General features: G+C 44.1%; 1 protein-coding gene across 1 annotated transcript; it reads left to right on the plus strand.

Moving 5' to 3' along the window:
- The first annotated feature begins 10,216 nt into the window (after nucleotides 1–10,216).
- On the plus strand, nucleotides 10,217–73,264 carry LOC147438154 (putative DEAD-box ATP-dependent RNA helicase 29). The gene is made up of 11 exons (XM_086487488.1): nucleotides 10,217–10,749; nucleotides 11,260–12,421; nucleotides 12,529–12,586; nucleotides 50,128–50,259; nucleotides 50,359–50,422; nucleotides 64,870–64,946; nucleotides 65,020–65,072; nucleotides 65,390–65,471; nucleotides 65,579–65,635; nucleotides 72,102–72,231; nucleotides 72,668–73,264. The coding sequence occupies exons 1-11, from the start codon at nucleotides 10,302–10,304 to the stop codon at nucleotides 72,895–72,897; spliced, it is 2,493 nt and encodes an 830-aa protein (XP_086343614.1). The 5' UTR covers nucleotides 10,217–10,301; the 3' UTR covers nucleotides 72,898–73,264.
- The last annotated feature ends 70,915 nt before the right edge of the window (nucleotides 73,265–144,179 follow it).

Here is a 144,179-nt window from a genome sequence, read left to right on the forward strand (position 1 = left end):
GGAGTTACAGGATCCATGGATTCCGCCAAGTCATCGGCAACAAAGAGAAAAAGACCGACAATCAAAGATGCTCTTGCAGAAGCGGAACCCTTTGACATTCCAGCAGAAACCCTCAAGCCAACCAAAACTTGGGTGGAGGAAGCAGTATTGGAGAAAGAGGGAATAAAGATCTACCAGGGGACTTTCAGAGATCCTCAAGGGCAAGCGGTGGATGTACCGATGATCCCACAGGAATTGGTAGATTATAGCAGGTCAGAAGACATCAGCAGGTACCTGGAAAGGGCAGACTTGCACAGTTTCTTCACCTCGAGACCATCAGGTGTGGATACAAGAAGAGTGTATGAGTTGGCAACATCCATTCAGAAGGATGGAAAAGCCACATTGACAGCCATGGATGGAGAGAAGGTAGAAGTACAGATCACTCCACAGCTAATTGCAGACGCATTGAAGCTGCACAACAAAGGGAGCTCGGTCAAGGAAAGAAGGGAGGCCATAGAGGTCTATGGGACCAAGAAACAGAATGCAACCTATGGAGATATGGCGGACCCAAGAGCGGCAACCCTTTGCCGACTGTACAACCAATTTCTTCATGTTTGCAGTAAAAGACCGCAAAAGTATACAACACCACCCCATGCCATTGCGACCACCATCACATGGGCATTAAAGAGCAATATGCCAAAAGAGGTGAATTACGCTCAACACATCCACGAGCAAGTGATTTCCATGCACAATGAGAAGCCAAGGTACATAGGAGGAGCGGAAATTCTGACAAGAATAGCTTATGAAGCTATTGGAGCTAGAGATCAGTGGCCAAAGGTTCCCTCCCAAAATGAGTGGCTTAGAGAAGCCGACGAGGAGGAAGAACAGCCCGAAGTATCCAAGAGAGCATCCACAAGAGCACGCCGGAAACTAGAAGTAGTTTCAGAACCTGCAGAGGATGTGGACGAGCCGCTTAAGAAGAAAGTAAAAAAGAAGGTTGCTCCCAAGCAAACCAAAAGTCAGAAAGCGGCAAGAATGGAAAGATTAGTGGAGCAGTTTAGAGCGGAAAGAGCTCTAAAGGGTGACTTTGAAGAAAAGTGGGTGCCAGACCCCACTAAAGTCGGAACTAGCTCAGCCAGGCCACATAGTGATCAATACGATCAATATATTAAAGCTTATGAGGAGTCAGAGGCTATTCTGGAGCAGCAACCTGTCGAGCCATACACGGAAGAGGAGGTACAAGAATTGAAAGCTGAGCTGAAAAAAGACGACAAGGGGAAAAGGAAAGTAGATGAGTCTACTAAGCCTCAAGAGAAAGATGGGCAAGCCGACAAAGGGAAAGCCAAAGAAGCTGAGGACAGATATCCCTCTATGACTGATGTACCAAGCCCTAAGAAGACGGAAAAAATTGTGGAGGAGACCACAATAGAGGTGGACACAGATGATTTGGAAAAGCCAGAGGCCGAGACCAAAGAAAATAAGATAGATCCAATTCAGCAAAAGAGAAATGATTATGAGGATCTGGTAGAGATAGGATACACCGAAGAAGAGGCCCTTGAGGCAGTTTATGGGATCACCCTACAAAAACAAGATGAACGGAGAGGAACGGAGGAAAAAACAAAGAGTAAAAAAGAAAGTGAAGAGAAACTGGACGAACCGAAAGTACTAGAAGAGCCAAAGCCAGTGGAGGTGGTGGCAGAAAGAGCTTTAGAGTTGACAGATGATGATGAAAAAGACATGCACATGGTGCATGAACTGCTTAGCAAGATAAAAGAAAGATCCAAGGCAAAGGAAGTAGAGATTGAGACAGCCAAACAAAGGAAAGCAGAGTTGCAGAGAAAATTAGAGAATGCTATGACTGAATCTGAAAGTCATAAAGCATCACTCTATGACGCGGAAAACGAGAGAGACGGCTTGATACTCCAGCTAGCCGAGGCTTCAAGAGAAGTGACAAGTGCACAGGAAGCAAGGGAGCGGCTAGAGGATGAATTGGAGGCGGCCAAGGATGAGCTCATTGAGCTAAGGGAGAGAGTCGAGCTCCAAGAAAGAACAATCACTAGACTCAGGACTACCCCTAGAGCTAGCAGAGCAGGAACCAAACAAGAGGGAGCTATCATACCAGCTTTGGAAGACCAGGTCCGAAGCTTACAAAGAGAGCTAAGATTAGAGCAAGTGCAAAGGTTGCACATTGCGGAGGGATCATTGGCCGCAGAGGAGAGGCTCACATTAGAAAATCAAACACTACGGACAGAGAATGAGGCCCTCCGCAAACAGCTCCAAGATCTACAAGAGCAACAAAGAAGAGAGACAGAGACACCACACGAAGAATCAGGTGGAGCAGCCATAGAGCTACCAGAAACTGGAGAGGCAACCACAATTGAAGATCCAGTCCCAGCTCAAGAGGTGGCCTCGACTTCAAGAATCTCTGAAGAAGAAGAACAAAGGCTCCATGACCAAATAGAAAAGTCAGCAGAGGAGAGTGCCAAGGCGGAAATGGAATGGGAGAGGAGACTCCTAATCTCCATTAGACTTCAGGGACTTGACACAAAAGTGCTCCATAAACAGTGGATGCAACCCAGCCTGCCTTTCCCTTTGATGAAATTTGAAGTGCTAAAGACGAAAAAGAGAATAGAGGAGGAGCAGTATGTCGCTCTTTACGAAGGCGACATCACAAAGGAGGAACAATCAAAGAAGATAGTAGATTCACAACCTAAATGGAGGAAAGGTTGGCTGAACAAATACCCAGCCTACCTCATCTACTTGGTGGAGGCACCAAAGGAGATCTGGGAGGATGCAACCTTCTGCCCGGTGCCAAGAGTCAGAAACTGGAAAGAGCATGGCAGGATTGCAGAAAAGAAGCCAAATTGGCTTAATTATCCCAGGATGCCAGGACCAAAGACAGGAGAGAGAATAGGTAAAGCCTACATGGTGAAAACCCTAACGGGCACCATCAAGCTCTTTACTGGCTCTCTTGACCTTTCATGTCAGATGCTCAAGAAAATCTGCAGGACTCTCTTAGCTTGCATTGAAGTGTTTGCGCCAGATAAAGCCACGACCTCGAGTCTACTATCGATGGCCGACACGGTGACTGATATGATGTACGATCTTTCATTGCAGCCTTCTCCAAAAGTGTTACACCTCCTATACCAAAGGATTATGTTTTTGCCTAGCTTCCACATGCAAACATTCGAAGAAGCTTTCTACACCGGCTTTTTCACCCACGAAAGCAAAATATTCGGCCCAACCTTGACCATCGGCAACCTACGATACGAATCACATTTGCAGATGCTCAAGACGACAGGACTTTATTGACCAAGCATAAAAGTCATGTCAGGGACGACATGAACGCGGAGGGGGGGAGTGTTGAGCCAGCAGAGGATCACACCCACATTTTTTCTCACACTCATCATTTTGTAGCCATTGATTGTAATAAATGTCTTTCCGACATTAATTTTGATTTGAGCCATTCATTAAGTAACGGGACTCAATTGAGTTTCCAGCTTGTAATCCCGAAGTAATTTCACTTGCTGATGTAATTAGTTAGAGATGTTCTCACCTCCAAGGCTGAGGTATATAAGCCAAAGTTTTTGTAACCTAAGGGATTCAGATTATTAATCAAAGTGAGTTTTTGAGCGCCGTGACTGTGTCTGAGAGAGAGAGTGAGAGAGAGAGAGAGTCTTATCTACTTGCTACGTGAGCTATGGAGCCGCCATTTGAGAAGCGACACCGCCATTGTGTTAGCAACGGCGAGAGCTACGCACAGATACCAAGAGTGCGCGCTATCGGCTTCTATGTGTGGTAAGTTCCTACGAGCTTCGGTGTGAGTTTTCTTCCAACTCGTGTGTCGGAATTGAGCGTGCAACATATCTATAGAACCACAACGAGTAGAGCTACGCATTAGTACCATCGGGGTCAAGTTTCGGTCACCTGTATTTTTCGGCCTGTCTTCATACGCGTTTACCGCACGGAGTGATTATAGGTTGATTTTGCAGTTCAAATCTTTAGGGTGTTGTTCTTACCTCGTGTATAGACTTCCCCTTGAGTTTGAGATCGATTCAATGATTCTAGATCCTGTTTCGTATAGCATTCGTTCGTAGTACGGATTTCAGTCACTTGCGTATTTTAGAACTTAGATTTGATTTCCTTAGTAGTGATTGTCATTAGAAGGTCGAGTAGGTGATTTGACACCCACCTAGTTGTTTCCATGCGCCTACGGGTCAAGCTTCGTCCTCGTCTGACAAATTCTGTTGTTGGTTGAGTTCTCGCTATTTAGCTTCCGCTAGCGGCGTAACCGCCTTAACAATGCATTTACCGGACTTACCATCTAGCATAGCACGCAACTCCTTGGGTACATGTGCATAAGCTTCACAGCCAAATGTGTGGAGTTTTTCATAAGACAATTTATGTCCTGACCATAACTCCAAAGGTACACGAAATTGTAACGAAGCATGTGGTGATCTATTAATCAAGTACACGGCTGTGTATAATGGTTCAGCCCAAAATGCTTACGGTAAATTAGCATGTGATAGCATAGACATAATCCGCTCTTGGATGGTCATATTCATTCGTTTCGCAACACCATTTTGTGCAGGGGTATAAGGAGCAGTAAACTCACGCTTAATTCCCCTACATGAAGAGAAGTCTGTAAACTCTTGGAGACATATTCTCCACCATTGTTTGAGTGCAAAGCTTTCAACTTATGTTTAGACTGAGTTTCAACACTAGACAAGAACTTCTTGAAGCAAGAAAAGGTCTCATCTTTAGAATTCATGGCATAGACCCAAACATGCTGTCTTGCATTGTCAATGAATGTAACATAATTGGATGCACCACCGTGGGATTTAGAAGGCATAGGCCCACATAAATCACTATGCACAAGCTCTAAGGTTTTCTTTATTTTTCAAAAGAATGTGTACGATGTGTCCGTGTTTGCTTTCCATATTGACAGTGCTCACAAAAGGGAAAATCAGAAAATACAAAGGCGGTAAGAAAGCGAGCAAGCTAGTGGGCATAGGTTGAGAGAGTCTCTCATCTATTTTGTTGTGCATACTAGTAGTTTAGCGAGTGGCACCCACTTATTAGCACGCTTTCCTTTAAGAGGGAGGTTCTTGGGGTAAAGGCGGTGTGCCTTACCATGGGCCAGACATTGTGTCCAACGGCCCATTCTTATCCTTATTGATCATACATTTACAAAATAATAAGGAGCTCCTCACTTAAGGCCTCCTCCACCCACACACAGTCTATCATGGTTCTCCCCTTCGCCGCACACATACATGCATCCACACACACACACACCTTACATGCATGATATTACGTTTGAGTGCATAGAAAAATCTTGGCATACACAATTACCTAGGAAAGCTTTGTGTTGTTTGTGTTGTTGTATTAAACTTATACTTATACACAAGCAAACATAAAAGTTCAAAAGACAACTAGCTTTAGACAAAGGACAAAGATTAGCACAAAAATGACTTGATCTCATATTCATTCTTCAGCGCCAAGCCAAAAAGCTCCTAAGTAAAGATAGAATTCTCACTTGTATCCATATAAACAAGACAACATATTCATCAGCTTTGAATATGTATTACAACTGTCAATGAACCTATCAATTGTTATCCATGTCCTACTTATAAATTTTTTTAAACTTAAACCTGCTATCTTTTTTTAAAGCATCAAATGGTGCAAAGTATTTAAGAGACTAATATCCTTTCCAAAAGTAAGTAGTAAACCAAAAGACATGTATTTTCACATGTTTTTATTATAATAAAAAGGCCAACACCCCTTATGATCCAAGTGTCAAAAGATCCCTCTAATATTTCATTTATATATTTTTTGTAATGTATTCTAAATAAGATATAACTTTTTTAATGTTACCAGAAGGCCATTACCCCATCTCAATACAAGTGAGATCTACCTTGAAAAGTTAACTATTACATGCAATCTGTATATTAAATCCGGTAGTTAAAAGCAATATCAATATTATACTATAATTTATTAAGCAAAAAGATAACTATAAGTGCTATTTTACTTTAAATATGCACTCTACTAAGAACTTGTCTAATCCTATACTTAGTCAGATTTGAGAGCTAGGACTTCCGCACAGAATTCAATTAACACCAATAACCACCTGAGAGGGTGAACCTTGCTAGCTAGTAGGTTTCAACAAATCATACCAAGGCCAAGCACAAACCAAGATCAGTAGCATAGTCAGCATGATGTATATTTCAAGCATATATCCAAGCAATACAATAAACAAGAGCTGCAAAAGTTTTTGGAGCAAAATGTTTTTACATTTATCAAAGTAACTAGGATCTAGATATAGCCTCCCCAATTATGGCAACCAATTATTAGCAGGATGACCATCATCAGCAAGACAAACAAAAGTAAGGTGACACCCGATCTTCTAACTCAGCTTAGGAATTATCCCAATCAAACCATAGCCAGAGAAGAGCAATCTTCTAGAGTCCACCCAAATATAGTAAGCAGGTAGAAGGCCAACATATATTAGGCCATGGCAAACCCATTAGTACAAGTATTAGTATTAGTGCAGTTCTCATTAGATTTTCATTAAAAACACACTATTCCCCAAGTAATGCACACATTTAGCAGCTATCAATGCTAGCAATAAGCAATGTCAGTAGAACAAACACCATTCATCTTGCAATCCAACACTCGAAAGGGTCAGCAAAAAGTCGATTTAGTATCTGTGTTCTAAGGCAAGAACCAAGCCCTAGCATAATCTAAGTCTCCAACATAACGAGTAAAGTTAAATAGAACTGGTTCCTAGAAAAGATAAACAATGTAATGCCATAGTAGCCAAGTAACCATAACAACATATAAGATTCGATCAGTATTAAATATAACCATCTACTTTTAAATTCATTAATTTGATCAAACCAAAGTACATGCATCAGAGACATGGTTATGACCCAAATATGAATCAAGTTTTAAGCTAGTAATAATGTAGAGGACCAACACTAGCGAGAGAAAATAAGTTCCATAGCAATCGGCCATAGTAAGTAATGAAATTGCTCAACAACTATAACCTCCATATTCTCACCTAAGTACGTACCACACAAAACATATACCACGACAATGATTCTTTCCATATTTAAAAGTGCACCTGCTGTCCATCGGTTACATTTGCTTCAATGCAGCAAAATAATCTTCAATTACATTTATAGTTTACCATATCCTATTAGGAATAACATCCATCCAAGTACCCAATATGCAGAGTTCATACGGGTTTAAGGCCCCTTACAAAAGAAAGAAAAAAATGTTAGCAAGAGAGTGTCATCGTTGATCTAGAAAAGTGGCATATCATTAATTGAATCAATTCATCATCATAAAATGTTATTAGTCTTGATTATTGCCAGTAAATACACAGCGGTAGTAAATATGAATGTTTCAAAGCAACAGTAGCAAAGCACTTGAGGAGACATAGACATGAAGTCCATGATGCATAATACAGATCGAGATCAACAAGTGAAAATACCACGGCCCTCACACAGTTTCAAATACACACGCACATCATCCACTCTATGGCATGTGCTAACTACATTAAAATCTACGTACATACTTCAAACAATGCATAACCATAACGTGTAGCCATATTGAATACGCTTTCTGAAATTTTTGGATCCATGTAGTTCAAATGGCATAGACAATGCATAGCATTGGTGCTCCATACAATAAATGAGAACCTTCTTTGAACTAAAAGAAAGAATCCATATCCCATTGTAACTCTCTCCCTCTCCACATGGCTCTCCGATTTGCATGTTGGATGCCTTTTTGGCTAGTATTACAGGTGCAAAAACGGGCATTTATATATTGCTCAAATTCCTAGCAGAAGCACAATCAAGTGGTAGATGCACTTTCTTATAGACCCAAGGTTAATATTTTTATATATCACAATGATGTTTCCAAGATGATTGTTCGATATGCTACAATTTCATACTATATTGATGGTATGTCGTCATTGACCAATGAGAAAACGCTAATTTCATATATAGGAAAAGATGGATTAAATAGGTTTAGCAAACATGTACATTTTATACTTATTAAAAAGACTATCAAGCCTCATCATATGGCTAATCTTTTTGTCTCTAAGACCTTCAAATATAATGGCTTGCCAAAGTCTTTTTTTTCTCTATAAAGTCCCATGTATAGCAAGTCTCGGATAGGATTATTTGAAAATCTAGGTAGAAAGCTATACTTTTCTATGCTTATCACCCACACACAGATTGGTAGAGTTAGATTGTTAACTTCATTATGCTAGATCTACTTAAGTAATTATTTCCATGAAGAAGACCAACAAAATCATTGGAAGAAGTACATACCACTTGCAAAATATGAATATAATGACAAAGTGCATACTTCTACTAGAGACAAGTCTCCATCCAAGACTAATAAAGAAGATCTAAGACTCCTCCTATCTTGAGAACCCATAGCATGATCTTCTTTATTGACGAGTCTAAGCATGATTTCAAGAGTATATTTCAAAAGGTTAAAAATGTCATAAGTTTCTCTAGCATAAACAAAGTCTAGCTACGGATAAGCAACACCATGCTCTCACATTCAATGATGATGATTGGTTTTTGCTCAAGTGTCCAAAGATTGAATTGCAACACATGACTGGAAATAATTGTAACGGCTCAACAACACACAACAAACAAGGATTGACAAGGTGAGAAAATCAGACATCGTAAATTTTACACCTTACTATATACCATGCCAAATTCATGAAAAGATTCATTAGCTTTATAAGCTCAAGCTTCCATGCCACTCAAAGATGCATAACACTTTTCATGTTGATTTAGTAAAGCCATATAAAGGGCAGAGCCAATTCACAAAGATCCTCATGTCTTTGATGAGGGAGATGACTTATTCCAACTAGAAGTCATTTTGTGACATGAGGATAACCACCTCTACAACGGTAAGGTTTTGCATAAGTATTTAGTCAAGCTTGAGACTAACTCTTTTTATGATGTAAAATGGTTGATGGAACCTCAAATTAAAAACTCTCTCTCCTTAATTAAGGATTACAACCATAGACATGGGTTGGGTGTTAAACAAGACAATAATGTTTGAATTATTTAATGAAGTCAAATTTTTATCTCTTTTTCTTTGTTTGTTGTCTTCAATTTTTACAATTATTTGGCTTATGCATACAATGTTTTCACGTGAGCACCAAATAGGGTAGCATTCTATCGTGGAACGATTTATTCCTATTTGTTTTAATAATACACTCATAACAAACATGTACTCTAAGCATTAAAAAGTCTAAGCAACTACTTTGGAATGTCATTCATCGTAATAAGTGGATCTAATGCAGTACATAACTTTTCTCCTTTCATACATTCATAGTTGAGAATAACCATGATGTAAGGGTAAGGTAATGTCACCATAATTGATTATTGGTAAGTCTAAAGTGCTATGAAAGTAATAGAAAGTCATTTTGATTACTTAAAATCGACAATAAAAAACTAAGGCTATGAGTAATTTTCTCTCTATAGCTTTGAGAGAGAAAATATATGTATATAACCTAACATGGACTACGAAATAAGAGGTAATGAAAAGACTCAGACTAAAGTATGAAAAGAGCCTTAGAACATTCACAAGCTGCTAAGATTTGGTCTATGGGTTTTGAAGATTTTTTTTTGGGAACAAATTGACTAAAATATGATCCAAGGACATCACTTTTGTTGTTCGAGAAGCGGCCATGAAATGGGGAATGGGCATAAAGGTGTTAAAAACTCACTGAATATCCATTATTACATGGAAAATAATTTAAGAAATAGACATAATTTTTTCGGAGAGCAACACAAAAAATGTATAGAACAACAATCTATGACAAGGACCTTATGATAAGTGTATAGGTTGTATATGATCTATAAATCTTATACATAACTTAGAAACGGGAGGCTGACCCATTAAGGAGCTGCGTAGTCCTTCCTTTGAGACGCGATTGTCCCAAATGGAACTTTTGCATCGAGAATAGTGTTTTGCGACAAAAAACCTGCATGTGTTGCCAGAATGAACAACGCCAAGTTTGCTTGGAACGACATGATGCAGCGCAGCTTTAGCGTCTACCCGAGTTGAAATTAAAGAAGAATGGCCCCAACAGGGCAAGGCACTTAAGTTGGGGCCTTTACCCTAAAATGAGTATTTGATTTTACGCTTAACAACTACAATGTGATGCAAATGTGTTATTTCATGTATTTCCACGTGGATGCCTGCTCAGTGTGAATTTCGTAGGTAAAGCTTCCTCTCCCCCCCCGAGCCCCCTCTCTCTCTCTCTCTCTCGCCAAGCCTGCTCAGTTATGCGTGAAATGGAAGCAGCTGAGGTGGAAGAAGACGAAGAATTCGCAGCAGAAGAAGCGGAGGAATGGATGAAGGCGTTTCCAGTGACAGAGGGCGCCACATCCTTGCAAAAGAGTCAGCCTTTGAGGAAGGGGAAGAAGAAGGGTAAGTCAGGCGGATTTGAGTCGCTTGGGTTGAGCCCACCCATTTTTCGTGGTATAAGAAGAACAGGGTATCAGGTACCAACTCCCATCCAGCGCAAGACTTTACCCTTGGTGATGGCTGGTTATGATGTCGTAGCAATGGCTCGCACTGGCTCAGGAAAAACAGCTGCTTTCCTCATACCAATGCTCGAGCGATTGAAAATGCATTTGTCGAAAGGTGGTGCTCGTGCTATCATTCTCTCGCCTACAAGAGAGCTTGCCCTGCAAACTTTCAAGTTTTGCAATCAGCTAGGTCGTTATACTGGTAGGATGATTCACATGCTGCTCGTATGCAGAATTTCTCCTTCTTTTTGACATTCTAGAGATTGGGTTATTTTATGATTGAAGGATTCGTGGGTTGAATTCTTTTGTAGAATTGCACATTCTATGTATATAATGGAACTTGTTTGGTCGGAAGCCTTTGCACTTAATCTCTTTGCATTTAATCATATTCCCGAGACGGGTCTTCCTTTGTTTAGATGTCGAATGGAAGGGATAGCTTGAAAGGCATTTTGAAAGTATGAATCTTTCCTCAAGTTTGACAAGGCTGCTAATTTTGTGAAATGGGTGGGTTTTGAAACAATATGCATCATCTATCAAGGGTTTTTGATGGGATCCTCCATATAGAGCAGATGAGAGGCTTTAGTTATTGGCAATGAATCCACGTATTCCACAAAAGGTGTTTTGTGCTCCCTATTTATGTCTGTTGTGTCAATGCATTGTAATTTCAGTCCTATTTTACTTATGTGCTTACTTGGACCTTGGTGTTTTGAAGATCTTCGAGTTGCTGTCCTAGTTGGCGGTGACAACATGGAGTCACAATTTGAGGATCTTGCAAACAACCCGGATGTGATTGTGGCAACTCCTGGTCGCCTGATGCACCACCTTTCGGAAGTGGAAGGAATGTCTTTGCGCTCTGTAGAGTATGTCGTATTTGATGAAGCAGATCGCTTGTTTGAGATGGGTTTTGCAGAGCAGTTGAGGCAAATACTTTCTCACCTTGCTGAGACCAGGCAAACACTACTTTTCAGTGCAACGATGCCTCGCCTGCTTGCAGATTTTGCCAAAGCTGGCCTTCGTGATCCTCACATTGTCCGCTTGGATGTTGATACAAAGATAAGTCCTGATCTGAAACTGGCCTTTTTTACTTTACGGCATGATGAGAAGCCTGCAGCTTTGATATATATGGTTAGAGAACATATCAAGTCAGATCAGCAAACCTTGATTTTTGTTTCAACAAAGCATCACGTTGAGTTTTTGCAAGAGCTTATGCGTAGGGAGGGTCTTGAGTTGTCAGTGGTGTATGGGGCAATGGATCAAACAGCCAGGAAGATACATCTTGCGAAGTTTCGAGCAAGAAAAACAATGCTTTTACTTGTTACTGATGTAGCTGCACGAGGAATTGATATTCCCTTGCTTGATAATGTTGTCAATTATGATTTTCCTTCGAAGCCTAAACTCTTTGTACACAGAGTAGGGCGGGCAGCTAGAGCTGGCAGAGTGGGATCAGCATTCTCTTTTGTTACCTCAGACGAGCTTCCTTACCTCTTGGATCTGCATCTTTTTCTTTCAAAGCCAGTTCATCCAGCACTCACAGAAGAGGATCTAGCTGGGAATAGCAAGGAACTTTTGAAAAGGATGAAGGAAGTGACAGAAGGGGGTAGTACTGTGTATGGTCGACTGCCTCAATCAATTTTGGACAGCACAAGTGAGAAGCTTAGGAGTCTTGTGGAGGGGAACATGGAGCTCTTGGCATTGCAAAAGTCTTGCAACAAGGCATTTGATCTCTATTCTAGATCCAAGCCATCTCCATCTTTAGAATCAGCAAGAAGAGCAAAGAGCTTACCTAAAGAAGGTCTGCATCCGCTGTTCAGGGAGGAGATTGCAAACGAGGAAGCAGCTGCGCTTGCCTTTACGGAAAGTTTGAAGAAGTTCAGGTGCATTCCCCAGTACTGCATGCTTGTGACTGTTATCAGGATGACTCACTTATCTGCATTTGCATTCTGTAAGTCTCAGCTTTTGTGTTGTGCCTAGGGGATTGCAGGCCCAAACAGACTGTCTTGGAGAGTGAAGGCGAGGCTGCTCGATCCAAAAACTTGCAGGTACTTCTAAGACAGTATTTATAGAGGCAAGGCCATGCACACACACACACCTACACAGACATACGTGCATAAAGTCCAAATTTACCTGTAAAGAAAAGTGCAAGTAGTATACTCTTTCGAGTCATCCATTGTAACAAGAAACGCCGTTTCTTCCTTGAAGAAACAAATCAGCTGATTCCGAGAGTTCCATTTCAGGAGAAATGGTGCTTTTAATTATTTTTTTGGGAGTAACAAATCTGTGTCACTTTTTATTCTGAATCAATTATCTTTTAGCATGAGTATCATTTTTGTACACTTGCCTTTGCTTTGCAAGCAGACTTTGCACTATGTGTGTACCACTCTCTCTCTCTCTCTCTCTCTCTCTCTCTCTCTCTCAGCAAGGTTTAATGGGCGCTTGAGAGTGACTCTTGTGGCTGCTTTACACTCTTATTGTGTCTTGCGGGCATTTTGGGTGGCTCTGTGTATGTTTTGAGTCCTATAATAATTTGTACACTAAGTTAATTTCTTAATTGAAGGAAACATGGTTTCTTGGCTGTTTTGACCTCGATCGAAATTTTAAAACTCTGGTTTTTCCATTTCTTTTTCTCCATTTCCATTTCTTTGTGGTGACTATGAAGTCATCTTGAAGATAATATAACTATTAGCACATCATGCATAGCATTAGCTAAATACTATTAACACCTCCATCAATGTCAGAAGTGCTGGTAGGGAGTGTAGAACTAGGTATCTGTATATACTCCATATACACATGCATGAACATAGAATGAATACAAAGGTCTACATATTGAATTGTGCTCGCGGCTCTAGAGATACAAGTAAAACTCAGCTATAATGAAGCCTATCACAAAGTAAAGCATCAGGCGATACATCTTATTGACAATTGAAAGAATTAATAGGATATCATCTTCTTGCAAAGACTGTGAATTTCGTACCTCTTTTCATACTACTATATAGTATATACCTAGACAAATTTCAAGAAAGGCTCATAGTCACCTTTAAAGGAAAGCGCAAGATCTCTATCAATGCCCAATAATACTTGTATATGTACGATTAAATTTTGTGTATGAACTCTTAGAAAAGAATTTTGTTCGACCTAGTACTTCTCCATACTGTCACGAGTTTTGCTTGTTCAAAAGAAAGATGACACTCTTCGAATGTGCATTGATTATCGTTCTTTAATCAAGATTACAATAAAGAACATATTTCCAATTCCTAGAATTGTTTGATATTTTAGATAAGCTACAAGGAGCACGAATTTTAGCCGCATAGATCTCAAGAGTGGCTATCATCAGATTTGTATTGCTCCTGAAGATATACATAAGAGGCTGATTATATGAGTTTTTAGTAACGCCTTTTGGCCTTACTAATTCTCCGATGACTTTCAATTGAATGATAGACCGAATCTTCCTTTCTCATCGACAATTTACAGGAATCTTTTTTGACGATATCTTGGTCTTCTCTCGGAACAACATAAGTGATATTCACAAATTGTCTTTGAAGAATTTCCGAAGCATAAACGAACTCTCATTGTACCTGATGTGCCGAAAACCATTTGAAGTACAGTGTGATTGTCACGAAGTGATGATGTTGCATGCCCAACTGGAAGACAAATGGCCGAATGGACAAGAGAGACTGAATCTAGAAGAACTCTGAAGAAGTTGGGACTGAGGGGCCTAGAAAAAAGGGGTGAGAATTTTTTAAACCTAACCCACCAACCTACCCAACCTATGGAGCACTGGGGGAGGGGCCTAAAACCGTAAAAATCAAAAGCTTGATCTCTGGCTCAGCTGTCTGTAAATCACGTTGATGAAAGGTTGTATGGATTTTTGGATTTTTTGTTGTAGGTGTGCTGATGTGGCAGGCTGTATGGAATTCTATGTTTTGCACTACTGGCTGTTGGGCAGTTTTGTGTAAGCTTTTGGAGAGCAGGTGCTTTTGGACCAAGTGCTTTTGGGGCTCTGGTCTAAGGCATCCCTTGTACGGTTTATAAGTGCCCTTGGGGTCACTCTTCTGTGAGCATCGTCTCGGAGAGAGTTGGACCCTCGGGAGTTGTACTTGTGAGCACAATAAGAAAGAAATATCCGAAGGGGCGCCAGTCTTTGGGGGCAGTGGGTTTTGGCTCAGAACTTGCCATCTTTGCTCGAAACTCCCCCTGGCGTGTCGACTCTCTCTCTCTCTCTCTCTCTCTCTCTCTTAAAGTTCAGCAATTTTGCAATTTCTATTTGTGTGTTGCTATTGATTTCTCGTTTGGAGTGTCCAAGCCTATAATAGTGGTATCAGAGCTCACAATGATTCTTCTTCTACAAAAGATCCGATCCTTTTTGGAACACACATGGATTCTCACAAAGAATTTGACAGAAACAATACCCCTTTGTGGGGAGATGAAGAAAAGTTGAAACCAAGCATAGAAACCAATGGAGATTTAGGCAAATTTTCGATGAGGAATTTTGCCAAAGCGGAGTACAACGTCAATTGCAGGTTGACACGTGTGAAAAGATTGATAAAGTACTCCCAAAATCCGAAATATGTGAAGCATCTGAGGAATTACCCGATTGATGAGATTCACTTGAGATGGCAAGAGGTCGTCGATTTTCCTCTCAAGGCGGTAAGAAAGTTGAAGGGAAAGGCGAGTGCAGATAATTGGAAAATGCACTCGTAGAAAGAGTTGGACATAGCTCTTGAAAAGAAGACAAACCAGTTAAGAAAAGGCCTAAAGCACGAAAGAAGAGGAAATCGGTGGATTTCCCCGGCTATTTGGGCCGGAAATTGACTTTCGAGGTGGCAAGCAGATCCAAGAAGCATGCTCGTTTCGAGGATGACCCAGATTTTTCTTCATCTTCAGAGAGTTTTGACAGTACGTCCTCCTCTCGTTCCATAGAGGATGAGAAAAGGTGGAAGAAGCGGAGAAAAGCAAGAAAAGTAGATGTTTGAAAAAGTCTAGAAGGCATACGATGCCATCTAGCATCTCAGAGGAGGAGAGCTCGTTCTCTCACGACGGTGAGAAAGAGAACAACAAGACCAAGGAGCTCAAGGATGGGGTTCAGGAAGCCAGATTTGACACGTTTTCAGGCTACTAGGTCGCTCATTGAGCCCTTGAGTTCATACAACAGTTTTACATCGCCTTCTCTGTAGATCGGTTCTCGGAACACTTCAAGGTGCAAAAAGCGGCATCTTACTTGAAAGGAAATGCACAACATGGTGGTCTACTCTTTTGTTACGTAGAGAAGCACCTACGAAGTGGGTAAAATTCAAGAGGATTTTGACTTCAACGTGGATAACAGAAGAATATGAAGAAGATGTCATCATGGCTTAGCATCAATTAAGAATGACTAAGAAAGATACATTGGATAACTACTACCAGAGGTTTTGGGATACCTATTTGCCAGTATCCTCGTTTTGGAGGATCAATTTGAGGGAGCAGCTTGAGCAATTTTGATGTGATTTGCCAAAAGAGATCCGACAATATTGTTTGCAACAGAAGTTTGATTCTATTCAGAGACTTATGGAACATGCCAAGCAAGGTTTTGGAATGCATGCTGGCTCATTGACCTATCCTACGGACAAGCCAGTGTCCACCTCAACTGGGCAAGAGTCTTCTTGTGAAGAGAATGAAACAGGGGAACCGGATGAAAGTTCATAAAAGAATTCTGAAGGAGGAAGGGAATTAAATGATAGTGCATCCGAGGGTTGCGACAAACCAAGGAAACCAAATGCAAGTTCATGAGAGGATTGGAGAAGAAAGGGAATTAGATGATAGTGCATTTGAGGGTCCGACAATGTAGGGGAATCAATTGATGGTTCCTCATAGAATTCAAACTATTTAGATTGAGGTGCCAGTGGATAGGGGAGGCTATCGGGGCTACGAAGATGTCACAAGGCATAAGAAAAGAAGAGAAAGGTAAGCTAGGTCGCAAAAGAAGACTGACGACCCAAATAACCGAAGAGTTGGGTGACTCGTCTTTCGACAATGTCGTGAGTTCATCTTCGGTGAACATCCGTGGAACAAGAGCTTTCTTTAGAGTTGACTTAAAGAGTGAATCTATGGCCGTACGCCATCGGGAATGCATCTCATCAATCGGGTGCCAGGTCAAAAATTTTGCATATTGGGGATCCTTCTTATCCTTCCGCACAAGCATCAACTTGGTGTTGACGTTGCATCTCCATTCGTTCATACTCCGTAGGTTGTGGTGGCCTTTACTCTTTGTCTGGTCGTCCATTAGAATTTTCGTGTTTCTACCCGATTCAGAGTTGTCTGGTGGGTTCGTCTAATTCTTGCGAAATTTGTCACCTGAATCAATGTGTATCGTGGTAAAAGAGATCGGATTTTCCCGGTGGGAGGAAAAATCGACTGAGCTCTGATACCACTATAACAGACTCGGACACCCCAAGTCAGAAATCTGGCTCGACACATGAGTGAATCACTTAAAAACACCTCACAACTTTTCACAAATCAAGAGTCGACACGGCACGGCGTAGTTCCGTGCCAGAGGTATTGGCCCCAAAGTCTAGCGCCCCTTTCGGTATTTATTTTTATATTAACGCTTGAGCAAAGTTACAAAGTCTGAGGGTCCTCTCTGCTCAGCTGCTCGTCAGCAAACTGAGTGGAAGAGTGGCCCTGGGTTCATATTTGAAGGCCCATGGCCTCTCAAAAGCAGTACATGAAAAGCTTCAAACTCAAAAGCATCTTGGCCCAAAATGTCACGTGCACATCTAACCCTATGTGTACGTGGACAAGCTACTTTATGACATGGGTTCAATTCAGTTCAGTTTAGTTAGCTTAGGAAGTGTTCTGGCACTTTTGTGAGTCTGTTCGTAGACCATGCATGTCTAGACACTTAGGGTAGATGCATATCCTCTGGTTGCACACAGCATGATCACCATCAGAACCCATCAGGAGCATTTTTACAGTGCATAGACCTATTTTCTCTATTTTTGACATTTTTCACTTATTATTTTTAAGTGACTTTTGTTGGGAACTAGGTAGGGCAAATTTGATAAGCTTGTATATATAGAAACCTAGCACTAGCACTTATGGGCAGAAGAGGCAGCAGGAACTCGGTTCAACAGGCACCTTCTCAGCAAGACCCCCAGCAGGCCTAGCGTTTTTTCATCAGAAGCAAGGACCTAGTGTTTTCATCACACAGACCAGCCTTGGCGTTTTTGCACAGCAAATCAGCCGTGGCGACAGCAACACAGCAGGTTCCCTAGCGTTAGCAGATTCCCACCGCAGTATACCATTTTCAGCCCTAGCGTTTTTGCATCAGCATAACACTTCAGCGTTTTGCAGATTCACTGCGACGGAATCCCAAGAAGCACCAGCGTTTTCAGTTTTCAGCACTTAAGACACAACAGAACAAGTCTCGAACCTCGCAGATCTCACCTTCTCGCAGCAGATACTCGCCGCACGATCAGATCCAACGTAGTTTGCAGATTCAGCCCGGAAAATGCAGATTTCAGCATTTGCGTTTTCAGCGCGTCGTCGTCGCATCGTCGCCATCGACATCGTCACTGACATAGAGTTAGAATTCAGCAGATAAAGATTTGCAAATTTCAGCCCTTAGCGTTTTCAGATTTGAGCCAGTCTCATCGTTGTCCTCATCGTCGTCGACATCGTCGGCAAGTCCAAGCATTGTAGAGATTTGTGCAATCATAAGTAGACCGCTTTCGCCATAGAGAGTGGGGCCTTCGGAGGAGGGTTTGACAACATTCTGGTGTCGTATTTCTTCTCTCTCTATCTCTCAGTCTCAACACTTTCATTCACAATGTCTTCCACTTTGTTTGTGATCATTTGCACTCTCTCACTAAAGGAACGGAAGGCTCTCCCTTCTGTAAGTAAATGGAACCTTGAGCAAAGTTCAGAGCACTCATCTTGAGTAAAGTTCAACATTCACTTCTAAGTTCTGCTGCACCTTACATTGGTATTAGAGCTTTGGCAGTGTTTTGTGTCACTCAAGGAAAGAACCACAATTTTTTTTTTGCTTGTTGCGGTCGCATGTAACCCAAGTCCTCTTGGGCGTGTCGACTACTAATCGTGTTTTTGAAGAGTGACAGGAAACCCAAGAAAGAAGGGCTTGTCCAGCCTCCTCTTGCTCTCTTCTCACTCGTTGCGAGTGAACCGTGCACTTAGCGGCTGGCCAGTCAACGTGAGGTGGGAAAAAGCAACCTTGGTGTGAGCGCATGGTCGCCAAGGGGTGCGCCCGTAGGGAAGAGTATTGCTCGGGTGAAGAGATCATCCATCTCTAACACAGCTTGCAAGCTAAAGAAGAACCTCAAGACCCTCAAGAACTCAAGAACCTCAACAACCCAAGAACCCAAGACCCACAAGAACCCAAGTTTTTTGTGAACTTAAGAACCAAAGATCTCAGTGTATGGTCATCACCCGAAGCGGAATGGATACTTTGCATGAAGGTGATGAGCATGAAGACGGAGTAGAAGAACTTTCCCCACCAGGAGGTTTTTTTGACCCTCCCTCTTCCCCATCTACACTCGGTTTGCACCAAATCCTATGGAGGCTTTGGTCAAGTCGATGATGGACATGATGGCACGACAAGAAGCGACTCGCGTTGCCTTGGAACACGAGCGCAATGAACGAAAAGCAGAAAGAAAGGCAGCTATTGGGCGTGAGCGTGAGCAAGCGCGCTTGGTGGCCGAAGACAGACGAGCGGCCTTGGAGGCAGAGCGTGAGGTGCAGAGAGACCTATGCATGCAAGAGTTGGTCGATAGGCTCTCACCTTGAAATCCGAGCCGACCAAAGATGTTTGTTGGTAGTTCCGCAAGTGGTGCAGGCCGAGATTTAAACTCCAACAACCCCGTCACAAAGAAGATCCAATTCAGTAAGTATGATGGTTGGATGCTACGATTATTCAATTTTGGTTGCATCAATTTAATGCTTATTTTGCGGCAACTAAGAAGACAGGAAATAGCAAGGTTTTGACGATAGCTATGTACCTTGCCGGTGATGCCATTAATTGGTACCACGCATGGCAAGAAGCGCAGTTGACCGTGCACCTAGAGGAAGCCGAGGATGGCATGCCCCTTCTTTCAATTGGGCAGACTTTCAAGACATGCTCAAGGTGCGGTTTATGCCACCACAGTACCTAGCACCGTTGAAAGACGATTGGCGCAGTCTCAAGCAAAATGGTATGCCAGTTATGTCTTTCTCTAATCGTGTTTTTGCAGCTCGACACTCAATTACGCAAATTGGATACAGAGCGCAAAGAGGCATTCCTTTATGGATTGGACGAGTATATCAAGTTTGATGTGGAGGTACTTGATCCAATCGATCTCAACAAGCGGGTAGCGATTGCTTTTGTGCAAGAGATGAAGCACAACAAGGGAAAGCCTAAGGAAAACAAGACTTCGACAAGTACCTCTCAGACTTCTCACACTCCTTAGAACGGTAAGACTGGTAAGAACGGTAACTCTTCTAACCAATCTTCCAATAGAATAGTCTCAGAAAAGAACTCTCCAAGTGAACCTAAGGGTAAAGCTAACACAATTGCTAAACCTAAGCTCACTCCAGATGAAAAGGTAGAACAAGGAATTTTAGGAGGATACATCACATCGGAAGAGCAAAGCACTTATTCTAAGGAAGGTCGTTGTTTTCATTGTCACATCAAGGGTCACATAAAAAGAACATGTCCTAAGCTTGAATCGAACGAATCTAAAGAACCCACAGAACCCACTTCCTCTGTCAATGCAATAAATGAGAACACGAGTGTGACCCAAGTCTCTCATGATCCTTCCATTGATGAGTCTCTCATTAAGTGTTATGGTCATGTGAATGGTCAGCGCTTTGTCATATTGTTTGACTCAGGCAGTATGCATGATTTGATTAGTGACTCTCTTGTCGAAAGAGCCTGCTTGGAGGTTCGCAAGACATCTCCTTTCGAGGTGTCTGGCTTCTCCCGGTATGGACTCTCTCATCACGCAAGAGTGCCTTGATGTTTTGTTCACTGTTCAACAAGTGTCCTTCCGCAGAAAATTTGTAGTCTCTCCTCTTTCAGGATGTGATATGCTCTTGGACATTCGATGGTTTCGTGAACATAACCCTCGTTGATTGGGCGGAAAATACGTTCACTTTCAATGCCAAAAGTGACTCTCCCCTTGTCATTCGTGGAGAGCAAGTTGTTCATTCTTCATCTCTCATTTCTAATGTGCATGCAAAGATTGAAAGAATTCAGGAGAAGGAGACTCTCTCAGTCTCGTCTTCTCCAAAGCATGACACACATGATTTGCATGATAATGACAAGCATGATGATAAGTATAATGATGAGCATGATGATTTGCACGATCAAGATGTGATTTCTCACAAGCATGATGATTTTGCAGGAAGATGATGTGATTGTTCACCAGGATGATGGTTTAGTTGATGCTTTTTCTAGCGAAGCTAACCTCGTTGCAGATTTGATCGATCACGAAGAACCGATCTTGGCTCTCGAGTCGAGGTCCAAAGAACCCCCCACAGGAAGTATTACGTGTTCGAATGAATTAGTCAGCACGCATTGTTCTAGTGTTTCATTCGTGATGCTTTCTTGTATTTTAGTCACCGTCCTTATGTGATCCCTTTTCATAGGCATGACATATTGTGCGATGAGCACGATTCACTCATGAATGAGCACGGATGTATACGATGATTCATGAAAAGATGAAATGTTTGCATTCAAGGAGTTTACATTCCATGTCTCTTTCTTGGCGTGACACATTTTTCAAAAGAGCAAAAGAAGGGTTGAGCATCAAGCATAGACATTTCCATTGTGTTTTGCCACAGTTGATCGATTTAGATCGTAAAGTCAAGTTTCGATCCCATTGTTTGCGTGTGTTTGATGAACGGTTTGGCACTCCGTCTCTATGTTCATATATTGCATGCACAATCTTTAAACAAGACTAGAAATTTTCCAGTCACTTTACATGGAATGGGTATGTTCATGTTTTTGTGTTGGAAGCGGTTTCATGAATTTTCAGCCTCAGAGATTCTTGAAGAAGGTGGACGCATGACTATAGACGAAGATGAAGCATTGAAGGAGCCACATATGACTGTGTCGCTTTCGGCGCGGCCCAGAGAAGCAAGCGTTGACCCACGCATCAGAGTGGGCCAGCGAAGAGTTCTTCACAGAATTCCAAACATTGTTGGCGATCTCCCTCGACGCCTTACAGTTCGGTACCAGTATCTCACTTTGAAAAGGAGGGGATGTCACGTGCACATCTAACCCTATGTGTACGTGGACAAGCTACTTCATGACATGGGTTCGGTTCAGTTCAGTTAGCTTAGGAAGTGTTCTGGCACTTTTGTGAGTGTTCGCAGACCGTGCATGTCCAGACACTTAGGGTAGATGCATATCCTCTGGTTGCACACATCCTGATCATCTGATTTCCATTAGAACGCATCAGGAGCATTTTTACAGTGCATAGACCTATTTTCCCTATTTTTGACATTTTTCACTTATTATTTTTAAGTGACTTTTGTTGAGAACTAGGTAGGGTAAATTTGATAAGCTTGTATATATAGAAGCACTAGCACTTATGGGCAGAAGAGGCAGTAGGAACTCGGTTCAACGGGCACTTTCTTAGCAGGAATACTTTCTTAGCAGGCTTATCCTAGATTCATCTAGGTATACTTTCTTAGCAGGAACCCCAGCAAGCCTAGCGTTTTTGCATCAGAAGCAAGGACCTTGTGTTTTCATCACACAGACCAGCCTTGGCATTTTTGCACAACAAATCAGCCGTGGCGACAACAACACAGCAGGTTCCCTAGCGTTAGCAGATTCCCACCGTAGTAGACGATTTTCAGCCCTAGTGTTTTTGCATCAGCATAACACTTCAGCGTTTTGCAGATTCATCGCGACGGAATCCCAAGAAGCACCAGCATTTTCAGTTTTCAGCACTTAGACACAGCAGAACAAGTCCCGAACCTCGTAGATCTCACCTTCCCGCAGCAGATCCTCGCCGCACGGTCAAATCCAGCGTAGTTTGCAGATTCAGCCCGGAAGACACAGATTTCAGCATCTGCGTTTTCAGCGCGTCATAATCGCATCGTCATCATCGACATCGTCACCGACATAGAGTCAGAATTCAGCAGATAATGATTTGCAGATTTCAGCCCTTAGCGTGTTTAGATTTGAGCCCATCTCATCGTTGTCGACATTGTCGGCAAGTCCAAGCATTGTAGAGATTTGTGCAATCATAAGTAGACCGCTCTCGCCATAGAGAGTGGGGCCTTCGGAGGAGGGTTTGACAACATTCTGGTGTCGTATTTCCTCTCTCTATCTCTCAGTCACAACACCTTCATTCACAGTGTCTTCCACTTTGTTTGTGATCATTTGCACTCTCTCACTAAAGGAACGGAAGGCTCTCCCTTCCGTAAGTAAAAGGAACCTTGAGCACAGTTCGGAGCACTCATCTTGAGCATTCACTTCCGTTGCACCTTACACAAAAGGTGGGGCATCAAGCCATCCATGCGATTTGCCACGTCATCAATCAACGCAAAATGCAGGGTTGTCTGTACGGCTTGCCACGTCAGCAGCCTTCATGCGATCTTTTTTTATATTATTCTTGTGAATTTCTTAGGGCCCCATCCGGCGAGACCCTATAAGTTGGAACAACTTATAATCTTTGAATCTTGTCAGTTTTCAGGCGAATCTGCCATGTCATCATTTAGATAGAGAGAGAGAGAGAGAGAGAGAGAGAGAGAGAGAGAGAGAGAGAGAGAGAGAGAGAGAGAGAGAGTGTGTCGACACCTTATTCCCTCTGACGCTCTCCTTCTCGGATACGCCTCTCCATTTTATCGACGAACATCTTCTCCAGATGATTGCTGCTCATTTTGGCACGGTAGTTCCAGGATCCTGCATCTTCTTATCTGGCCCACCTCGCATTCAGGTCTTGGTGTTTGGGGATACTTCATTACCAGATAGAGTTATTGTGGCTGTGCGCGATCGAGACTACTCTCTCCGTATGGTAGTCACTGGCCGCCCTGGACAGTGCTTACGCTGTCACGAGATGGGACACTTGGGGCGAGATTGTCCCACCCTGCCACGACATCGGCAGCAACAACAGCCGGCCCGCGGCAGTCATGCTAAGCCTTGTGGTCAGCGTCAACAGCCGGTTCGTCCTCCTTTCCCATCTACTACTCAAGCACCTCAGCAGCCTACAGGCGCTCCTCGAGCTACGGTCCTCCATGTTCCTCCCTCCGCTTCAGCTCCCACTGAGGCAGCATTGCAGACAGTGGGTCGTAATCATTCCTTCCGTCCTCGTCAGCAACCAACAACGCAGCCAGCTCCCAGTGTTACCTCTCTTGCTCCCTCTCACCACCCCCTTACCCCCTGCATCTCCTTGCCATTCTTCTTCTTTGCGACAAGATCACTTACCTCTGCTACCAGCTCCTCCTTCACCTGCAGTTCCCCCGCCCACTCCTTCCCCTCTTCCCGAGGTCCCTGTTCCCATGCAGATGGATCATTCACCGCTACTACCTCTCCCTTCTCCTCCTCTTCCTCTCGCCCTTACTCTCCCCCCTCCGCCTTCTGGTCCTCCCCCTCCCTCAGCAGCTCATACTTACGTCTCACGCAGTTTTCTCAGCTCTTGCCCTCTTTCCTGGGGCACTCATCGGGCTGAGATGTGCGGTGACTCAGAAGGGCCATTGCGGGTGCAACTCTTTCTTATGCATCACAAGACAGGTTGTGCTCCCTCTTTAATAGGCAGTCGCTCTCAGCCTACCCCTTCCCTTTTCCTTCCATTCCACGCTGCTCAGGAATGGTCTGAGGATCAGGTTCTACATTTTGTGCACGCACAGACTATGGCTCAGCTTCATTTATGGTTGTCTACTTCCGCTCCTGATGTTTTGTCCCCTCACTACCCTTCATGTATGGGTGCTATGGAGTGGAGTGATGTTTATGCTTGCTATTCATTGCCTATGGTCATTCATGTATCCTCAGATGTGGTGCTTCCTATGTCTATGCGCATTTGGGGTGTCAAAGCTGCAGCATCGGTAATGCAATGTGAACAAGCTGAGGTCCGCAGTTGTGCAATGAGACACCATATCTTAGAGAGGGCTTGCGAGTAGCTTTCCTATCGCCTCAAGCTCACCCCTTGGATGGCCCAGCTGCCTCCAAGAAGATGCGCAGTTAGTCAGATGCTATTCAAACTCGTTCATGCAGTCTAAGGATTTACATGTAGTTTCTTGAAATGCTAATGGTTTACAGACTTCTCAGGTAAAAGGTTCCTGTAAGCTTTTACTTCGCAGAGATTTACACGCTTATGTAGTGGACAGTGTGGATATATTGCTAGTACAGGAGCATAAGATTGCCACTCCCTTTGGCAATCTCATGCCCTCGGGTGCCCGCACTTTTTGGGAGCTTGCTCTGGGCCTTCATGGACAGAGTTGCGGTGTATGCATCTCAGTGGGACCATGTTACTTGGCCTCAGTTCAGCAGCATGGCACCCTTGTCACTGGCAGAGCAGTTTATGTTTCTATTCGGATTCGAGAATCTATCATTGGTTTTATGTCAGTCTATGCACCCACTACTACTCGGAGAGGGCTACATTTTGGTCCTCTTTGGCTGCTGTTCTACGTGCTGTAGACTCTTGGGTTGTTGGAGGTGACTTCAACAACGTTGAGAGCGACTCTGATTTTCAAGCCATCACACCTCCAATTCTATTATCCATCTCTCCCGATGAGCAGCTAGCTTGGGATCGATTTCTTCTAGCTATTCAAGGTGTTGACGCTTGGCACATACCCTCTTTTGGTCACCACCCTGCTACACTTCATTACTCTTGGGGGTTTCAGAGACAGCAGGGGAGATTATTAGAGCGACTTGATCGTTTTTACATTGGCCCTTGGGCAGCAGCTCTAGGCGGATCCACTACTATATGGAGAGGGACCAGCCTCTCAGATCATTTACCCATCTCATTGTTTATCTCCTTCACTAGATCCTCTGCACAGAGACAAGGCTGCCGCATCCCTAACAGTGTTCTCACCACTTCAGTATTGCAGCAGCAGATTCGTGACTTATGGTCCACGGATGCTTCTTATTGTGGACCCCCTGGAGAGTTTCTTGCTCATTGTATTACTGAGCCTAGTATTTCCTGCCGTGATCAGACCGCTATTATTCATCATCAGTTGAGAGTACGGGAGTCTGATCTTCACATCCCTCTTGGTTCCATTTAGCGCTTGCTTTAGGAGTGGCCTCAGGATGCATATCTCGCTGCTAGACAGACAAACAGCTCACAGAGGAGATTCGTCGCGTACAGGAGGCTAGGTCTGAGTTCACTCATCATGCTTCAATATCTCATTGGATAGCTAAAGCTAATCGAATGAATAAAGACTTCTTCGCTGCGCATAAAGAGCGCCCTCCTGGCACCACCCTTCGGACTTTGTGCGATGCTCAAGGGACACTACATATGCATCCTGATGTTATACTTGATATGTCTGCAGATTATTTTGAGACATTGTTCACTGTTGATGTATGCACTACTGAGGTTTTACTTGCCCGTGAGCATATCTGGCATCACACGCGACACCGTTGTACAGACACTATGGCAGAGATCTTGTTGGCACCCTTCACACTTGCAGAGCTCCATGCTGCTATAGAGAGTCTTGATCCATCCTCCTGTCTAGGAGAGGATGGCCTCACTAGAGCTTTCTTTTTGACATATTGGGATGTATTGCATATACCACTGCTTCGCGGTTGTCAGGACATCTTTGCATCAGGATAAATGCATCTGGATCTTTGTTCAGGTCTCATATCTCTTATTCCGAAGGGGGGTGACACCACTCAGCTCCGACAGTGGAGACCTATTACCCTACTCCCTTCGGTCTATAAGATATTAGCGTTAATGATCAGCCATTGCTTGCGGCCGTTCTTACCATATATTATTCATACTTCTCAGACAGGCTTTGTCATGGATCGATGCATCCTGGATAATATCTTCACTTTTTATGAGGCAGTAGAGTGGGCCAGATTATCTTCTGAGCCTCTCGCTTTTTTCATCCTTGACTTCGAGAAAGCATACGATCGTGTTGAGTGGGACTTTCTTGAAGGAACTTTAGCCAAGATGGGTTTCCCTTCGAGATGGATCTCAGGCATTTCCGCTCTCTTTAGGACTGCCAGCAGTGCTATTACTATTGGTGGCCGTGTCAGTCGCAGTTTTGAGCTTTCTCTATCTGTCCGTCAGGGATGTCCTCTAGCAGCATATCTGTATGTGTTTGTAGGAGAGAGTATATCCGACTTTCTTCGTGCTCAGAGTCATGCATTTTGTGGCTTGACCATGCCAGTACCTACGGCTCCATACCTTATCGATCAGGAGGTTGTTTCATGAGACACTTATGCTGGATGCTGATTTTGTGGCAGAACATTATGACATTGGTCGTGGGGTGACAGACAGACTGCTTGAGATTGATTCCGCCGTTCCTTCACAGTGGGATGCAGTCATGAGAGGCACGGTTCAGATGCCTCCCCATTGTGGTTGGGAAGGCCTCTTTGCTCAGAGCACTCTCTTATTAGTTCGTTTAGACACCATGCTATTCACAGTTGATACTGACCAGTCTCAGGGGATTCATGCTAGATTGACATATGATGCCACCTCTCCGTAGCTTGTCCTTCCCGAAGCTCGATGGGGGGCCATCAGAGTAGTTGGCTCCCGCGAGAAGCGTCGTTGTGTTGACCCCCGTTTCGCTTCCGTTGATGCTGCACTTTGGAGGCTTTGGGTGTGGGAGGGTCGTGCCCTATCTCAGCTTTATTGGGACCCAGGAGAGTGGCATTGGCCTCACTCTGACCCCACCGGTGCACCTGTATCCTTCTTTGAGTACACTGTCAGGATTGGACGGTTAGCATTGATGAGACAGCAGCCAGAGCAGCCCACTCGTATGCGTTTCTGGTTACATTCAAGCCTCTCCCATGCCTGTGTGCAGCAGTTTTGGTCCGCCATCTGGGATTTACATGAGGCTCGTCGTATTTCTTTTTTCATGTGGATGATTGCACATGCGGGACTTCCAGTTGGGACTTGGCTAGCTACTATGGGACATGATCCGTTATGTACTCGCTGTCCTTTGCGACTACTTGAGTCACCTGCACACTGTCTTTGGTCATGCTCAACTTCCCATGTAGTGTGGCTTGCAGTTAGCAGAGCAGGTGTTCAGCATGGATTTCTTACTTGGGGATCTGTCTCATGGTTGATGCCGTTGCCCTGCCCCCATCTTTTCTACGAGGGCTCAGACACAGATCCAGCCTTTATGCTTACCTCGGCTGGTTATCGGCGAAAGACTTTGGCTATGCTACCACAGATTGCTTGGCAGGGGGATTCTCAGACACGTGATGAAGTTTTTTTAGTCATCACTAGTATTACACTATGGAATGTTTAGAGAGCTCGTTGTCTCCACATTCTAAGTGCGGCTCCACAGCTCCTTCAGGATACCCTCATTGCCATTTGGCTGGACATCATTTACACCCTGATTTGGCAGTGGGATTCTTCCTCAGGTACATCTCGAGCAGCCGAGGCTCGCCGATTTGCCTTCCATCGGCGTGGGCACGACCCCCACTCTTCTTCACACTTACAGGTGGCCAGATTACGTGGCATTATGCCCCTCCTCGGTGGTTTCTCCTCCACTCGTCACACCGACCACCATGAGATTGTTCTAGTCGAGTTGTCACTATAGTGGCTCTCCTCCTTACATTCAGTTTGTACACCCCACGTGATAGGCTATTTTGGCATCCGCTGGGGATTATATTGTACTCAGTAATATACAGCCCTGACTTTTTCCAAAAGAGAGAGAGAGAGAGAGAGAGAGAGAGAGAGAGAGAGAGAGAGAGAGAGAGAGAGAGAGAGAGAGGGGCACGACACTATGGAGTTTCGTGTCGAAGCACTGGCCCCAAAGACTTGCGTCCCTCTCGGTATTTCTTTATTATTGCTCACAGCAAAGTACAACTCTCGAGGGACCTCTGCTCTCAGACTCTGTGTCCTAATCCCTTGCAGAGTGAGGCTGTGGGTTCTTTATAAATAGTATAAAGGATGCCCAAAAGTGGAGCCCGAAAACTATCAGGCTCAAAAGCATTCTGGCCCAAAAGCTAGTGCTAGGGCTGCTAGCGCGTTTTGCGGGAAATCTGTACAGGTGCCACGTCAGCACTGCAAATCGCAGAGGTCCGTACGGTTTGCCACGTTAGCAACGCAATTCGTGGGTTCCGTACAACTGCCATGTCATTAAGCCTTCTATGCTTCATTTAGCCTTTTGTCCCTTGGGCCCCATCGGACAGGACCCCATAGGTTGGTACAACTTAAAAAAATTGGTGTCCTTTTATTTTTGGCCTCTCCGATTGATTCTGCAAGTTGATATAACGTCTTCTGTATCTTTCACTAGGGCTTCGACCCCTCTCTATCTGGAGTCTGTTTTTAAGGTCATGCCACGTTATCACTTTGTGACATCAAGACATCCGTGAAAAGACTAGCGTGGTCTGGATGTGATTGTTAAATGGTTGGGAATGTCACAAAGTGATGAGTAGCTGTAACAGACTTGGACACTCCAAGTCAAGAATCTACCGCGACAACACCAATTAACCAGTCCAAAACAATTCATAGTTCACAATTTATTCGACATTGCCCTGACGGAGTTCCGTGCCTAGAGATATTGGCCCCAAAGATTGGCGTCTCGGTAATTTTTTTTTGTATTAATCTGTGTTCAAAGTACAAGAGTGCGAGTATGCGCTCACACTCAGACTGTGCGTCCAGATGCTCTGAGTTGTGGGTGGCCTACCCACATATTTAAAGAGTACAAGGGATGCAAAAAGCAGAGTCCCAAGAGCTGAAAATCAAAAGCCCAAATAAAGCAAAGGCTCTTTCTCTCTCTTGCTTGTAAAATAAAAGCAAGTCCCAAAAAGCTGTCCATAATTAGCTTTTTAAAAATAAAGCAGAAAAGCTCTCTCTTTCTCCCAACATGCGTAGCCAAAAAGCATGCCAAAATCTACCCTGCATCAACCCACAAAAAGCGCCGGGAATCACAGACGTTCGTACTGCTGCCACGTGGCAAGTCCTCCGCATTTTCCGAGACAATCAGACATGTCAGCATTTTGCTCTCCGGGGTTCCCACAGGGCAGCCACATCATCATAGCGCATGCCAAAGGGTGGCACTTGGCAGCCACGTCATCAGTTTGTGACATACCCCCCTCTTGAAAACATTGTAATCGCCCTCGATTACGCCTGCAAAACAGACAGAAGCCATAAACTGTCTTAGCAGACATTGACTGGTAGTACCTACGCACTAGGAACACACATCTAGCACATGTACCAATTGACAGTCACATCACAGGACATCACTAGACATCTCAGGATATCATATGACAAATCACATTCATTATTCATTCAGATCTTAGACCATGATTTATCTGCAATGCTGTTAGCAATCGCATCTAGATCCAGTCGGGACCTCATAGATGCCCGATTGACTAACCCCTATTGCAACCATGTCTATTCGAGATCATTTAGACCAAAATGCTGCAATCATTTCGTCTATCATTTCCTGCACTTAAAAAAACAAGTCAAGAACGAATCAATTTCATATTCCGGAATTCCATTTCATACAGTCATCCAGCAGAATACTGTCAGCTCTCAGTATCCCTGAAGCTCAAAGAGACATCATCCCTGAAGCTCAAAGAGACATCAATGACTCTAGTATTCAAAAATCGAGGCATCTGTTGACAAAGGAGCGGAGTAACTCCCGTCTTGTGCAAACCCACTGCACCAAATCTCCGGCCAAGCTGAATTCTGGGTTCCATTTGGAATAGACTATGCTAAACCAAAAGCTTCAAGGCAAAGATTCTCATTCCAAGGAATATCTGCTAGGTCTTCCTCCTCCATTCGCTTCGCATCCAATGTGAAGTACGTCTTGAATTAATCCAAAAACCGTTAGTTTGCTTTACCTTCTTTCTTTCTTTCTGTGCCAATGTCTGTTCTGGAACGAGTTTCTGCTCGTATTCGTCCATTTCGGGTTGTTCATCAACAGGCACATCGCCTTCAAAAGGCTTCAAGAGACTCACATGAAAAATATTGTGAATCCTTCAAGTATTGTGGCAGCTTCAGTCCAAAGGAGACATCATTTATCTTTTCAGAAAGTTTGGAAAGGTTCACACTATCTCATGCTAAGCTTTCAAAGAAGCCGCTCCTTTCCCTTTTTTGCTTTCTCGGGCGTGCCTTCCCATAATGTAAGGGCACCAAATCATTCTCCTTCAATTTTAAATCGCGATGATGGCAATCTGCTGCCTTTTTCTGTCTTTCGTGAGATTTTTGCAAAGCCTTTCGGACCAAGTCCCTCGTGAACTGGTCGACTTCAAAGAAAAATCTTATCTTTCGCGCTAAGGAAGGGTGGAACCTTCATAGCAAATTCAAGAATCTCAAATGGCACCTTCCCCATCAAAGAGTTAATCGTGTCTCAGTGAATTAGCAATCTCTGATTGCCCGTCAGTTTGCGGGTGGAACGATGACGAGAACTGCAACCGCGTGCCTATGTTCTCCCAAATAGCCGTCTAAAACTCGTGAACCTGGGGTCCCTGTAGGAGACAATTGTCCCAAGCATGCCATGTAATCTTGAAGACCTGGGCAATAAACAATCGTGCCCACACTGTGTTCTCGGGAGAAGAAATCCATTGTAATACTTTCCCAGGGGCGGGTGGGTATGGGCAAAGGCTGTAACAATCCCTGTGCTTTATGCCTGTCAAACTTGACCTTTTGGCATACCAAACAACTGCGCACAAACTCGTCCACATCCTTCTTGAGTCTTTGCCAAAAAAAAGTATCTCTCTACCTCTTTCAAGGTGGTAGCAATGCCGCGGTAACCTGTAAAAGGCGGACGGTGGATTTGGTTAGAACCTTTTCCCTCAATGGCTGTGTAACACACAACATGGTTTTCTTCATCAAGTAGCCATCCCAAATGGAATGGTCCGCTACTATCTCCCCTTTCTGTATTCAATTGAATACATGTGCAAAATCTGTTCTGTGGCGTACTGATCGACCATATCCTCGAAGTTTCTATAATGTATCGCGGAAATAGCTAGAACCAACGGCTTTCAGGACAAAGTATTTGGCACCAATTTCTTGTGTCCCTGCACATGGACAATCTGGAAGTAAACTGTGACAAGATGTTTGCCCACCGCATCTGCTTTTTCCGATAGCTACTTCCATGACAAGAAGTAGCGTAAACTCCCATCATCTGTGAAAAAACCGTAAAATCGGCTTCGAGTAGGTAATGTCGCCACTGAATAAGAGCTTGGATAGCCACCAAAAGCTCTTTCTCACATGTTTGTACCGTCAATTATTGGCCTTGAAAACAATCGGCTCTCATAGGCAATGACATTGGCCTTCTTGCTTTAAGACCGCATCCAGACTACGACCACAAGTATCACAATATACTTCAAACGACTTATGCAAATCCGACAAAGTTAAAAACTGGTCTTGTAGTCAAATTCTGTTTCAATTCTTGAAAGGCAGTCACTTTTGTCGGTCCCCACGAGAAAGGGACTCCTTTCTGTGTCAAGATATGCAAAGGGGAAGCGACCTCTGCAAACTTTCGAATGAACCGCCTATAGTACGAACAAAATCCAAGCTTCCAACTCTATGAACATTCTTCAAATCGGGCCAATCACGGATAGTCTCTATCTTGGCCGGATCCATTTGCGCTTCTGCTGTTGACACAGTGTGCCAAAAAGTGTATCTCTTGTAGGAAAAATTCACTTTTCTTCGCATTAATCACTAACTTGTGATCTCGTAATGCGTGAAAGTTGAAGCAGATATACTCTATGTTCTGCCTCATCCTTGGAGAAAACAATGATGTCGTCAAAGAAGGTGCCAACAAGTAGTCTATACTCTCGAAAAATCCAGTCCATCATCCGGTACAATGTCGCAGGAGCATTGGTTAAGCTAAAAGGCAGAACCAAAAACTCAAATAACCCAAAATTCATTCGAAAGGTTGTCTCGTAGACGTCTTCCGGCGCGATTCAAATCTGATGATATCCACTCTTCAAATCATTCCTGCTGAAACATGAGAATCCCTGTAACTGTCGAGTATATCATCGATCCTAGGAATCGGAAATCTGTTCTTGATGGTGATTTTGTTGAGAGCTCTATAATCGATGCACATTCTCCAAGATCCGTCTTTCTTCAAAACCAACAACAGTGGAGAGCAATACGGTGAAGTACTAGGTTGGACAAGACCCTTTTCCAAGAGGTCTTTCACTTGGTTCATAATCTCTTTGTTCTGGGCTCGGTTCACACGGTAAGGTGGCCAGTTCGGTGGTGTGCTTCCAGGTATCAGATCAATGGTATGATCTTCAGGACGAGTAGGTGGTAACTCGCCTGGCAGGCCCTCTGAAAAGCAATCGGCATGAGTGTGGAGAAAATCTTGGCGTTCTTGTGTTCAAGTCAAAACATATTCGACCTTCATCCATCATTCAGTTCTCTCCCAAAAAAGTGAGTAAAGAAACTGAAGTTCATCAAGTACAATCTCTGAGCCCTTCATTTGTCAAAGTCGCATTCTCGGCCCAGTAGTCAACCACGGCGTTGTTCTTGTGGTACCAAAGGATTTTGAGTAGAACGTCACAACCTTCCAAGGCAATTATGTAAAACTCCGCGTGTCCTGTCACTGCAAACGAAGTTTGCTAATGCTCGGTGTAATGGCAACATCCCGTTCGGGTGCCACTTGAACTACCTCTGCCTGTGGCCTCAGTCTGTCGGGCGTAATTCCAAATCGAGCCGCCAATTCAAGAAGTTGGCCTTGGCTCCTTCAAAAGAGCTTCCTTACCTTTCCCTTTACCCGGCAAAGTTTGTACTTCATTCATTAAATTCGGTTCAGGCCCCACGCAATGTGGTACCTATCTGCCTTTTCTGCCATGTCTCTCAGCTGCTTTAGAACTTTCTGGCCTTTCGTCATCTTGTTCATTCGGTGCCTTGTTAGGGCATTTCGTGGAGATATGCCCAGTTTCCCCGCATTCAAAGCATTTCCCCTCCTTTATGTAGAGAGCCCTCTCTTGAGGAGTAAGCTTGGGTCGTGCATGCTTTTCATTCTATTCTGGGTTGTTCTTTCTCTTTCTACTCTCATTTTTCGAAGTTTGTTCGGCTCTTTGCGTCATGATCTCACCTGTGGGGTAGGTCAGATTGTCAGAGTGAATGGAAAAACCCTTTCGCATGACTCATCAACTCTTGAATGGAAGTTGACTTTTGTTCTAAGCAGTGATCTTGGATCTCTGTAGGTAGACCCAAGGTAAACCGCTCAATCTGCTCCTTGAACGAGATCTTCTTAAATGAAGAGGCGGGTAGAAAAGAGCTCCAGAATCTCTCGCAATAAGCGTCCACTGTATCCTTCTCGGTCATCCGAAGACGGTTCCAAGCAGTTCGTAAATCACGTTCATACTCTCGAGTCCACCAAGAAGAAATAAAAAGCTTTTTCAATTTAAGCCATTTAACTCGCGCTGTCTTGTTCAATAGAAGTGTGGACCACCAAGTTCGAGCATTGCCCTTAAAGTAAGAGGCAGCTCTTCGAATCTTAGAGTTCTCTAAGTAACGCTTCCGCGAAAGCGATGTCAAAGTGCTGTACAAAAGACAAAGCCTTTGAAGCATCCCTATAACCAGAAAATGTGTCAAATTTAATGGACTGTCCACCTTCCTTAAACTCTCGGACTTTCTTGATTTGGTCTTCCTGAAAGTCATACTGGTTGGCTTTATAAAAATTCGTCTTCTTTGCATAAAAGGTGCTGTCATTAGAGTCTGAATTGTCTATAGACAAGTCCTCTGAAGAACTGTCACTAACGGGGTGAGATTTAGACTTCTTTGCCTTTTTCTTGCCCTTTCCGAAGCGTTGCTTTTTGCTTCGCTTTTTACCTTTTCTGGCTTCTTCGCTCGAGTCAAATGAGCTAAAAGAACTATCAGAAGAAGAAGAAGAAGAAGAATAACTGGGTACTCCTTCAAATCGAACACTCTTCTTCTGTTTCTTTGCCTTTTCAAATGTCGACTGACGACCCAAATAACCCCGGAAGTTAGTGCCTTTCTTCTGCTTTTTGTCGTGCTTTTTAGCTTTGTTCTGTGCGTCAAAAAGCTGAGCAACTTGTGCATGAACCACCTCTTCTAATTCTTTCTCTATCTACTTCTTGGGAGTAGGAGGTTTCTTGAGAGCGGGTTTTGGGGGTGGTTTTGTGGTTTTTTGCCACTGCGTATGCACCTCTTCGAGAGAAGTCTTGCTCATATATTTAGCCAATTTCGGGTCCTTGGCAAAATTAAGCATCATCTTTGTTGCATCGCCGATCAATTGTCGGCGCTCCATCTCTTGACGTTCCGCCGGAGTAGGGCGAGGCGGGCCATACTCCTTGCCGGAATCTTCGTTGTGATCCCTTCTCGCATCTCCGGATGCAGAGGTAGTCGACTGGTCCTTGTCTGAAGCCATAGGTGCCGTGGGAAAAAAATTAGTGATCGGATTTCCTGTAGAAGAGAAATCAGCCGCGCTCTAATACCACTGTAACAGACTTGGACACTCCAAGTCAAGAATCTACCGCGATAGCACCAAATAACCACTCCAAAACAATTCACAGTTCACAATTTATTCGATACTGGCCCGGCGGAGTTCCGTGCCTAGAGATATTGGCCCGAAAGACTGGTTCCCCTTTCGGTATTTCTTATTGTATTAATCTGTGTTCAAAGTACAAGAGTGCGGGTAGGCGCTCACACTCAGACTCTGTGTCCAGATGCTCTGAGTTGTGAGTGGCCTACCCACATATTTAAAGAGTACAAGGGATGCCAAAAGCAGAGCCCCAAAAGCTGAAAATAAAAAACCCAAATAAAGCAAAGGCTCTCTCTCTCTCTTGCTTGTAAAAATAAACAAGTCCCAAAAAGCTGTCCATAATTAGCTTTTTAAAAATAAAGCAGAAAAGCTCTCTCTTTCTCCCAACATGCGTAGCCAAAAAGCATGCCAAAATCTACCCTGCATCAACCCACAAAAAGCGCCGAGAATCACAGACGTCCGTACTGCTGCCACGTGGCAAGTCCTCCACATTTTCCGGGACAGTCAGACACGTCAGCATTTTGCTCTCCGGGGTTCCCACAGGGCAGCCACATCATCATAGCGCATGCCAAAGGGTGGCATTGGGCAGCCACGTCATCATTGTGTGACAGTAGCATGCCCAACTGGAAGAGAAATGGCGGAGTGTCACAAGACGGGGCACCACGTGCCAATAGAAAAGAATAGACTGAACAGACTTTTAGCACTTCAATAACAACACTGAGACTGAAAGAGAGAGAGAGAGACGACACGCGACACGGAGTGGTGGAATTCCACCCTAGAGAGGATTGGCCCCAAACCTTGGCGCCCCTTTCGGTGTTTCATCCTCTACACCTTCGTCTAGAAGCATGCCCGAGAATGAGCCCATGGCCTCATATTTGAAGGCCCTAGGTCCAAAAGCAGTTTACATGAAAAGCCTTCAAACTCAAAAGCATCTGATCCAAAAGCGATGCCCAAAAGCTGCCAGCGTAATTTACGAAAATCCATACAATTGCCACGTCAACATGTCAGCGCAATTTTCGGAGCGTCTGTACTGTTGCCACGTCATCAACTCCGTAAGTCTTTGTGTGTTGGTGTGGATCCTGCTTTATATTAATCCCTTTATGTCACTTGGGCCCCATCGAACGGGGTACCATAAGTTGGTAGGACTTCTTCTGGTGTTGCTTGTTCTTCTTAGGTTTTAGGCCCCTCCGCCGTGATCTGAAGGTTGGCTCTGCTCTTTAGTGACTTGACTCGTAGCAGTTTGTGACATTTAGTGGACAAGAGAGATTGAATTGACCAACTTAAAGAACTTCTGAGCATTGGCCGAGGGGCCTAACCCTAAAAATCCCAAAGCTTGAATGCTGAGCAGGATTTTTGTAAAATGTGCTGACATGCTGACATGGCAGTTCGTTCAGACAGTGATGTGGTAGGACAATACATAATTTTTGAGTTTTGCGTCGTTGGTGTCACGTGGCAGGCTCTATGATTTTCAACAAATCACGCTGGCTGCTTTTGGAAGATCCTAGCGCTAGCTTTTGAGAGCAGATGCTTTTTGGAAGAAGTGCTTTTGAACCGATTGCTTTTGAGAATTTGCTTTTAGGTAACTCTTGAACTGTTTATGAAGAATCAGAAAGATTCCTTGGGGCCTCACTCTGTAGAGCATCTGGACGGAGAGTCTAAGAGCAGAGGATCCTCCGGAGTTGTAGTTTGTCGTGAGCAATAATAAAGAAATACCGAAAGGGGCGTCAGTCTTTGGGGCGAGTGCATCTGGGCGCGGAACTCCCCTTTGTTGTGTCGACTCTCTCTCTCTCTCTCTCTGTCTCTCTCTCTCTCTCTCTCTCTCTCTCTCTCTCTCTCTCTCTAGTAAAGTCCAGTGATTTTGAAGTTTCTGTTCGCGTGTTGCTATTAATTTCTCGCTTGGAGTGTCGAAGCCTATAACAATGGTATCAGAGCTCAGAAAGATTCTTCTTCTACGGAGGATCCAATCTCTTGTGCAGCGCACAGGTTTTCGAGGAGAATCTGACAGAGTAGTGAAGGTTTTGTTCGTCGTCAAGGAATCTTCGTGTCTCTGCTGCAGACTTATTAGCCACTCCCACCCTTAGTCCATTGCGTATCGGGTGCTGTCTTCATTGCTTTGTCTTAAGGGGCATAAGCCATAAAGAACCCAAGACCACACCTGGGTTCTTGTGGAGAATCTAACAGAGATAATACCTTTGAGCGGGAAGGTGAAGAAATGTTGAAATCCGGCGCGGGAACTGAAGAAAAGAATGAAAAATTAGGCAAATTTTCGGTTGGGAAGCTTGCCAGAGTACAAACGTCAACTGCAGGTTTACAAGTGTGTGAAAAAATCAATGAAGTACTCCCATAACCCAAAATATGTGAAGTATTTGAAGACTTACCCGATGGATGAGATTCACGCGAGATGGCGAGAGGCCATTGATTTTCCTCTCATGTCAAGAAGAAAGCTGAAAGGACAGATGGGTGCAGAAAAGCGGAAACTGTACTCGCAGAAAGAGCTGGATAGAGCTCTTGTCAAGAAGATGAACCAGATAATGAAAGGCTTGAAGCACTCTTGGAAGAAGAGGAATGTCACGAAGTGATGACGTGGCATGCCCAACTGGAAGAGAAATGGCGGAGTGGACAAGAGAGACTGGACCAACCAACTTAAAGAATTTCTGACCTGCGATGGAGGGGCCTAAAATCCCAAAGCTTGAACTCTGAGGGTTTCTGTAAAATGCATTGACATGCTGACATGGCAATCCAAACGGATGATGATGTGGCAAGATAGTACGAAATTTTCGCGTTTTGCGTTGCTTGTGCCACGTGGCAGGCTATAAAGATTTCCACAAATTACGTTGTCTGCTTTTGGGAGATCCTAGCGATAGCTTTTGAGAGCAGATGCTTTTGGAAGACGTGCTTTTGAACTGATTGCTTTTGGGGCTCTGCCTCTAGGCCTTTAGGCATCTCATGTAAGTTTAAAAGAACTCTTGGGCCTCTCACTATGTAGAGCATCTGGACGTAGAGTTTGAGAGCAGAGGACCCTTGGGAGTTGTACTTTAGCGACTTGTAATAATAAAGAAGTATCGAAAGGGGCGCCAATCTTTGGGGCCAGTGTATATCTGGGTGCAGAACTCCGCCGTGCCGTGTTGACTCTCTCTCTCTCTCATGAAGTTCAGTGATTTTGCAATTTCTGTTCGTGTGTTGCAATTGATTTCTTGCTTGGAGTATCCAAGCTTGTAACACATGCCGGCTCATTGACTTATCCTACGAACAGGACAATATCCACCTCAACATGGCTAGAGTCTTCTAGTGCAGAGAGTGAATCAAGGGAACTAGAGACAACTCAACAGGATTTCCAGAGTTGAAAGGGAATCAGATGGTAACGCATTTGAGGGTTGCGACGAACGAAGGAAACCAGATGCAAGTTCATTAGAGGATTCACAAGGAAAGAAAGTGAAGGGAATGAGCAGGTAGATCAAAGAATTCCACTTATCGAGATTCAGGTGCCAAAGACAGAGAGGCCAACAATTACCAACAATTCGCATGGCAAAAGAACACAATAGAAAAGGTAAGCTAGGTCCACCGGATAATATAGTCAAGGGTACTTTTCGGTCCTCGATCCAAAGTGGATGGAGGAGGAATTGCAAATTGCCTTCAGAGAGTGCTGTACCTTTGAGCCTTTGGGTTGTTAGCAGTGTCTATGCCAAAAGTTACCGATGAATCAACAGGTTGAATCTGGTGCAGGGCAGATTGTACAAGAGAGGAGCCACTCCTCTCCTTTCTCACATATTGTCTAGATTGAATAAAGTCACTAATTTCTTTTTGAGATTTTAGGAAACTGAGAGGTTGACAACATTTTGCACAATGACTTTATGAACAAATGTGCAGTGAATTGTAAAATTTCTTAATTAAATTGAAAACATGTGCTCTTCATGTGTGTATTGTTAGAGACATGTAGAGAAAGATGCAATGTCTGTAACATTTTGTCTAATGAACTTAGTGCATCTAGACATCAATTAGAGATCAAAAAAATGTGGATGTGATGGCTAAGTGAACTCAATGTGAATTGAATGACATTCTAGTGCATCAAGATGTCTATCTGGATGAGATGACTAGATACTGTTGTGAGTGTGTTCTTTGATTGTTTTCTTTTCCATCCAAGAATCAGGTGAGTGTGTTCTTTGATTGTTTTCTTTTCCATCCAAGGATGGAAGTTTCAGTTCCGATGTTAGCTGACTCTTGTTCATCCAATATGAAGCAAACCATGTGCATGTTCCAGTGCATGTGTTAGAGTTGGCTTTGGCAGGAGAGGGGGATTCTTCTATCTCCAGTACCACTTCTTTCTTATCTGTCACCGATTGCTGACGTGTCAAGCCACTGAAGAATGGAGCCAACCTCTAGATCCCGGCCGAGGGGCCTAAGCCCTAAGTGAAGAAGCAATAGAAGAAGAAGAAGAAGCAGAAGAAGTCCCCACCAACTTATGGGACCCCACCCGATGGGGCCCAAGTGACCCAAAGACATTAAAGCAAAGCAAGCCCCTACACCCACACTCAATTGCGTGGCAAGTTGATGACGTGGCTGTTGTACGGACATATTTTTGGATTTCACGCTGGCTGTGATGATGTGGCATATGCATGTTACAAGACATAGAAACATAAAACCGTCGATGAACACTCCCCCCGCAAATAACCATCTTGGTCTGGGCCATGAGCTGTTCAACGACTCCCTCATCACTCCTCTCGTAAATAACATAAAAAGGTCCGGGCCATGAGATGTAGAGGCCTTTTACAACCAAACACCTCCCAGACCGCAGCTTGCATCGTTTGGAGGTGCTGAGAGTAACCACTGCTCAAGACTTCTTAATACTCCCTCGTAACTAACCATCTAGGTCCGGGCCATGAGTACAAACAACACTTTTCAAACATTCAATACTCCCCCCGTAAATAACCACAAGGGTCCGGGTCATGAGTAAAAACATCACTTTTCCAACATTCAATACTCCCCCTGCAAATAACCACAAGGGTCCGGGCCATGAGTATGAACAAGGAGCCCTATAAGGAGGCCAGCTTTGAACAAACACGTGGATACCTGCTGCAACTCAATAGGAGCACTATAGTGAATAGGAAGGAGGAGAGAATGCTGGCTTTTGCGAGAGTAGGTGGGCTCAAACTGGCGGATAGCTACATGCGCGGACACAGCATTTGCACGCTGTGCTCCCAGTTAGAGGGTCGTTCGCTTTTGCATTTGCTGATGAACTGTTCGGCGGTTGATGAATCTAGGGAGAGATGGCTGGACCGATTCAACTCCACCTTCAACATAATCGACCCTTCGTTGGACCCTGAAGAAAGGACCGTTATCCTCCTTGGTGGGGAGGCTCGCGGGAAGCGGATGCCCTTCTGGGTACACCGTGATTCACACTCGAGGGACGGAATCGCAGGGCACGTGCCTGTGGCGAAGTTCCTCGGTGAAGTTGTACCCCAATACTTGGGTGCTCTGCATAGGTGGATGGGGAGATAATGCTCCCCTTCCTATGCTGTTATTTTGAATCCGATCCCTTCCGGGGGAAATGACGTAATTCTCCCCAAGCGAAACCAGATGAGCTACAAGAGCGCCCAAGTGCCATTCCCCCAAGGGGGGTCAACTTCACCTAAAAGGGGTTGGGAGGTGCAAAACGGAGACACCACCAACCTCAGCGGACGCCAGCTGTGAGCCGATGCCCTCCCAAGCGGGTATGGCATTTCCTAGGGGAAAACCGTCGGGTTTCAAAACCGTCGGGTTTCAAAGGGAGTTTAGACTGTTTAGTGAGGTGAGCAATAAGTTACTTGGATGAGGCAACTCCAAAGGGAAGACCGAAGCAAGTCCCGCAGTACTTGGGCCTCTGAATAGAGGTACTTGGTCGCTATCACGCCCAAATCAAGTTGGCGAAATGGGTCTCTCAAGGGATTAGTCATGGCCCTAAGAGTGTAGATAATTCTGGCCTCTCGTAGTCCAGAGGAAACTAGTCACAAAAGCGTCTGCCTTCGGCTTTTGGGCGCAGAGTCGTGGTCGTTCTTCTTGTATACTTTTTTGGTGTATGAGGGGAGTCCTACCCGCTCCGAAAACAAAACAAAACAAAGTATGAACAAGGATTCTCAAACATCATTTCTCAGTACTCCACCCGGGAGTAAAATCACCAATCGTTGAAACTAGTATTAAAACCAAAATCAAACAATTCCAATTTGGCACCGAGACAGGTTCAAAACAGATACCATCCATTTCAAACAAATTCCAAACAGGATCACCAAACAAGTTCTCAAACAAAACTAAAACTTATAAAGCAATCTTGACATCAATCGAGCTCGAAAAGACAGCTGGCTTTCCATCCTGAAACCTGCACCAAGATTAGGGTTAGATTTCTTCCATAAGGTTGTAGCCGACCGCAGCATGGTCCATAAGCGCTTGGATAGTCAAAGCAGGCCTTGACAGACAATGTTCCTGTGGCAGTGTTGGTAGCCGCAAGATATATCAATCACACTGGACGTCCAAGGTTATCAGCTCGAGAAGAGAGTCCTGTTGAGAGACGTCGAGAATTTTAAAAGTTATAATTTGCTAGGGTTTCCGTGGCGTGCTTGTCTTAGAGTTGGATTCTTCCCTAGCGGACAAAATTTTACTTCTCGGACACAAGAGTAGCAGTTCCCCATCGAGATTTGCTGCACCCGAAACCCTTACATTATGGTTGCAGATGGGTCACTCCAACTCCTTGGGCCGTCTTCCTTTCCAAGAACCGAGAGGGGTGTTTAGAGTTTGGCATCTCTTTGGATTCACCCGGTTGGTCTTGATATCTCCTAGGAACAGGTGATAGGGAGTGAGGATTGTTTTGTGGTTTTGCCCAGCAAAAATTAGGTAGTTTTCTCATGTCAAGATTATTCTAGGTAGGTGTAGCCTTGGGTTTTGGCTCTTTCTATGGCCATTCAGTCTCCTGTTGGCTGGGAGTATTTTTCCCCAGCCTTGCAGATATTTCCCCGGATCCCTATGTGCCTCATTTGCCCTATCCCACTATTTTCCATATTTTTGCCCTATTTATCCATGTCATTGGGCTGGATGTGGCTCAGGCAGCCTCTGCTGGGGAGTAAATATGTGAGGCCGGGGGGGGGGGGGGGGGTGTTGTGCCCTTTTGGTATGTAGACTAGCCCTGCAGGGCACCCCATTGTGGGTAACCTATGGCCATGGGCAGCCAGCTCTGTAGGAGGGGCTGATTTGCGTTTTTGCATCAGCCCACCTTGCGTTTGTGGAGCAGCCTACCTGGTGTTTTCTGGGCAGTCGGCGTAGCCGCATGTGACTACACCCCTGGCGTTTATCCTCTTAGGGCAACAATAGCCTAACGATCCTAGATATAGAGGGCACTCACCCAACGGTGGTGGAGTCCATGGAGAGTAGAGACTTCATGACACATTGAGGGCAGCATCAGATGACGGCCTTGGTGTATTGTCTCTCTTCTCGATCAGTCTAGCTACCTGGAGGAGGTGCTTCTTGTTCTCTTAGTATGCGTGGGGTTGTTGCTGGTGGAGGCTGAGTCAGTGGTCTCATGTGCAGGAGCAAATGGAAATGGCAATAAAGTTGTGTGTACCAGGGGTCTATCCACTGAGGGACCACCCTTAGTCACTTGTATATGCAGCTTTTTATCAGCATGGAGAGCCTTCTGCAGATCTCTCTCTCATTCTCAGATGTCTGGTCTTTGTCTACCTCAGTGATCTCTCTTCTCCACAGTTGCGTTGTATATGTATGTGGCATTGCAGGCGTTCTCTAGTGTCAGAGGATTTTATTGGGCTCGAGCCAGATTGGAGTCGACGGATCGGCGGCCTGTCCGTGTCTTCATTGCATCTGCCACTGCCTATTCTGTCTATTCCACCTCAGTGATCACTCCTCTCCATAGTTGCCTTGTATATAATGTATATATGTGGCATTGCATGTGTTCTCTAGTGTCATAGGATTTTATTGGGCTCGAGCCAGATTGGAGTCGAGGCCACCGGATCGGCGGCTAGTCCGTGTCTTCATTGCATCTGCCGCTGCCTATTCAAACAATAAAAGGACCTCTAGGGGTCACTTTAGACACATTAAGTGATAGTGGACATGCTTGGACTTCTTTGCACACAAATTGAGCTGAAGACAAGTGTCAGACACAGCAGAGCTGAGCATTTGTAACAGACTTGGACACTCCAAGTCAAGAATCAACCGCGACAGCACCAAATAACCACTTCAAAACAATTCACAGATCACAATAGATTTGCACTGGCCCGATGGAGTTCCGTGCCTAGAGATATTGGCCCCAAAGACTGGCGCCCCTTTCGGTATTTCTTTTTATTAATCAGTTCAAAGTACAAGAGAGTGGGTCGGGATTCACTCTCAGACTCTGCGTCCAGATGCTCTGAGAAGTGAGGCCCTCATCACTAATTTAAAGGTTACAAGGGATGCCCAAAAGCAGAGCCCCAAAAGCTTGAAAGCAAAAGTCTCTCTCTCAATGAGAGTTAAAATAAAGCAATTCAACTCTCTCTCTCATCCAAAATCCTTGCGTAACAAAAAGCTAGGATTTGCGTCGCTCATCATTAATTTTTTATTTCTTGGGCCTCTGCGATTTTCGGAAATTAGGGTTTTTGGCAGAAATTAGGGTTTGCAGGAATTTTAGGGTTTCTGCTGTCCGCCACGTCATCACTTTGTGACATACCCCCTCTTGAAAGCATTGTAATCGACCGCGATTACGCCTGCAAAATCGACAAAAGCCATAAACTGTCTTAGCAGACACTGACTGTTAGTACCTACGTACTAGGAACCAACATCTAGCACATGTACAAAATCGACAGTCACATTACACGACATCACAGGACATCACCAGACATCACAAGACATCACATGACATTTAACATTCATTCGGATCTTAGACCATGATTTATCGGCAATGTTGCTAGCAATCACATCTAGGTCCAATCGGGACCTCATCGATGTCTGATTGACTAACCCCTATTGCAACCATGTCTATTGGAGATCAATCAGACCAAAATGCTGCAGTCATTTCGTCTATCAGTTCCTGCACTCAAAAGAAGTGAAGAAACAAATCAGTATCATTATCAGGAATTCCATTTCATAAAGTCATCCTGCAGAATACTGTCAGCTCTCAGTATCCTTGAAGCTCAAAGAGACATCAGTGACTTTAGTATCAAAATCAAGGCATCTGTTGACAAAGGAGCGGAGTAACTCCCCTCTTGTGCATCCCAGTGCACCAGATCTTCGGCCAAGCTGAATTTCTGGGTTCCGTTTGGAGTAGACTATGCTAAACCAAAACATCAAGGTAAAGTTTCACAATCCGAGGAGTATCTGCTAGGTCCTCCTCCTCCGACCACTTCGCATGAAATGCAGGAAAGTTCTTGAACTTAACCAAGAATCGCCTTCGGACTTTACCTTTCTTCGTATCGTTATGTGCCAAAATCTGTTCAAGAACAAGGATCTCTTCGTTTTCTTCCACTTCGGGTTGCTCATCAGGCTCCCCATCATCAGGCACATCACCCTTAACAGGTTTCAAGAGACTCACATGCAATGCATTGTGAATCCTCCAAGTATCTGGCAGTTTCAATCGGAAGGAGACATCATTTATCTTGTCATTGATCTGGAAAGGTCCGTAGTATCGCACACTAAGCTTTGGAAAAAGCCTCTCCCTTCCCTTTTTCTTTCGTAGGCGTGCCTTCTCAAAACGTAAGAGCACCCAATCATCCTCCAATTTCAAGGTGCGACAATGGCGATCCGTTGCCTTTTTCTGTCGTTCTTGAGACTCCTGCAAAGTCTCGCGAACCTTGGCAAAAGCCGTATCCAAATCTCGCGAATATTCATCCGCTTCAAATATCTAATCTTTCGTGCTCAGGAAGGATGGAACCTTCGGAGCACTTTCAGCAATCTCAAATGGCGTCTTCCCCGTCAAAGAGTGTATCGTGTTATTGTAGGCAAATTCCACCAAAGGTAAGTTCTTTTCCCATTGAGTCTTCTTATCCTAGATACAAGACTTCAATAAATCTAAAACCACTGAATTGGCAATCTCAGATTGCCCATCAGTCTGCAAGTGGATCGATGATGAGAACTGCAACCGCGTGCCAATGTTCTCCCAAATTGCCTTCCAAAACAAACTCATAAATCTGGGTCTCTGTCGGAGACAATCGTCTCAGACGTGCCGTGTAATCGGAAAATCATCGTGATCATTTTGTGTTCTCGGGAGGTCAAAAATGAAATCCATTTCAATATTTTCCCGGGGGCGGGTGGGTATGGGTAAGGGCTTTAACAATCTCTGTGCCTTATGCCTGTCAAAATTGACCTTCTGGCATACTAAGCAACTGCGCACAAACTCTTCCACATCCTTTTTGAGTCTCGGCCAAAAAGTATCTCTCTACCCCCTTCATGGTGGTAGCAATGCTGCGGTGACTTGTAAAAGGTGGACAGTGGCATTCAGTCATAACCTTTTCCCTCAATGGTTGTGTAACGCACAACATAGTCTTTTTCATCAAGTAGCCTTTCCAAAGGAAGTATCCAGCTACTGTCTGCCCATCCCGTATCCATGTGAAAATATCTGCAAAATCTGTATCTGTGGCATAGTGATCGACCATATCCTCGAAGCTCCTACGATGTATCGCGGAAATAGCCAGAACCAACGGCTTCCGAGACAAAGCATGTGCCATTACATTCTTCTGTACCTGCACATGGACAATCTGGAAGTGGAACTGTGACAAGATGTTCGCCCACCGCATCTGCTTTTCCGAAAGCTGCTTCTGTGACAAGAAGTAGCGCAAACTCTGATGGTCTGTAAAGACAGTAAAATCGGCTCCGAGTAGGTAATGCCGCCATTGAGTAAGAGCATGGATCACCACCAAAAGCTCTTTCTCATAAATCTGTGCTGTCATCTCCGGCCTAGAGAACAATCGGCTCTCGTAAGCAATGACATGGCCTTCTTGCATCAAGACCGCACCCCAGACTACGACCATAAGCATCACAAAATACTTCAAATGACTTCTGCAAGTCTGGCAAAGTCAAATCTGGTTCTGTAGTGAATTTCTCTTTCAATGTCTGAAAGGCAGTCACCTCTGTGGATCCCTACGAGAAAGGGACTCCTTTCTGTATCAAGATATGCAAAGGGGAAGCAACCTCTGCAAACTTTCGAATGAACCGTTTGTAGTACGAACACAGTCCCAAGAAGCTTTCACCTTCATGGACATTCTTCAAATCGGGCCAATCACAGATAGTGTCTATCTTGGCCGGATCCATTTGCACTCCTGTTGTTGAGACAAAGTGTCCCCAAAAAAAATGTATCTCTGAAGCATATGATCTCTGTGGTCTGCTTCATTCTTGGAGAAAACAATGATATCATCAAAGAAAGTGCCAACAAATAGCCCGTGCTCTTGAAAAATCCTGTCCATCATCCGGTTAAATGTCGCAGGAGCATTGGTTAAGCCAAAAGGCATCACCAAAAACTCAAATAACGCAAAAGTCGTCCGAAAGGCTGTCTTGTAGACGTCTCCCGGCGTGATTCGGATCTGATGATATCCACTCTTTAAGTCAATCCTGCTAAAGCACGAGGATCCCTGTAACCTGTCGAGCATATCATCGATCCTAGGAATCGGAAATCTGTTCTTGATGGTCATTTCGTTGAGAGCGCTATAATCGATACACTTTCTCCAAGATCCGTCTTTCTTCAAATCCAACAACAGTGGAGAGCAATACGGTGAAGTACTATGCTGGACAAGACCCTTTTTCCAAGAGGTCTTTCACTGGGTTCATAATCTTTTCATTCTGCACTCGGCTCACACGATAAGGTGGCGAGTTCGGTGGCGTGCTTCCAGGTATCAGATCAATGGTTTGATCTTCAGGCCCTGTGAAAAGCAATCGGCATAAGTGTGGAGAAAAATCTTGGCGTTCTTTTGATCAGGTGAAAACATATTCAACCTTTATCCATCGTTCAATTCTCTCCCAAAAGAATGAGTAAGAAACTTAAGTTCATCAAGTACAATCTCTTAGCCCTTCATTTATCAGTCGCTTTCTTGGCCCGATAGTCAACCACGGCGTAGTTCTTGTGGTACCAAGGGATCCTGAGTAAAAAGTCACTCGTGTGCCCTGAACACCCGTGTCATTGCAATTGAAGTTTGCCAATGCTCGGTGTAATGGCAACATCCCATCCGGGTGCCAGTCGAACTACCTCCGCCTGTGGCGTCAGTCTGTCGGGCGTAATTCCAAATCGAGCCGCCAATTCCAAGTGAAAAGAAGTTGGCCTTGGCTCCTTCAAAAGAGCTTCCTGATCCTTCACTATGCCCCAAAAGCGGCAAAGTTTGTACTTCCATTCATTAGATTCGGTGCAGGTCCCACGCCATGTGGTACCAGTTCTGCTTTTCTATCTGCCTCTTCTGCCACGTTCCTCAGCTGCTCTCGAACTCTCAGGCTTGTCGTCGTCTTTATCATTGTGTTCTTTCTGTGCCTTTTTAGGGCACTTCGCGGAGATATGTCCATGTTCCCCGCATCCAAAGCACTTCCCCTCTCTGATGAAGCGAGCTCTCTCCTCAGGAGTAAGCTTGGGTCGTGCATCCTTTTTCTCTGGGTTGCTCTTTTTCTTTCTACTTTCATTCCCAGAAGTCTGTTCGGCTCGTTGTGTCTTGGCCTCATCTGCGGGGTAGGTCAGATTGCCAGAGTGAATGGCAAAGCCCCGCTTCGCATGACTCATCAACTCCCGAATAGAAGCTGACTTCTGTTCCAAGCAGTGATCTCGGATCTCTGTAGGTAGACCCAAGGTAAACCGCTCAATCTGTTCTCTGAACGAGATCTTCTTGAATGAAGAGGCAGGTAGAAAAGAGCTCCTGAATCTTTCACGATAAGCATTGATTATATCTTGCTTGGTCATCCGAAGATGGTTCCAAGCAGCTCGTACATCTCGTTCATATTCTTGCGTCAACCAAAAAGAAATAAAAAGCTTCTTAAATTTCAGCTATTTAACTGGCGTAGTCTTGTTTAAAAGAAGCGTGGACCACCAAGTACGAGCATTCCCCTTGAAGTAAGAGGCAGCTCTCCGAATCTTGGAGTGCTTTGAATAGCGTCCTCCCGCGAAAGCGATGTTAAACTGCTGTATAAAAGACAAAGCCTTTGAAGCATCTGAGTATCATGAAAAAGTATCAGACTTGATCGAGTGGCCACCTTCTTTAAACTCTCTGACTTTCTTGCTTTTATCTTCGAGAAAGTCATACTGGTTAGCTTTGTAAAAATTCTTCTTGCTCGCATAAAAGTTTCTGTCATCGGAATCTGAGCTGTCTGTAGACGAGTCCTCAGTAGAACTGTCAGTCTCTAGGCGAGATGTGGCCTTCTTTGCCTTTTTCTTGCCCTTTCCGAAGCTTTGTTGCTTGCTTCGCTTTTTACCTTTTCTGTCTTCTTCGCTCGAATCTGAAGAGCTAGAAGAACTGTCAGATGAAGAAGAAGAAGAAGAAGAAGAAGAACTGGGTACTCCTTCAAATCGAACACGCTTCTTCCGTTTCTTTGCCTTGTCAAAAGTCGGCTGACGACCCAAATATCCTTGGAAGTCAGTGCTTTTCTTTTGCTTTTTGTCGTGCTTTTTGGCTTTCTTTTGCGCGTCAAAAAGCTGAGCAATCCGTGCATCAACCACCTCTTCTATTTTCTTCTCTGAATATTTCTTGTGAGCAGAAGGTTTCTTGAGAGTGGGTGTAGTGGTTTTCTGCCACTGCTCATGCACCTCTTGAAAAGAAGTCTCGCTCATATATTTTGCAAATTTCGGGTCCTTCGCAAAATTGAGCATCATCTTCGTTGCATCGCCGATCAACTAACGACGCTCCATCTCTCGCCGCTCCGCCTGAGTTGGCCGAGGCGGGCCATACTCTCTGTCAGAATCTTCGTTGTGATCCCTGCTCGCATCTCCAGATGCAGAGGGAGTTGACTGATCCATGCGTGAAGCCATAGGTGCCGCGGAAAAAATATTGGGGATCGGATTTCCCGTAGAAGAGAAATCGGCCGTGCTCTGATACCACTGTAACAGACTTGGACACTCCAAGTCAAGAATCAACCGCGACAGCACCAAATAACCACTTCAAAACAATTCACAGATCACAATAGATTTGCACTGGTCCGGCGGAGTTCCGTGCCTAGAGATATTGGCCCCAAAGACTGGCGCCCCTTTCGGTATTTCTTTTTATATTAATCGGTTCAAAGTACAAGAGAGTGGGTCGGGATTCACTCTCAGACTCTGCGTCCAGACGCTCTGAGAAGTGAGGCCCTCACCACTAATTTAAAGGTTACAAGGGATGCCGAAAAGCAGAGCCCCAAAAGCTTGAAAGCAAAAGTCTCTCTCTCAATGAGAGTTAAAATAAAGCAATTCAACTCTCTCTCTCATCCAAAATCCTTGCATAACAAAAAGCTAGGATTTGTGTCGCTCATCATTAATTTTTTTTTTCTTGGGCCTTCGTGATTTCCGGAAATTAGGGTTTTTGGTAGAAATTAGGGTTTGCAGGAATTTTAGGGTTTCTGCTGTCCGCCACGTCATCACTTTGTGACAGCATTGACTAGATCAAACCATCAAACAATTAAAAAGCTTTTTGTTACCTTACAAGACTGTAGGGAAATTTATGTTATTGATGGTTCCTTTGCGGTTATGGTAAATTCTTTCTGAGACTGAATGGACAGAGAGAGAGAGATGTGTGAATGGAGAGAGATCTGTTGATATGATTCAAGCTATGTGTGACAGCTTCCTGAGAAAAAGCATGAAACATTGAGTTACAGTAATGTAGGTGGAAAGTCTGAGTATGTATTCTACCATCATTTTCATGATATTCAAAAGTAACCAAAAGTCTATTTCATTATTTCAGTTTTGACCTTGTCAATTTTCTGGAGGAGACATCATCGATTGTGCAGCTATAAAAGTTCTTTTATTTCCAAAAAATCAACTTGAATTTGCTATGAGATCTTGCCTTTGTACAAGTATTGAAGCTTGGAACTTTTTGTGAAGGTATTGATTTATAATGAGTATTTACTATGACAGACACCGAATGCAAGTGGGGTTGAAGTAATGAAGAGAAAGCGAGCAATACATGAGAAAGTAATCGATGCGAAACAGAATCAGCAGCCGCAGCGTATGGGTTTAGATGTGCTTTATGACAATGCAAAAGAAAAGGTGCTCTTTGTTTGGTTGGTAGCATCATGTCCTTTTGACACATGCTTGCAGGCTTCATTTTGTATGATATGTTATTGCTGCTTTTGTTTCTATGTCTAGTTGGAATTGCCAGAGGAAGGTGGGGCAGGTCTGGGTACAAACAGGCACAAAAGGAGGAGAAAAGGTGGTGGTTTTTCTCTAAGATTTACAAGATGCACCTGCGCAGGGCTGTTTTAAAGCCTGTTGATTGCTTATTGATCTTTGTTTTTTCGTTTTCAAATAAAAGAGCTAGTCGAGTTATTTTATATGAACAATCCATTTTACTGCAATATTAGTGTCTTTTTGTTTGAATAATTTTAATGCCTGTCTGTCATACTTGAAAAGTTTTTTTCGAAGATGTAGGAAGTAGTTGACCAGATTGAAGAAAGAATTAAAATAAGGGAGAATTACCAAAATACCCCTCAAATTTGTGGAAATTCCCAAAATATTCTACAAAAACATAAACACGTATTTAGAAAGTTGTAGCCAAAAATAATCACCCACATACCCAAAAATGGTAGCATTTGTGTGTGTTAATATGGAGCTATTTTTCTCTTGAGTCCATAATACCATCAAGAATCCGCATTTTGACATGCTCAATTGTTTGAATAGACTGCTTTGTATAGAAACTTGTAAGAGATTACCATTTTTGCCATATTTTCTATTATCACGAGGGGTAGATTGGAATTTTGGAAAATTTTGAGGCTATATTGCGAATTTCAGTCCAAAGTTGAGGGGTTTTTTGGGAATTTTTCAAATTACAGGGGTATTTTGATAATTTTCCCTTAAAAATAATTTATGACTTTTCTGTGGTATGTATACTTCATTAAGGTAAGTTGTACTTGTGCAGGCTGTTCTAGAGGCTGTTGATTGCCTTTTGCTCCCTTTTTTTTTTTCCGAGGAAACGATCCTTCTATTAGTTAATGAAACTGCCCATAGGGTTACAACCACCTCTACAAGAGAGGGCTACAACAATCATGAGGGGGAGACTCTCCCAATGACAAAAACAGCATATGTACAGCCTCTCTACGCTCCCGCATGCGTTCGGAGCTGCCCTGGAGTCTCTCGAACTGTCCTCTGAGAGTATGGATCAGCTCTAGCCAAAGATCCTGAACTCTCTTTGCTGGTGGTAACAGGGCAAGCCTCGAAGATGCGGACGCAGCTGGCCCGTCAGATGAACCAGAGTGTCAGGCCGTAGATGAGCTCCCAACACTCCTCTCTCACTTCACCACTCCTGTGGAGTAAGCTTTGTAGCAGGCTGGAGTTTAGGTCGACCCCCCTGCATCACTATTATCCTGCTGGTGGATGATAGCTGAAACTGAAGTGCCGGGCCCGTGAGAGTGGACCAAGCAGCTGCCCCCCAAGTGTACTGCTGAGCTGGCATCAGCCGAAGAACGCGAAGCCAAACCTGCTGTGCCAAAGGACAGTCCCAAAGACTGTGGCGTTGACTCTCCACAAGATGGTCAAAAGCTGCGCATGCTGCCAAGAGATCACTATGTACTAGGCAACTCCCAACTGCTGTAGCTCGATGTGCAACCAGCCACTGAAACAAAGTGACTCGCCTCGGCTGTCTGGAGTCCCACAACCTCTCTCAAAAAGCTGACAAGAACTCAGCTGTGAGACCCTCCTCCTACCAATGAGGTGCTGCAGTAGGACGAGCCTCTTTCCGTGCTGCCAGTATGTGACGTCCCAGTCGAACAGTGTACTGAAAGAAAGGGACACGTGGATGGTCTGATGAAGAGAGAGGGTCCCTCCAAAACCACTTTCCAGGATCCCACTGCACTCGTGCCAGTGGACAACTCTCCCAAGCCCACAGCCTCCAGTGGCGAGTTTCAAGAGCTGCTGGGTTAGGATCTATGACACAAGTCCTCCCGCAGATGCCCACAACTCGGATCCTCTGGAAACAGCACTCTGCCACCTGTGGGGCTTCTACTGAAATTCGGTGTAAGCGTCCCTCGTCGTGTAGCTCGAAAAATAGGGAGGGTACAGTCTTTGAGCAAGCCCGAACTGAGATGAGAACCTCCAGTCGTGTGAAGGCCCCTATCCATCTGGGCGTTGCTGACTTGAGAGGTGTGAGCCACTTAGCTGGTAGTGCCTCTGAGGTGTCCTGACACATGCTCTGCACCCCTCTCATGCCCTGTAGTTGGATGCCCTAAAGCTCCTCTGACAAGCCTTAGAACTGTAGCCAGTCACCTAAAGTGCGTGCTGGACCCTCTGCCATGGGACTCCAGGAAACATGAGGCCTACTACCAACCAAGTGGCCTCTCTGAGTGCTAACCATGGGGTTCCAAACAAGGGGCTGTCTTAGGCGCTCCTGCGTGCAAGTAGGCTGACGTTGCTCTAGGCCTCTCCGCAGCTGCTCCTAGGATCCGAGTAGACTCACAGCGAAGCGGTCCTCCTCTCCTGCTCAGGCCAACTCTGCACATCTTTGTGAAAATCCATATGGTCGAAGGTCGCTAGGGGCCTCCAACCTGAGGCACTCTAGCACTAAGCCGCTAAAGCAAAAACTCCTTCCAGGGCTCCTCCCTTGGAAGAAGTCTCTGACGACAAAGCTCCCTAGAAGGGCTCTGCTTTGCTGTGCTGGGTCTATGATCCCCAACCCTCCCTGAGAACAAGGAAGAATGATGACCTGCCATGCCACTTGGCCCGGGCTATCTGAGTGTCACGCCCCGACCAAAGGAAGTTCGTGATCAGCCTCTCTACTTGAGTGATGTAAGAACTTGAAAAAATCCAACAAGAAGTGATGTACCACATAGTAGCCAACAACACTTGGTTGGCCACTACAACTCTGCTTGCCAGAGAAAGTCGTGCGGAGCTCCAATGTAACAAATTCCTCCTGATGGACAGGAGGAGGGGAGCAATCTGTTGCCCAGGAGACAAGTCCAAGCCAATGTGATAGCCTAAGTATCGAACTGTAGTCCTTGGGTGAATCCATCTGAAACCCTCACCTGGCAGCCAATCAAGCGTAGGAACACTACCAACCGAGAAAGCCACTGTCTTTCTCCAGTTGATTAGTGCGCCTGATGCACAACAAAAGGTTTCAAGAGCCGGCTCAAACCTCTGTAGGTTGGCCTCCTGGACATCCAAGTACAAGACTGAGTCGTCTGCAAACTCAGCATCCAGTAGCTCATCTCCCCGAATAGGGAGCGCTAAGCCACGTAAACCAGCCTGCTGTGAAACCAAAAACGTGCTAATCGCCTCAGCATAGAACAGAAAGAGGAAGGGGGCAAGAGAGCAACCCTCTCTGACCGAATGTGTGAGCATGAAACGATCACCTCTACCTCCTGACAAAAGTACTTGACTGTGTGCCCGTCTGTACAGAGCTGACACACCTCTGATCCAAGCATTTGAGAAGCCCATCCTGCGTAGAGTGCCCTCCTAGAAGTCCTAGTCAACTCTATCGTAGGCCTTGTCAAAATCGAGAAGAAGTATCATCAGATCCTCACCATGGAGACGTGCGAGGGTCGATGCCTCCCAAAAAGTAAAGATGTTGTCAAGGATACTACGTTCCTTGACAAAACCTGTCTGTGTCCCATGTATAATGCTCTCTAGAAGTGGCTGAATCCTGAAACTCAGAGCCTTGGCAAGAATTTTGTAGGATGAGTTGAGGATCGTGATGGGCCGCCACTGTCGAATCTCATCCAAGGAGCCACCCTCCTTGGGAATGAGGTAAATCAGGCCCTCACTCATGCTATCAGGCATCTCTCCTGTGTGCAGGATGTATTGAAAAGCGTTGCAGAGATAAGAGCCAAGCAATACCCCGTACTCCAAGAAAAAGCTGGGAGTAAAACCATCCTCACTTGGACAGCTACCACGGGGAAGTGCTGTAAGGGCCGCGTGTAGTTCCTCTAGCTGAAGAGGCAGCTCAAGCCTCTGGCGCATCTCCTCAGTCACAAGACAAGGCATCTCTGCCCACACCTACTCTCTGCATGCATCTTGACGCTCTGACTGCAGCTTTGCAGACAGTAGGTCCCGGTAAAAGTCAGTAGCAACTGCACGCATGTCCTCTGGCTCTGAAGCAATTGACCTGTCGGGCCTCCTCAACTGGTTGACCTTGGCATGCCTCAAAGAAAGCCCCTGTCACTCTATCACCCACTTGGGTCCACTGAGATGCGTGTCGATGGAAAGCAAACTCATGGCGCCTCTCCTCTGTGCTGACGAGCTCCTAGCGAGCCTTGCTGCAACTGCTTCTCCAACCAAGGCTTGTCTGGATGCTGCTCCTGCATCCTCTGCAAGGAAGCAACGCCCTGTCGGAGATGCTGCTGCTCCTCTCTCGCTGCAGCCAGGCGGGCCGAAGACTCCCCTGTCCCCATGCTCGCCATCGCCATCGCCCTCCCCCCCTTCCTTTCCTGTTCACTACCCGTCTCCCTGCCCGCTGTCTGCCCATTTGCTCGTTGCCCTGCTCTGCCCCTGTCCGCCTGCCCACTGCCCCTAGTCCATGTCCTCGTCCACTCCCAATCCTGCTTGAGTGGTCTTGACAGCACTTTCGACGTGCTCGGTCTTGCAGGAGGTCTTCGTTCGTCGACGCCTCTTCGCCTTTTTTTTTCACAGCAACACACAGATGGAGGCTCAAGCTCCGCCACAGAGAGACTCCAATGAAGTCCCCTCGCCCGACCCCACTGAGCCACCATTCGATTTGCTCATACACTGACAGAGCAAGCGAGCCTAGCCGCAGAGGTGGAACGCCTTCAGGCGACTTCCGTCATTTGCAAGATTCTCGGCACCAGACCCAACAGAGGAGAGCTGCATGATCTTCTCCAGACCCGCCTTCTAGCAGAGGTGGGCAAGATCTTGGATGTGCAGTTCCTCGGACGCGGCTACTATCAGATAGAGTTCGAGACTTCCGAGATGGCGGCCAAGGTCATCGCGATGAGCCTCTTGGCCATCCGAGCAGTTCGAGCCCACTTTCGACAGTGGAGGGGTTTTGATCCAGCTACAAATGTTTTGGTAGAGGAGGCAGACCTTCCCATCTCCGTCTGCTTTCCTGGTTTGAGGAGGGAGTACCTGCCACTCTTGTCCAGGATAGGCTTAGAGATTGAGACTGTCCTGGAGACACCTCGCACGACAGCCTCTATAGCTGCCAAGGCGGCCGGCATTCCCTCAATACGTGTTCTGCGGTGAGTATTCTGGCCTCCTAAATCAATGTTTCATTTGTCGACAGATGGGCCATCTTGCGAAGGCTTGTCCTCGGAGGATACTGTCACAAAGTGATGACGTGGCGGACAGCAGAAACCCTAAAAAACTGCCAAAAACCCTAATTCGCAGCAAACCCTAATTTCTGGAAACCCTAACTGCTGGCTGAAACCCTAATTTCTGGCGCCAGTGCCACGTGGCAGGGGTGTACGGATTTTCCGAAAATTGCGCCGCAATTTGCGCTGGCAGCTTTTGGGCGTTGCTTTTTGCATAAAAGAGAGAGAACTTGCTTTTTTTTAATTTAAAAAAAAAGACTCTCTCTCTCTAAGAGAGAGAATTGATGCTTTTGATTTTTAAAGCTTTTGGGGCTCTGCTTTTGGGCATCCCTTGTAACCTTTAAATTAGTGGTGAGGGCCTCACTTCTCAGAGCATCTGGACGCAGAGTTTGAGAGTGAAACCCTAACCGCTCTCTTGTACTTTGATGATTGATTAATACAAAAAGAAATACCGAAAGGGGCGCCAGTCTTTGGGGCCAATATCTCTAGGCACGGAACTCCGCCGGGCCAGTGCAAATCTATTGTGATCTGTGAATTGTTTTGAAGTGGTTATTTGGTGCTGTCGCGGTTGATTCTTGACTTGGAGTGTCCAAGTTTGTTACAGTGATATCAGAGCCCGGCCGATTTCTCTTCTACGGGAAATCCGATCCCCGAATTTTTTTTCCGCGGCACCTATGGCTTCAGGTAATGATCAGTCGACTCCCTCTGCATCTGGAGATGCGGGCTGGGATCACAACGAAGATTCAGACAAAGAGTATGGCCCGCCTTGGCCTACTCAGGCGGAGCAAAGAGAGATGGAGCGTCGTCAATTGATTGGCGATGCAACAAAGATGATGCTCAATTTTGCCAAGGACCCGAAGATGGCAAAATATATGAACCAGACCTCTTTGGAAGAGGTACAGATGGAGTGGCAGAGAACCACAACACCACTCCCGAAACCCGCTCTCAAGAAACCTTCTGCCTCCAAGAAAATATACGGAGCAGGAACTGGAGAACGTGGTTGATGCACGGATTGCTCAGCTTTTTGACACGCAAAAGAAAGCCAAAAAGCACGGCAAAAAGCAGAAGAAAGGCACTGACTTCCCGGGATATTTGGGTCGTCGGTCGACATTTGACAAGGCAAAGAAATTGAAGAAGCGCGTCAAGTTTGAAGACCTACCCAGTTCTTCTTCTTCTTCTTCTTCTGACAGTTCTTCTAGCTCCTCGGATTCGAGCAAAGAAGACAGAAAAGGTAAAAAAGCGAAGCAAGAAGCAACGCTTTGGAAAGGGCAAGAGAAAGGCAAAGAAGGCTAAATCTCGCCCAGAGACTGACAGTTCTACTGAGGACTCGTCTACAGACAGCTCAGATTCCGATGACGGAAAGTTTTATGCGAACAAGAAGAATTTTTACAAAGCCAACCAGTATGACTTTCTCGAAGATAAAAGCAAGAAAGTCCGAGAGTTTAAGGAAGGTGGCCACTCGATCAGGTTTGATACTTTTCAGGATACTCAGATGCTTCGAAGGCTTTGTCTTTTATACAGCAGTTTGACATCCATTTCGCGGGAGGACGCTATTCAGAGCACTCCAAGATTCGGAGAGCTGCCTCTTACTTTAAGGGGAATGCTCGTACTTGGTGGTCCACGCTTCTATTAAGCAAGACTGTGCCAGTTACATGGCTGAAATTCAAGAGGCTTTTTATTTCTTCTTGGTTGACTCAAGAGTTTGAGCGAGATATACGAGCTGCTTGGAACCATCTCCGGATGACCAAGAGCGATACAGTGAATTCTTACTGTGAAAGATTGTGGAGCTCTTTTCTACCCGCCTCTTCATTCAAGAAGATCTCGTTCAGAGAACAGATTGAGCGGTTTACCTTGGGTCTACCAACAGAGATCCGAAATCACTGCTTGGAACAGAAGTTAGCTTCTGATCAGGAGTTGATGAGTCATGCGAAGCGGGGCTTTGCCATTCACTCTGGCAGTCTGACCTACCCCACAGATGAGGCCATGACACAACGAGCCGAACAGACTTCTGGGAATGAAAGTAGAATGAAAAAGAGCAACCCAGAGAAAAAAAAGGATGCACGACCCAAGCTTACTCCTGAGGAGAGAGCTCGCTTCATCAGAGAGGGGAAGTGCTTTGGATGCGGGGAACATGGACATATTTCCGCAAAGTGCCCTGATAAGGCACAGAAAGAACAGAATGATAAAGACGACGACAGGTCTGAGAGTTCGAGAGCAGCTGAGGAATGTGGCAGAAAAGGCAGATAGAAAAGCAGAACTGGTACCACATGGCGTGGGACCTGCACCGAATCTAATGAATGAAAGTACAAACTTTGCCGCTTTCGGGGCAAAGTGAAGGATCAGGAAGCTCTTTTGAAGGAGCCAAGGCCAACTTCTTTTCACTTAGAATTGGCGGCTCGATTTGGAACTACGCTCGACAGACTGACGCCACAGGCGGAGGTAGTTCGATTGGCACCCGGATGGGATGTTGCCATTACACCGAGCATTGGCAAACTTTGTTTCCAATGACAGGGGTGTTCAGGGCACGCGAGTGACGTTCTACCCGGGATCCCTTGGTACCACAAGAACTACGCCGTGGTTGATTACCGGGCCGAGAAAGCGACTTTGATAAATGAAGGGCTTAGAGATTGTACTTCATGAACTTCAGTTTTCTTACTCATTCTTTTGGGAGAACTGAACGATGGATAAAAGTTGAATATGTTTTGACCTGAAGAAAAGAACGCCAAGATTTTTTTCTCCACGCTCATGCCGATTGCTTTTGAGAGGGCCTGAAGATCATACCATTGATCTGATATCTGGAAGGATGCCACCGAATCGGCCACCTTATCGTGTGAGCCGAGTACAGAATGAAAAGATTATGAACTCAGTGAAAGACCTCTTGGAAAAAGGGTCTTGTCCAACCTAGTACTTCACCGTATTGCTCTCCAGTTTTGTTGGTTTTGAAGAAAGACGGATCTTGGAGAATGTGCATCGATTATAGCACTCTCAACGAAATCACCATCAAGAACAGATTTTTGATTCCTAGGATCGATGATATACTCGACAAGTTACAGGGATCCTCGTGCTTCAGCAGGATTGACTTGAAGAGTGGATATCATCAGATCAGGATAGCGCCAGGAGATGTCTACAAGACTGCTTTTCGGATGACTTTTGGGTTATTTGAGTTTTTGGTGATGCCTTTTGGCTTAACCAATGCTCCTGCGACATTTAACCAGATGATGGATAGGATTTTTCGAGAGTACAGGCTATTTGTTGGCACTTTCTTTGACAACATCATTGTTTTCTCCAAGAATGAGGCAAAACACAGAGATCATCTGCTTCAAGTCTTTCAGGCATTACGAGATCACAGGCTAGTGATTAATGCAAAGAAAAGTGAATTTTTTCCTACCAGAGATACACTTTTTGGGACACATTGTGTCAGCAACAGGAGTGCAAATGGACCCGGCCAAGATAGAGACTATCCGTGATTGGCCCGATTTGAGGAATGTCCATGAAGTTAGAAGCTTCTTGGAACTGTGTTCGTACTACAGGCGGTTCATACGAAAGTTTGCAGAGGTTGCTTCCACTTTGCATACCTTGACACCGAAAGGAGTACCTTTTTCGTGGGGACCCACAGAGGTGACTGCCTTTCGGACATTGAAAGAGAAATTGACTACGGGACCTATTTTGACTTTGCCGGACTTGCAGAAGTCATTTGAAGTATATTGTGATGCTTGTGGTTGTAGTCTGGGTGCGGTCTTGATGCAAGAAGGCCATGTCATAGCTTACGAGAGCCGTTTGTTCTCTAGGCCGGAGATGACAACACAGATCTATGGGAAAGAGCTTTTGGTGGTTATCCATGCTCTTACTCAGTGGCGGCATTACCTACTCGGAGCGGATTTTACTGTCTTTACAGACCATCAGAGTTGGCTGTACTTCTTGTCATAGAAGCAGCTTTCGGAAAAGCAGATGCGGTGGACGAACATCTTGTCATAGTTCCACTTCCAGATTGTCCATGTGCAGGGACAGAAGAATGTGGTGGCAGATGCTTTGTCTCGGAAACTGTTGGTTCTGGCTATTTCCGCGATACATCATAGGAGCTTCGAGGATATGGTCGATCAGTATGCCACAGATACAGATTTTGCAGATATTTTCACACGGATACGGGATGGGGAGATAGTAGCTGGATACTCCCTTCGGGAAGGCTACTTGATGAAAAAGACTATGTTGTGCGTTACACAGCCGTTGAGGGAAAAGGTTATGACTGAATGCCATTGTCCACCTTTTACGGGTCACCGCGGCATTGCTACCACCATGAAAGGGGTAGAGAGATATTTCTTTTGGCCGAGACTCAAGAAAGATGTGGAAGAGTTTGTGCGCAGTTGCTTGGTATGCCAGAAGGTCAAGTTTAACAGGCATAAAGCACAGGGATTGTTACAGCCTTTACCCATACCCACCCGCCCCTGGGAAAGTATAGCAATGGATTTCATTTTTGATCTCCCGAGAACATAGAATGATCACGATGATTTTCCGATTACATGGCACGTCTGAGACGATTGTCTTCGACAGAGACCCCAGATTTATGAGTTTGTTTTGGAAGGCAATTTGGGAGAACATTGGCACGCGGTTGCAGTTCTCGTCATCGTTCCACTTGCAGACTGACGCGCAATTTGAGATTGCCAATTCAGTGATTTTAGATTTATTGAAGTCTTGTATCTCGGATAAGAAGACTCAATGGGAAAAGAACTTACCTTTGGTGGAATTTGCCTAAAATAACACGATACACTCTTCGACGGGGAAGACGCCATGTGAGATTGTTGAAACTGCTGCGAAGGTTCCATCCTTCCTGAGCACGAAAGATTAGAAATTTGAAGCGGATGAATATTTGCGAGATTTGGATACGGCTTTTGCCAAGGTTCGCGAGACTTTACAGAAGTCTCAAGAACGATAGAAAAAAGCAGCGGATCGCCATCGTCGCGACTGGAAACTGAAGGAGGATGATTGGGTGCTCTTACTTTTGAGAAGGCACGCCTAAGAAAGAAAAAGGGAAAGGAGAGGCTTTTTCCAAAGCTTAGTATGTGATACTACGGACCTTTCCAGATTACTGACAAGATAAATGATGTCTCCTTCCGATTGAAACTGCCAGATACTTGGAGGATTCACAATGCATTGCATGTGAGTCTCTTGAAACCTGTTAAGGGTGATGTGCCTGATGATGGGGAGCCTGATGAGCAACCCAAAGTGGAAGAAAACGAGGAGATCCTTGTTCCTGAACAGATTTTGGCACATAATGATACGAAGAAAGGTAAAGTCCGAAGGCGGTTCTTGGTTAAGTTCAAGAACTTTCCTGCATTTGATGCGAAGTGGATGGAGGAGGAGGACCTAGCAGATACTCCTCGGATTGTGAAACTTTACCTCGATGCTTTTGGTTTAGCATAGTCTACTCCAAATGGAACCCAGAATTCAGCTTGGCTGAAGATCTGGTGCAGTGGGATGCACAAGAGAGGAGTTACTCCACTCCTTTGTCAACAGATGCCTTGATTTTGATACTAAAGTCACTGATGTCTCTTTGAGCTTCAGGGATACTAAGAGCTGACAGTATTCTGCTGGATGACTTTATGAAATGGAATTCCTGATTATGATACTGATTTGTTCTTGACTTCTTGTGAGTGCAGGAACTGATAGACGAAATGACTGCAGCATTTTGGTCTGATTGATCTCGAATAGACATGGTTGCAATAGGGGTTAATCAATCGGACATCGTTGAGGTCCCGATTGGACCTAGATGTGATTGCTAGCTACATTGCCGATAAATCATGGTCTAAGATCCGAATGAATGTTGAATGTCATGTGATGTCCTGTGATGTCGTGTGATGTGACTGTCGATTTTGTACATGTGCTAGATGTGTGTTCCTAGTACGTAGGTACTAACAGTCAGTGTCTGCTAAGACGGTTTATGGCTTTTGTCGGTTTTGTAGGCGTAATCGCGGTCGATTACAATGTTTTCAAGAGGGGGGTATGTCACAAAGTGATGACGTGGCGGACAACAGAAACCCTAAAAAACTGCCAGAAACCCTAATTCGCAGCAAACCCTAATTTCTGGAAACCCTAACTGCTGGCTGAAACCCTAATTTCTGGCGCCAGTGCCACGTGGCAGGGGTGTACGGATTTCCTGGAAATTGCGCCGCAATTTGCGCTGGCAGCTTTTCGGCGTTGCTTTTTGCATAAAAGAGAGAGAACTTGCTTTTTTTTAATTTAAAAAAAAAAGACTCTCTCTGTAAGAGAGAGAACTGATGCTTTTGATTTTTAAAGCTTTTGGGGCTCTACTTTTGGGCATCCCTTGTAACCTTTAAATTAGTGGTGAGGGCCTCACTTCTCAGAGCATCTGGACGCAGAGTCTGAGAGTGAAACCCTAACCGCTCTCTTGTACTTTGATGATTGATTAATACAAAAAGAAATACCGAAAGGGGCGCCAGTCTTTGGGGCCAATATCTCTAGGTACGGAACTCCGCCGGGCCAGTGCAAATCTATTGTGATCTGTGAATTGTTTTGAAGTGGTTATTTGGTGCTGTCGTTGTTGATTCTTGACTTGGAGTGTCCAAGTTTGTTACAGAGACCTCGACCTACACCACAGGCCTAGCCCTAGCCTTCAAGGGCTGGCCAACAGCAGCAAACAGAGTCACAGAGTATGCAGGCAGAGCCACCCTCCGAGCTTGGGGCTCAAGCGGAGGAGGGTTGGCAGCAGGTTCGTGGTCGACGTCGACATGGGCCATCGCGCCAGCGTGGCACTCAAGAGTGGTCACCAGGCTCCTGCCCAGCAGCAGTGGGTTCCCACTGGGAACCGATTCGACCGTCTTCAACAGGACGAGGTCCCTGCTCCAACCTCCACCTCAGCCTCACCCTCGACAACCCCTCCTCCCCTCGAGTTCCCCTCTTCCGCCCCTCCTCCTCCACCTTCTCCCTCTACCTCTCCATCTCGCCCTCCTCCCTGTGTCGCTCCCCCTCGCCGCCCCTCTCCCCCTTCTCCCTTGAGCCCCCTTGCTCCCACATCTCCTCCCGCTCCATCCCCGTAGGCGTCCCAGGGGGCATGACCTTCCTCGGTTGCTAGGAGATCTCTTGGCAGCGCTTTTTCCACGAGTCGCTTGGCGAGAGAGGGACAACCTTTCTTGTGACCCCTCTTTTGGTGCAGACGCCCCCCTTTGTAGTAGCTCCTCGTGGTTTGACGAGCTTTGACATTCGTTGTCGTTGGGATTTCTTTGCCTACGACTTTACATGGTTTCTCGACGACCCCTCACCCGACCTTGAGGGAGCTTGCTTCAGAGTGCATGTACTGTTCCTTCCAGCTAGGAGGATAGAGGCCTTAGACTCAGTGGTTGGCTTTTCTTTTCCCCTATGCGGGAGCGACCAATCTGAGTGGACTCTAGAATCAATGCTAGAGTGGTTGCAGGCCTGTCCCTAGAGCTCTCTCATCACATGGGAGACCTAGGGGTTATAGACTTGGTTCAGACTCTGTGGCCGTTGGTCAAGTTTTCTGTGACACCTCAAGACTCAGCAGGGTGTAGACACATTGTGGTTCACTTCTTTGCTGACAAGCAGAGCCTGCCATGTTATGTACACATACATGAGGACTCCTGGACAGAGGAGGTTTCTTTGCGCACGGCTCGTTCTACTTGGGCTTGGACTAGACACTTTTGGCAGTCATGCCTATCGCGGGGATGCTGGGATGCGAATTATTCCCCATCCAAGCTTGCCTCGAAGATAGCACGGTTAGCTGCTGCTGTAGCATCAATTCTCTCTCGCTCCCCATGAGGATCGTCTCATGGAATGTGCAGGGATTAGGTGGGCCCCAGTTTCAGCGTCAGAGGGGCCGACTGCCTCAGGAGCTTCAACGATGCCTTGTGGGAGGAGAGATTGACCTTCTTATGCTACAGGAGCATCATCTGTGTGAGAGCCGCATTAGACGTTGTGGTCAGCTTTTGCGTGGACAATATGGGACTTTTTGGTCAGCTGCATTTGGACCTGGAGGCATTTAGGGAGGGGTATGTATGACTATTGCGGATTCTTTGCAGCAGGCCATTGTGGGCAGAGGGATTATTGTGCCAGGCAGGGTTTAGTGGATCACTATGCAGGTTTTGGGTTGCCTCGTGGGCTTCCTGAACATCTATGCGCCTAATGTGGCGAGTGCACGTGCAGAGTTTTGGTCTGAGGTTCAGTCTTTGCCACAGGCAGAGCAATGGTGCATTGGTGACTTCAACATGCTGGAGGACCCCTCTGACAGGATTGGAGGTAGCCATACTACTGTGCATGGAGTTGAGTTGGCAGCTTGGGAGAGGTTTTGTATGATTGCGGGTTTCAGATGTGTGGCAACATTCTAGCTTTGTGAGCCCCCCAGACAACCTGGCCTTCTCTTGTTCGGACCACATAGTGGGAGGAGTGAATCTATCTCGGAATCTATCTCGGATAGATCGCTTCTACACTAGTGACCTCTTCTGTGACTTGGGTGGGATAGTTTGCATTCTGGCTGGGACTTCCTTTTCGGACCATGCACAGTGACAGATAGACAGAGGAGGGGGAGCATGATGCTATGCATCCCTGAGAGGGTCTTGCTGGACAGATAGACAGAGGAGGGGGAGCATGATGCTATGCATCCCTGAGAGGGTCTTGCTGGACTCTGTGCTCAGAGAGCGAGTGGTTTAGGGTTTAGACATGCAGGACTCTCCTGCTGACCGAGTGGCCTCAGGACTTGGGTATTGCTCCTTGCAGGACTTGAGTGATCCTCACAGTGACAGATAGACAGAGGAGGGGGAGCATGATGCTATGCATCCCTGAGAGGGTCTTGCTGGACTCTGTGCTCAGAGAGTGAGTGGTTTAGGGTTTAGACATGCAGGACTCTCCTGCTGACCGAGTGGCCTCAGGACTTGGGTATTGCTCCTTTTTTATACCTTTACAAATAAAAAACATCTCACAAAAGCTACTTTTTGTAATCAGTTCAACTTTAAAATGCAACGGAATATGTTCAGTGTTTTGGTTTGAGTATCTTAAATACCTATTTGGCAGTGACCCAAGTAATGTTTTTTCCACAATCTTGAAAATTTTGATTTGAAGAGAGCGAATGTAATATGCCTTATGTTTTGGTATCTAGAAGGGAGATTACATCAAACTATGGCTTTTCTCAGGCACTGCCATCTGGTTGAAGCCAGCTTCAGGGTAGTCTCAGAGTTTGTAGTTCTAAACCTATGAGGCAAACCCTACGCCATTGAAATCAGGTGTTTCTGTAGTGTGGTTTTATGAAATGTCTGCTAGCGTAAAGACTGGCCCCCCATCTCCTACGCAGATTGCATTCTCCAGTAAATGGTTCCTGTGCTTTTTGTGATTTTTGAAGGGTATTATTTATTAATTTTTTTAATCTTTTCTGCATTTCAAGATCAAAGCAGTACAAAGAAGATTCCTAAAACGTTTAGGGATGATAATTTTTACATCAGCAGTGTACCGGTTAATCGGGTAGGACTTTTTTTGGTGAATTTCCAAATATTGACGAAAGGATTTTGTTTGATTACTGTTCTCATGAATGTAGCATGCTGAGACTGGTCTGGCAGTCGATAACGCGGATAGAATGGGCTCAAATAGGTATGTTGCAAATTACTATCTTACGAGCAACTTAGTGATGGCTAAATTATACTTGCTTACGATTTAGACCTTTCTGTCTTCCCGATTGCACCCTTATGCATGCACCTTTTGTAGAATAAATGCGTATTCTTGTGCTGATGAATTCTGTGTCAAGGTTGTTTGCGCCCCACCCTAGGATCAAGATTTCCTCTATATATCGCTCTAGAACCGTGGGGAGCACTTATGAACTTGCTTGTAAGAATAAACCACTTGGTGGGTAAAGAATGGACCTTTTAGTGCTCAGTGCTATAACTCAGATAAACTTCTTTCGATTGCAGGATCGACAGAGAGGTCTTGGATCTGCTTCCAGACGAGCAAGAAAACATTCAGAAGCAGAAAGCACTTTATCATTGGGACAAGGTGAGTGACAGATGTTGCTTTAAATTAACTTTTCTTACAGCATATTTAGGCGTTCTGTCATACAAGTTGGGTTGTGACTTTTCCTGTGCTGGCAAACTGTTTGTCAGAAACACAAAAAGTTTGTAAAGCTGCATCATGGGGAGACGGTAACAGCTAGTGGAAAGGTGCGTGTGTATTTGGCAGGTTGTCTGATTATTTCTTTTTTCGTTTTTACCCCATGGAGTGTAAGGAAGAAGGTTGAATTTTCATGGAGTCTGTGATTGGCCGACTTTAGAGAATTTTCAATATTAAAACCTTGAAAGCTGATATTTCAATGGTATAAAACACAAAATAGTGTCAGGTCTATCTAGACACTTCTTGTAGATTCTAGACCAAGAAAAAAGGCCACGAAAAGTGGAAAAACGTTTCCCTGCATGATTGATTGACACAAACCAAATGTCTACCCTGGTATGAAGTTTAGGCAATCCATACTTGAGGTGTGGTCTTGATTCCTTTCGTGGTCAGGATGCATTTTCTCATGGTGTTGCTGCAATGGTGTGAATGACATTCTTTTGGGAGTTACTGTGTAACAAACAGTGATTTTTTATGCTGAGTAAAATTGAACTAGAAGTGGAGGGAATTTTTTTTTGCACAAATTGATCCTTCTATTAGTTAAAAACCACCCAATGGGCTACATCAACCCCTACCTTGAGGAAACAGGGAGTGTCCCAAGGAGGAAACATGAAAAAATGGGGGGGGGAAAATGCCAAAGAGGTGCCTGTACTGCCAGCAATGGCCATGTTCCATGGTGAGAAGATGTCCCTTTTGCGAAAGGCTAATGAACGCTTCGCGCCACCAATTTGAGGTGCCCTGAATGCAAGGAAACTGTCCACTGAGAGTGTGAATTAGATCATAGAAAGCCGAACGGTCAGTGCGGGTGGCCCGAGTCGGAAGCATCGAGCCCTCCTGAGAAGGCAGATGACAAGACCATTGATTAGCTCCCATTGTGGATCCCTTTCGTGAGTTCATTTCTCAGCTGAAAACTGTAAACCTATGAAGCTAAGGCAACACATGCCAACAGAAAAGAACAACTTGAAACAACTTCTGCACTTTAAAGACTTCAACTGAAACGGGAATACCACACTTGAGACTAGACACAATGTGGAGGAGTTCCACTCCCAGATGCATTGGCCCCTACTATGTGGTGATGCGCATGTCACAAAGGGATGATGTATGTGGTGCTCTCCTGCTACATTGTTGTGGATTCATCGCCTCACTAGTGGCTTTCCGGTTACAATGGTATTAGTCGATTCTTCTTTTACGGAGGATCTTCTCAGAGGGTTTGCCTAGAGAGTTAATGCTTGAAAGACTAGAGGAACACACCATAGAATTGATCCTTGGCAGGACTTCTCTGAATCGACCCCCTTGCAGATTGGGCCGTCTCCTTACAGAGTGAGCGTGCTCAACAGGAAGGGATCATGAGCCATTTACAAGACGGCCTATACTGCTATACCAACTACTCCCTCTAGTGCTACATCTGCTGAGTCTCCTAGTGGCACCATCGGTTGGTAACCACATGCAAACTTGTCACATTCCAAGTGTGTTTAAAGTCAGTTTTAGTGATTCTCCCATCGGCATGTGGTGATAATCAGTGACAAAAAAATGAAGATATGCACGGAATAGCATCTCTCTCTCTCTCTCTCTCTCTCTCTCTCTCTCTCTCTCTCTCTCTCTCTCTCTCTCTCTCTGTGTGCCATTTCCCTCTTGAATAACAAGTCTTGAGTTCAGCTCTCCTCGTCGGAGAGATCTTTAAGGTCTCTTGGGATAGTTTCCTACGACGTTAAAACAATCTTCTTCTTCTTCTTCTCTCTCTCTCTCTCTCTCTCTCTCTCTCTCTCTCTCTCTCTCTCTCTCTCTCTCTCTCTCTCTCTCTCTCTCTCTCTGATTAGAGCCAAGGCCTCAGTTCCACATGACATCATACGAGCGGAGCTGGCTGCCCCACCTATGGAGATTGAGGCACTTACCAGATCAATATCATTTGTACACAGCTTATGGGACACCACCAGGGACAGATATGCTAGGCTTGCTCTTGAGTCATCTAGACAGCTGGCATTACAGGGAGATACATCATGTTGGTATGCACAGATGAGCTCATTGTTTCAGATGCATGGTTTCAGCATGGACAGGCTGCCCCCTTTCAAGTATTCTCTTGATGCACCATCTTTGGCTCTTAGACGGATGGAGATTACTAGACTCATTTGGCAGGATCTTATCCAGCTTGATACCAGGAGGACATGGATAGAGCCATCACGGGAGTTGGGTGTGAAGAAGGCTTTCTATAAGAAGCATCTTCTCCAACTCACGATAGACGGATTTGTCACACGGCCCAGCTACATGGACACACATCTATCTCATGGGTTACGATGTGCCATAGGCCAAATACGCACATCTTCACACCAGCTTGGGATTGAGACAGGTAGATTCAGAGGCATACCAGCAGACAGTAGGATATGTCAGTTATGCCATGTAGAGCCAGAGACAGAGTTTCACTACCTATGTCACTACATAGTCTACTATGAGATACGGGGACGCTTTCACTGTTTATTCAGAGATGGTTTTGACTCGTTAGATAGAGTCATGAGATATCAGGATCAGAGATGTCTCGGATTATTTCTACTTGAGATACAGAGACATAGAGACTCTCTATTGAGAGGGCATAGACAGAGACAGTCCCAGAGACGCATCTCAGATTTCTTCAGTCCGAGTACCACAGAGGCAGGGAAGCCACCACCACCACAGAGCTCGGTCCCCAACCATACACACACCAATGGTACTCTCATTGATCGAGACGACCACGACTCAGGAGGGGAGTCACGCAGCACCGACGGGGATTGCGGCAGAGGATCCACAGGATTCTAGCACGACACCCAGAGTGTCGATCAGGATAGGCTTCATGCTACTGCTATATTGTATCATGGTGACACTTATCCCCAATTTGTACCTTTGTGGCATTATATCATTGCTCAGCTTACTAGCCACCATAGGAGTCGGTAGCACTCCTATCTCAGTTTCTAGTTTGTAGTTTTCTTTGTTTGTAACCAGGCTTGGTACTAGATTCACCATTGTAATCGTTTTGGTCTCATAGGTCATTTTGGCCTTTTGTAGACGTTAATATATCATTTCATATCATTTTATTTCTCTCTCTCTCTCTCTCTCTCTCTCTCTCTCTCTCTCTCTCTCTCTCTCTCTCTCTCTCTCTCTCTCTCTCTCTCTCTCTCTCTCTCAGATCAATATTTTGAAGTGCTAAAAGTCTGTTCCAGTGCGTTCTTTCAATCAGCACGTGATACCCTCCCGTTACAATGCTTTCAAAGCTTCAATCGTCTGCTTTTTTCAAAGCACACCCGTACCTTAAAGAACATACATAGCAAGATGGCGCTTCTTGATTCTACCGAGTCCGTAAAATTCCTTCTTGATGAACTCCGGGACGTATTCTCGAGGCACCCTCAGAAGAACCTCCCGATTTTGCAGAAGCTTTGAACAATTTTTGAACTACATGTTGCCTCCTCGGTTGCCTTAGGTTTTTCCTCCGTTGACACAAGAAAGCACAAGGGTCTCCTCTGACAACCCACACAGTCTTCTATTGTGATCGGGGGAGTTTTCAAGAACATGGTGCAACCATCTGACTTTTACCCGGTGCAACCGCCTTTATCACCGCCGTTGCCACCACCTCTTCCACCACCACCACCTGGGTATAATGGTTGGAGCTCGTATGTCTACCCCTATCATCCGCATCCTTGACTTGCAGCGCATCAACCCAAGGACTTCAAGGATGGTGGATCTACAGTGAAGTTTTTCACCTTTTCAGGAGTGACAGATAGAAAGAAAGCTTTACCGCTCTTGTAGCAGTTAGGGAGCTACAATGAAGAATTAAAGATCTCTCGAGGGGCCCCTTTTTTCAAAGACAATGCTATGCAGTGGTGGAGTTCTATAGCTACGAAGCCGCACACTCCAAGGACTCAGCAAGCTTTCAAGAATATTTTTGCATGACATCCTTATTTGAAGTGCAGATTCTAGCAGAATGGGGCAACTTGAAAATGTTGGCCATGGAAACGATGGAAGAGTACAACCTGAAGTTCCTAAATATCTATCTTCTGGTGTCTTTCTTCAAGCTGATAACCTTGGAGGACGAATGTGAATGCTATACCATTGGACTGCCATCACCTCTACATAAACACTATTTGCAAGTTTCAACTATTCAAAGAGCTTCTGGACCATGCTGCGGTCGGCTCAAACTTACGGATTTGTCACGGAAGATTGCACTCAAAATCCTCGACGAGGAACACTTGCTATGTATGCCTGAATAAAGGGGATAAAACACCGAGGCAGGCCTCCTTCAAAAACTGTAGTAGGACTTGTTCCAGATATTTATGGCATCCATGTAATGCAATGCCTATGGACAGATACGTGGTCATAAGACTTTTATCTTCTTCAATCCAAGAGCCAACAAGGATTTTATCCATCCAGAGTTCCTCAAGCAGATGGACTTTGGATACGATCAGAACTACAGGTGGAGTTAGCCCTTGGGGAAACTAGTAAAATTGTACCTTTCACCATCCAAGGGTACCATGGCAAGGTAGACTTCCAGGTCATGAAGTTAGGGCATTGCAACGCCCTTTTGGGCATGCCTTGGCACGACAAGAGCGATGCTACCATTCAGATCTAGAACCGAACCATAACCTTTGTGCATAATGGCAAGCCAGTTGTCCTTCGAGTTCCACTGACCGAGACAAATCCATAACGATTTTAATTTTGCTTTGTATTTAGATACTTTTGAACTTTGCGAGAGAATACTAGTTGTAGATTGTTTGAAATAGAATTTGTCTGCTTTAAACTTGTCTTGGTGCCAATTGAGTTTATTTGAGCCTAGTTTAAAAGCTGGTTTCAATACTGTTCGGAAAACCTTTAGATGACGTAGGCTACGGTCTGGGGAGCATCAAGTTGTATTTGGTCCTCTATACAATGCAGGCTGTGGTCTGGGGAGCGTTTGGTTGTATATATGGCCTGTGAATAACTCATTTCCCGGGATTCGGTTTTGGGGCAAGTATTCATGGGGGAGTTTATGTCTTTATGTCTTGTGATTGCATCTGTAATCATCTGTGTTGCATCGTGATTTGTGAAGCATATGAATCTGGTGCATCGAGACACCCCTTTAAAGAATAGCGCGATCTGGGTGTGATGGCTAACTTTTATGCCGGAATATCAAGAGCTCCAATGCGGGATGAGATGACTTGATGTCCCTCGCATTGAGGAATTGTATGATATAATGCATGCTAGAGAATGTGCTCTTTGGTATTGATGGGTATTGACATGTATGCATAAAGGCAGTGTCTGCATGTCATGTGCACATGGCTCTGTGTGCCACGTGGACACGCTTCTTCGACTTCTAGAGCCAGTTTTCCACTTCTTACTAGATAGGAGTGTCTAGAATTCTAGGAAGATTAGTATCGGCAATTTTGTGAGCTTGTTCGCAGACGTGCATGTCCGGAGCGTGGCTGCTTTTCACCGACGGCTGCTCCCTCTACACCGTGCCAGTCCCTTCTTGCCTGCTGTGTTTCAGCCCGAATCTGCAGATGTTCCATCAGCTCGACCAGGTGACCTCCACTCTCCCCCTCTCCTCCTCTCTCCTTGCTCCTTTTTTCCATCGTTTTGCTTCCTGCGACACTTGTTTCTTTCCTCCTTGTTTTCTGTTTCTATGCGGGTATGTAGCTTTCTTGTCTGACTGATTTCTGCTTGTTTATATGCTTGCCTCTGTGTGGCTTGTTTCTTTTGTATGTGCTGCATGTGCATGTGGGTTTGCCTGTGCCTGGTGTGAGTGGTTGCATGGTTATCTAGGACAGGGTGTGTGTGTGTATGTTTGCGTGTGCTGCCTGTTTCATGCTTGTTCTTTTACTGTTTTTTCCTGTTTGTTGGACAATGGAATTTTGGACTTGGATAGGTGGTGTGGTTTGGAGGGCTTGTGAGTGGATTTAGCCTCTTCTTCAGATTCGCATCATGCCTTGCTTTGTTTGCAGACTGAAGAACACCATAACCCCGTTGATTGATGCAAGGGATGGCTATAGAGCCCTTCTCTCTTCTGGATTTTGATTCAGAGTATATAGACGATGGTAGTTGGCTTTATGAGATTCTTGGTGGAGTTTTTGGCCTCGTCGAGTTCTTGGTAACTTGGTACAACATTTTGCTTCAGCTTTCTGCCACCACCTTCCCTTACTCCCTTGCTCCTAGTTTTTGTGGTATCATAATATTACCCATCTTTTGTAACCCAGTATCACCGGTAGTTTTTCCCCTATGGTTTGTGGTGGTTGTATATCTCAGGGTTTTTTTCTCTATCAGATCCGTTATATTTGTGTGCCTACGGGCTGATGAAATGCTTGCGGGCCTGTAATCTGATTACGTAATACAAAAGGGTACTAAGCCCCATTTGATTACATAATACAAAAGGGTACCCCCTGAGAGAGAGAGAGAGAGAGAGAGAGAGAGAGAGAGAGAGAGAGAGAGAGAGAGAGAGAGAGAGAGAGAGAGAGAGAAGAAGAAGAAGAAGAAGAAGAGGAAGAAGAAGAAGAAGAGAAAGAGAGGCGCTTTTTGTCTGAACAGGTCAAAACTGAAAGTGGTACAAGGATTAATGTTAACAGCAGGGGCATCTATAAGAAATGGAAGGAGAGGACACATTTGCAGGTCTCGAGGCACAATGAAGAAAACGAATCAAGATCTCCTGGAATGAGAGGTATGCAATCTTTTCAACCCACAGGTAACTTGGTACAACATTTTGCAACCAGGACAAAATTCTTTCTTAAAACCAATTTAAGAAGGCTTGGAGAAGATAACAAACACTAGAGGGCAGAAGATGACACTGGCAATATTTGTGGGTGTTTGAGTTTCTTATGCACTTAGTAGATTTTGAGAAATTTAGGAAGGTATAGCCCTTGGTGGTTGGTAGCTATTAATGGATGATTTATGTCCATCGATTTCATGCTGATCATTGCAGCTTGATTGATTACATCTTCAAAAGGTATTTTTGCTCACTTCTGGCCAGGCTGATGAACTCAGGGGCATTGTAGGGTATCCAGTCGTAATTGATGCATGTTTGAGTTCCCAATAAATTACATGCTATCTGAGCTTGAAATGTTCTTAGTGTGATCTGACATTGTTCTGATCATCAGGTTTTCACAAGAAAGCAAGCTTCGAAGAAAGCAAAGGAAGAGCTAAGGGTACAAAGTACTCAAAAGTGCCAAACGCAAATGCCCGGGATGAGATTCGAAATATTGATCAAGTGCGAAAATCCAGGCAACGAAACCTGACCACGCAAGGCTTGAAAGGCAATAAATCTCACAAACTAAAGGGAAAGTCCAACAAGAAGGGTCACAAAGGTGGCAAAGGAAAGCGTAAATGAGACTTGATCTGAGTTGATAGTTTATTTTTAGCCGCTGATGGTGTTCCATTCTGTGAGTCAAAAGTGGCTTATCAATATCGGTTGTCAGTTTTTGTTAGCAGTTGTGAAAGCCACTTATTGTTGAAGTTCTTGAGTGTTGTGGTAGATTATGTGCATTGCTGTCTGTTGGAACACCGGTCAGCTTATCACATTTTTGTAAGCGAAATCAGACCTTTATTTTTTAATCAGAGGGTCATAGAGCAAGGCTTTTGGATATATCTTATACCTGAGATAGTTCAAACATGGGCTCCTATTATTTTGTTGCAGTAAGGAGCTTTTGGAGAAATATTGAAGAACATGATATTATGAAAATAGGTGTTGGCAACTTTATGGTGGTTGGTTTTGGTAACTTGATCGAATATTTTTGTCATCGTGTTAATGTTAAAAAGACCACCTTGGAAATTTTATTTATTATAATTATGTAGCTATTGCCTTTATTTTGGCAGGCTTTAGTATGTGAGGGAGAAAAATGCCTACATTTTCTTGGGGTGTTTTTTTGAAATATCTTTTTGTGAATGGCCCCTGTATTTAATACCCAAGTTGGTGATTCCTATCAATCTCAACGCTTGGTGGGGAATGGCAAATGTTTTTTTTTTTTTTTTTTGGTTGCAATTTTGCAAAAACTTTGATAGGGATAGCTGCTTGATAATTGCGAAATTCTATGATGATCTTGACTATGGCCAAGTATGCAGTCATATGTGTTATGCCTTTTCCTCCAATGCGTGCAATTGGCCATACATGTCGACTTGGACTGTGATCGCATGTGAGGCACATACATGTGGGCAAGTTTTAGTTAGGCATAAGTGCACCTTTAAAATGCTTCTATGAGTAACAAGGCAGCCTTTTAGATCTGAGGAGAATCAAGGGCGGGCATGGTGAACCAATTGCTTGTCCATGTGCTCGACTTCTCTCTCTCTCTCTCTCTCTCTCTCTCTCTCTCTCTCTCTATTTTGACCCAGAAAGACTTCAGGGCAGATATTTGGACACCCTCTTTGTAGCTATTTGATGTTGTATCCTGGACGACCTATTAGCCTCACCTATCTCTAGTGCGTGACTATAAGTTAGCTTATGATATCCTTGGATCATGTACCATCTACATTGTGAGATTGAAAGCATCTCTATCATCATGTTGGAAAGGTTGCAAAAACGAATGGTAGGCTGCCTTGAAGTATTTGAATGAATGATGAGACAACACTTATCCCTCTTAACATGTTTTAACTGATGAAAGCTTAAGAGGTTATTGAAGTTGGACCTTCTACGCCTTATTTGTAACTCATGAATGTGTATTTGGTATAGCAAGCTTATTCGTACCATAATGCACGATTTTCAAGGTGGATTGTAGTTTTCTTGTGATGGAGATTTCGACGACTACAGCGACTTCAAAAGAAAGATAAAACCTTATGTCACTTGATAAGGATCCGCTCCAAGCGTTTGTCTTTCTTGCGAATTGTCAACATTTTTGGTGTCGAAAAGTTGCGTACATGGAATGACAGCTATTTGGAAGTCTCCTTACTTTGATGACCTTACTTCCGAACTTGTAATAGGATTTCAAAAACTGAAGTTATAAATAACCTAGAATCTAGTTATCCCAATATAGATATAATTGCAAACTATAGTAAGACCTCTTATCCATTGTCAATCATGAACATCAATCTAAACCAGATAGCCAATATTTTTTGTAATAGTTTGGTAAGAAAGCTAAGTACGAAAGGGTTAGTGAAACTATCTAGAGGCTAAGCTCAACTATGAAACATTGACAACAACATTAGTTTAGATACCCATATGATCTATATCAATACAAAGTGATACTTTGTATTGATGTAAAGTGATCTTTATCAATACAAAGTGATAATGTTGATTCCATCTATGCTATTTTCTAAAATCAAGGTGAAATGAAGAGGCAAAAGGCAAACCATAAAATGAATTAATTAAAGGGGGGAAGTAAGTGCCACATATGGTGTCTCATGTCGTTTCACCTATTTTTGGATGTTTGTGGCTACTCATTTTTGTGCTTTCAAAAATCTTAAGTCAGTTGAAAGTATTTATGATAGAACCCAAAGGCATAATTATGGTATCAAAGCCTAGCTTGCTTCTTCTTATATTCACTGGTTTGATCCAAGAGACTTCGCATTCTCAAATGCAAGGATTTAAAAAAAGAAACTATGTTATTGCAGTTGTAAGAACTGTTTAAGCATGAAATTGTCTTGAAAGCTCTTGTATTTTTTGATCAAGATAAAAGGAAGATTATGGAGAAGCTCTTCTCCATGCATAGATTACACATGGAAGCATGAAAATATTTTCTAACCATTTTCATGTTTTTATGGCGCTGCTATAGGTGAAAAGGAGACTTCAAGGTATTAGGGAGATGACTCTTCTCCTCTCAGACTAAGATTTCGACTTTTTTTTCAATCTTTTTTGAAAATCCATCATAGGTCATCAAGAATTTCCACTCATAGAAAGAATCTTGCACTATAAGTGTAATAATCATGGTCCTGAAAGTGCTAAGCAAGTAACCATAGGTTTTGTTGCTCTCATCCCAATACCTTGGAAGCATATCAAAATTCAAGCAATGATAAATTTATTTGAGTTTGCATAATCTTATTTCTTTGATTGATGAATGTCATGTAATTGTTCACCCTTTGAGAGTTTATACAATGGCTATATGATGCTTAGCCGTGCTCTATGACTAATAGTCCGTGATGTTTTATATGTGGATGTTGCCCTTTGAACAATGTGAAATATGATTAGTTTCTAATGGTAATGCTCTTGCTTGCCTTTGTTAGATCTTCTTAAGTTTTGATGGTATTTTTTTGATGTGGATTGTATTTGTCTTTTTTTTTTTTAATTTAAAGGATTTTATGGTAAACAGTGGGACATAGAAAGAAAAGTGCTACACGCACAACACTAGAGACTGCCATCGACCTATAGAAAAGCCCAATCAAGACTAACCAAATCCCTAAAACATTGGGACAAGCAACAACTAACTTTCCACAAGCAACAACAATATCTGCAATTGTAGTTCGATGCATCCCAGGTAGGCTTCCAACCTTGAAAAATAATCGATCGATGGGTTATCTGATCATAGACACTTGCAAACAAATGGCGGTGTCATAGGTCCCAATCGTCAAATATGCAAGTGAAAGCACTACTGTAGAAACCATTACAGATGGATGTATAGCCATGATTCAAATTGGATGGAACACCATCATAAATTCTATGGGGAAAATGATGCAACCAAACGGAGATATGAAGTTATCCAACATAAAGAACTACTAATAGATGAGCAAGTGGAGAGTGAGCAACACATGAAAACAATCAAAGAGTTGGAGCAACACATAGAACATCTAAAGATGATTAGCTTCTACCTCAATGCTGAGAAGTGGAAACTCGGCAAAGACCTCCAAGAACACAAGTCTGTGTTGGACCAAAAACAAGCTGCCAATGATAGTTTGAAGGAGGTACACAATGTAATGAAATAGTCTATTATGGAAAAGTATACCTACCATACTTTGGTAGACATTACTGATTCTGAATGTAGCCTCACTCTAAACCTAGAAGATTTGAAAAATCTAGTGTGACAAACATGAAAGAATACCTGGTGGATAAAAGCATTAGATATACTAGTGCCTTAGCGATTCATGCACTATTGGAACATATTAAAGCAAGCCAAAGATGTAGGAGGATGAAAGTAGAGAAGCTAAGGCATAATTGAAGAGAGAAGATGATGATTTTGTTGATGATGATGATGCCCTAGATGCTCCAAATCAAATCTAGGGAGTAGAACAAGATTATTAGACACCTAATCAACCACCTGATCGGATCCTAGACAATAGGCAGGACCAAACACCTGGGAGCTAGGCAAACCAAACCCAAGACCAACAAATTGAGGTTAATCAACGTCTTTACGTGAAGAAACAAGGGGAAAGCCATCAAGAGGATCCAGACTCAGAGCGCACCTTTGATTTTTCCAATCAATGTGTGAGCTTGATAAAAAGGTTAAGGAAAGATAAGCAGCTCCAAAGCCAAACCTACCTCCAAGATAGTGATGTATATACAGATCTAGAGAGATATCATATGCTATATGTTAGAGCCAAAAGGATAAAGCAATGGAAAGCTATAAATTACCATGAACAACAAACTTGATGATTACCCTCTCATCTGAATGTAGTCCAGGTACTTGATCAAATGCCTGAGTTGAGTATATACTCACATAAGATGACACCACAGTGAACCCTCGGACGTAAAAACTTACACGAAGATAAATGTACAAAGTATGGGAATTCAACTAGAAGTTTTGATGGGCAATAAACGAGTGATAGAATAGCCTAAAAATGCATGCAAGACAATAGGAATGAGGTCAAAGGGGGTTGTAGTCTCTTCCGTCTACGAGAGCCCACAACTCATTTGGGAGTGTGTAGCCTCTTTCCGAGTGGCCTCATACACACACATAGAGTGGGAGTTTGACGACATTGTCTTCTTTGACTATATGTACAGATATAGGTACATAGAGCGGCTTGGTTAGCTTCCTATGTGCTTCTCGGCCTTGATTTTGGCTTCGGTTACGGCATCAAGCATCAACTCACAAGCTATAGGTTTCAGTGCTTGCAATACTCTGGTTCTAGTGGGAGCATTTTTTATGCGTACTGGCATATGTTGGCACTTCTGATAGTGTTTGAGCTCTTTTAAGAGTAGTTTGACTCCTCGTATGGATATTTATTTGCATGCACATGTTTTTGACGCCCGTTTGAGTGTCGTGTGACAAGACTTGTACGTCTTTGTAGATAGTGCCATTGTACGCTTTTGTGGAGCCATTCTTTGGCTAGTGCGGCAGTCCCGGTCATTTTTGAGATTTGGTCCGGATGATAGCCATTTTTGAGACTTGGCTATACGTTTTGCTGCATAACCTACATTGTTGAGGGTCGATAGCCTGAGGTTTTCATTGAGCTGGGGTATTCTCAAATGTGGAGATACCTTCGGTGATACAAGTAGCTAGAGCATCCCTTACCAAGCCTCGCCATAGGACATGTATAGAGTGGTATAGGTGCTTTTGACGTCGAGTTGGCGGTCTATGGTAAGTTTGATAGTTTATGCACCTCAGTTGGTCGCTATACAATGTGCTTTTGAGAGGCATTTCCCCCTTTTATGCTTTGTTCAAGTTACATATTTTGTCATTTTGTCTCGTATTTTGGTTGACATAGTCCCAAATACAAATGAGACTCTGCCGAAAAAATTTCCCTGAATCTTTTGATACTTTTGTCACCATGTCTACTAGCAAAGACCGTGACATTTATGACATAAAGAAGTTTGATGACACTAATTTTCAGGTTTGAAAGAACCAAATGCATGATGTGCTTGTCCAAAAGAAGCAAAAGTTGCCTATTGCCTATGCGGCTAGAACTGAAGATATGCACATGACTCAGTTTCAGTGGGAGGAGCTTGATGAGCTATGCAGGTCTATGATTAGACTGCACCTTGGTGAGTTTGTGTACTTTTCAGTGTTAGAATGCGAGACTGCTCATGCTTTATGACAGAAATCATGCGACACTTACGAAAAGGATACGGCTAGCAATAAGGTCTCCCTGATGTGAAAACTTTTCAACCTCATATAAAGGGTCAGTTAGTGTTGCCAGCCATATCAATGATTTTGATTCTCTTTTTGCCCAGATTTGTGCACAGCGCATGACCATTGATGATGAGATGAAAGCCATCTTTTTTCTTTGTTCGTTGCCACCCTCTTGGGATATCTTTTGCACAGCTGTTAGTAACTCTGCTCCTAATGGTACGATAAAGTACGATGATGTTACTAGTGCACTTTTGTCAGAGGATATGCGTCGAAAGACCATAACTCGTTCGCATCATGGCGAAGCTCATTATGTGCAAAGGGATGATAAGCAACGTAAGGGTCGTTCTTTGCAATGTGAGTCCAAGAAAAAGGACAATAGATATGCATCAAAGGGTAGATCAAAGTCTCGTGGTCGCTGCAATGTTCAATGCCATTATTGTGATAAGTTTGGTCATATAAAGAAGGATTCTTATCCTTGGAAGCATGACAAAGAGAAGGGCAAAGGTAAAAGCAATGATCATGATGATAAAGAGGAAAAAACAAAGAGTTCGGTTAAGGTTGAAGAAATAAACATAGTTCAGGATGACAGTGATGCGGAAGACATTATTATGTTGGCTAAAAATAATGATGTCGTTTATGATGCACAGGAAACTCTATCTTTGCAGAGTTCTATGCTAGCTGAACTCCTTGTTAGTGGTAAAGTATCCCATTCATGGATTCTTGATTCGCGTGCTTTGTTGCATGTCACACCTCATAGGCATTGGTTTATTACATATGAGGAAACCATTGGCTCTATTACACTTGGTGAGAGTTACTCTTGTGACATTGTTGGCGTAGGTGATATTGCCATGGTTATGGCAAATGGAGTGAAGTTTATCATCCATAGTGTGCGTCATGTTCCAGCCTTAACACTTATCATCTCATTTCGGTTGGACGTCTTGATGACTTGGATTACAAAGTCACTTTTCATGAGCAGTCTTGGCGTGTTGTGAAGGGTCATCTTATTATATCCCATGGTTGTAAAGTTGGTTCACTTTATCCTCTTTATGTATCTGATACAAACAGTGTTCTTTCTGTAACCGAGTTGCCAACCCCGTTGCTTTGTGGCATAGCCGGTTATGACATATGTCAAAGAAGGGAATGGAGACACTCTCTCGTTTGGGCTACTTACCATCTTTGTCATTTTTTGATTTTCCCTTTTGTGAGCATTGTCAATATGGAAAGCAAACAAGGACACATCGTACACATTCTTTTGACAAAGAAAGAAACAGAGCTTGTGCACAATGATTTATGTGGGCCTATGCCTTCTAAATCCCATGGTGGGTACGTCCTATTATGTTACATTCATTGAAGATGTAAAACGGCATGTTTGGGTCTACGCCATGAAGTCTAAAGATGAGACCTTTCCTTGCTTCAAGAAGTTCTTATGTAGTGTTGAAACTCAGTCTTGAACATAAGTTGAAAGCTTTGCGCTCAGACAATGGTGGAGAATATGTCTCCAAAGAGTTTACAAGCTTCTGTTAAAGTAGGGGAATTAAGCGCGAGTTTATAGCTCCTTATACCCCTGCACAAAATGGTGTGCGGAACGAATGAATAGGACCATCCAAGAGCGGATTATGTCTATGCTATCACATGCTAATTTACTGCAAGCGTTTTGGGCTGAAGCATTATACACAGTCGTGTGCTTGATCAATAGATCACCACATGCTTCATTGCAGTTTTGTATACCTTTGGAGTTATGGTTAGGACATAAATTGTTTTATGAAAAACTCCACACATTTGGTTGTGAAGCTTATGCACATGTACCCAAGGAGTTGGGTGCTAAGCTAGATCCTAAGTCCAAGAAATGCATCTTCATTAGCTATGGTGTAGATGGATAATTTGATTATCGTTTATGGGATCCAGAAAGCGGATCAGTGATCCGTAGCAGTGATGTTGTCTTTAATGAGACTAAGATGCATAGACAGCCAGTGAAAGAGGTTGAAATCCGAAAAGTGACATTTTTTGATGTATCACCTACTGTCCAAAACGCTCTCGATCCACTTACTACATAGGCTAGTACGAGTTCTGATTAGCTGCGGAGATCTCAAAGAGTCTCACATCCGCCAGAACGTTTTGTTCCAGGTGTAAATTTTGTTTTGCTGAGAGATAGTGGTGAGCCTTCTTGTTACAAAGAGGCTATGCTAGCCAATGATAAGGTTCAGTGGGAACATGCTATGAAGAGGGAGTTGTCCAGTATTGGAAAGAACAAAACATGGAAACTTGTTCCATTGCCAAATGGTAGGAAAGCATTGCCTTTTAAATGGGTTTACAAGAAGAAGATTGACAATTACAAAGCTTGTTTAGTGGCCAAAGGTTTCAAGCAAGAATATGGTGTCAATTTCCAAGAAATCTTTCCTCTAGTGGTCAAGATGACCACACTGAGAATGTTGCTTCCTTTGGTTGCCACTGAAGATATGGAGCTTGATCAAATGGATGCCATTACAACTTTCATACATGGTGATCTCGAGGAAGATATTTACATGAAGCAACCTGAAGGGTTTGTGCTAAAGGGCAAGGAACATTTGGTCTATAAGCTTCTAAAAAGTCTGTATGGATTGAAGCAATCATCCAGACAATGGTATCAAAAGTTTGATGCATTTATGTGTTCCCTAGGCTATAAGCGCAGTAATGAGGATCCATTTCTTTACATGAAAAGACAACCCAATGGACAACTTATTATGCTTATCCTTTATGTAGATGCCATGCTTATTGCTGGTCATTCCAAGAAGGACATTGTTGACGTGAAAACCAAGCTGACAAGTCAATTTGACATGAAAGATTTGGGTGAAGCCAATCATATTTTGGGTATGCGCATTACTCGTGACCGTAAGAAGAGGTTGTTGTACCTTTCTCAAAAAGATTATGTGCACAAGGTTCTGGATCATTTCAACATGCAGAAGGGGAAGTCTTCGAGTACTCTATTGCTTGCATATTTGAAACTTAGGAAGAACGACTGTCCCAAATCTGATGAGGAAACAGCTGCAATGGCTAAGGTTCCTTATGCTTCAGCTTGTAGTAGTCTCATGAATACCATGGTGGCTACAAGACCTGACATTGCACATGCAGTGGGAGTTGTCAATAGATTTATGTCTAACCCTCGTAAAAAGTATTGGGATGCTGTCAAGTAGGTTCTCAGATACTTGAGTGGCACTGAAGATAGACAGTTATGCTATGGGCGTGGAGAGTCATCCATTTAGGGATTTGTAGATAATGATTATGCAGGCTGTGTTGAGAGTCGTAAATCAACAACAGGTTGGATTTACACATTTGTTGGTTCTGCTATTTCTTGGAGATCCGTTCTTCAAAACTGTACATCCATTTCTACCACAGAGGCAGTGTATGTTGCATTGAGTGAGGAATGCAAAGAAGCTATTTGGCTTGCTCGCCTAGTGAAAGATTTTGGATTGGAGTAGTGTACACCAGTTCTTCATTGAGACAATCAGAGTGCTATTGCCTTGGCTAATATTCCAGTGTTTCATTCCAGAATGAAACACATTGATGTGCGTTATCACTTCAGTCGTGAATGCCTGGCAAACAAGAGCCTTATACACTTGTGTGAGCCACTAACACTAAGTACAGTGTGTATTGTGCCTTAGTGCATAAGATAGAGAAGAAAGAAAGGGGGCACACTGTGTGTGTCGGCTCTCCCCCTCCAACCTGTGTGTGTGTGGCTATGGTGGTGTGTGTGTGAGTGTGTGCGCGCATTCATCTTCCTCTTCCGATGTGCTCCTGGCTCCTCTCCTTCAGAATGATGGGTGAAAAGAAATCTGTGATTAGCCTTTGATCAAATACACAAACTAGATCCTACATCTGTTAGTCAAAGATTTAAAAATTCCAAAAAAGGAACTTGCCACCAAAGCCAGTTGAAAACCTTTATTCAAAGAAATGGTTGAGGTCCTCTTCAAAGCTTTGATTAAAGCTAATAAGCTAGATCTAGTTGGGTGGATACAAATGGCATCCATCTGCCATAAGCTAGCCAAGGCATGGCTAAAAAAAGGCAAGAAGACTCTCTTTGACCCTGACTTAGAAACCTGGCATGCACTAACACATTACAATGTGGAGATGCTCAGTAAAAGGAGGAGCAAGTGGATCAAGAGGCCATTTACAAAAAATTTCAGAAGGGGAACACAACTAAGCTCCTTGATAGGCTCACAAAGAGCAACATCACTGTGCAAGTGATAAATCAAGTATTGCACTAGCTCCATTTCTTGTCTCTCCCCTTTGCTCTACATCTTTCTTGCTCCAATTGATGTGTGTGTTTGAGTAAGATTGTTTGTGTGTTTTTTGTTGTGCCTCTTCTTGGTCGTGATTAAAACTCTCTTGCGTCCTAGTTCGCATCCATAACTAAGTGGTCCCCTTTTCTTATTTGGATTTGGATGTTGTTTTTTGTGCTTGTGGTTGCCTCAATACCAATTGAGCAGCATGGGAGCCTTGAGGAGTGTTTAGAGGTTGCTTCTCTTATCGTCTGCCCTAGACCGCCTCAATTTTGGTGTCCTCACTAAGGACAACTCTGTGTATTTTTCTTTTTAACATTGCATGAATGATTATTCTTTAGTATAGTCAATAAGGTTGGATGTATCACAAAAAATTATATGAAAAGATGCACATCATGGTAGCACAATTCTGCAATTTCAACGTGTAATTCATAGAATTTTAGAAGAAAATGGAATTAAACGTGGGCATGGAAATGGGAAGGATAAAGCCTAAAAGCCACATGACAAAGCAACCATGGACAGGGTAAGAAAGTGAAGGAGACTAAGAAAGTCAAGAGACTCCGATGTCGTATCAACCTCCAAGACTTCCCTCTTGGACATGGTATGGATCCATACAACCTTTAGGAAGACATGAGAGGTAAGGGTCCTAACATCTCATGGATTCAATTTTTAGCTTTATGTCCACAAGCTAGGAGGGATCTCACAAGAGCAGTAAGCACTAGGAGGAAAGAAAAATAGAGTGTTCTAGTTGTTAAAACTTCACAAACAGAGATAGATGAAGACATAACACACTTTTAGCTTTATGTCCACAAGCTAGGAGGGATCTCACAAGAGCAGTAAGAACTAGGAGAGAAGCAAAAGATAGTGTTCCAATTGTTAAAATTTCACAAACAACAATAAATGAGGACATAACACATGTGCTAGATTCTTATATCAAAGGAAGGTTAGTTAAAAAGGGTCTTGTAGATGGGGGTACTTAGATTTTCATTATGACAGAAGGCCTCATGCATAGATTAGATATGCACATCCATGAGACACCAAAAATTAAGGTGAAAATGGCAAACAATATCAAAGTAGGTGCTTAATGATTGTAAAAATTATTACAGTGAAAGATTTTGGTATAAAAAAGGATGTTGATTTCAACATGATGTCTACCAGAGGAAATTGCTATCCATTTATCTTGGGTAGACCATGGCTAATGAGAATGCAAGCTTTGCAAGATTGGGAAAATGAAAAATTAATCTGCACAAATGATAATCATAAGAACGTTGTCTTTGACATGGAGCAATGTCAAGAGGATCTCCATGAAGAATCATCTTAAAGTGAGACGAAGAAAGCCTAGACCAATAACACCTCAAAAGAAGAAAGTAGCGGTAGCATTACTGCAGAGGAGTCTTCCATTGAAGTCATGGGGCTAAAGTTTAGGCCAAACAACCAAGAGACCTCTTCTCAAGGTTTGGAGGAGGTAGGTCCCCAAGAGAAACAAAGTGTGTTGGATGAAGGGATGCTAGAAGGTATGTTTCAAAATTACTTACAAGGGAAGAAAGAGAGGAATTTAAATGCGTACTAAAGAATTTTCCTAGGATTTTTTCTAAAGACTACACAGACGTGCATGGAGTAGATGCTATTCAACACAAGATTGAGTTAAATCTTGAGGCCACACCTAAAGCACAAAAGCTACGAAGGCTAGGATTCATCAGGATCATGCTCTACTCACAAAGGCAAGAAAGCTTCTAGCAACAAGGTTTATCTATCCAGTGGAGGGTTTGAAGTGGGTCTCTCCAATTGTGCTCACTCCCAAAAATAATGGGAAGTGGAGAGTATGTGTCGACTATAGGCCACTTAACAAGGCAACCAAGCGAGATCAATTCCCTCTACCATTGTAGGATGAGATACTAAATGAAGTAGAGGGCCATGAGAAGTACACTATGTGTGATGGTTACTTGGGCTACTTTCAAATAGGTATTGCATTGGAGGATCAACTGAAAACAACCTTCATCACTGTTGCTTTTCTTTTAGAGTCATGATGATCCATGAACATGGTGTTTCAAGCATTCTTTGGGAAGTCTATTAGAGTTTTCATTGATAATTTTTTTATTTATAGATCTAATCATTGCGCTTGCAAAAGGTAGAAGAAGGTTTGACGAAACTCTATGACATGGGAGGTCGACTCAATCTTGACAAATGGCACATTGGTGAGGATGAAGTAATCTTGCTTGGTCACAAAGTTTCTTACAAAGTCATTGAGGTGGATCCTTCCAAGGCAAAGGCTCTTATCAACTTTCTGACTCCCAAGAGTCTTAAAGAGGTCATTTCAATCATTCAAAAGGTGAAGTATATGTTACATTTCATTCACTTAGCTTCAAATTTACTTCATCCCTTGCAAAAATTGACACAACAAGTAGAGCTTGCTTGGTCTGATGAGCTTGAGGAATATTTTTATAACATTAAAGTCATTTTGTCAGAACTACCAACACTCATGCCCCCTTGTTGGGAGCACACATTCTTTGTTAGTTGTAGTGTTGGGGAAAAGGAAACAATTGGTGCTCTTTTATTACAACAAGGTCCCCACAATACCAGAATGTGACCCATCTACTTTGTTAGTAGGGTCATGAATGCTTTGAAAAAAGGCTACACAGAAGCAAACCTCATGATGCTTGCTCTCATGTTTGCAGTGAGAAAATTCATATCTTGCCTACTAGAACCTTTTGTTATTCTCACTACATAAAGGTTTTTTCCTAGGGTGTCATCTTAAATGACTCTTAGTTCTAGAATCACAAAGTGGGTTATGAAATTGCAAGAGTTCCAATAGTCTTTCAAGATAGAAGATAGTGTGCATGCACAATTGGTAGGGATTCTCACTTATAGAGTGCACAAGAAGGAGATTAAAGTGCTTGAATTAAAGATCCCACCATTTCTACCACCTAAAAGCATACCTAATGCATTCACTTTGTTCTTTAATGGAGCTTTTAGATGAGCCACATGTAAAGCAAGGGGAGGGATGGTGTTGCTTGATCCAAGTGGAGAGGTGGTCATGAAAGAGAAGGTCAATTTTTCAGGTTCTAGTAGCAGCATTGAAGAAAAGTACAATATACTACTCCATGGCTTGAAGATGTGTATAACTCAATGGATAGAATGTCTCATGGTAAAGGGGGATGCACTTCTCATTGTGTAGAAGATTTTAGGCATATGGGCATGTAAGAATGAAAGCCTACAAACAAAATTTCATGCTATCGCGGTAGGTTATTTAATCAATTTGAATAAGTGCAATTATATCATATTCCTAGGAAACAAAATGAGGATGCTGATTTATTTGCACAACAAGAATTTGCATGTGTTAAGAAAGAAGTGCATGTCATAATGGTGGCAACAATTATCAAGCTACAACCAAGGTACCAAGGAATGGAGTCATTGGCTCCCATTGTTGGCTACATTTTGGAGGGCGGGTTTCCACAAGGCTTCACAAAGGCTCAAAAGAAGAGGCTCGTGAATAAGGGAAGTTTGTATTTCTTTCTAGAAGGATCTCTCTATCAAAGATGAAAAATCAAGTGTGTAGAGAAGAGTACCAACAATTGAGGAAAATCCAGCCATTCTAGAGTTTGCTTATCGTGAAGAAGATTTTGCGTGTAGGGAATGTTTGGCCAAGCTTGGATGTTCATGTCCAACATTGGTGTAGAAGCTGTCACAATTGCCAAGTAAATGGGGACAGAAGGTTGATGCATGCTTGAAGGCAATTAGTACTTGCAAATGGACCCTTCAAAAAGTGGGACATTGATGCAATGGGTCCACTACCTTGAACTAAAAATGGTATGAGGCATAAAGCATGGCAAGGGTAAATGAGAGAATGGTGAGCAAGTTTGTCTATGCTCATATTTTTAATAGATTTGGCACACTTATGGATATTGTTTTGATAATGGCCTAGGATTTAGAAAAGGTTTATTGGCATAATTTTGTGAAGAGCTTCATATCGTACATCATCATAGCACACCCTACTATTTGCTATCAAATGGCCAAATGGAGAAGGCTAATGGTATTATTGCATGAATTATAAGGAAAATGATGAGAAGCAAGAAAAATTTGAGGGACGACTTCTTGGACGGGGCATTGTGGGCTTACCTTACCACCTATAAGGAAGCAACATAGTTTACACATTTTCACCTTATCTATGGTCAAGTTACACCTTGTCTATGGTCAAGAGGCTTTACAACCTATTGAGGTCAACATTCCAGCAATGCGGCTTCACAACAAAGGGATGTAGGGATATCAAGATTGATGCATTGGTAGATCACGTTCTTACCTTAGCTAAGCTTGAGCGAAAAACAGATGTGGCTCACAAATGCTGCAAGAGGAAGGCCATGCAAGCAAATGAGAATCTTGACAAGAAAGTGAAGGGAAAAGGACTTAGAGAAGGATATCTTGTGCTAAGATGTAACAATCACCTTGATAATAGGATTCAATAATAGATGGCAAGGTCCATACATTGGCAAGAAGACCTTCAACTCAAGTTACTATCAGCTCATGGACTTGAATGTCATAGAGCACTCCGAGAGGGTGAATGGATATTGGCTAACACCCTACTTGAGTCACATTCTATCAAACGAGTTACAAAAAAAGACCAAAAATTTAAACTGTTTAGTTCATGTTTGTGGTACCATCCATAGGGATTACATAGAATCAATCAAGAAGCCTATTGAAAAAAGCAATCATAAGAGCAACATTGTACCACTTGCACTAAAGAAGAGGCCTCATGATGGTACATGAATATGCCATCATCTAGGGGGGGGGGTCTAAATGATGGCCATTTTGTGGCTATCCATATATTCCATAGTGAGTCTCCTCGCCCATGAAAAATCACCTTAACAATATGGCTTTCCTCGCTTTTACATCGTACATAGAGGTGCATGCGTTAGGGGACTTTCCCCTTATCTCCTTGAAAACGTAGCTAACTTGTTACTTGGCTAGGTGAACCAAAAATACACTAAATATTTAAAGATAAAACATATAATATGGTCCATTTGTGTGTAAATATTTTATCTTATAAAGGGCCTAGTTATAGGTTTTTTCTTGTTTTATATTTATTTAAATAGTTACACCTAGGTGTGCGTTATTTTTGGCCTAAGTATGCTACTTAGATTGGCTCATGACGCTTGTATAATTTCCATTATCATTGTGCATACCCCCTATTTCAATAATAAAGCCTATTTATGCTAACCTCCCTAAAGCTTGGTATGACCTCACTCTAAGAAAAATGCACAAAAATACTTTTCAATCAGTCATTCATTTTTTTCTATAAAAGTAATTTCTACAATTTTTCCTTTACATCAAGTAGATAGAATTGCATCATTCTATCAATTTAAAAAAATAAAGGTTCCTTTTCACATGATTCCTTTATTTTTACTTGTCTTTTATATATCATATTTTATCTCTACCATCATGGACACTATGTGTTCATCATTATAGATTTTATAAGTAGTCCATCTACTAGCTTGTTTGGTTCTTCCATCATGTATATATATTATATTCATCAATAATCCTTCTCCATGCATATGCTCAAGCCCTTTAGAATCTTTTAGGTAAGCAATGATGCATGGAGGGACTCATTCTTGGAACCTTATAAAAGTTCAAATAAACGAGGGACCAGTACACAGATGTTTTTTTTTGTTTTTTGTTTTTTGTAGTTACTTCCGCTTTGAATTTGAAGAAGCCCTCAACATAAAAAAGGTAGTCCATGAGATCAAAAACCTGCCTAATTTTTTTTTGATTTTTGGAGCTCATGGTTTGGAGATAGGATTTTTTTAGTGGACTTCAGTCTATCGACCTCATGCGCACCAACAAATCTAGTCTTCTCTCTACTCCTTCCACACTTCTTCTCACACACACACATACACTTCCACACATATATACACTCATCCTCTCTATCCCTCACCCAAATCTACAATCTCAATGCTTTCTCTCATGCGCACTCAAAATTCTTCACCTCAACGGGACTTCAACGACAAATGCAGCTATGGAGTACATAATCATAACATACCCTAACCTCAAGAAATGTATAGAGTGAAATGCATCTCTCTCTCTTTCTCTCTCTTGTTGCTTGTCTCTCTAATTTATATTCTTCTACCATCAATAATGTCCTTCTCTTGAGCCCATATCCATGAATGGAGTAGACAAGGAGACTCGCCATATTTTGATATTCAAAAAATCCTAATCTTGGTTTGTTAGCTTATAAAATAAGATTATCAGTAACCTTAATGAGGGGTCTCCAACATATAAATAGACCCCTCTCCTTCCTTGTAAATCATCTTTCGCATAGCACCCCAATACTATATGTGCGAGGAGAGACTAGGTGTAGGCACCATACTGTGAGTTTCACGCATTGGTGCACTATAGTTTTTGATGCTACACATTGCAAGTAAGAGTGTGTGTGTGTGTGTCACATCTCAAGATAATTGTTGTACATGCTTTTCCATCATTCACAAAATTCATGTTTGGGGCTTCAAAGGCGTGATTTCGCTTTCAAATCTTTCTCCATCCACTTGTGCAACGTTGTTTGATGAATTCAAAGTGATTTGCATCTTTGCTACTTGAGCTTGTTGTGAAAGAAGTTGAGCATGTTATCATTGCCTAATTCTTATCCATCATAAGAGGGTAAAGTGGTGAGAGGTCTCTTGCAACCTTAAGACAATGAGTGTGTGATGGCGATGTTTAGCATTCAACAAGCATTGATATAGTTTTCATGTAAGTCAGTGATAGCTTCACAAAGAATAATATGATTGTACAAGTGGTAAACCAAGTATTTCACAAGCTTCATTCATTTGTCTCTCCCTTTTTCTCTATATCTTTCTTTCTCCACTCAATGCATCTATTTGGGTAATATCATTTGTGTGTGTTTTGTTGTGCCTCTTTTTGATCATGACAAGAATTCTCTTGCATCCTAGTTCACATCCATAACGAGATGGTGATACTTTTCTTGTTTGGGTTTGGATGTGGGTTTGTTTTTTTTTTTGTGTGGTTGTGGTTGCTCCAACCCCAATTGAGTAGCAAAGGATCCTTGAGGAGTGTTTGTTTCTCTTCTCGTCTGCATTAATCGCCTCAATATAAAAACCTAGGTCATCAGTTACGACGGATTTAGCCACTAGGAAAATTTCAACATGTCAAGGACTTCCTCCAAGATTATATGGTTAAGTTATGTACAACTTGCCAAAAAAATTGGCAATCCCAAGATCATTGTAGAAACTATGCAATTTTTTAGGAGTATTTAGAAGTTGCTTCTCTTGTGGCCTGTCCCAAACCGCCGCAATATAAAAACAGAGGTCATCAATTACGATGGATTTAGCCACTAGGGAAATTTCAACATGTCAAGGACTTCATCCAAGACCATATGGTTAAGTTATGTCCAGCTTGCCAAATTTTTTGGCAAACCCAAGATTGTTGTAGAGACTATGCAAATAAAAAGTGACCTTCGGCCACTTTCATGGAAGGGAATCAGGTCGTCATGAAGGTTTCAAAGCAATTAGAGAGGTTGAAGACTGGTCTCACACATAAGTTATCTTCAAGATATTATTGTTCATTTAAAATACTTAAGTGAGTAGGAAAAATTGTCTACAAATTAGCTTTTCAATCACACTTTGGCATCCACCCACCATTTCATGTATCCCATTCACAACAATTTTTACATTAGGATGACAATGTTGTTGATCAAATATTTTGGTTGATTTCATTGACCTCTGCGTTTAACGAACGAACTACAAAGCATGAATATTATGCTTACCAATATACTTCATACAATTTAAGGATATTATTTTAAAGGGCTTCCAACATACATACCCTTCCACAAGTGGGTAGAAGGCAGGGTTTGCAATAAGGGGCAAGGGATTGAGGCCGGTACTAGGTGCAAGGTATGGATGAAGAATGAGGGGTTGGGATTGGACAAGTGGCAAAGGAGGGGAAGATGAGCAACAAGGGATTGGGTTGTTGCAGTAGGAAATTGGGCACATCACGAGGAATTTGGTGGCAAAAGGTGAGTGAGCTGGAGATTGGAAGGCGAGAGGCTAGCATCTTGGGGTGGTTGTGGGAAAGAGATGAGAGCTAGAGAGTGGGGCATAGGGAAGAGATGTTTAAAGGATATTGAAGAGCGGCTACACCTACACACATAAAAATGGCCTACTTGCAACACTTGTATGTCCTTGAGACATTCATTATCGTGAATGTACACACCATGGACAGTGCACACTTGCATTTGGGATTGTTTATTATGATTACTATGCTACGCCTATAATTCTTTGTCTTATGTGGCCAAACCTACCATCATGCTAGTTGCAAATCTACTAACATAATATGGCAAAAGGGGGAGCCCTTTACACGTGTCGCAATCTGTGACCTGAAGGCTAAAGTCCAAAACTAAAAAAAGCCTCTTTGCACGCGATAAAGAGGTGAGAGGGGGGAGAGAGAGAGGCCGCCGAAGGTGGCCGGCCGTACTAGTACACAAAATGCTCAGCAGGATGGCCATCAAGCATGCATAAGGCAATGAGCACAACGCATATTCTCAAAAGGCTTGAGCAGGGGCAGTGAGCAAATGGCCCCACAAATTGACCAAGGTAATATCTCCATCAATAAACAACTATATGTGAATTTAATCGTGGAAAACAACAATGCAAGAAAGATAGAAGTAGGTTATGCTATACAAGATATCAACATTTTGTAACAAAGTAAAAGACTCCTTGGTAATTAGGGTCACCTACAAAAATAGCTCCCCCAATTTAGGTACACAAAACAAAAGACGTTGCTAGAAAACATGTTCAAGGTAAGAGATGTGCGTGCTTGTGTGTGTGTGTGTGTGTGTGTGTGTGAGAGAGAGAGAGAGAGAGAGAGAGAGAGAGAGAGAGAGAGAGAGAGAGAGAGAGAGCACGCAGCCCAAAAACAGAGAAGGAAGAAAGACATTAAAAAAAGAGAGAGCACTCAGCATAGGTCATTGATTTGATGTAGCTAGAGTAGGGGATCCAATTTTTTGAAAATATTTTTTGGGCGGAATAAAGACAGATTCGACTTAAAAAATTAAAGTTACAAACTTCAGCTACAGGGCAAAGAGGGGTGTGTGTTGCGGGCGGGGGGGGGGGGGGGGGGGGGGGGGGGGGGCGCTTTTATAGCCGCTCACTAGCATAGGAAAGTGAAAACGCCATGGCAGCAGGCAAGAGTTCCAACAAAAGCAGGAACGAACAAGAGGTGCACCTGAGCCCTAGCTAGATCTCTCTCTCTCTCTCTCTCTCTCTCTCTCTCTCTCTCTCTCACACACACACACACACACACACACACACACACACACACACACACACACACACACACACACACACACACACACACATTGTGCAAATAGAGGCTTTGCTTGCTGTTGTTCATAGCGGAAGGGTAGGATTCTGAGAAAGCACATGTGCAGAGGAGGCACAAACAGATGAGGGTGGATGAAGTACTGCAGCAAATGCCGTTGCAGGGGAATATTCTTCATTAATAAATTTTTTTGAAGATGCGTGAGTAGTAGAGAATGTGAGAACTACAAAGCATGTCAACAATTTTGGAACGATATATTTGAGCGAAATTCACAAAGATGCCCAGGGAGGTTTGAAGAGAAAAAAAGAGGCAGAGGACGCATGGAGGAGAGAGACAAGGACATGTCGTGCATCAACACTATGGCGAGGGAGAGCGTGCACGTGCGTGCGTGTGTGTGTGGATGTGCGGGGAGGAGGTGGCATGGTGTGTTGGAGAACAACCCAGGTGGATGTCAGCAGGATGGCAATGGACAACGGGACGAGGGGGGATGCGAAGCGGGGAAGAGGGTAGGGTTTTGGACAGCAAGGCAAGCGAGGGCTCGAGGCATGTACAGGCGGGGGGACTGTGCTGGCGAGGAGTGTGATGCAGGAGGAGTGGAGGTGGCAAGTGAATAGACCTCTCTCTCTCTCTCTCTCTCTCTCTCTCTCTCTCTCTCTCTCTCTCTCTCTCTTTCTTTGTGGTTAATGGAGCCTGTGTGTGTGTGTGGGTTCAAAACATGGAGGAGGTGGGTGTGTGCAGGACAGTCCAGGAAATTGGACAGCAGGTCACTGCAAAGTAGCGCTTGCTGCAGGGTGTGTGTGTTCAAAGCGAGGCATGGAATGGGAGCTTTGTCCGTTTCACACAGAGAAAGGAAGGGAGGGCGCAGTCTTGGGACGCATGGGAACGTCGTGCAAGAGGAAGCTGTAAGAGGAGCAAGTGGAGAATCTCAAAAGATTTGCATTAATAGAACCAGTATATAACTAGTATATATAGAAGGCATGCAAATATTTTACTTATCATCAAAAGCCCATGTAAAAAGGCATGCAAATATTTACTTAGCATCAAAAGCCTATGCAAAAGGACACAAGGAGAAATTGTGGTGGGAAAGTTATCATGCCACGCAGCATAATAGTGCTTGGATTTTTCTTTTATTTTTTTTGCAAAACTAAAATTGATGATTAAATTATATCATCAAAACCAATAAATTATAGATTCTAGTCATGCTCGTGCCGAGCCATGGCATCTTCTAGGGATCTTAGATACATCCATTGATAGGGGAGCCACCCCATGACAATGTCTAACCGGATACCTTTACCTATGTGAGTCCTTCCTTGGGCCACTCATAGTCATGCTCCATTCATAATACTTCTTGGAATATTATCACAACTCCATCCCAAACTCCTTTTTCCAAATAAGAAACATCAAATGTATAGTGTTATCTTTGCCTTACGTGCTGGCTCATATTGGGTCCATTCTTTACTCGTTAATTACTTATGCCTTCAGATTCCCACCAAATCTACGGAGTCTGAGAACTCCTAAGAAAAGTCTCTTGCCACTCCAGCTACCATCTATGTTCTAATTGCCGCCATCATCACCCCCATGCTCGCCACCGTTGGCTCTCACGCAGCTTGTGGCCATTTTCTTTCGTCTGCTCCATTGCCTACATCTACGACGCCTCTCTCTCGGTCCCTCATATGTCTCTCCCATTCACCTACAATATTCCCTTCTAATTATGATAGATTTTGCAGGCACATGGTTCATCGCCATGTAGCTCCCAATCGTGGTCTGCCTTGCTCTCTCCCTCTGTCCCTATCCCATCCCAGGCAAGTAGCAACGACTACCCCATGAGCTAATGTGTGTGTGTGTGTGAGAGAGAGAGAGAGAGAGAGTGAGAGAGTGAGTCATATCAATATGGGGAAACAAGCCTCTGTAGGCAGTGAGGGCCGCACACAGCTCTGAGAGAGAGAGAGAGAGAGAGAGAGAGAGAGAGAGAGAGAGAGAGAGAGAGAGAGAGAGAGAGCCTACATGCTTGCCAGAACTCTTGACTGAGTGACCTCACACACAGCTTCGATGCCCATTTGATGCTCTTGCTCATAGCATTCCTGCAGCGCCATCCTCGGGTGTAGGCTAATCACTGACATACCCTCTCACGCACCTCGTATTTGATTCTCCAGCTCTTTGACATCTGCTGCACTCACACGATACCCCTTTTCATCCACTCTGTAGCCTGAGTTGCCCTCGCCATCACCGTCACTACGCTCTTCTCCCAACCTTTCCCTGTCCTCACCATGGCATGCATGATCAAAGGAAGACACTGCTCCCGTGGACTCCAAAAGAGATACAGGCAGTCAGCTCTCTTCCTCTATTCTCTTGCGCCCAACATGCTCCACTCTTTGACCTGCGTCGCCAGACAAACGACCCATTCCAATGCACAGTATACTGAGGTCTCTCTCTCTCTCTCTCTCTCTCTCTCGATAGTTTGTTAAAACTCCTTCTTCTTCTTCTTCTTCTTTTCTCTCTCTCTCTCTCTCTCTCTCTCTCTCTCTCTCTCTCTCTCTCTCTCTCCCCCCCCCAATCCTCCACGTGCCCTCTACTCCTTTCTTCTCGTAAAGCTCTTAAGGCATCTCTAAAGATTCTCCATAATAAGACGTGCTTCGGCAAAAAAAGTACCAAGTCAGAACAGGTGAGCAGAGAATCGAGAACCACCAGATCACCATTTGTAGGCCCCAATCGAAGCCCAACCACCACCATGGAGGCCCATGCAATATAAGGGCCAAGCCCCAAACCACACACCAAACCGAAACCGCCACAAAGCAGAGTTTTCCATACCTTAGAACCTGTAAAACTACCACTCAAAAAGGACACGAACCAAGCCAGGCGAGCATGATTCTCCCCTGATTGAGGGAGGGATTGCTGCCAAACCCTAAAGCCAAAAATGAACTGGCCGAGGAGACCGCATGCTCCAGGAGGCATAGAGTGACCATGCTCCTCACACCCAAGGAGAACCTCCCCCGCATGCAGTGAGCCCCCCCCAAAACTCATGCAATCTGCACAGAGCTGATGGTCTTAGCGTGACCTAAGGCTCCTCAAAAATTTTATCTGAACCACTCAAGCTTCCAAAAAGGCTAAGACTTTTAAAGCTATTAAGGACACTTGTCTAGCGAAGAAATTTGAACGACCTTCAAACTTGGGGTGCTAAGACCTTTAGGAGCCAAAAACATTTGAGAGACATACATACTTGAAGGTATGGGACTTTTTGTCTTTTGCAACTTCACTTAATTCCAATTGATTGGTTTTAAATTTCCTTACAGATGTCGCTATGTGGCCGGGGGTTGCAAGCTACATTGTCAGAGCGAGGAGTTGTCGATACATGGTGTGTGTGTTTTGGGGTTTTTTTTTTTTTGTGGGGGGGGGGGGGGGGGGTGTTGGGGTTTTCCCCCTCCCCCTTTTATAATAGTATAGAAACAAGTTAGTGAACGAGTTTTGAGATTATAAGGGACTAAAAGTGTCAATTTTTCAAGGGTGCTAACACCACACATGAAGGTTTGAGACTCTTTGCCTTGCATTTTCAAATAAGTTGAAGTCAATAATATCAGTCTCGCCCTCTTGACCTCCTCAAGAGACCTTCCTTCAGCCAGAGGCTGTTAATCAATCACATTTTTTTAGGGGATTGAAAATCAAGAAAAGTCACGGCACTGTCCACTCGCTCACATATGAGAATGGGAATGCTACACAAGACCAAGACGAAATGGCGAGGTTGATGCTCGATCACCTTAACCAAATCATTGTACAACCAAAGACACATTATCAAGAGGTGGATGAAGCTAGAGCGACCTTGCTCGAGAGTGTCAATAGAAAAGTCTCCCAACCTGAAGACAATCAGCTTGAGATGGCCTTCTCTAAAGATGAATGCTCGCTTGCTCTGTAAGCTCTTGGCAAGGAGAAATCCCTTGGTTGGGATGGCCTGACCACTGAGTTCTTTAGAGAGTTCTGGGAGGACCTCAAGGTCCCCTCCACGTGTATGGCTAACCATGCCCTAGTCAAGGGGTCCTTGGATCTCAATGTGAAAAGAGGACTTATCAAGCCTATCTCGAAACAGGTGTGCTGCTCGCAGCTTAAGCATTGGCGTCCCATAACCATGATGTTGATTGCATACAAAGTCATTGCCAAGGTTGTGAGAACAGATGGGACTGAACCATGCTAACCTCCACCCAGTCATGCTCTATATAGGCCAGTCATGCTCTATATAGGCCCTTGGCCTGCTAAACATAGAGACCCCCTTGACTACATATTCGTTCTGGCCCTTGGCCCTGCCTGGTCTTACTCTTGGCATGACATTACTCCCCCCTTGGAGAAACGTTTTTGTCCTCGAAAACACAAGTGATGGTATCTTCATAAGAACACTAATGTTTTCCACTGTGGCATCCCTCGTGGATCCAACAGTTCATTGGATCAGAACCCGGTTCAATAGGAGGTTCAATGAAATCAAGAATAACATCTTGATTTTCCACATTGTTGTCCTTGTACAACTGTCTTGGTTAACCAACCCATAACCAACATAGTGTGGGACTCCATTTAGAACTCACTTGGGTATGCTATATGAGTTATCACAACTAAAAGGTGTCTAAATGCATACCCAGGTTTCAGACCTTGTGAAGGTACTGGAACGTGCAATAAGACCACGGCTCAACTTTCCATGAAAGTAACATGCTGATATACTTATCAACACCAACCAAGTCCTTGACTCACTGTCATTTCTTGTCGGTAACCAACCTCATCAAAACTGATGATCAAGGTTGATAACCCGAGAATAATAGCTAGAGACTAAAACTAGTCGCAACATACCTCTCATCATGTGAAACAAACTCCAACCCAAAAAGGTAGCCGATCCAGTTGTGTTGCTTCTTTCTAACGTATGCATTTAGCATATCCTTTAGCATGGTTTACTTACGTATGTGCTTAGCATATCCTTTAGTACTAAATAGAATACTTGTAAGCTGCCTATCCAACGTGGAATGAATAGCAGTAGCAAGAGTGAGGTGCTGTTCCCAATCAATTACAAATAGTTTTCCATGACTGACGATAACCGACGACTCACCAAGTGAGGTTCCAGTCGTATACCTGATGTGAATTTGACCGAAGTAAACTCATAGACTTTAGATCATCCAATCACAACCACCCATACTAAACCATTATCGTGTATGGCCGGGTGTGAACTCATACTAAATCTGCTATAGAGGTTGCACTTAAAGTGAAAAATCTTGCAAAAACAATAAAGTCCATGAATTTGCATGCCGCTCCAAACAAATCTTTGTTAAACACTAGGCCCATAACACCTAGTGTGCATGCATTTAACACAAACAAATCCAAACCGCAGTTTCATGAGACGAGACTTTCCACAGTACATACGTGAAAGCCTTGCAACAAAAGTTGGACCATAATAGAATGTGAAAACTCAGTCACACCTAGGTACCAATCATGAGACATTCTCATGAACATAGCATACTTGCATGTATGTAGAAACAACCCTCCGTTAAGGTGGTTTCACAACACTTGTAATCGTAACAAGTCTGTACTTAGTACCCAACAATTTTTGGCCACTGAAATTGTTCCTGATACTATGTGCTCAAAATGGTCTAGCAAACGGATGCGACCAACACCTAGGGACTTTGTCGCGACACATCAATAGGAATTAGGTGCCAGTGTCAGTCCCAGAGACTCATATTCTCCACATGTGGAATATGTCTCAAATAAGGATGTGAGGAAAAGCAACATCCATCAAGTACAAGATGTACTTGTGTGTGGATTTAACTACAAACACTCTGTGATGCGAGTGAGAGGGACTCTCATTATCGCTGCTCCACACTGGCTAAGCCGAACTCCTTGAGTTCCTAGACCATGTTGTATCCCATGTGACAACATGTGCCAAATCAAACCCTACAAGTAGGTTCATAACAACATAATACAGAAATGTATATTGGACACTACGACCCAAGATACTTTGTTCCGGCATGCCGTTGGCATGCCTTTGAAACATTCAATCGTATTTATACAACTTGAAAAAACCAAGCAAAGCATACTAAAAAATGGAATAACACCAAATCAATAGATGTATACCTAGGGATTGAACTTAATGTTCAATTACCCGTATTCAAATGCACAGGAGCACAGGAGCACGTCTCCCACCCGTGAAGGTGTAGTAACACTAATGGAAAAATTAGTGAAAAAAAACAAGCAACATTACATTGGGAACCCTGGGTGTCGCCTTCGCAATCCAGATCCTTTGGTTAGAATCTACGTAGTCAAACCCCTTGGTAAGACCCTTTATAGAAATTGCTCAACTAGCAGGTAACTGTAACCAACATAGTCGACCGTGTACAAAATGATTGGAATCAACTTGAAATGTTGAATTTGTCCACTACCCCGTGGTAGATTGCGGATGTCTTTCCTTGAAAGTATAACTGGGATAGATCAAATTGTGATCCTTGATGCCTATGGGGTGATTTAGTAATCACCCGTTGGGTATCTCTCCAAAACTGTGCTTCCATAGGCACTCGTTGTGCTATAGAGAGAGCAAGAGATCCACACAAGTGAGATGCCTAGCTCTTATGGACATGCTACAACCATGCTGTCTCAAATGTTTGCTGCCTCTAGACTCCATGGTATAGATCAGCTGATATGAGTTTAAGAGTATCAGAAACTCAACTTGATTTTCTCACTAAAAAACATGTAGTGCTAACAGAAAACCCAAAACATCTGTAATGGCAAGACTCTTGCTTCGCCATTAACATCGACGGGGACTCCACTGGGTAGATCGATTCAGTTTGGAAAACAACCACCCAAGGAATGCCAACATTTGGGTCTTACCCTAGGTCTGACAATGGCTCTTAGCCTTTGTGGCTCATAGCCCTTATGCCAATAACAAATTAGTGTTCATCGACAAACCGATGAAGACTAATTTGAGTGGCGTCTTGGCCACTTGCTAGCTGAGAGTTAGAGCACCTTGGCTCAGGCTAACTCACAATAAAAAACATGTATCAAAAGCTTCTTAGAAAGTTTCCATTATGCTTCGAGAGAAATAAGAAAGAGAGAGAAGGAGAGCATGTTGGGCTGAAGAAATTTCCTTAAGTTTCTGGAATGTGTACCCAATTTGTGCGCATCTTATGCCTGGGTTGCGGACGTCTTTCCTTGAAATTATAACTGGGATAGATCAAAATGTGATCCTCGATGCCTATGGGGTGATTTAGTAATTACCCGCTGGGTATCACCCCAAAACTGTGCTTCCATAGACACTCGTAGTGCTATAGAGAGAGCAAGAGATCCACACAAGTGAGATGCCTAGCTCTTATGGATAGGCTACAGCCATGCTGTCTCAACTGTTTGCTGCCTCTAGACTCCGTGGTATAGATCAGCTGATATAAATTTAAGAGTATCAGAAACTCAACTCAATTTTCACACTAAAAAACATGTAGTGCTAACAGAACACCCAAAACATATGTAATGGCAAGACTCTTGCTTGGCCATTAACATTGATGGGGACTCCACTGGGTAGATCTATTCAGGCTGGAGAACAATCACCCAAGGAATGCCAACATTTGGGTCTTACCCTAGGTCTGACAATGGCTCTTAGCCTTTGTGGCTCGTAGCCCTTATGCCAATAACAAATTAGTGTTCAATCGACGAACCGATGAAGACTAATTTGAGTGGCATCTTGGCCACTTGCTAGTCGAGAGTTAGAGCACCTTGGATCAGGTTGACTCACAAGCAAAACATGTATCAAAAGCTTCTTAGAAAGTTTCCATTATGCTTCGAGAGAAATAAGAAAGAGAGAGAAGGAGAGCATGCTGGGCTGAGGAACTTTCCTTAAGTTTCTAAAATGTTTACCCAATTTGTGTGCTCGTGGGCATCTTATGCCTGGGTTGCAGCTTATTCTATCAGCATACAACAATCTGCCTGTATGACGCTCTCATCAAGAGAGGTAATAGAAAAAAAAAACCTTGTATGGGGTCATGAATGTACGAGGATGATTGAATAGGGCACTTTGCCTGTAAATCAATGAGCCTTAGGTTCCTTTTAGTGGTGTTGTGCATGAACAACAACCGAAGAAACATAAATGAAAATCATGTGAAACAATCCATAACGCATATTGTCCTTGACAGAGTGTGGTGTTATAGCGGAAGCGTAAACCAAAATGTGGTGGAATTCATTCCACCTAGCTAGCATGCCTTGCATGTAGAGTGGTAAGCCCTTGGCGAGAGTGACGGCTCAAACGTGAGAGCCAAAACCACAAGTGCCTTGCACACTCTGTACGGGTAGGGATACATTATAACTGGATGTTGTCACACATAAAATGTGAGGAGATATCCCTATTTTACCAATGTACCAAACTTATGTGCCAAAGCCCGTGATTCCAAGTCAATGGGCAGTATCTTAGCACAAGTGAGAAGCCTTGCTTCACGTAAAACTATCAAAGCACTTTGCTTTGCACATCAACAATAGTTTCCAAGTAAAAGTGGAAACATGGAAAATCAAGAAAAACTGAAAATTGTTTAACCTGGTCATTTGGATGTAACCCGTTGCCTAGAAATTCCAAAGAAAAACTGGTTCAAAGCTGGCTCCTAGCCAATTCTGCTACATGAGAGAGATTTTTCGCGTGTCTCATATACACCCTCAGGTATCATTTATGCTCCTTTGGCACGTAATGAAATATCATGCAAGCATAGTGTCAAATCCCTCCCGAGTTTGTATGCTCATACCATATGCCAAACATGGGAAGTCAATACAAAATTTGTCAATTATGGAAGCCGTGCTTCACATAAGCACTTCTATGCTCATAGCAAACAGATGTGGTTGTTAACATAAAAATATAATGGCAAAAGCGAATCGACCTTGTCGAACACTTTCAGCTAAATGACCATGTGAAATATCTCAGCATCTTGAGAATTATGTAAAAGTATTTGTAATAGATGTATTCTCCGCCAACTTCTAGAAATGGTGACAAGTAGGCGGTCATACCGAGCAACTGTGCACCGTACATCAAGTCGATCAGCAAGCCATGCCGATCTCCTTAAGATTCCAAAACAATGACGACTTGCTATGCTTTTGCATAAAATTGGCCCAGTTGTTGTGCTCAAAGCCGTATAAGTTATCGCACGCCATGCATAATAAACTTTCTAGTCTTGCTGGCCATGCTTGATCGTGCCCATGGTTGACCTTGGCAAGCGGTATGCTGGGGCGTAAGCATTTAAAGCACTTTGCCTAGCCCCAAAAACTTGCGGAAACAGAGGCAACCCTTGCTTGCCATGCTAAGAGTGCAAAGAGATCTGCAAGATTTCATGAATTCAGAATTTAAAACGTGAAAGGAAACTTGCTTATCAATCCTTATAGCCTGCTTCAAGCGGTGGAACTAAGTCAGCGTAATCCCAACTCTCGTGCTGTCGACCTTTGGCATGTTGCATGACCATGCATGTCAAGCTTTTCGTAGCCTTGCTGATATGCCCTGATGAATATCAAGTGTTGCTCGAGTGCATAAGAGCTTGTTGTAGCCTTGACAAAGTCCGCATGTCAAGAATGGTCCATGTCAATTAATATGATGTGCTGAACGTCTTCGAAAGCAAATTTGATGCTAAACATCAGCATCCACCCTTTGCATGCTTATGGACTACTAGCAGAAATTACAACTATGTAGCTCGCAAGTAATTGCATAAATCTAGCCAAAATCTACTAAATTGTGCAAAATGATGATTATTGCAATAAATGCACGGCCACATCGGGTATATGGGGCATGCACGGGGTGTGCATGCACCCGAAATGTGTCGAATGGCCAATCGTGGCAAGGTGGGCACGGATGCCCAATTTGAAGCATGAAAAAATAAAATAAAAATACAAATAACAAGACTTGCTCAGCGATGGTGGTCGCCTGTGTGTGCACCGATGAAGATGAGGAGAGGGCCGTCGCTGCAGGCCTAACCGGGGCGAGCCCCTCTGTCAAAAATTTACCACCACGATCGGGCGACCTCGACCAGCCCAACTACTTGCCGAATTGATGATGCCAAAAATCTTGTCCCTCCCAACATAGGGGTCGCTTCCCGCCGCCCCGACTTCCACGACTCTCTATGTCTTCAAGGGGACATGCCCATGGCCTGCCATGCCACGACCTTCCCCCTTCCTTGCAAGAGCTTTTCCATGGCCCAAGCTTGTCCACATACACACACACACACACACACACACACACACACAGAGAGAGAGAGAGAGAGAGAGAGAGAGAGAGAGAGAGAGAGAGAGAGAGAGAGAGAGAGAGAGAGAGAGAGAGAGAGAGAGAGAGAGAGAGAGAGAGAACATGCAACCATCATGCATCACCATGTGAGACCTCCTTCTCCCATCTTCCATAGCTCCCTTCTTCCACCTCGCTCTGATACCAATGTGAGAACAGAGGGGATTGGACCATGCTAATCTCTACCTAGCCATGCTCTCTATAGGCCCTTGGCCTGCTAAATATAGAGCCCCCCTTGACTGCATGTCTGTCCTGGCCCTTGGCCCTTCCTAGTCCTACCCTTGGCATGAAAAACGTAGTCACTCTTAGAATGACACCCCTCCTTAACAGAGTCATCTCCCCTTATTAGCATAGGTTTATTAAAGGAAGGTCATTTTATGACAACATACTGACAACAATGGTTGGCATTGAGTATGCAACCTTCACATAGCAAGAGTGCATTCTGATGCAACTAGATTTGGACAAGGCTTGTGATAGGATTGTGTGGTCCTTCATTGAAGATGTCATGAAATCATTGGGCTTTGGGCCGCGTCTCTGCTAGCTTATACACACTATGGGTGCAAGTGGCCAATCGGAGCTCCTATTCAATGATAGAATTGTGGGGTCTTTTGAGGCTAAAAGATTGATCAAGCAAGGATGCCCCCTGGCCCCGCTTCTTTTTGCTATTGGATCACATCCTCTATTAACGATGCTCAATGTTGCTGCTGAGCGGGGGGAAATTGAAGGGTTAACTCTGCCCAGTAACAACCAACTCCTGGCCAAGATGTTTGCGGATGACTCCTTCCTCTTCTTGAAAGCCTACCCTCAGGTGCTCAGGAAGGCCCTTGAGATTGTGCAAACATTTTCTTTGGCTTCTGGGTCAAAGTGTAATATTGAAAAGTCGAGACTAATCTCCCTGAGGAAAAATGACTCTTTTGACCCATCAATCTGGTCGGGGGAGATTGTGTCTAAAGGTAGGATATTTAGGCACCTGCGCGGGCCCCCTTAGGGGTGGACGTTACGCACAAGCAAAGGGTCCAGTGGTCCTTGAGAAGATTTAAAGGAAAATGAGAAGATGGGAGTATGTGTTGCTCCCCTTCCAGAGTTGAGTCAGAGTGATTAACTCTTTTATGCTTCCTTATATTGCCTTCACTAGCCTGCTCCTCAAAATAGCCAAATGCAACTGGAAGGAGTTTGTAAAACCAATTAAAAGATTCTTATGGATGAAAAACATTAAAACCTCGGTGTCGTGGCAATGGGCAAAGTGGGAAGATATTGCTCGACCGGTGATCCAAGGTGGCCTTGGAATTCTCAACCTCGTTGTTCATGTTGAAGCCATGTGTGCCAAGTTTGTGGTCTCAATCAAAAATCAAGAACATGCTTGGTCTATCATGACCAAGGATTTGATTGACAAGGCCAAACTTTTCTCTGAAGGTGGGCAGTGGAAAGGGATTGAGATGCATGAAAATTTTTTAGCCCCTGGGTGGGCTAGCTTAAGACTGAGTGGTATCACGGGAGAGCTGGTGCAAAAATGCAATAGAGCAACATGGGCACTGAAATGGGGTGAAGTTACTAGATACTTCCAAAACTCCATCTCACATTGGTCCCCCTGGCTGTTTAAAGCTGTTGAGGTTTTCTTGAACCCTTATTGGAGTGAAATTGCAAGAAGGATTAACAATAAAGGACCGCAATAGCTGAGCCACTTCTGGGATAGTAATAGCAAGTGCTGAAAATCCTTAGCCCAAGTGGTTGCCCAATTTCAACTCAATGGCACTGAGCAGCTACTTGTTAGCAGGGTTGTAGAAGGCATAGGACCGTGTTCTCATGCCGATATGTGAATCTACTACTGAGTGGAAAGCTTGGAAATGGCCAATGAGTAGCCGGTTCTCTAAGACCCATACCAAGGGCATTTACCAAATGTTAATCCATGAGGTTGATTGGTTCGTCCCTTTAAACAAGCAATAGAAGAAGCAATGGTTAGAGGCTCAATGGGTAGAGGTCACGAAGAACATCTGGAATTTGCAATGGCCTCATTTTATGAAGATATACTTGTGGAAAGTACTCTGGGGGGACCTTCGTGACAGGCGTCAAAATCCAAGCGCGTGGTATTGGACCCAACATATGTTTTGGGTGTAGATTAGCTAGCGAAGACCTTTGCCACCTTTTCATGGAATGCTCGGCTATTAGAGGCCTTGCAGGAAAGATGTGCAAATGGATACAAAGGATGTGGAAGGTTGGGTTTTTCAAGAAGGATTTGTGCCTTGGTGGAAGACAATTTCAAAGTTCTGCACTACTTATTTGCACTCAAATTCTCAGATACTGCTTCTTCAGTAACATCTGGAAGTCGAGGAACGGTCGTGTCTTTAACGACCTATCGGTGGCTAGCTTCTCAAAGATTGTACAAGAAAGCAAGAAGATAATATATATGGTAAATAAAATGTACAACTCGAAGGATTGCCTTAGGGTATCGCGCACCATCCAATCGTGCTCTGTGTAATACTAGGTTATTGTAAATAAGCTCGGTTGTAACCCTCTGTGCCTCAAGGCTCGGCCTGAGCTATGAACTATTCATGTATTTACTTTTAGGAGGTGCAAGGGACCAAATATCTGAAATGTTCATGCTCAGGGCACATAAATAACTTATACTTTATCTTTTTCTTGCATCTTCACTTAAGCCAAGGTGCTATTATACTATATCATATTCAATCATTAACTTCAATGTTTTTGAAGGTGCAAAAGATAAAAGTTATGACTTGTTCATGTGCGTCGAGTGCATACGAGCAGTTCATACCTTCTTTTCTTTGCATCTTCACTTAATGTTAAACGGTTTCATAATTTTGCTTTAATCTTACTTTAGAAATAGCAAGAACCTTGTATATTAATGTCAATACAAAGGGAGTTACTAACCCAACGTTTAAAGTTCTTGGAAAACATTATCAATGTGAACTGCAATCTCATACCCTCTCTTGAATGATCACCAAATCATAACGATTGCAAACCAATCTCAACCATTTCATCGATCAAAATGATGCCCGAATGCAAGTAAAATTTCACGACTGATAGCCAAGACTAGTACGGCCTATCCTATGGTCTCAAACTAATCGAATAACAGTCGATCACAAAAATGATACTCGACTCTAACCTCGATTTTAGTAGGTCTAAATTAGTGTTTAGCATATCCTACAACATAAGAATGATGAGAGCTACCTAACGCAATAAAAAATTGAACAAAAAAAAGCATAAAACTCAAGACACAGTGATTAATAGTTCATAGGGAGTCGTGATCAAAACTTAGAAATAGCATAAAAGACTTGTGTCAATGTGAAGATCCTTCACTTGGCAACACATATCAACTTCCAAATTAAAAATGCAATGTTGTTTGAGGGAGAAATCATAGTAGGTAAATCCCACTGGAATGAGCTAGTCACATGACAATTATTCTAGAGTTAGAGATTCAAAGTTACATGCCAGATCTCATATCATATCTAATGAATAAACTCAAACTTCTAGACAACATATATTGAGAATTCAGACAGACAACTGAAATGGAATGAAAGACTTCAAATGACATAGAATGAGGCAATTGAAAATTTATGTTTAGATTCATAAACCAATTAAGAAGTACAATTGGTACAACACTTACTGCTCATAAGCTCTACAAGATGCGTAGCAGAGTTCCACTCCCCAAAATGGGATGAATGGATTCTATTTATAGGTATATGCACTAGGGCCTAACTGGCCGCACAATCACACAACATGGGTGATTGACGATAACTCTGCTAGGTAACTCATCCAGGTAAACCCTCATGCAAGGCATTCCTAGAGCTGGTTCCCACATTCTACATCCTCCTCCCTTTTCTTGAATTTTGTCATGTATAAAATTTTTAGACTCTAGTCTCGCTTCATCTCTTTTCCTTAGATTTCTACTTGTCTGGAGCTTTACTTTGAATTCATCAAACAACATTGCACAAGTGGATGGAGAAAGTTTTGAAAGCCAAATCACACATTTGAAGTACCAAAACTCAATTTTGTTGATGATGAAAGAGAATGTATAACACTAATCTTGAGATGTGGCACACGCTTTTCACTTACAATGTGTAGCATCAAAAACCATAGTGCATCAATGTGTGAAACTCACAATATGGTGACTACACCTAGTCTCTCCTCACACATATAGTGTTGGGGTGCTATGTGAGAGATGATTTAAAAGAAAAGAGAGGGGCCTATTTATAGGTTGGAGACACCTCATTGGTGTTATTGGTAATCCTATTTTACAAGCTGAAAAACCAAGATTATGATTTTTTGAATCTCAAAATATGGTGACTCTCCCTTGTCTGCTTGAGTCATGTATGTGGACTCGAGAGAAGGGGCATTATTGATGGTAGAAGAAGATGAGAGAGAGAGAGAGAGAGAGAGAGAGAGAGAGAGAGAGATGCATTTCACTACGTACATTTCTTGAGGTTACGTGCCTTTTATGATTATGTCTATGGTTATTCGTGTTATTAGGTTAGTAACATGATAGATGACTAAGTTATGCATACAAGTTGACTAACTTGGGAATTCACAATGGGTAAGTCCTCAAGAGGGATTCTCAATCACATGAAGTGTGTGAAAGCTATGAAAAAATTGGGAAATTTCACCTATGTACGTCGATTGATGAAGCAGTAAGTGTAGACAACTCTTGCGGAGCTGCATTTGTCATTAAATGTTGAGGTGAAGAATTTGGAGTTCTTGATGCTGAAAGTTATCCTTTTGCAGAGATTAACTTAAGTATTTTTGTCGATTTTTTGTGGTTTTTGAATGGGTGAAGAGAGAACGGTAAGATAGAAATGATTTAGAGAGAGAAATGGAGTTACATGTGTATAGAAATGGTGCATTAGAGCTATGGACGTAAGGGATAAATGGAAATGGTGAAGAGGTTGAGAGAAAGCATTGAGATTGTGAGGGATGAAGAGGTTGAGAGAAAGCATTGAGATTGTGAGGGATGAAGAGGACTAGATTTCTTTGTGTGCATGAGATGGACAGACTAAGGTCCACCAAAAAAATCCTATCTCTAGACCATGATCTCCAAAAATCACGAAAAAAATTAAGCAAATTCTTGAGCTCATGGGCTACCTTTTTTTTGTTGAAAACTTCTTCAAATTTAGAGTGGAATTAGCAATCCCCAATCTTGGAAGTAGATGCAAAAAATTTAGCAAAAACATGCGTCTTTTCCCATTGCAAAAGTATTTTAGTGCCCCCCCCCCAATTAGAACTTTCATAAGGTTCCAAGAGTGACCCTTCCATGCATCATTGCATGACATAAGAGATTCTAAAGGGATTGAGCACATGCATGGAGGAGGATTATTGATGAATATAATATATATGCATGATGGAAGAACCAAACAAGATAGTACATGGACTAACCATAGAATATGTAACACATTGTGTCCATGATGGTAGAGATAAAACATATAAAAAAAATGATACATAAAATATAATAAAAATAGAGGAATCATGTGAAAAGGAAACTTTTTTTTATATAAAATTGATAGAATGATGCAATTTTATTTACTTGATGTAAAGAAAAAATGCATGTAAAAAATAGTTATCTAGCAAAACATGAATGACTGAGTGAAAAGTATTTTTGTGCATTTTTCTTAGAGTGAAGTCATCCCAAGCTTTAAAAAGGCTAGCATAAACTTTTATTAATGAAATAGGGGTGGTAAGGGAACTTATGCAAGCATGGTGAGCCAATGAAACTAGCATACTTGGGCAAAAAATAAAGCACATCTGAGTATTTAAATTAGTATTAAAAAAAACCTATATCTAGACCCTCTATAAGATAAAATATCTACACACAAACGGGCAAACAAATTTGAAGGGTGGAGTGCATGATGGCCCTTTCTTAGCCGAGGGCAAATAAGGAAATTCCTCTTCCTTAGGAGCGACAAGGTTACTTTGCAATTTTCACCTCTAGCGCTATATAAAAGTGAAGGTCTACAGGTGTGGTTGCAAAAGCCTAGTAATTGGTAAACGTTACTGATGCAACAATGCTCGAATTGGAGTTGTTACAAAAGGTATTGCATAGTTGTTACAAAAGGCTTTGCATAGTTGCATATAAGACAAATAACTAGCGCGATTTGCAACCCTTGTTGAAAGTGAGAGTAGTCGATTTTCTCATACACATCCACAATCTCCAAGGAAATCTGCTTAGGCTTAAAGCTTTTGGCCAAAAGAATGTTGGACCTTTCAAGGGTTGATCTGTAGTTTTCCAAGTCATTAGTTATTTCATGCGAACATTTTTTTAGCTGCTAGGGTTTATCAACTTAGAATTTATTATCTCTACCCATGTTGATTAGCTCAGTGTAGCTCGCAACTACTTCCTCCAAGATCATAGCTTGCATATGGTAGAGCCTTGTTAAGTTCATGTAGAGAAGGCAATCCTGTACATATATTTTAGAAAACCAACTTCTTAGACAAAAAATCTACCTCATAAGAAACTATATTCCTTTGTCTCAAGATCAACTAGAGGAATTTTGCTCTTAATTTGTTCTAAGGTTAGAATAGGACACCAATTGCGTCCCCTAGTAGCCATTGTTTCTAGGCAGGTTGGAAATCTAAGGTGAAAACTAGGGGAGCCAAAATTGATTTGCTGAAGCGACAATTGATAAAGAGGTGCCTGATATCTTCAATGAACTACTTGCACTTGGGGCAAAGACCTGTGCCCAACCTGGCTTTGATAAATTACTTGCCAATCCAAATAGCCTTGTGCTCAATGGGCAAAAGCTTTAAAAAACATAGATTTTTTAGCCGACGAATGTTTTTGTTCCAGAGGGAAGTGAACTTGAAGTTCCAATGCGTGTCACTAAGGCACACTTTCCATCTTTTATTTAGCACTACATGAAGCATTGAGGAGGGGATAACCTCGAGTGCATGGGGGTGGGAGAGTTTAAATTTGCCTTGCTAGGAGAGGGCCAAAGGTGATGGGGGGTCACTGAGCACTTATGTCCATATTAGGTGGGGGGAGCATATCTTTCTCTCTAACAATCACCCATGGCAACTCGGTGGGGAGTTCACCGTCCCCAAGAGAATGTCATGTGAGGCTGTGGACCAAACTGTAAGAGTTTTGGTATCTCAAGTGAACTGCTCAATGTGATCCTATTATTTCTTTTGGCTTTTAGGTATTTAGTTTACTTATTTGTCAAAGCCTGGGGCAGGGCAATTTTTTGAGGTTGCTATATAAGCAACCACTTGCCTCCATTGTATACACATTCAATTATTCATTGCCAAAGTTGATTGGTTCAAGAGATTCTCTCTCTCTCTCTCTCTCTCTCTCTCTCTCTCTCTCTCTCGTGCTCACCCCTCTTGGTATCTACGCTTCCACATCGTCCACTTTGACATGGAATTAGAGGTTGGTGTAGCTCGGTGAACAAAGCCCTTGGTGTGGAGGAGCAACCGTGAAGAGTAGAAGAAGGCACTTGTCGTTGGCATCTCTCCATTCAACCCTCTGCAACAGCGTTCTAAAATGTTGCACCACAACATTGCCTTGCTGCCATCGCCAGCATTTTCAAAACGTTGTCCACAACACTTGTTCCCCCCCTCGCCTATGAGCGTTTTGAGAAGCTGGGTCGACATCACTTGTCCATAGCCCACGACTCATCTCCTCCCCTGTGTTTCAATACACGTAGTTGGCTTGACTTGGCGATGGTGCTGTGTTCCATTGCTTGCGTTTTAAAACGCCTGTAAGGTTGACCGCCCGTGACGTCACAAACCCCCTTTTCTTGTTGTATTTTTTCAAAAATGCTAGAGATTACAAAGGTTTCTAAGCTAAGGTAAAAATAGTCGCTTGAAGGCGGTTCCCATAAGCTTTTGGAGTGCGGAGCTTGGAGCTCGAGAGAGGGCTTTATTAACAGTTTGTAAAGTGAAGAGTTGGAAATTGGAGCGGCTTGGACGAGGCATGAAGATCTAATTGGACATGCAGTGCTAAGATTTTGAGAGCGGCCTTACAACGGCAACGAGGTTTTGGAGGATTGACTTGGAGATCTTGCGGCTTGGTGTTAGTGCGGCCACCCTCGGAGTGCAAGAAGACGATTTCTCGGAGTTCCAGATCTTACAACTTCAACATGCCCCCCCTTGCTTGAGCGCCCGTGACGACAACGACCAAAACCAACAAGTGGTTATGGATAGCGGATCCACCATCAATTAGTGGCCTATGCATCGGCACAGTTCTCAAGGAACTCGACAAATTGTTTGGCTTGAGATTGTGAAGTCAAAAGCAAATGGACGAGTTTGCTAGAGGACAGCGGCAAAGGCAAGCTGGACAAGGATGGCAGAACAAGTACTCAACTGCCTTTGTACAAATCCAAGACCATTGAGTTGGCTGTTTTCGACTGCCCATCTGCTTGTGGATGAACGATGAAGACAATTTAAGAGTGTGCCTATATTCTCCCACATTGCTCTTCAAAACAAGCTCATGAATCTGGGGTCTCTATCTCTAACACTATAGATTTAGGCATGCCATATAATCTGAAAATATGCGAGACAAATAGTTTAGCCAAGTGGTCGGCCTTCACTATCTTCTTTACTGGTATGAAGTAGGCCTGCTTCCCAATCTATTGGTTATGGTCCAAATACCATCATGCCCACTTTGAGTCCTCGGAAGATCAAAGATAAAATCCATTGCTATACTTTCTTAAGGTCGATTTGGAATAGGTAAAGACTATAGGACTCTTGCCACTTTGTGACTGTCAAATTTTACCTTATGACACACTAAACTTGTTCAAGTCCTTCTTGAGCTGAGGCTAGTAGAAATACTTTTCAACACCCTTGAAGGTCGTCTCTATGTCCCAGTGCCCAACAAAAGGAGGATTGTGGCACTTCGTCAACATCTTTTGCCTCTGACCACAACATGGATTTTTGCATCAAATAACCTTCCATAATTTGCAACTTCTCCCTACTCTGCACCCGTCAAAGATGTCTACAAAATTTATATATGTAGCGTATTGCCCTAAGGATCTCATCAAAAATCCTGATGATGCATAGCTTTGATAGCGAATCTCTGTGGCTTGCAAGACAATGCACTTGCCACCGTATTCTTCTTTCCCATGAGATAAACAACTTGTTTAAGAAGAATGGTAACCATTGGACCAAGAAATATGGCATTTGCATGTGAAAATCATGAGTTATTTCATCTCTTGTGTTGAAAAAAATCCTCATTGTAACATGCCCAATCAATAGAGCTCAATTAGTTTTATCAAAAGTTTTAAAATCTAAGTGGATTGAGAGATGTTTTTGCTTTAAAATTTGGGGAGTATTTTGGCAAAATGTAAGAGACATATTAGGAATTTGGTAAAATTCAAGGGCATAATTGGAAGATTTGTCCAAATTTGAGGAGCATTTTGGGAATTTTTATGAATTTGAGGGGCAAAGTTTTAACATTTCTTATTCTTATGCTCTTAAAAAAAAAGAAATATTTCTCGCTCTCACACACAAGCACTGAAATGATGTATCGGGTCCAATCCACTTTTCTCCCTCCTTCGCCCCCGATTGGTATGTCTCGTTAACGATTGGTATGTCTTTATAGAGAGAGAGAGAGAGAGAGAGAGAGAGAGAGAGAGAGAGAGAGAGAGAGAGAGAGAGAGAGAGAGAGAGATTATTCTTAAAGAAAGTTTTCAAAGGACGAAAAATACAGTAGGGGTAGCAAAAGTGTGTGGGTGATATAGGGGTACGAATCTATACACCAAGGGAGTATATTCATGTATCTAGCTAGCTCCACCTTGTACCAAACTAGGGGTGTAGTAGATATCACATGTGTGGGCATGGGGAAAAGATAGCAACATGATTTGAAAAAAATCCAGCTCCATCCCCTCTTGTTTGGTCTGGAGCTCTGATTTCTCTCTGTTGTACTCTCGTGTCTCGGTAGTACTCAGGTGCCAAGGGTTGTTTGCAAGACTGGATAGTGTCTGCATGTAGAGCTGGAGAGTCATTCCTCTTTTTCACGTATGTCTTGATCCACTAAATCTTCTTACTATCATATTCACATCACCCATTAGGTGAATAGATAAAATGTTGTAGTCATTTTTACTTTTCGACACATACTTAAACATACATACACATGAAAGAGTACATGAAACACGTTCTTTTAGGAATTTCCATTTTCAAAGTACATTTTTCATAAAGTCATTCTACAAAACATTCTCAGAAGCAAAAAGCAAAGCCAAGTGTGGAAAAACAAAAATTGTACTTGCAAAAAGAGTTTGGCAAAGCTCTTGAAAAGAAGACAAGCTAGTTGATGAAAAGCTTAAAGCACTCTCGAAAGAAGAGCATATCAACAACTTTTCTTGATTATTCGTCTTTAGAGGTGATTCGAAGATCCAAGAAGCGTGTTCGTGCCATGGATGACCTAAATTTTTCTTTATTTTCTAAGAGTTCTGCCAATTCTTCTTCCTCGTTCTAGTGCGGATGAGAAGAAGCAAAGGAAAAGCAAGAAAAGCGGAAGAAAGCATGGGAAGAAAGTTAGAAGTTCAAAGGAGGAGATCTCGTCCTCTTCTGATAGTTAAGACAATGAGAAAAAGAGAAAGAAGACCAAGGAATTCAAGGATGGGGTCAAGCAATCAAGTTTGATACGTTTTCAGGCTGTTTGGAGACCCATTGGGTCCCTTGAATTCATACAACAGTTTGGCATTGCCTTCTCAGGAGATCGTTTCTCGGAACTCTCCAAAGTACGAAGGGCGACATCTTACTTGAAAGGAAATGCATAGACATGGTTGTCTATGTTGTTGCACAGTGAAGCACCTATGAAGTAGATAAAATTCAAGAGAAGATCTCGTCCTCTTCTGATAGTTAAGAAGGAGATCTTGTCCTCTTTTGATAGTTAAGACAATAAAAAAAAGAGAAAGAAGACCAAGGAATTCAAGGATGGGGTCAAGCAATCAAGTTTGATACGTTTTCAGGCTATTTGGAGACCCATTGGGTCCCTTGAATTCATACAACAGTTTGGCATTGCCTTCTCAGGAGATCGTTTCTCGGAACTCTCCAAAGTACGAAGGGCGACATCTTACTTGAAAGGAAATGCATAGACATGGTTGTCTACTATGTTGTTGCACAGAGAAGTACCTATGAAGTAGATAAAATTCAAGAGAATTTTTACTTCTGCACGGTTAACGGAAGAATATGGAGAAGATGTCATCACGGCTTGGCATCATCTGAGAATGAAAAAAGAAGACACTTTTGGGATACCTTTTTGCCAATGTCCTCGTTTCGGAGGATCACTTTGAAGGACCAAATTGAGCGCTTTTGCTGTGGAATGCCAAAAGACATTGGACGGTTTTGTCTGCAAAAAAAATTAGACTCCATTCAGAGACTAATGGGACATGCAAAAAGTCTTTCAAGAAAGAGAAAGAACCAAAGGAACCAACTGATAATTCATCAAAGAGTTTGGAAGAAGTAAGAGAATCAGCTGATAATTTATCAGAGAGTTCCAAAGAAGCAAGGGAATTAGTTAATGATTGATTAGAGAATTCCGAAGATTTACATTGAGGTGCAAGTGGACGGGGGAGGCCGGCGGCGCTACCAATAGGGCACAAGAAAAGAAAGGAAAGGTAAACTAGGTCCACCGACAATTTGGTCAAGGGCACTTTTTGGCTCTGAATGCAAAGTGGATGGCGGGTAGAGAACCTCGCAGATTCTCATCAATTTTGAGGTGTGTCTCGAGGCTTTTGAATTATTAGCAATATATTCCGAAAGCTACCGATGAATCAACATGTTGAAGCTCGTGCAATGTGGACTGCACAAGAGGCTAGTCACTCCACTCCTTTGTCACAGATTGCCTAGATTGAATAAAGTCACTCATTTTTCCGGTACCTTCCTCCATATGCATGTCCACATATGCTCCCACATTCCATTTAGAGAACCATTTCCTGATGTCCTCAACAAGGCTAGAGATGAGAAACTTGCTTTTGTGGTTCTTTTGCGGCTTACATCCTACCTCCCATGCTATGTGAGGCAAACGGTTATTAGGCATCAGCTTCACCTTCAAGAGATATCTATGCATTCTTTGCAAAGCAAGCATTTCCAATGGTCTTTGTCTAGTCTCCAATAGCATCACTGAGTATGGTGTTGTGGTTTTTATCCCCATATGTCTACATAAGAACTTTTTCTGAATTTTCTCAATGTCATTCCATGTGCTGGCCGGAATACTTGGTCCCCATACCTCTACCCCATACAATAGCGTTTGGACCACACGCATTGAAGGCTATGGACTTTATTTCCCACCTTCTAGTGACGCTTTGTTTGCACATGTTTTCAAACTCGTATTACCTTGCTTGTCCTGCCTGAATTCTTGTTTTTGCACATTGCCCCCATCTATGATTCGAAGGTATAATGATGTCCAAGTATTTAAAGCTGTCAACTGCTTGAATCTCTTGCCCATCATACATAAGGGCGGGCTGATCCTTTGATTTGTGTGTACAAGTCGCCATACATTTTGTTTTTGTGACATTCACTGAGAGTCCTGTAGCTTCGCAGAAAGCATGTACCGCATCCAAAAGTTTTTGCAAAAGAGATATGCTATGCGCTAAAAGAACCACATCATCAACATAAATGAGGAGTAGCAAAGTAATGAGGCCTATGTTTGGTGCATCTTCATTATCTTACGTCGTTTGCCATATAAAGTCCTCAAGCTCATCTATGCATAGCCCAAATAATGTTGGGACAAAGGACACCCTTGTTTGACGCCTATTGTGCTAAAGAACTCTTTGGAGAAGCCTGTTTGCATTTTCAGTTTACATGGAACCGCATGGTATAGGCGTGCCACCGCAACCCTCAAATGCATGGGAACCCCAATGGTCGCCATGCGGGACCATAACCCATGACGAGATACCGTATCAAACGCTTTCTTAAAGTCCACAAAACAGCAGTACATAGTTTCCCCTTTGAGTCACGCCTCTTCCATCATAATCCGGATTGTAATCAAGTCGTTTATGGTACTATGTTTTGCTCTAAAACCTGCTTGACCGATAGCCCTCTTTCCACTGTTTTCAGCCCATGTGCTAATATCTTTTTCTATCAGACTCCCAAAAAGTTTTGCCATGCAAGAGCCCACCATGATGGTGCGGTAGTTCGTGAGTAGGTTATGGTCTCCTCCTTTAAACAAAGCTTTGACCCAATTCTCTTGCCAATCTTCAGGCATACCTTGGTGAATAGCTTGATTCATCATGCAGTGTATCCATTTCTTAGCTTCATTACCCGACCATTTCAGCATTTCGGAGTTGAAGTGCAAAATGTCAGAGGCTTTCCCAGTGGCTAGTTTTTTCAAACCTCTCAAAGCCGCTGCAAAAGTTATAGGTTCCTTAGTGTCAACCTGAATTTTAGGTGGGAGCATAGAGTGTTTGTGCATATACATACATCTCGTCCATGCTGAAATTTCCCAGTATATCCTCCTTTTTTCCTTTCATGTTGCGCCATGCTTTCTTGGGTTCTTTCTTAAATTGAATCACCTCTTGCTCCTCCTTCAAAAGTTCATGCATCCTTCTCTTTTTCCTTTTCAACATTCTGTATTCCTTGGCTGCATTTTCCCACTCCTTGTTGGACTTATTGAAGCACTTTAGCTTGCGTTTGGCTGCTTTACACTCTTCATCAAACCATGGGTTATGAGGGAGACCCTTCACTTGTTGTTGGTCTCTTTTAGATCGCCCCATAGTGACCTCTGCTGCCTCTTCTATTGCTTGACGAAAGGTAGCCCAATTTTCTGAAATGTTCTGGGATATGCATTGTCTACTCAATAGGCTGTCCAGAAAAGTGGCATAATCAATTTTTTTTGTAACTTGCATTCGATATACCCAACTTGTCGCCTTTTGGAGGCGTTGTGTAGGCATGTGTGTGTGTGTGTGTGTGTGTGTGTGTGTGTGAGAGAGAGAGAGAGAGAGAGAGAGAGAGAGAGAGAGAGAGAGAGAGAGAGAGAGAGAGAGAGAGAGAGAGAGAGAGAGAGAGAGAGAGAGAGAGAGAGAGAGAGAGAGAGAGAGAGAGAGAGAACGCAAGAGATGGGGACAGGGGGCGATCAACTCCCCATTGACTACCAGAGCAAGAGACCTATATAATTGAGATCTGTGATCTGTGGAAGTGGGTCCCCCCCTGGCTCCATATATAGGTGCCCAAGGGGAGATAAGGCAACGCAAAGAAAACCCCACGACCAACATGAAATAATATATGTAGGATGCCCGGACAAAAGACAGGTGGCCGGCCAAGAAGGGGGTGGCCAGACAATGTAGTGGGTGGCCAGCCCGGAGACATACTAGCCGTACATGTATGCCCTAGACCCGAGTGAAGCAGCAGAGTGGTGTAAATCTAATAATCACTGCAACAGGAACAATGTCTGTCGAGGCCCGTTTCGACTATTCAAGAGCTTATGGACCATGCTGCAGTCGACTACAACCCTATGGAAGAAATCTAACCCTAATTTTGGTACAGGTTTAAGGACAGAAGTCTTGTCGACTTTCGAGCTCGACTGATGTCGAGAATGCTTTTTTAGTTTGAATTAGCAGTTTTCTGAATTTTGTTTGAGAACTTGTTTGGTGATCCTGTTTGGAATTTGTTTGAAATGGATGGTATCTGTTTTGAACTCGTCTTGGTGCCGATTTGAATTGTTTGACTCTGGTTTTAATATTGGTTCAATGATTGGTGATTTTACTCCCGAGTGGAGTAGTGAGAAATGATGTTTGAGAATGCTTGCACATACTCATGGCCCGGACCCTTGTGGTTATTTGCGGGGGGAGTATTGAATGTTTGAAAAGTGTTGTTTTTACTCATGTCCCAGATCCTTGTGATTATTTACAGGGGGAGTATTGTTGTTGTTACTCATGGCCCTGACCCTTGTGGTTATTTGCGGGGGGAGTATTTCCCCCCCGAGAAAAGATCCTTCTATTAGTTAATGAAAGTGTCCATAGGGCTACAACCACCTCTACTAGAGAGGGCTACACCAAGCATAAGGGGAGACTCTCCCAATGAAAAAACAGCATATGTACAATGAGGGCTAAATCAGGAGATGGGAGGAGGGAAAAGCCACACAGGTGGACGGTAGTGCCATCTGAGCACACCCTGGACCATGGTGAGGAAAGGCCCAGGGTGCCAGAGTCGAAGGAACGCCTCTCTACGCTCTCGCATGCGGTCGGAGCTGCCCTGAAGTCTCTTGAACTGTCTCCTGGGAGTATGGATCAGCTCCAGCCAAAAATCTCGAACAGTCTCCACTGGTGGAACAAGGTGAGCATCAAAGATACGGAAGCAGCGGGCCCGCCAGATGAACTAGAGTGTCAGGCCAGAAACGAGCTCCGAAGACACCTCTCTCTCACTGTACCACTCCCGTGGAGTAAGCTCTGTAGCAGGTTGGAGTGTAGGTCGACCCCCGTGTATCACTATCATCCTGTTGGTGGAGGCTAGCTCAAACTGTAATGCAGGGACCATGAGAGTGGACCAAGCAGCTGCCCCCCAAGTGTCTTGCTGTGCTGTGGAAAGAGCTAGAATCAGCCGAAGGACCCGAAGCCAAACCTGTTGTGCCATAGGGCAGTCCCAAAGATAGCAACGCTTACTCTCCAAAGAATGGTCACAAGCTGCACATGCTGCAAGAGGCCACTAATACAAGCCATCTCCCCACTGCTGTAGCTCTATGTGCAACCAGCCATTAGAACAACGTTACTCGCCACAGCTATCTAGCTTCCCACAACCTTGCCCAAAAAGTTGACAAGAACTCAGTTATGAGATGCTCCTCCTACCAATGAGGTATTGCAGCAGGACGAGCCTCTCTCCGTGCTACGAGTATGTGACGTCCTAGTCGAACAGTGTACTAAAAGAAAGGAACCCCTGCATGGTCGGTTGAGGAGAAAGGGTCCCTCCAAAACCACTTGCCAGGATCCCGCTGCACTTGTGCCAGTGAACAGCTCTCCCAAGCCCACAGCCTCCAGTGGCCTGTCTAGGGAGCTGCTGGGTCAGGATCTATGACACAAGTCCTCCCACAGATGCCCACAGCTCGGACCTCTGAAAACAACACTCTGCAACCTGTGGGGCCTCTATTGAGACTCTGTGTAATCAACCCTCGCTGTGTAGCTCGAAGAACATGGAGGGTACAGTCTGTGAGCAAGCCCGAACTGCGATGAGGACCTCCAGTCGCGTGAAGGTACCCATCCATCTGGGAGCTGCTGACTCGAGAGGTGTAAGCCACTCAGCTGGTACTGCCTCTTTGATGTCCTCTCATGCCCTGTAGCTGGATGCTCTAAAGCTCCTCTAACAAACCTGAGAACTGTAGCCAGTCACCTAAAGTGCGTGCTGGACCCTATGCCATGGGACCCCAAGAAACATGAGGCCTACTACCAACCAAGTGGCCTCTCTGAGTGCTGACCATGGGGTTCCAAACACGGACTATCTTAGGCGCTCCTCCGTGCAAGTGGGTTGGTGCTGCTCCAGGCCTCTCTGCAGCTGCTCCCAGGAGCAAAGCATGCTCACAGAAAAACGATCCTCCAGTCTCCTGCTCAGGCCAACTCTGCGCATCTTTATGAAAATCCATATGACGGAATGTCTCCAAGGGCCTCCTGCGTGAGGCACTCTATCTCTAAGCCGCTGAAGCAAAAACTCTTCCAGAGCTCCTCCCTTGGAGGCAGTCCTCTGACAACAAATTTCCCAAGAAGGGCTTTGCTCTACTGTGCAGGATCTATGATCCTCAACCCCCCCTGAGAACAAGATAGAGTGATGACCTGCCGGGCCACTTTGGCCCAGGCTATCTGAGTGTCGCGCCCTGACCAAAGGAAGTTCCTGATCAGCCTCTCTACCTGGCCGATGCAGGAGCCCAAAAAGATCCAACAAGATGTAATGTACCACATAGTAGCCAACAACACCTGGTTGGCGTGCCAAAGAAAGTTGTGCCGAGCTCCAATGTAACAGCTTCCTCTTGATGGACAGGAGGAGGGGAGCAATTTGCTGCTCAGGAGACAAGTCCAAGCCAACCTGACAACCCAAGTATCAAACTGCAGTCCCTGGTGGGATCCATCTAAAAATCCTCACCTGGCAGCCAATCAAGCGTAGGAGCACTGCCAACCGAGAAAGCCATTGTCTTCCTCCAGTTGATCAGTGCGCCTGATGCACAACAAAACGTCTCAAGAGCTTGCTCACACCTGTGTAGGTTGGCCTCTTGGCCCTCCAAGTACAAAGCTGAGTAGTCTGCAAACTCAACATCCAGTAGCTCATCGCCCCGAATAGGGAGCGCTAAGCCACGTAGACCAACCTGCTGTGAAACCAAAAATTTGCTCATCGCCTCATCATAAAACAGAAAGAGGAAGGGGGCAAGAGGGCAGCCTTGTCTGATCGAACGTGTGAGCATGAAACGGTCTCCTCTACCTCCTGCCAAAAGCACCTGACTGTGTGCACGTCTGTAGAGAGCTGACACATCTCTGATCCAAGTATCTGAGAAGCCCATCCTGCATAGAGTGCCCTCCAAAAAGTCCTAGTCAACTCTATCGTAGGCCTTCTCAAAATCGAGAAGAAGCATCACCAAATCCTCACCACGGAGGCGCGCGAGGATAGAAGCCTCCCAAAAAGTAAAGATGTTGTCAAGGATACTACGCTCCTTGACAAAACCTGTCTGGGGCCCATGTATAATGCTCTCTAGCAGTGGCTGAATCCTCAAACTCAGAGCCTTGGCAAGAATTTTGTAGGCTGAGTTAAGGATGGTGATGGGTCGCCACTGTCGAATCCCATCCAAGGAGCCACCTGAAAGCGCAAAGCAGAGGGTACCGGTAGGTGTGCGTCGCGATGTAGTGCAGGATTGGGGCAAGAAGCAGGAGGCACATTGCAGCAAAGAAGAAGTGCTAGGGATCGAAAGCAGAGAGAGAGAGAGCTCGTACGATTTGGGGAAAACTCACTTAATGAGTTTGTGGGTTTTCCCACTTTTATTATAAGTGACTTAAAAAATGTTGTCCATGTTCAATGTGAACCTGGACAAAGTATAAAAATGTACAATAAGAGGTCATTTAGGGCCTTTAACCCAACAACCTCCCACTTAAAGGCATAAATGACGCCTTTAAGTTAACCAACTCCCACTAGCTGTATGCAATGCTCATGTTGAGCCTTAGCCAGACTCTTGGTGAGAACATCTGCAGGGTTATTCTGTGTATGGATCTTAGTCAAGGTGACTAGACCATCCTCCAATACCTGACGTATGAAGTGGTACTGCACATCTATGTGTTTGGTATGCGCATGAAACATGGCATTTTTGGCTAAGTAGACAGCACTCTGGCTATCACAACCCAACACGGGGGTATGAGTAGGCATTCCAAGTTCTTTTGCAAGTCTGCCCAACCAAATGGCCTCCTTTGAAGCCTTTGTGGCTGAAATATATTCAGCCTCAGTAGTACTCAATGCCACAATTTTTTGCAACCTAGAACACCAAGAGACTGCACCACCAACAATGGCAAGTACATATCCATTGGTAGATTTCCTGCTATCCATGTCACGTGCCATGTCTGCATCAGAATATCTCTGCAACTTTAAGTCACTTTTGCCGTAACAAATACACTTTGATTGTGTATCTTTCAAATGTCTCAGAATGCATTTGACAGCTTCCCAATGTGCTTTGCCAGGATTCGACATGTATCGACTAACAACTCCCACTGCATAAGCAATGTTGGGACGAGTGGCAACCATAGCATACATAAGAGAACCACAAGCTGATGCATAAGGGATTCCCTTCATTGCTTTCAATGCCACCTCATCCTTTGGGCAATCTGCCTTGCTAAGCTAAGTGTATGGAGGTAAGGGTACTCCAAGAGTCTTAGTATTAGCCATATTAAATCTGTCAAGTACTTTTGCAATGTACCTTTCTTGAGATAAAAACATTAATTTTAGCTTTCTATCTCTTTTAATAAGCATGCCTAAAATATGCTCTACATCACCCAAATCCTTCATAGCAAATGCTGAATTTAGCTTACGTTTTAGAGCATCAAGACTAGTCTTATGTTTCCTGACAAGCAGCATGTCATCAACAAGAGCATGTCATCAACATAGAGAACAAGTATGATAGGACTACCATCTTCATCCCTTTTCGTATACAAACAATGATCAGCATGGCTTCGTTTAAAGCCTTGAGACAGCATAAAAGTGTCAAACTTCTTATACCACTGTCGTGATGATTGTCTCAAACTATATAGAGCCCTTTTCAGTTTGCATACAAGTTCCTCATGTGTAGGAACTACAAAACCTTCAGGTTGTTTCATGTATATGTCCTCTTCAATGTCACCATGCAAAAATGCTATCTTTACATCCATTTGATTCAACTCCAAATCAAGCACCACAACGAGAACAAAAAGGACACGTAACGTTGTAAGCTTTACAACAGGGGAAAAGATTTCTTGAAAATTCTGTGCATATCCTTTTGCAACCAATCTTGCCTTGTACTTAGGTTTTTCATCCACAATCTTAATCTTGTACACCCATTTGTAAGGAAGAGCCTTTTGCCCTTTAGGCAATGGCACAAGATCCCAAGTATCATTTGCATACAAGGATTTCATTTCCTCTTGCATTGCAAGCTCCTACTTACTGCTTGACTTACATGATTTGGCCTCTTTATATGTAAGAGGGTTTGTCAACATTACATGATCCAAAGAGGGGTTAAATCTCTACGGTTGCCTTCTCAAATGAGTTGACCTGTGTACCCAATGATCTACATTCTTAGGCAATGGTTCTACATCATAAGGCAACTCATTTTCAGCTCTATCATGCTGTTGAAAATCAGTTTCAGCCAATTTAGGTGGTTGTCCATCCTCATTAGGAGCATCAATATCATATCCTACCTCTTCTGGCTCAAGGTTAACCGACTGATTATCAATTTCAGCTTGCGGTAATGCATCATGAGGCTCTTTTTCAACATCAATGGGTGACACGAAAGGCTGAAATCTAATTGTTTTCTTGTCAGCATAAGATTTTGTAGCATTCTTAAGCAATTTTACCTCATTGAACACTACATCTCGGCTGTGTATTACCTTCATAAACTGTGGTAACCACACTCTATAGCCCATTTCACCTTCTTTCCCATAACCTAGGAAGACTCCTCTAATGGACTTTATATCAAGCTTTGTTCTAAGTCATTGCGCACATGAATGTAAGCTTCACAGTCAAATACTCTCAAATGATCATAAGAGGCAGGTTTACCAGACAAAACCTCCTTTGGAATGTCATTTTTCAGCGTACTATTAGGAGAGCGATTGCAAATATGACTTGCAGTTTCCAATGCCTCCCCCAAAACTCTTGGGAAAGATTAGCGGTGGACAACATGCAACGCACTCTCTCACATAAAGTACGATTATACCTCTCAGCCACACCATTAGAAGACAGATTATAAGGGGCTGTCAACTCCCTTTTAATCCCATTTTCATCATAGAAACGTTGAAATTCAGCAGATACATACTCTCCTCCATTGTCAGATCTGAGACATTTAAGCTTAGTACTTTTTTGCGTAGTGACAAAAGCATGAAGCTCTTAGAAGCATTAAAAGTCTCACACTTACTTTTCAACAAATGCACCCATCCTTTCCTAGTATAGTCATCAATGAATGTAACAAAATACAATGCACCACCAAAAGACTTAACAGGCATAGTGCATACATTGGAGTGAATAAGATCAAGAGGATTAGCTTTGCGAGAGACACCAGAGTAATAAGAAGATTTCTTTTGCTTTCCATAAAGACAATCGTTACAAAAATCCAAGTTTTTTTCTTTTACATCAACCCTCTTTAGAGAGGGAAGCACATCAATACCCTTTTGGCTCATATGGCCAAGTCTCTTATGCCACAATTCCGTGTGTGAAGCAACTTCAGCAACAACAGGAAACTTGCCAGGCAAAGCTTTACATCGAAGGTAGTACAAAGTACCTCTTTTAGACCCTTTTGCAACAAGCATAGATCCCTTAAGCAACTTCCATGAACCCCCAACAAAGATGGTAGTATAACCATGTGCATCTAACTGGCCAACAAATAGCAAAATTTTCTTAATGCCTGGTACAAACCTGACATCATTCAACACAAGCTCTTGACCATTGGTAAGAGCCAAACACATAGTACCCATTCCCTCAATATTGCAAGCAAATTTATCACCAATGTACAAATTGTCATCATTGATAGCCATTTTGATGTAGGCCATAGCCTTCTTATTTAACCTAGCCCACTCTTCGTTAGACAAACCTGATGGCTGATTTTGTTCCAATGCATCTTCACAATCCTTTAAGAAAAGGATACCTTGCATGCGTTCTTGCCAAAGATCGAAGTTTTGACCATCGAACCGTTTGATTTCATCAAACTTTTAGTGTTAGATGCGGAAGAGGAAGAAGCCATCTTAATTCAGCCACAAATGTTTATACAAGAGAGATTCAATAGGCTGAAAATTTCAGCAAATAGTAGCAACCACAAGACTTTGCATACAAAGAGTCACAGTTTCTTTACATGAGACGGTCCAAATCTGAAATTTCAGCTGAAATGTGCAATTTCAAGCACATGTACTCAACTTTCCACTCAATTTGTCACGACAAACATCAATACATGTGATCCCACAACTTTGGTACACTTGAGAATTGCTGTTTTGACCTATAATAACCTGTAAATCACCTGTTTTGGTAGTTTTGGTGACCTTTTCGACCCCGGAAGCAAGGGGCTTCGCGATGGAAGTGAAATTGATCATGGGAGAGCAATTTCAACTCACTGTCCAACAGATTGCACAGGGCTATTTTGAAACCCTAGGGCTCTGATACCAATTGAAAGCGCGAAGCAAAGGGTACCGGTAGGTGCACGTCGCGATGTAGTGCAGGATTGGGACAAGAAGCAAGAGGCACAATGCAGCAAAGAAGAAGCACTAGGGATCGAAAGCACAGAGACAGAGAGAGCGAGAGAGAGAGAGAGAGAGAGAGAGAGAGAGAGAGAGAGAGAGAGAGAGAGAGAGAGAGAGAGAGAGCTCGTACGATTTGGGAAAAACTCACTTAATGAGTTTGTGGGTTTTCCCACTTTTATATAGGTGACTTTAAAAGTGTGTCCCAAGTTCAATGTGAACCTGGACAAAGTATAAAAATGTACAATAAGAGGTCATTTAGGGCCTTTAACCCAACACCACCCTCCTTGGGAATGAGGTAGATCAAGCCCTCTCATGCTGTTAGGCATCTCTCTTGTGTAAGATGAACTAAAAAGCGTTGCATAGGTCTGAGCCAAGCACGTCCCAGTACCCTAAGAAAAAATTGGAAGTCAAACCATCCTCGCCAGGACGGCTACACGGGGAAGTGATTTGAGGGCCACGTGGAGCTACTCTAGTTGAAGAGGCAGCTTAAGCCTTTGGCGCATCTCCTGAGTCACAAGACAAGGCATTTGTGTCCAAACCTGCTCTCTGTGTGCATCTTGACGCTCTGACTAAGGCTCTGCTGACAACAGGTCACGATAGAAGTCAGTAGCAACTGCACGCTTGTCCTCTGGATCCGAGGTAACTGACCCGTCAGGCCCCCTCAACTGCCTGACATTGGAGTGCACTGCCTCAAAGAACGCCCCCGTCACTCCGTCACCCACCTGGGTCCATTGAGATGCTTGTCGATGGAAAGCAAACTCATGGCACCTCTCCTCTGGGATGGCAAGCTCCTACCGAGCCTGCTGCAACTGTTACTCCAACCAGGGACTGTCTGGGTGCTGCTCCTGCATCCTCTGCAAGGAAACAATGCCCCGCCGGAGACGTTGCTCCTCCTCTCTCGCTGCAGCCAGGCGGGCCGTAGACTCCTGAAGAAAGAACCGACTAAGTTTAGCAAGTCCAGAGGCTACTCTGTCAGCAAGAGAGTCCTGCATGTCCAAGCCCTCTGTCCAAAGAGCCATCACTTGCTCAGAGTCCAGCAAGATCCTCTAAGGGATGCGCAGCATCGTGCTTCCCCTCCTCTGTCTCCTTGTCACTCTGAGGATCACTCGTGCATGGTCCGAAAAAGATGTCCCAGCCAGAATGCAAACTGTCTCACCCAAGTCACAGAAGTGGTCACTAGTGTAGAAGCGATCTATCCAAGATAGATTCACTCCTCCCACTCTGCGGTCCGAACGAGAGAAGGCCAGGCTATTTGGGGGTCTCACAAAGCCAGAGTGCTGCCAAACATCTGAAACCTGCAAAGTCATACATAGCCTCTCCCAAGCTGCCAACTCAGCTCCATGCACAATAGCATGGCTACCTCCAATCCTTTCAGAGGGGTCCTCCAGCATGTTGAAGTCACCCCCAATGCACCATTGCTCTGCCTGCGGCAGAGACTCTACAATGTGAGACCAAAACTCTACATGTGCACTCGCCACATTGTGCGCATAGATGTTCAGGAAGCCCAAGAGGTAACCCTGAACCTGCATAGTAATCCACTGAGCCTTGCCAGGCACAATAATACCTCTGTCCACAATGGTCTGCTGCCAAGAGTCCGCAATAGTTATACATACCCCACCTTGGATACCACCAAGTCCAAATGCAGCTGACTGAAATGTCTCATTCGCCCACGCAAAAGCTGACCACATCGTCTAATGTGGCTCTCACACAGATGATGCTCCTGTAGCATAGAAGATCAATATCTCCTCCCACAAGGCATAGCTGAAGCTCCTAACGTAACTTGCCCCTCTGGCGCTGAAACTGGGGCCCACCTCATCCCTGCACGTTTTATGAGATGATCCTCATGGAGAGCGAGAGAGAGTTGATGTTGCAGCAACAGCTAGCTGTGCTATCTTCGAGGCTGGCTTGGATGGGGAATAATCCGCATCCGAGCGTCCCGAGATAGGCGTGACTGCAAAGAGTGTCTAGCCCAGGCCCAAGAAGAACGAGCCGTGCGCAGGGCAACCTCCTCTGTCCAGGAGTCCTCATGTATGTGTACATAGCATGGCGGGCTTTGCATGTCAAGAAAGAAGTGTACCACAATGTGTGTACATCCTGCCGAGTCTGGAGGTGTCACTGAGAACTTGGCCAACGGCCACAGAGTCTGAACCAAGTCTGTAACCCCTAGGTCTCCCATGGCCACTCCAACACTGAGTCCAAAGTCCACTCAGGCTGGTCCTTGCCACATAGGGGAAAAGAGAAGCCAACCGCTGCGTCCAAGGCCTATATCCCTCTAGCTGCGAGGAACAATACACGAACTCTGAAGCAAGCTGCCTCAAAGTCTGGTGAAGGGTCACTGAGAAAATGTGTGAAGTCGTAGGCAAAAAAGTCCCACTGACGACAAATGTCGACGCTCGTCAGTCCACGAGGAACTGCTGCAAAGGGAGACGTCTGCACCAGAAGAGGGGGTCGCAAGAAAGGTTGTCCCTCACTAAGCGACTCGTGGCAAAAGCGTTGCCAAGAGATCTTCTAGCAGTCAAAGATGGTCCTATCCCCTAGGTCGGCTGCGGGGTAGGAGCGGGAGGAGATGGGGAAGCAAGGGGGCTAGCGGGAGGAGGAGGAGTGGTAGGGCAAGGAGCGGTAGAGGGAGAAGGGTGAGGTGGGGAGGAAGAGGAAGGAGGCGGGGGGGTGGGGGGGGAGGGTCTGTCGGAGGTGAGGCTGAGGTGGAGGGTGGAGTTGGGACCTCTTCCTACTGAAGAGGGTCAAAACGGGTTCGCTGTGGGAACCCACTGCTGTTGGCCTGAAGCCTGGGAACCACACTGAGTGCCAGACTGACATGGTGGCCCTTGTCGACGCCGACCACGAACCCGCTGCCAGCTCTTCTCCGCCTGAGCCCCAAGCTCGGAGGGTGGCTCTGCCTGCGTACCCTATGACTGTCTGTTGCTACTGGCGAGCCCTTGGGAGATTGGGGCTAAGCCTGAGGTGAAGGTCGGGGTCTCCTCCGTGAACATGCCTTGGCAAGATGGCCCATTTTACATCTAATAAAACACTGATGCGGGAGGCCTGAAAACTCCACGCTCTGTCGGAACCAACCGCCACTCACCCTCGATAGTAGGATGACATTCGGGAGAGTGTGGGTGTCTCGAACCAGAACACGTACTGTGGGAATGCTGGCCGCCTTGGCAGCTACAACGGTTGCCGTGCGAGAAGTCTCCATGACAGTCCTAATCTCTGAGCCTATCCTAGAAAGGAGCGGAAGGTACTCCCTTCTCAGGCTGGGGAAGCAGACTGAGATGGGCAGGTCTGCCTCCTCTACAAGAACGTCGGTAGCTGGGTTGAAACCGTGGCGCCACTGTCGAAAGTGTGCTCGAACTGCTCAAATGGCCAGGGGGCTGATCGTAATGACCTTGGACGCCATCTCGGAAGTCTCAAACTCTATCTGGTAGTAGCCATGCCCGAGAAAATGAACATCGAGAATCTTACCCACCTGCTAAAAGGCGAGCTTAGAGGAGATCACGCACCTCCCTCGGCTAGGTCGGGTGCCGATGATCTTGCATAGAACAGAGGTGGCCTGAAGGCGCGCCACCTCTGCCTCTAGGCTCGCTTGCTCTGTCGGCAAAAGAGCAAGTCGGAAGGTGGATTCCGCGGGGTCGGGCGAGGGGGCTTTCAAACTTACATAGCAATGTTTCTATGTAACTTTTCTAACACAAGGCAATACCACCATCACACTGGTGAAATTGTATGCCCAAGTAATGATGCAACAGTCCCAATTCTTTCATCTTGATTGTGTCTGCTGCTACGATGACGACCGAGGATGAGCGATTGAGAGGATGATGTGTCGAGGTCGAGAGGCTGCACCCCTGCTTCGAGCAAACAAGGGGCAAGAGATGAGGAGGCGGAATGGGGGCGGAAATTTGGGGAGGTGGGGGGTTCGGGGCGTGTGCTAGCAGACTACGAGGGTTGGCCAGAGGGGCAGTGCGTTGGCAGGGAAGCGAGTTCTAGCATGAGAGGGTGACATACTGGAAACAACGTGCAGGGTCGGGGGGGGGGGGGGGGGTGATGTCGATAGCGTGCGCAGGGAAGGCAACGACCAGCAGCGAGCGTTTTATCCACTAGGGTTCCATCAAGTGTTGTTTTTACTCATGGCCTAAACCCCTTGTGGTTATTTATGGGGAGAGGATTGTTGCTGTTACTCATGCCCAGACGTGGATGGTTATTTATGGAGGGAGTATTAAGAAGTCTGAGTAGTGGTTACTCTCAGCATCTCCAAACGACGCAGACTGCGGTCTGGGGGCGTTTGGTTGTAAAAGGCTTCTATACTCATGGCCCAAACCTTTTTAGGTTATTTGCGGCAGTGATGAGGGAGTCGTTGAACAGCTCATGGCCTGGGGCTCCAATCTGGAATGAGAAAACTGATTGTCCCTTCGAATTTTTTGAGCTTACTTGAGTTGTTTTGCAGATATGCTGTAGTTGCGGACGATTACTTTCTTTCAAGAAAGGGGGAGGTCACAAACTGCTCACGTGTCAAGCCACTGAAGAACAGAGCCAACTTGTAGATCCAAGTCGAGGGGCCTAAACCCTAAGAAGAAACAACAGAAGAAGTAGAAGCGGCACAAGAGAGAAGTTTTACCAACTTGCAAAGTCTTACCCAATGGCCTATTTTTTAAAGAAGAGTTCCCACCAACTTACGGGACCTCATTCGATGGGACCCAAGTGACCTAAAGAGATTAAATGAAAGCAGGACCCACTTACACACACACACACACACACACACACACAGAAGATGCGTAAGCTGCTGATGAAGTGGCAACTGTGCGAATGTCTACAATTTGCGCTGACATGTAGACGTGGCAAACATTACGGATTCTCGCGCTTAGATCCAAACCGAGGGGCCTAAACCCTAAGAAGAAACAATAGAAGAAGTAGAAGCGGCACAAGAAGTTTTACCAACTTGCAAAGTCTTACCCAATGGCATATTTTTTAAAGAAGAGTTCCCACCAACTTACGGGACCTCATTCGATGGGACCCAAGTGACCTAAAGAGATTAAATGAAAGTAGGACCCACTTACACACACACACAGAGAGAAGATGCGTAAGCTACTGATGAAGTGGAAACTGTACGAACGTCTGCAATTTGCATTGACATGTAGACGTGGCAAACATTACGGATTCTCGCGCTTTATGTTGATGACGTGGCAGTTGTACGGATCTCTGCAAAACGCACTGGCTGCTTTTGAGGGCAGATGCTTTTAGAGTTTGAAGTCCACGATAGCACTTCTCTATTTTCTCTGTCAATGGCACAAATCTGTAGGAGGTCACTGAGAGTAACGCTTTACAAAACCTCCTATTGTACTCCAGCAAGCTCTTGCACGAAGTTGAAGTAAGCTGGTGCCAATCTGTCATGACGTCGGCTTCAAATTCATTTGACAGCCAAGCAGATGCAAACATTTGCTTGAAGTAAACCCAAGTGGCGGGTGCCTGTCCTTGCATTAACAATGTCGTCCACCATGTAAGCGCATTGTCCTTTAGGAAAGTGGCAGCTTTCCTGACCTTCGAGGCCTCTGTAAAATTCCCTCCCGCATAAGTTGTATCAAACTACTGGAGGAAAGTGAGGGCCTTTGTCTTATCCTCGAAACCACTGAAGGTACTGAACTTTACCGCTGCACCACCTTCTTTGTAAGCCTTCGGCTTCTCTAGTGCCCCCAGGTTGTCATACGGAATGGTCTGCAACATGGGCACTGTAGTAGGCATGATCGACACGTGTTGGCCATTCACATTTTGCGTAAGAGGTGCGATATCTGGTTGCTGTCCAGAAAAACCAGCCATGCCAAAATGACCCTGTGGCACCCCAAACTGGCCCTGGTTGTAGTGGAAACCTTGTTGCATGCCGATACTACCATACATGGGGTTTGGCATGATGCCTTGCATACCCCCGAACATTGTTCCTGGCATGTACGGTTGACTTCCAGGTGCATAACCAGCCATACTTTGGAACACTGATCCACCCCCGAAATACCCAGGATGTACCGTGGGTGGTGGAAAAACTGAGTGCATAGCCTGGTATCCAGCTCCCTATTCATTCAAGACAGCATGCTGGCTCTGAAAGGTGGCGGCTGAACTGGCATAACCTGTGGAATAGGCGTTCTAGCCACCTGTTCAAGCACGGGAGGAACTTGCTTTGGAGCCCCCGACTCCGCAACATGCGAGTGTTCCCTTTCCTCCTACGCCACATGAAGTACCTGGGCTTGAGCATCAACAAGCTCCGTACGCGGCGTAGGTTGCCTATTTTGATGTTGCACTGGTGGCGCTTGCAAGAATTCCATAAACCTCGGATTCTGCACCAGCTGCGAAAAGACATTCACCGCGGAAACTAACTGAGTCTTGAATGCATCATCCTCAAGTTGCCCAGTCATAAGGCCCTGTACTACTGGAGGGACATTCACGTTGACAGGAGGTGCAGACTGACGTGGCCGTGAGCTCTCGCCAATCTCAAAAACCATAGGAATCTCCTGCCTGTCCTTTGAAGAGGAACCTTCTTCCATAATTCCATTCCCCTTGTCGGCCATAGTGTAATCCCCGCGTTCGTGCACTCTTGTGTCTTTATCCCAAAACAATCCAGGCTCACTCTTTAAGGAAAAAGTGATTGATGTCCCAGCAACACAACCATGAAACCGGCCCGAAGGGCGGTAGGCGTTGGCTTTCACCTGAAATTTTTTACTTTAGACACACACACAGAGCACTTTGCAAAGGAGACCTGTAACGGGAATTAACACTTGATCACACACACGGCTCGGAAGCTAGAATGCTCCGAGCAGACGCCGACAACCTGTAGGCCCCAAAATTGGCGCCCCTTTCGGTATTTTTTTATTCCTTAGGAGGGTAAAGTACGAAGAAGAGTCCTTGGAATCCTTTGACTGTATCCCACTAGATACCGCCTGTTTTGGCCAAATTTCGGCAGCATAACAGCCCCAAAACTTGCGCGAAACCAATTCCCCTGCTGGAACTCGCTTCTACTGGCGTATACCCTCTGATTCCTGCCCAAAAACAGTAAATTCCGCACGCTGTATTTATTGGTTTTTGCCGTGTTTTTAGCCCCAAACAGTCCCCTAACTGTCCTTTGCCAGTGGGGCACGATTCCCAAAGGTTCTAGCGTCCGTATGGCTGAAAAACAGTAAAATTACAGCGCATACACAGCGCTGATTTTGCACCTGTATGGTGAGTTTATGACCCTCACCAGTGCCTGCTTTGGAGTAGCAGCTAGCTACCCCTGTTCCTGCTCAAGGAGGCTCTTGCCTCAGCACAAAAGCATGAACCCATACAGCTGTACATCAGTCAAATGAGGAGCCCTCTTATGGGGCATCACATAACTGCACGTAGGGGAGAGAGAGAGACAGATCAGTGTGTAGTGTGCAGGGCATCACTCCTAGCACCACACTGTACATGAGAGGGAAAGGAAGCACTCCATAGCTCCTAACCTGTGACAAATTGCAAATGAAGTCTCTCCCTTCTCTAAATTCAGCGCCAATTCTTCTGCAAGAGGAAAGTCCATGAAAATGTGACACTTGGCGCATTTACAAGCATTTTCCCGTTTCGGGTTTGCCGCTTAAAAATATCGTGACCGGTTGCCCAGTTGACTTCGCGGCAGAGTTGTAAAATGTTCCCTTAGTCATACCGGAGGTAATGACGCGAACACATTTCACGGCCCAGAATAGCAGTTCCCTAAATTTTAGGAGATGCTTCCGTTGGGATCCCACTGGTCGTCTGACCATCTATCCTCATTGGGATCGCATCCAAAATTGCAATGTGCCCAAATGTCGGATACTTTTTGTTGGTAGTCCCACCTTGACTTTATGCCTTAATTGAGTTCACTTCCTAGTATCCACCAACTTGCTAAGTGCGACGGGGGGACCTATATGATCTTGCTCTGAGCCTAGACATCCTCTTACCATACGAATTCCAGTGCCGACCACTTCCCGTCTGCGGGTGAATCTACCATTCACATTGGCCATACAATGTCCGACCGTTTGCAACTTCAAAAAGAGGGTCTCAAAACAAATAAAATAAACCCGATTGGAAAGAAACCAACAACCAAGGTTAGCAGTTGCCACATCTTTGTGACATGGTTAATAACTGCCACGTCCTCGTGACATACCCCCCTCTTGAAATCGGAAACGTCCTCGATTGCATACCATAAATACACGCCACTGATGATCTTGTGCTATTAACACTCTTTTATCATCGCATGTATCCTCAAGAAAGGTCGTAACATACATAGATACAAATGACTTAATGAGACCTTCATACTTTTGCCATTTTCATCTATGGCACTGAATTCATATGTACATTTGATGTACTAGCTCTATCATTACCTCTCCTTTGCACACGTTGGGTTGGGGCATAAGTAGGCTGTAACCCAAAGGCTTCAAGGTAACAAGCGTGCCATCTGATTAGATTTTATCTTCTTCCTGACAGGGATAAAATGGAAGATCAAAGATAAAGTCCATAGCAATGCTTTCCCATGGCTTATCCAGAATCGGCAGTGGTTGTAACAACCCTGGTGCCTTTTGCCTGTCAAACTATGTAACAGACTTGGACACTCCAAGTCAAGAATCAACCGCGACAGCACCAAATAACCACTTCAAAACAATTCACAGATCACAATAGATTTGCACTGGCCCGGCGGAGTTCCGTGCCTAGAGATATTGGCCCCAAAGATTGGCGCCCCTTTCGGTATTTCTTTTTATATTAATCAATCATCAAAGTACAAGAGAGCGGTTAGGGTTTCACTCTCAGACTCTGCGTCCAGATGCTCCGAGAAGTGAGGCCCTCACCACTAATTTAAAGGTTACAAGGGATGCCCAGAAGCAGAGCCCCAAAAGCTTTTAAAATCAAAAGCATCAGTTCTCTCTCTCTCTTAGAGAGTCTTTTCTCTTTTTTTTATAAAAAAAAAAGCAAAAGCAAAATTCGCGTCGCTCATCATTTTCCATTAAAAAAAAAAAAAAAAATCCGCCTCCGCGATTTCCGGAATTTAGGGTTTCTGGCAAAAATTAGGGTTTGTAGGAATTTTAGGGTTTCTGTTGTCCGCCACGTCAATACTTTGTGACATACCCCCCTCTTGAAAGCATTGTAATCGACCGCGATTACGCCTGCAAAACCGACAAAAGCCATAAACCGTCTTAGCAGACACTGACTGTTAGTACCTACGTACTAGGAACGCACATCTAGCACATGTACAAAATCGACAGTCACATCACACGACATCACAGGACATCACCAGACATCACAAGACATCACATGACATTCAACATTCATTCGGATCTTAGACCATGATTTATCGGCAATGTAACATCCAGGTCCAATCGGGACCTCAACGATGTCCGATTGACTAACCCCTATTGCAACCATGTCTATACGAGATCAATCAGACCAAAATGCTGCAGTCATTTCGGCTATCAGTTCCTGCACTCACAAGAAGTCAAGAACAAATCAGTATCATAATCAGGAATCCCATTTCATAAAGTCATCCAACAGAATACTGTCAGCTCTCAGTGTCCCTGAAGCTCAAAGAGACATCAGTGACTTTAGTATCAAAATCGAGGCATCTGTTGACAAGGGAGCGGAGTGACTCCCCTCTTGTGCATCCCACTGCACCAGATCTCCAGCCAAGCTGAATTCTGGGTTCCGTTTGGAGTAGACTATGCTAAACCAAAACATCGAGGTAGAGTTTCACAATCCGAGGAGTATCTGCTAGGTCCTTCTCCTCCATCCACTTCGCATCAAATGTAGGAAAGTTCTTGAACTTAACCAAGAACCGCCTTCGGACTTTACCTTTCTTCGTATCATTATGTGCCAAAATCTGTTAAGGAACAAGGATCTCCTCGTTTTCTTCCACTTTGGGTTGCTCATCAGGCTCCCCATCATCAGGCACATCACCCTTAACAGGTTTCAAGAGACTCACATGCAATGCATTGTGAATCCTCCAAGTATCTGGCAGTTTCAATCGGAAGGAGACATCATTTATCTTGTCAGTAATCTGGAAAGGTCCGTAGTATCACATACTAAGCTTTGGAAAAAGCCTCTCCTTTCCCTTTTTCTTTCTTAGGCGTGCCTTCTCAAAAGTAAGAGCACCCAATCATCCTCCTTCAGTTTCCAGTCGTGACGATGGCGATCCGCTGCCTTTTTCTGTCGTTCTTGAGACTCCTGCAAAGTCTCGCGAACCTTGGCAAAAGCCGTATCCAAATCTCGCGAATATTCATCCGCTTCAAATTTCTAATCTTTCGTGCTCAGGAAGGATGGAACCTTCGCAGCACTTTCAACAATCTCACATGGCGTCTTCCCCGTCGAAGAGTGTATCGTGTTATTGTAGGCAAATTCCACCAAAGGTAAGTTCTTTTCCCATTGAGTCTTCTGATGCGAGATACAAGACTTCAATAAATCTAAAATCACTGAATTGGCAATCTTAGATTACCCGTCAGTCTGCAAGTGGAACGATGACGAGAACTGCAACCGCGTGCCAATGTTCTCCCAAATTGCCTTCCAAAACAAACTCATAAATCTGGGGTCTCTGTCGGAGACAATCGTCTCAGGCGTGCCATGTAATCGAAAAATCATCGTGATCTTTCTGTATTCTCGGGAGAGAAAAAAAAATGAAATCCATTTCAATATTTTCCCAGGGGCGGGTGGGTATGGGTAAAGGTTGTAACAATCCCTGTGCCTTATGCCTGTCAAACTTGACCTTCTGGCATACCAAGCAACTGTGCACAAACTCTTCCACATCCTTCTTCAGTCTCCGCCAAAAGAAATCTCTCTCTACCCCTTTCATGGTGGTAGCAATGCCGCGGTGACCCGTAAAAGGTGGACAGTGGCAATCAGTCATAACCTTTTCCCTCAACGGCTGTGTAACGCACAACATAGTCTTTTTTCATCAAGTCTCCCCATCCCGTATCCGTGTGAAAATATCTGCAAAATCTGTATCTGTGGCATACTGATCGACCATATCCTCGAAGCTCCTATGATGTATCGCGGAAATAGCCAGAACCAACGGTTTCCGAGACAAAGCATCTGCCACCACATTCTTCTGTCCCTGCACATGGACAATCTGGAAGTGGAACTATGACAAGATGTTCGTCCACTGCATCTGCTTTTCCGAAAGCTGCTTCTACGACAAGAAGTAGCGCCAACTCTGATGGTCTGTAAATACAGTAAAATCCGCTTCGAGTAGGTAATGCCGCCACTGAGTAAGAGCATGGATAACCACCAAAAGCTCTTTCCCATAGATCTGTGCTGTCATCTCCGGCCTAGAGAACAAACGGCTCTCGTAAGCTATGACATGGCCTTCTTGCATCAAGACCGCACCCAGACTACGACCACAAGCATCACAAAATACTTCAAATGACTTCTGCAAGTCCGGCAAAGTCAAATCTGGTCCTGTAGTGAATTTCTCTTTTAATGTCTGAAAGGCAGTCACCTCTGTGGGTCCCCACGAAAAAGGTACTCCTTTCTCTGTCAAGGTATGCAAAGGGGAAGCAACCTCTGCAAACTTTCGTGTGAACCGCCTGTAGTACGAACACAGTCCCAAGAAGCTTCTAACTTCATGGACATTCCTCAAATCGGGCCAATCACGGATAGTCTCTATCTTGGCCGGGTTCATTTGCACTCTTGCTGTTGACACAATGTGTCCCAAAAAATGTATCTCTGGTAGGAAAAATGTATCTCGTAATGCCTGAAAGACTTGAAGCAGATGATCAGTGTGGAGAAAAAAATCTTGGCGTTCTTTTCTTCAAGTCAAAACATATTCAACTTTTATCCATCGTTCAGTTCTCCCAAAAGAATGAGTAAGAAAACTGAAGTTCATCAAGTACAATCTCTAAGCCCTTCATTTATCAAAGTCGCTTTCTCGGCCCGGTAGTCAACCACGGCGTAGTTCTTGTGGTACCAAAGGATCCCGAGTAGAACGTCACTCGCGTGCCTTGAACACCCCTGTCATTGCAATGCTCGGTGTAATGGCAACATCCCATCCGGGTGCCAGTTGAACTACCTCCGCCTGTGGCGTCAGTCTGTCGGGCGTAGTTCCAAATCGAGCCACCAATTCCAAGTGAAAAGAAGTTGGCCTTGGCTCCTTCAAAAGAGCTTCCTGATCCTTCACTTTGCCCCGAAAGTGGAAAAGTTTGTACTTTCATTCATTAGATTCGGTGCAGGTCCCACGCCATGTGGTACCAATCTGCTTTTCTATCTGCCTGTTCTGCCACATTCCTCAGCTGCTCTCGAACTCTCAGACCTATCGTCGTCTTTATCATTCTGTTCTTTCTGTGCCTTATCAGGGCTCTTTGCGGAAATATGTCCATGTTCCCCGCATCCAAAGCACTTCCCCTCTCTGATGAAGCGAGCTCTCTCCTCAGGAGTAAGCTTGGGTCATGCATCCTTTTTTTTTTCTCTGGGTTGCTCTTTTTCATTCTACTTTCATTCCCAGAAGTCTGTTCGGCTCGTTGTGTCATGGCCTCATGTGTGGGGTAGGTCAGACTGCCAGAGTGAATGGCAAAGCCCCGCTTCGCATGACTCATCAACTCCTGAACAGAAGCTGACTTCTGTTCCAAGCAGTGATTTCAGATTTCTGTAGGTAGACCCAAGGTAAACTGTTCAATCTGTTCTCTGAACGAGATCTTCTTGAATGAAGAGGCGGGTAGAAAAGAGCTCCAGAATCTTTCACAATAAGAATTCACTGTATCGCTCTTGGTCGTCCGGAGATGGTTCCAAGCAGCTCGTATATCTCGCTCAAACTCTTGAGTCAACCAAGAAGAAATAAAAAGCCTCTTGAATTTCAGCCATGTAACTGGCACAGTCTTGCTTAATAGAAGCGTGGAACACCAAGTACGAGCATTCCCCTTAAAGTAAGAGGCAGCTCTCCGAATCTTGGAGTGCTCTGAATAGCGTCCTCCCGCGAAAGTGATGTCAAACTGCTGTATAAAAGACAAAGCCTTCGAAGCATCTGAGTATCGTGAAAAGTATCAAACTTGATCGAGTGGCCACCTTCCTTAAACTCTCGGACTTTCTTGCTTTTATCTTCGAGAAAGTCATACTGGTTGGCTTTGTAAAAATTCTTCTTGTTCGCATAAAACTTTCCATCATCAGAATCTGAGCTGTCTGTAGACAAGTCCTCAGTAGAACTGTCAGTCTCTGGGCGAGATTTAGCCTTCTTTGCCTTTCTCTTGCCCTTTCCAAAGCGTTGCTTCTTGCTTCTCTTTTTACCTTTTCCGTCTTCTTCGCTCGAATCCGAGGATCTAGAAGAACTGTCAGAAGAAGAAGAAGAAGAACTGGGTAGGTCTTCAAACTTGACGCGCTTCTTCAATTTCTTTGCCTTGTCAAATGTCGACCGACGCTCCAAATATCCCGGGAAGTAAGTGCCTTTCTTCTGCTTTTTGCCGTGCTTTTTGGCTTTCTTTTGCGTGTCAAAAAGCTGAGCAATCCGTGCATCAACCACGTTCTCCAGTTCCTTCTCCGTATATTTCTTGGAGGCAGAAGGTTTCTTGAGAGCGGGTTTCGGGAGTGGTGTTGTGGTTCTCTACCACTCCGTCTGTACCTTTTCCAAAGAGGTCTGGTTCATATATTTTTCCATCTTCGGGTCCTTGGCAAAATTGAGCATCATCTTTGTTGCATCGCTGATCAACTGGCGACGCTCTATCTCTCGCCGCTCTGCCTAAGTAGGCCAAGGCGGGCCATACTCTCTGCTTGAATCTTTGTTGTGATCCCAGCCTGCATCTCCAGATGTAGAGGGAGTCGACTGATCATTGCCTGAAGCCATAGGTGCCGCGGAAAAAAAAATTCGGGGATCGGATTTCCCGTAGAAGAGAAATCGGCCGTGCTCTGATACCACTGTAACAGACTTGGACACTCCAAGTCAAGAATCAACCGCGACAGCACCAATAACCACTTCAAAACAATTCACAGATGACAATAGATTTGCACTGGCCCGGCGGAGTTCCGTGCCTAGAGATATTGGCCCCAAAGACTGGCGCCCCTTTCGGTATTTCTTTTTATATTAATCAATCATCAAAGTACAAGAGAGCGGTTAGGGTTTCACTCTCAGACTCTGCGTCCAAATGCTTCGAGAAGTGAGGCCCTCACCACTAATTTAAAGGTTACAAGGGATGCCCAAAAGCAGAGCCCCAAAAGCTTTTAAAATCAAAAGCATCAGTTCTCTCTCTCTCTTAGAGAGTCTTTTCTCTTTTTTTATTAAAAAAAAAGCAAAAGCAAAATTCGCGTCGCTCATCATTTTCCAAATTTAAAAAAAAAAAAAATAATAATCCGCCTCCGCGATTTTCGGAATTTAGGGTTTTTGGCAGAAATTAGGGTTTCTGCTGTCCGCCACGTCATCACTTTGTGACAAACTATGCATGCTCGCACACTTTTGCCTGCCAAACTATGCATGCTCGCACAAAGGCATCCACATCTGTCCTCAAGGTAGGCCAATAGAAGAACGTCTCTACCGCTTTAACTGTTGCATCAATGCCACGATGCCCTGCATACGGTGGGACATGACTCTCTTCCATGACCTTATGTCGTAGTGGCCTAGTGACACAAAGTCTGCCATGCATCATCATAAAACCATCTCTGAGGAGGTAGTGCTCGTGATGTTGCCCCTCTTGTAACTGTTCAAAGATCCTTGCAAAATCTTCATCAGCAGTATACTGTTCCTTCATGTCATCTAACTCATGATGATAAGGAATTGACACAACTGAAATTTGTGGCTTTCTTGATAACGCATCAGCCACAACATTCTTCTTGCCTTCCACATGCATAATCTGGAAGTGAAACATGGAAAGAATGTTTGCCTATCACATATGCTTTTCGGATAACTTTGACTGTGTCAAGAAGTATCGCAAGGTCTGATGATCTGTTTGGACAACAAAATCAGCACCTAAGAGGTAGTGCTTCCAGCTAGAAAGCGCATGAATCACGGCCAAGAGCTCTTTCTCATGGACTTGCATAGTCCTCTCTGGCCCTTGCAAAATTTGGCTTTCATAAGCTACTACCCGTCCATCTTGCATTAGCATTGCTCCGATGCATCATGCTACTGCCACACGCATCACACTGGACCACAAATGACTTTCTGAGGTCTGGCAAAACAATAACTGGATCTGAAGTCAACTTTTCCTTTAAGAGACTAAAAGCTGAAATCTCTTTTTGGGTCCATCTGAAAGTGACCTCTTTCTTTTGCAATGCGTGAAGAGGCGATGCTATCTCTACAAAATTTCTGATAAACCTTCTATAGTAGGAACACAATCCCAAGAAGCTTCTGACATCGTGCACAGTCTTCAAGTCTGGCCATGTCTTGATAGCTTCGACCTTTGCGGGATCCATTCTAACACCATCGTTTGAGACTATATGGCCCAGAAAGTGGATCTCTTCGAGAAGAATTCACTTTTCTTAGGATTGACAAGTAACCTGTGACTACGCAGCTCTTTGAACACAATGGTCAAGTGACGCCTATGCTCCTCTTCATTCTTCGAATACACTATCATGTCATCGAAGAACGTTCCAACAAACTGTTGATGCGAGCGGAAAATCCGGTCCATCATTCTGTTGAATGTGGCAGGAGCATTTGTTAGCCCAAACGGCATCACTAGAAACTCATAAAGACCAAATGTCATTCTAAATGCAGTCTTGTGCACATCCTCTAGCCTTATACGAATCTGATGGTACCCACTCTTAAGGTCTATCGTGCTGAAAATTGCAGCACCCTCTAAACGATCGAGAATATCATCAATTCTAGGAATAGGGAACCTATTCTTGATGGTATTCTTATTCAACGCACGATAATCAATACACATGCGCCATGAGCCATCCTTCTTCTGCACTAGGAGCACTGGGGAGAAAAAGGGTGAAGAACTAGGCCGAATCAGCCCCTTCTCTAATAACTCCTCAACCTGGCCCATAATCTCTTTCTGCTGCGCCGCACTAACCCTGTAGGGAGGTCTATTTGGTGGGCTACACCCTGGCACCAAATCTATCCGATGGTCCTCAGGTCTCTCTGGTGGCAATTGCGACGGTAATGAATCAGAAAAACAGTCACTAAACTTTTGCAAAAATGTTGACCTTTCTTTATCTAACATAGATAAATTTGACTGATCACTATCTGAGACATCATGTGCAAAAATCAAGTACACAGAAATATGATTCTTTATTATAGAAGTGATAGCAGAAGCAGATACAATAGGGACTGACTCTCCTTTAAGCTTTACATCCAAGATGTGAGTTTTGCCCCTATGCTGTACAGTGATCTTTTTGTTGTAGGCATCCAAGACTCCATGCACTCGGAACATCCACGGGATCCCCAACAAGGCGTCACAACCTTCCAGCGGCATGATGTAAAAATCTTCAGTGTCCACATACGATTGAATATGCAGATGCAATTTTCCAATGATGGGAGTAACACACTTTGAGTGGCCAGGACATGCCAACCCTGCCTCTGCTGTCTACCCCATCTCTTCAGCTCTGATGCCCAGCTTCATAGCTAAGTCTGGTGAGATAAAGTTGGCTTTGGCACCTGGATCAAAGAAGATGAGTGTCGTTTGATCCCTAACTTTACCCCATGCCCTGCATAACTCACTGGCATCTGTGCTGGGCCTGTCACCCACCATGTCTGGCACTAAACCTGCCGTGGGTTTTGGCTTCTTGCCTTTCTGGTCTTCTTTATCCTCTGAGTCAAGCTGGCCTTTTCCTTTGTGGACAATTGATAGAAAAGTGACCAGGGTGCTCGCATATAAAACATTTGTTCTCATCCATTAGGACCTTCTTTTCCTCGAGCGACTTGCGCACAAAAGGCTTCCTTTTCTGTTTCTTTGCCTGTGCTCCAGAAGTTCCAGTTGAATCCTTGTCTTTGGTGGCCTTTTCTGACTGTCCATTAGTTTGTGGATGAAACGAAGATGAGAACTGTAGCGTTGTGCCCATGTTCTCCAACAATGCCTTCCAAAATAGACTCGTCATACGTGGATCCCTGTCACTAACGATTGATCGAGACATCCCATGATACTTGAAGGCTTTTGCTGTTAACTATCTTAACCATATGTTCTGGCTTTATCTTCTTCCTGACAGGAATGAGGATATTGTTGAGGACAACAATTCAAATTAAGGGGGGATGTGTTACGCCCCCAGACATCATGATGGGGCCATGAGCTATGTCCGACCGTCCAAGTGTGAACATGGCAAGACCAGTGTTTGCAACTTCCATAAGGCTTCCTTTTCTGTTTCTTTGCCTGCGCTCCAGAAGTCCCAGCTGAATCCTTGTCTTTGGTGGCCTTTTCTGACCCCTGTGACGCATCAGGAGCTGTTTTCACAAAGGGATTCTTCGCTGAATTTTTCTTTTGCTGCCCTCCTTTGTCATTGCTCGGAAATCCACTGTCCTCTCCTTTCAACAAGGCAAGACCAGTGTTTGCAACTTCCAAAAGTCTTCCTTTTCTGTTTCTTTGCCTGCGCTCCAGAAGTCCCAGCTGAATCCTTGTCTTTGGTGGCCTTTTCTGACCCTTGTGACGCATCAAGAGCCGTTTTCACAAAGGGCTTCTTCGCTAAATTTTTCTTTTGCTGCCCTCTTTGTCACTGCTCAGAAATCCACTGTCCTCTCCTTTCAACAAGGCAAGACCAGTGTTTGCAACTTCCATAAGCTGAGTAAGGGTAGCCACTCTGTTCTTTGTACAGTAATCGCGAAGCCCTTTAGGCAGCCCACAACAGTACTTCTCTATCTACTCTGTCAATGGCACAAATCTGTAGGAGGTCACTGAGAGTAACGCTTTACAAAACCTCCTATTGTACTCCAGCAAGCTCTTGCACAAAGCTGAAGTAAGCTGGTGCCAATCTGTCATGACGTCGGCTTCAAATTCATTTGACAGCCAAGCAGATGCAAACATTTGCTTGAAGTAAACCCAAGTGGCGGGTGCCTGTCCTTGCATTAACAATGTCATCCACCATGTAAGCGCATTGTCCTTTAGGAAAGTGGCAGCTTTGTTGACCTTCGAGGCCTCTGTAAAATTCCCTCCCGCATAAGTTGTATCAAACTACTGGAGGAAAGTGAGGGCCTTTGTCTTATCCTCGAAACCTCTGAAGGTACTGAACTTTACCGCTGCATCACCTTCTTTGTAAGCCTTCGGCTTTTCTAGTGCCCCCAAGTTATCATACGGAATGGTCTGCAACATGGGCACTATAGTAGGCATGATCGACACGTGTTGGCCATTCACATTTTGCGTAAGAGGTGCGATATCTGGTTGCTGTCCAGAAAAACCAGCCATGCCAAAATGACCCTGTGGCACCCCAAACTGGCCCTGGTTGCAGTGGAAACCTTGTTGCATGCCGATACTACCATACATGGGGTTTGGCATGATGCCTTGCATACCCCCGAACACTGTTCCTGGCATGTACGGCTGACTTCCAGGTGCATAACCAGCCATACTTTGGAACACTGATCCACCCCCGAAATACCCAGGATGTACCGTGGGTGGTGGAAAAACAGAGTGCATAGCTTGGTATCCAGCTCCCTGTCCATTCAAGACAGCATGCTGGCTCTGAAAGGTGGCGGGCTGAACTGGCATAACCTGTGGAATAGGCGTTCTAGCCACCTGTTCAAGCACGGGAGGAACCTGCTTTGGAGCCCCCGACTCTGCAACATGCGAGTGTTCCCTTTCCTCCTACGCCACATAAAGTACCTGGGCTTGAGCATCAACAAGCTCCGTACGCAGCGTAGGTTGCCTATTTTGCTGTTGCACTGGTGGTGCTTGCAAGAATTCCATAAACCTCGGATTCTGCACCAGCTGCGAAAAGACATTTACCACGGCAACTAACAGAGTCTTGAATGCATCATCCTCAAGTTGCCTAGTCATAAGGCCTTGTACTACTGGAGGGACATTCACGTTGACAGGAGGTACAGACTGACGTGGCCGTGAGCTCTCGCCAATCTCAAAAACCATAGGAATCTCCTGCCTGTCCTTTGAAGAGGAACCCTCTTCCATAATTCCATTCCCCTTGTCAGCCATAGTGTAATCCCCGCGTTCCTGCACTCTTGTGTCTTTATCCCAAAACAATCCAGGCTCACTCTTTAAGGAAAAAGTGATTGATGTCCCGGCAACACAACCATGAAACCGGCCCGAAGGGCGGTAGGCGTTGGCTTTCACCCGAAATTTTTTACTTTAGACACACACACAGAGCACTTTGCAAAGGAGACCTGTAACGGGAATTAACACTTGATCACACACACGGCTCGGAAGCTAGAATGCTCCGAGTAGACGCCGACAACCTGTAGGCCCCAAAATTGGCGCCCCTTTCGGGATTTCTTTATTCCTTAGGAGGGTAAAGTACAAAGAAGAGTCGTAGGAATCCTTTGACTGTATCCCACTAGATACCGCCTGTTTTGGCCAAATTTCGGCAGCATAACAGCCCCAAAACTTGCGCGAAACCAATTCCCCTGCTCGAATTCGCTTCTACTGGTGTATACCCTCTGATTCCTGCCCAAAAACAGTAAATTCCGCACGCTGTATTTATTGGTTTTTGCCCTGTTTTCAGCCCCAAACAGTCCCCTAACTGTCCTCTGCCAGTGGGGCACGATTCCCAAAGGTTCTGGCGTCCGTATGGTTGAAAAACAATAAAATTACAACGCATACACAGCGCTGATTTTGCACCTGTATGGTGAGGTTATGACCCTCACCAGTTCCTGCTTTGGAGTAGCAGCTAGCTACCCCTGTTCCTGCTCAAGGAGGCTCTTGCCTCAGCACAAAAGCATGAACCCACACAACTGTACATCAGTCAAATGAGGAGCCCTCTTGTGGGGCATCACATAACTGCACGTAGGGGAGAGAGAGAGCAGTGTGTAGTGTGCAGGGCATCACTCCTAGCACCACACTGTACATGAGAGGGAAAGGAAGCACTCCATAGCTCTTAACCTGTGACAAACTGCAAATGAAGCCTCTCCCTTCTCTAAATTCAGCGCCAATTCTTTTGCAAGAGGAAAGTCCATGAAAATGTGACACTTGGCGCACTTACAAGCATTTTCCCGTTTCGGGTTCGCCGCTTAAAAA

The sequence above is a fragment of the Adiantum capillus-veneris genome, chromosome 17 (assembly GCF_014529385.1).
Source record: "Adiantum capillus-veneris isolate H3 chromosome 17, ASM1452938v2, whole genome shotgun sequence".
Lineage (NCBI taxonomy): Eukaryota > Viridiplantae > Streptophyta > Polypodiopsida > Polypodiales > Pteridaceae > Adiantum > Adiantum capillus-veneris.

Bases quoted from the DNA above. Each gene is read 5' to 3' on its own strand.
- LOC147438154 (XM_086487488.1), top strand. From the start codon at position 10,302: ATGCGTGAAATGGAAGCAGCTGAGGTGGAAGAAGACGAAGAATTCGCA. The intron at 10,750-11,259 runs GTAGGATGATTC...GGTGTTTTGAAG, and splicing joins TCAGCTAGGTCGTTATACTG to ATCTTCGAGTTGCTGTCCTA. The intron at 72,232-72,667 runs GTATGCAATCTT...TCTGATCATCAG, and splicing joins AAGATCTCCTGGAATGAGAG to GTTTTCACAAGAAAGCAAGC.